Source organism: Oncorhynchus kisutch, linkage group LG25 (genome assembly GCF_002021735.2).
Source record: "Oncorhynchus kisutch isolate 150728-3 linkage group LG25, Okis_V2, whole genome shotgun sequence".
Taxonomy (NCBI): Eukaryota; Metazoa; Chordata; class Actinopteri; order Salmoniformes; family Salmonidae; genus Oncorhynchus; species Oncorhynchus kisutch.
In genome coordinates, this window is record NC_034198.2 from 1 (window position 1) to 130,000 (window position 130,000).

Below are 130,000 nucleotides of genomic sequence, written 5' to 3' on the forward strand. Positions count from 1 at the left end.
AACCAAGTCTCAGGAAGGTTGTTAGGCATACTTAGGGGGAGTTCCACAAACAGGGTATATATGAGCTGTAACAACTCCCTCTACATTACCTTGACAGAGGTCTGACTAATTACAAAAGAGAAACATGGGGACAACCATGAAAATAATCTTAATACTAGTTCTTGTTGCTACATACAAGGTCTTAGCTGTGACCAAGAACTACAATGTCTATTGTCCTAGCGGTTCAACCTAATGGTCGAGGCTCCTGACATACAAGGTCTTAGCTGTGACCAAGAACTACAAGTGTCTTTGTCCTAGCGGTTCAACCTTAATGGTCGAGGCTCCTGACATACAAGGTCTTAGCTGTGACCAAGAACTACAATGTCTATTGTCCTAGCGGTTCAACCTTAATGGTCGAGGCTCCTGACATACAAGGTCTTAGCTGTGACCAAGAACTACAATGTCTATTGTCCTAGCGGTTCAACCTTAATGGTCGAGGCTCCTGACATACAAGGTCTTAGCTGTGACCAAGAACTACAATGTCTATTGTCCTAGCGGTTCAACCTTAATGGTCGAGGCTCCTGACATACAAGGTCTTAGCTGTGACCAAGAACTACAATGTCTATTGGTCCTAGCGGTTCACCTTAATGGTCGAGGCTCCTGAGCATACAAGGTCTTAGCTGTGGCCAAGAACTACAATGTCTATTGTCCTAGCGGTTCAACCTTAATGGTCGAGGCTACTGACATACAAGGTCTTAGCTGTGACCAAGAACTACAATGTCTATTGTCCTAGCGGTTCAACCTTAATGGTCGAGGCTCCTGACATACAAGGTCTTAGCTGTGACCCAGAACTACAATGTCTATTGTCCTAGCGGTTTCAACCTTAATGGTCGAGCTCCTGACATACAAGGTCTAGCTGGTGACCAAGAACTACAATGTCTATTGTCTAGCGGTTCAACCTTAATGGTCGAGGCTCCTGACATACAAGGTCTTAGCTGTGACCAAGACATACAATGTCTATTGTCCTAGCGGTTCAACCTTAATGGTCGAGGCTCCTGACATACAAGGTCTTAGCTGTGACCAAGAACTACAATGTCTATTGTCCTAGCGGTTCAACCTTAATGGTCGAGGCTCCTGACATACAAGGTCTTAGCTGTGACCAAGAACTACAATGTCTATTGTCCTAGCGGTTCAACCTTAATGGTCGAGGCTCCTGACATACAAGGTCTTAGCTGTGACCAAGAAATACAATGTCTATTGTCCTAGCGGTTCAACCTTAATGGTCGAGGCTCCTGACATACAAGGTCTTAGCTGTGACCAAGAACTACAATGTCTATTGTCCTAGCGGTTCAACCTTAATGGTCGAGGCTCCTGACATACAAGGTCTTAGCTGTGACCAAGAACTACAATGTCTATTGTCCTAGCGGTTCAACCTTAATGGTCGAGGCTCCTGACATACAAGGTCTTAGCTGTGACCAAGAAACTACAATGTCTATTGTCCTAGCGGTTCAACCTTAATGGTCGAGGCTCCTGACATACAAGGTCTTAGCTGTGACCAAGACCTACAATGTCTATTGTCCTAGCGGTTCAACCTTAATGGTCGAGGCTCCTGACATACAAGGTCTTAGCTGTGACCAAGAACTACAATGTCTATTGTCCTAGCGGTTCACCCTTAATGGTCGAGGCTCCTGACATACAAGGTCTTAGCTGTGACCAAGAACTACAATGTCTATTGTCCTAGCGGTTCAACCTTAATGGTCGAGGCTCCTGACATAGGCAGACTTTCCAAATTTAAAGACTATAAGAAAGTAGTCTGTGATGCCTGCGGCGTGACGAACTGTGAAGAAAAATGATGGTGACAGAATCATGAGAAACAGTCATTTGGATGGACTAAGTCTGAAGAACTACGGGTCAGATGAAATGGAAGTGTCCTACAAATGTCCTGGAGGAGATGTCCAGAAGGTACTCTGTTACACAAGTTTTACAATGTGATCAATGCAAGAACTCAAAAAACTGTGAAGTCTACGTCAGAACCAAAAGGTTAGTTTCTGGTAGAGTGGCTACATCTAGAGGCACCTATCAAGTTGGTACAAAGACTTCAAAAACTGAAAAATTGAAACAGTCCCTGGAAAAGATCAAGAAATTTGCTACCTCTGACAAAGCCAAAGGGGTCGCATCGGCGATCGGAGCTACAGTCATCAACAACAAAGAGAAGATCCTCAAACTAGCCAAGGTTATCGGAGTTCCTGAATATTCCATGATGAACATGGATCAATCATTCAACTGGGTAACTCCTTTTACACCAGAGATTTTGATAGGGGACTAAAGGCATTGGTCGAATTGACTGGTCGACTACTGGGCGAAGAAGAGGAACAGGAGATTGAGAAAGATTTGGAGGACGGTGAGATTGTCAGAGTCGTGTGTGTATAGGTGGCAGGGAAATCAGGCGCAGGAGAGTAAAACGAGTGTAATGGAGTCCTTTTAATATTTGTCCACTAAACATGCTCCAAACACTAAATGTACATACATAATAAACATGGGTACGAGGACCCGTCGCGCACCAATACAAACATAAACAATCTCTGACAAAGACATGAGGAGAAACAGAGGGTTAAATACACAACAGGTAATGAATGGGATTGAAACCAGGTGTGTAGGAAGACAAGACAAACCAATGGAAAATGAAAATGGATCAATGATGGCTAGAAGACGGTTGACGTCGACCGCCGAGCACCGCCCGAACAAGGAGAGGCATGGACTTCGGCAGAAGTCGTGACAGAGATCAACTACACCAATCTATTCACTTACCTTGAGTCCGAAAAAAGAGGCCGTTGTGAGAGGCCAAGATCTACACCAGGACGACCCGGAAAAGAGTGTAATCTTTTGGGACAAATATAGGTTGCACATTATTATTGGTGTTGCAGCCATGCTGGTTATCAGTTCAACGTCTTGTGTGATATGCTGTTGTCTCTGTTGTATGAGACGGAAATGCAATAAGAAAGAGACTGTATCAACCACCTGCAAAACTGGAAACTGACACAGCTGTTTAAATGTATATCTTTCTAACACGCTTGTGTCATTTCTATTATGTAGTGAATGCATATGGACCCTGAATATTGCAAGTTGACAATCTCTCTCTATGTTATGTGTGTTTTAATTGTTGTGGAAATGCTATAAGTTTTCTCCAATATTAAATATACATGTACAGAATCCAGACTCTGACCTTTTATTTGCAATTGCGACTTTGTGTTTCACCCCAACAAGATTCCATATCTCGTCCTTAACACCTCAAATCGTTTATTATCCAACCAGAGCCTATTTGCAGGGACCATTCATTCATCCGACCACGACTCATTCATCCGATCGCGGAATAAAACTAGGTCTATAGCACAACCTACGTTTTGCATTACAACTGTTGACCTGCGTCATGATGATGTGGACCTATCGATACCATGCAGAAAGTCCAAAAAGAGCAGCAACACAATTCCGCTATTCACAACCTCGGTCTGTATAATGATTTCACAGTTATTGAAGACTTACAAGCACGACATAGCAAGCATTTTTCTGTACTTTGCTCAGGACCACCTTATATTCTGCGCCGTCGTTTAGGTAGAGCTCGGGGATCCGATGCCCTTGCAGACACAAGTTCTTCCTCTTCTCACCGGTAGAAGGGGGGTATCCAACTCGGACCCGATACCAGACTCTCGTCAGATAGCATAGCGTTTCGAAGATGTAACAGTCTGTCTACAATGAGCCCCAACCAATCCTTACGGGCGTTCGACTCAAAGAACCTAGACAGGAAGGTGCGGTAGAGAGATCCCCTGATCCCGCCTAAGTACATAGCTACTGTTTTCTTACAGTTGACATTACTGTGCTTATCCAGAATGGCCTCAAATGAGTCGTGTTGCTTTCGAGTCTTCGGCAGCAGGTATTTTGTCCTCATCGGCGACGTCACAGAGCACTCGGAACCTATCCTCACTTGAAGCCAGTTCCCTAAACTGAAGCTTGGATGGGAGGTTGTCGGGAATGGCAAACAGCAGCTCACCAAAGGTTGAGATGTGCATGTCTCGATCCTCGTGGTAGCTCTTGTTGTCTAGCCTCATAGTAATGCCCTCGCGGCCACAAGCCATCAGCACGGCCACCAGGTCAGAGTCTCCGGTGCACACGGTCAAACTACCTTTCAGAACGTTTGCCAACTCCACGAGCAGCGTGTTAGCCTCTGTGCTCGAACACCCTAGACACACATCCCTCAATGTAGACAATTGCATAGTCTTGGGGTCCGCGAAAGTCGCCACAAAGACGCCCTCGAGTCCCTCAGGCCTGTCTATCGAGCCGTCTGCGTAACTGGGATCTATGTCAGACAGCTCACGCTCGGGAGGTTTCAGATCTTTGAGCGTGTTCACGAATACGCTTTCGTCCTTGCACTCCTGGTACTACAGGTGCTTCTGGTGAAACGACACCAGGTTATCAACCGAGGTTCCCTCTAGGAGCTCATCCTCGGAGGAGTCTCCCTTCACACCGGTCACTGGAAACAACTTGTTTTTCATACCCATGTTGCCCAACAGCTTCATCATGGTGTATTCTAAGGTGCGCAGATTATGCTTACAGAACTCTGTGAGGTGAGAACTTGTTCTCAACTTGCCTACCTGGTTAAATAAAAGGTCAAATAAAAAAAATAAAAAATAAAAAGGTACAGAGGGTTTAGTCTGATCTCCCGCTCCGTCCTTTACAAGCACTACACACTGGCTGCCTGCGTTTTCCGACCTGTAACCACACACTAGTGTTCTTGCCATGCTTAATATGGATGCCTGCGAATCACCCTCGATGTAGTCACTGTCCTTGACTTTGTGGATTACCATGAGATGGTAAGAGATCAGAGTCCAATCGGCGCCAGGTGAGGGTTTGCAAGCATTGCGTGGATAGCCTTGTGTTTCAATCCCATTTCAGTCAAAGCGTTATCCGATCAACTAAGAGCCAAATGGAGTAGGTCTATAGTCTGTACATGGACAGTCTAGCCGGGACAGTATTGGTATACACAATTGGAAAAATGCTCTAGGGTTGGAGCCCTGGTTGGATAAATGAGCCCTGGTCGTGGTTCGGATGTTTAGGCACCATTGGACAAATGCTCTAGGTTTGGAAACCTGGTTGGAAAAATGAACCCTGGTCAGACAAAATTCCCTACGGTTGGAGATTTTGGCCCTGGTCGGATGTTTCACCACTGAACTCTCGCATGGACACTACATGTACGTTTATTCCTCTTCATCGTGGTCGATTTCAACACGAGAGACATCATCCGAATCTCCGGTCATTAATGCCTCCCCAGTCTTCCTGTTCTTAATTTTCTCCTGGTTGAAAAGTATGTTCCTGTAACACAAGTTGGTAGGGTCTAACCAGGAGGCCAGTGGAGTCTTATGTTCACATACATGGGAGCCAGACAGTTAAGCACCTGGGGGCAGAAACAGTTCTGCCACGGGAACTTGTTGCGTATACTCTTAGAAATCTTGAGCTTTAAACAACTCCGTATGGTAAACTGGTTGGTCCCCGGCCTGATTATCACCGGGTACGTGAGCGAGAACATCAGCTACAGCTGCATGTTGTATCGCCACAAGGTGGTCTGCTCTAGAATGTCGTTGTTCCTGGTCTTGAGCTCCAACAGCGTTATGTTGTCCTTTACGGTGTTGTGGGCCACTAGGTCCACCTCGGTGTAGAAGCCCCATGTGCCGTGGACGGACTTGAAGCCTCGCTTACAGCCGCTGTGGTACGTGTAGGATCCGGGTTCACCGAACCTATCGTGTGTGGGCACACCGGAAACCTTGAGGCCAGCACAAATGGGAGTCAGGCGCAGAGCCTCGAGCTGCATGAGAATGAGACGACACACAGGGCCCACGTCACGCATTGTCTTCTTTCCGTTGAATATGTCCTTGCACTGCGCGTCTACCGCAATGCCTATACCGGTAGACATATGGCTCCTGTCCCACAGGCGTCTGCAGGCTTCTGGAGACAGTTGCAGCAGTGCTTCCTTGTGACCGGATGAGCGCTTCCTGCAGCACATGATAGAATCTAGGCATTTGGTACCCTGAACCTTGTACCAATGGTGGTTGGCTGTAGACTTCGCACACAGTGTACCACGTGAGCCTTGGAACTTGATTGTATTAAATGTTCTAGGATTGTTTTAAATGTTCTAGGATTGTTAGGTTGCTGTGATAACCGGATCACTTTGAGAGAAACTGAAAGTGGCACCGTTAAGTTACTCCTAGTGTCGCAACGTGAGTAAGTAAGGAAGGACAACCCAGAAAGGGGAAAAGAAGATCTCAGGGATCCCCCACGAGAGATATGAATCGCAAGAAACCGAGCCTGGGAGGTTGAGAGTCTCTGATATCCACGAGCAAGGATCTGTTTAACAGCAGAATGTCAGCCGTCCATCGCTGTCATCACCTCTCTCATTGTGGGGTTTCTGACCATCCCGTACTTCATCAACAACAAGCACGGTACGAGAATCATGGGCAAGCTGGACCCAGACTCCAAGTCGTCACCTCCTTCCGAGGGCAGACCTGACTACGAGTACGTAGTACACCCGACTACGAGTACACCCACTCGGGGATAGCCCTCATCACGCTCGGGTGCCTGGCCATGGTCGTGAGTATATTGCTCAGCTACTGCGCCTCCAAGAGCAAACGGAAAATGGATGACTGAGGGCTCATACAGGGGTCCGGAGTCCACCAAGAGCACCAGGACCATGCTGGCGTACCTCATCATGATGAACTGAGCTGTTCATGGCTGTGATCGCGGGCTGCATGGAGTTGCTTTACCGACCTCTGATCAGCGATGCTCAGGGGCTGCATAACATGTTGTGCTATCGCCGTGTTCAACATAATCTACATCATGTACGTGGTGACCATGGTGCTGACTTCGACCGTCCTAAAGGGGAAGCATGAAATAATCCCGGTTGATGTCCAGAGACATCCCGGAAACTGTGACCATACCCTCAGCCCGAGACTACATGAGCAGAAGCATCAACCCTTACAATCCAGCTTCATGTAAGGAAATCAACCCTCTCTAACGTCTGCGCCTCCACCTGAGCTGAGAAACAAAAGGGAGCCTAGAGCTGGAATACGCCTAAAGCGCACGCCCTACAGGCTGACAGCAGAAGTTGGTATATTGTTATGGCTATTATTAATATTTTAAAGGACCTCTGAGTGTGTCGTGTGTTGTGGTTACAGCACAGTTGTCAGGAGCTGCATCAGCAATACACAAAATCAGCTGACCTGACCCGGTGCTTCAGAAGAAATGAAAACAATGTTCACAACAGTCCCTCCAGGATAGACCCTACGTCTCCTTTGAATTAGTTATTTAACACGTTTTCTTTGTCTTCTTTTTATTAGTTATTTGAACTGAATAATACACTGGCCACAACAAGGGAACAATCGTCCAAATAGCAGAATAGGCTCCTGTGTGATGGGGCGATCCCCCTTTGTGTTTTCTCACTTGTCACAGTGATAAATACGTGTGTGTCGTGGATCAACCTGTGGTATCTATGTGAATAAATGACAAGGACCCAATTTCTTGGAGTCTGGTCTCTTTATTGACAGACGTTCAACAGAAAATATTATGAATAGGAGCATAATCACAGGTTTAGGTTCATATGAAACCGTACAGTTGTCCGGACCATATGGCTGCTACACTTCACTTCTTTATTTCAACCAGCGAAGTGTTGCAGATAGGGCAGTGGTAGACTGTGTCCAGACACTCATTCTTGAAGAAAGGGTAAATGCAGCAGCCCACCAGGCATCTAGCGAATGACAGAGATGCACGTTATTACTTTCATAATGACAACTGGGTACCACAGAAATGAGAAAAGAATCATATCAAGACTATCAGTGGAATATGAGGAGCAGAATGAATGGTTTCCGGAGTCTGATTCAACATGGTTGTGATGAACAATGTAATCAAAGAGACATACAGTCAAAACAGGGGTTGTGAGAGGACTATGTGCGCTTCAGAGATAGATATGTGTTATCTAGGTAACTTCCCACTACAATCACCCTTCCTATGAAGCTGACTACTCGTGTGAACTGTCACAGTGTAGTGCACATCACTGATCAGGCACTTTATATCAGACCACGACACCACCGATGTGACTGGATACATAGCGAGGATCGAGTTGAGAAGAATGTGAATGAGAAAAAGAACAAGACCAAGAAGAAAACAACAATTAACAACAAGGGAGGCAGGCTTGTCATACTGGGTCGCAGCTGACACCGAAAGGTTGGGAAGGAGGCTACACCAGTTAAAGCCCACAATATCTAGATGTCTATACGAGGGTCACCGGGACCACATGAGGAACTATATAACGGTTAAGCTCAAGAGCGCGTGTCAGAGCGCTCCTCTCCCGTCACATCCCAGTATTTACAAACAGCTTCCTCAGCAAACCGTCTCATGGTTTAGTACCAGAAGTCAAGAAAGTGATGCTGGGGAAATATTATCTCGGCGCAGCAAACTCTGCCCAGTCAGTCACTCTGACAACAGCTCGCTGCCCGTTCTCACCAAACCCCTCGGATAACCGAAGCAGACCTCCTATCTTCTCCTCCCTAGTAACCCTCCATCTACCCCAGGATCCCACCGAATCGACTAACGCAATGGCTGCTGGTACAACTGCCTCCTCCTGAAGAATAGGACCCTGACAGATCACGAGAAGGAAAACCTGGACCGTTTAAACGTGAGATCCGTCATCCACAATAGAGTTTATGTAATGATAGGACCCCAGGACAGTCCCTTCACCAGACCCATGTACGTGGAGTTGACGCACAACCACCATCTCGACGCCCTATTAGCCATGATCGCATGCTACGTCTACCCGACAGTAAAAAGCTTGTACGACTATCCTGTGAGACACGTGCAATTTGCAGCAGCGCAGCGAGTCGTCCACACATCATGATCAGCTGTTAATTGCAGGGAGGAGAGGACAGGATTAAGGGAAAGAAAAGACAAGCCAAGAGACATCATGACAAGAGAAGCCTAAAAGTAAAGAAGATGATCGTCATCACAGTACATCCACCAGTGGAAGGAAATGTTTGACCTGGACCTTGGACCCATAGGCACATTCAGTGAGCCTTCATGCTGTTACTCGGCAAACAGCCATCGTTGGAAACAAGCAACCCCACGAGATTGACTTGACCGCGATCGAGCAACAGCTGAGCCTCATCTCTTGCATCATGACACCGTGCCTGTACAGCATGTACTATGACAATGAAAATGAATACATAATAAATAACTTAACAGTCTATTGAACACGGCGGTGTCTCCCATTTTATTGAGTATGTGTATCTATCCCTACGTCTGTCTCTCTGTCATTACGATGCAAGGCATACCGCGCAGTGTTTCTTAATACTACATAGGAGAATAGTTGTTACACTCGAATGAGTTAAAGAGGAGCAGTAGCAATCTGCATTAATTTCCAAGTTGTAGAGACAGGCTGAAGTTAATGTTTACACTGGGAGGGAAATTTAGTCAGTCTTGCCAAGCTACTTTCCCAATTCACTCTGCGAACCGGGGATATGTGATGAATGCAATACATCAAACAATTGCGAGAGTGATTCAGTGGCATAAAGTGTAGTTACAGAGAGAGTTTGAGAGAGAAGACAATAGCAAATTAAATGTTTGGGTATTCATTTTAAAAACGCCCCGCACCCCATATGCCTAACCCAAACTAACCGTGGGATGGAGTTTGATCGTAACACCTAGTGAATGTGTCACATTCTACCAGCCAATTGTAGGCCTGTATCTCTTTGACTCAACTCATTGTTCATTTCACACTTGTAATGATGTCAGAGGAGAGTGGTATAGAAACCGACAACAGCGACCTCAGCCCGGTAGGATACACATGATTATATCCTATATATATATATGTATATATATATATCCTACGTTACTCACACCTTGTTTATACAACATGCTAATCGTAATATTTTATCTTGTATGGTTATGATGCTAATCTCCACACCACAGGCATCTACCATAACCCTGTGCCATTCTGTAGGTACACAGACAGATTGTGAATGAATATTTCAATCATGTTTCATGCATTGTTATACCATGTCTATGTGATATTTCTATCCCATGCATATAATACACATCTCAGGAGAGCGATTACATACTATCCTCTGACGGAGAGGGACCTGAAAACCCTGTGGTACAACAAGAGCGTCCACTGGTGCCCCCGGAGGTCCTCAACCATGCACAACCTCAACCTCATCCAGCATTGCCTCCTCTTCCCCATCTGAACAAAAAGATGACATGGTAGATCTGGAAATGTATAAGGTGATGACACTTTGCCTGTGTGTATGACCTCTTGTAAATGTGATTATTTGTCTTTCTCTCAAGTACATGGCTGATGATGAGGAAGAGCAGGGGGATGACGATGTTCCAATGTAGTGAGGACTAAGGAGAAGAACACGTTTTATTCCTTTCTGGGCTCAATAAAGTTTATGTTCTTTGGAAATGAATGCTGCCCCTGCTTCTCTGGTTGTGGACAGTTACGGTTTGGGTATGGATTTATTGACAAAGTGAATACTTGTAATGTACTCTGTCAATAAATGTGAATGATCACATTCAGTTTCAGAAATACTTTGTCTTTATTCACATATTGATGACTACAACACAAGGACTTTTGAAATGACATAGTGAAACAGGGATAGAACAGTGATTACATATGCTACCAACTTCCATCCTTAGTAATCTACAGATTTCTTGGCGACTCTGTGACACGCGGTGGACCTTCCATGTCTTCATCCCCGACGCTCAGGTTCGCTTGCATCACGGAACAGGGTCGAGTTGCAAAGGCGACTTTTTCAACCATGCTGATGTAGGACAGTACACTTGTGATCTCAGAGAAGCGTGCACATGTCCCAATCGTAAACCCCAATGTATCAAACGTCACCTTGAATCTCTTTCCCTTGGCAGTCACAATCTTGAACAGGTATCCCAAACTCTCGTTATCCATATAATGCATTGCTGCACCTGGGTCGGCGTACAATTTTTCCTTCATTCGTAGATTCTGAATCACTTCGCGGTGCTCAGGTGACCTTTTGGAACTGCCGTATGAAGCTCCCCACCATGCACCTTTCAGCACCTTTATCATGTAACACATCTCTTCCACTATATGTGTCACAGAAAAGTAGTCAATTATTTTCCTTTGTCTAGGCAGCAAGTGCCCTTCTCCCAGTTTACAAACGAGATCTATTATGTCAATAGGATTTCAAAAATGAACTTGTATCAAGTCGTGACGGATGAACACACCAAATGTCATGACTGCGTTGTTGGTCTTCACCGTAACCGAACACACTCCTCCGGGCATGTCACCAAAGTGTGCTGCGATGACAATATCTCCAGCGCGAATCTTAGGTGTATCCATGAAAGAGCTAATCTGCTCTTCAGAGACCGAGCCCCACCAGTGTTCACCCAGCCATTCTAAAAATGAAAGCCATGATCTGTTCAATAGTGACCATTTAAGCTTGCACAGTTTTTGTCTCGCATCCTCCTCAGCACGAACCGTGTCGTCAACCTCGCTGTCGTCGTAAACCTCGTCGTCATCCAGAAGGTTGTTTTTGGAATTGTATTGGTGACGAGTTTTGGCTTCGTGGTCCCTGGTATCCTCCAAGTCATCACCCGGAGTTTAGTGTTCATGCTCATCGTGGTACCACTCTTCGTGGTAATGCTCATCGTCCTCTTGCCAGTATCCGGGATCATCCTCACACATCCAATCATCGTATTCACTGGACCTTGTTGCTCGCCAAGCTCTCTCGGAATCGGGCGAGTTGGAGGCTGAAGACTTGAATGCTTGTGGTGTAACACTGTTCCCACTTGCATCTACTTTGCATTAACAAAACTGCATCGGAGGCCTCTTGACGCAAACAACTGTCTCATAATGGTTCCCATGATTCTCCAAAATAAATCCCCTTGTTAGACACCTGTAAACTGTTACAACTGTATTCAAGCCAACGGTCGGTGTAGTATGTATATATGTTTACACCCAAACAATCTGCTGCTGCTTGAATCTCCACTTCGGTCGCCCAACTAACTAGAGAGCTCCTTTTGGATTTGATTATATATTCTGACACTGAACGGTAACCCATTCTCAAAATGCTCCTATATGTACCATCGTTGCTTTGTAGCTGCTTCACCACAACTTTTTGAATTGTTCCATAATACTCATCTGTACCACACACCGCTTCACTGATCGCTCTGAAGAAACTATTTCCGTCTCCTTTTATTTTCACATTCTTACAAGGAGCCCCTAACTCACCAGCAGCTGTAAGAATTACAGACTGCTGCTTGCACTGCACCTTTAGCCTCATGCACAGAAGCTGCGCAACTGCAGCTCTAAAAGGGTTGAGCTGCAGCTCTCTACATGTGTTGCCACTAACAAACTCAATGTCTGAGTCGTCATTCCCCTTTCTCGTATCATAATACCTGAGTGTATCGAAACACGCTGATGTAACATATGCCATTATTCACTATTCTGCATTGGAGTGCCTTTGCTACTGTCACTAGTTTAGTCATTAATATATCGTGTTGGGCCCCTATCACCAAGGACCCCTGCATCCTGTACAGAATGTCTCCATATTGCCTGAGTTGTGGACGGTGTGCGTTTTGGGTATGGATTTTAAACTGCCCCCCCCCTCCAAGACTATCTTCCCTGGTTGTGGACAGTTCATTAACCCTCCTGCTGTCCTCGGGTCATTTTGACACCACACAGTGTTGACCCTCCCGCTGTCCTTGGGTCATTTTGACCCCATGCAGTGTTGACCATCCCGCTGTCCTTGGGTCATTTTGACCCGACACTGTGTTGATTAACCCTCCCGCTGTCGTTGGATCATTTTGACCTGACACTACAGCAGTGAAAACAATCACCTCCATGACATTATGCAACTTGAAATTTGATGACTTGTCCTAGACTGACCCCAATATTACAAAAGTGAATGGGTACATGTCCGTGCATGTCATGACATGTGGAGCAGGGGAAAAAATTACATCCATGATATTATGCAACTTGACATTTGATGACTTGTCCTAGACTGACCCCAATATTACAAAAGTGAAATGTTGCCTTTATTCATGTACCCGTGTAAGCTGTACGAAACAACAGATACTAATATTGTCATATAATATAATATTGACATGGGTACATGTCCGGACATGTGGTCTTGTCCAAGGTGCTGAAGCCATTACTGTGTGTTTCACTGCTGAACAGGTTCTAGAAAATGATATTTTCAATGTCCATCAAGTCTACGCTGATTCTGAAGAGGAAGTGGAGGATGTGTCAGAAAATGAAGATTGGGAGGAATTACAACCCAGAGCATGATGCATCATCTTCAGAGGAAGACGATATCTCTCACGCTGAAAGCGAGACTTTCCTGTCAAAAAATGGCAAAATCAAATGGTCCTCAGTGGCATATCACAAACAGGGAAGAATGGCAGAACATAAGGTCATGTAGATGACCCCAGAACCCACAATGTATGCCGTTTCCCATGCCCATGACATGGACTCAACATTCTACCTGTTTATCACACCGGCAAATATAAAAAAAATCATCCTGGACATGACAAATCTGGAGACAGCTGGAAAGGGATGGATGAGACTGACCTGCATGCCTATATAAGGCTGCTAATCTTAGCAGGTGTATACATGTCCCGAGGTGAGGCTGCCGCTAGTCTATGGGATGCAGGGACTGGAAGGGCCATTTTCAGTGCCAACATGCAACTAAAAGTATTTCACACTTACTCAAGACTGCTACGATTTCATGACCATGAGTCAAGACCTGCAAGATGTGGGACAGACAAACTGGCAGCCGTTTGAGAGGTCTGGGAAAAGTGGGTTGAGCCATACCTCTACAACCCAGGGCCTGACGTGACAGTGGATGAGCAACTGGTTCCATTCAGAGATATTAAATATATATATATATATTAAAAGTGATTTTCACCACTGACTTCTGTGACTGTTTCTGTGTGACACTGATACTAATAATTACCGATGATGCTAATCTCTTCTTGCCAAAGGTCATTGTCCTTTCCGGCAGTATATGCCCAGCAAGCCAAAAAAATATGGGATCAAGTTATGGGTGGACCTGCGACGCCAAATCCAGCAACGCTTGGAAGATAAAAGTCTACACCAGGAAGCTGACCAGTGGAGGCCCAGAGAAGAACCAGGGGATGTGGGTTGTGCTTGATGTGACAGAGGGACTGAGGGGTCACAATGTCACGTCACAATTTCTTCACTTCTTATGAACTCGGACGGCAGCTCCTGAAGAGGAATGTCACCATGGTGGGCACAGTTCGAAAGGACAAGTCTGAGCTCCCACCTGCACTGCTTGTGTCCAAGGAAAGAGAGGTCTTCTCATCAAAGTTTGCCTTCACGCCCACCACCACTCTAGTTTCCTACCTCCCAAAGAAAAACAAGAATGTGTTACTTCTGAGCACACTGCACACAGAGGCTGAAATTAGCCATCGACAGGACAGGAAGCCAGCCATGATCCTAGACTACAACTGCAACAAAGGATGTGTGGCCAACCTAGATAAGGTGATTGGAACGTACAGCAGCAGAAGGGTGACTGCCCGCTGGCCCCTGGTCATCTTCCACAACATCATTGATGTTTCCTCCTACAATGCCATTGTGATATGGAGAGAGATCAACCCGAGCTGGATGCCTCGTAAGCGCAACAAGAGCAGCTGGGAAAGGCACTTGTAACTCCATTCATGGAAAGAAGGGAGCATCTCCACTACACAGACGCATCTGCAGCAGTTGTGAAAGCTGTTCAGAGGGCTAGATCTCATGAGCAACCTGAGGAGCCCCCAGCCACTTCCCCAGCTGGGGCAAGTAAGAGGAAGAGGTGTCAGATCAGCCCACCAAAGAATGACTGTAAAACACATACTGTGTGCTGCAGGTGTAAGAAATATATCTGTAAAGGCTGTGCACATGCATACTGTCACACATGTGCTAAATGGGGGTTTAGTCAAGGCGGGTCGAGCACACGGGGTGTATACAGAATGAGAACAATGGGAGGGTTAAGCCATTTTGCCACTACTTTGGAAGTATACTTGGGGTCATTTGTCCATTTAAAGACCCATTTGTGACCAAGTTTTAACTTTTTAGGGATAGAGGGCAGCATTTTGACTTGGGATGAATTGCGTGCCCATAGTGAACTACCTCCTACTCTGTCCCAGATGCTAATATATGCATATTATTATTATGCTGGATAGAAAACCCTCTGAAGTTTCTAAAACTGTTTGAATTATGTCTGTGAGTATAACAGAACTCATAGGGCAGGCAAACTTCCAAACAGGAAGTGGAAATTCTGGGGCTGGTTTATTTTCAACTCCTCGCCTATTCACATCCCAGTAAGATATGGATCTGTTCACACTTTCTACGCCTTCCACTAGATGTCAACAGTCAGTAGAATGTGGAATGAAGCCTCTAGTGTGATGTGGGGCCCGGAAGGCAGCTATTTGAGTCAGTGGTCTGGCAGAATGCAAGTACCTTGTTAGGCACATTCCTCATGATATCACCATGCGTTCCATTACTCTGTAGACAGAAATGAATGCTCCGGTTGGAACGTTATTGGACATATATGATAATAACGTCCTGAAGATTGATTCTCTACTTAGTTTGACCAGTTTATTCGACCTGGAATATAACTTTTTGAAGTTTTCGTCCGAGTTTGCCTGGACCAGCGCCATCTTTTGGACATGTGAACTAAACGTGCTAGCAAAAGTAGCTAATTGGACACTAGTAATGGACATTAAGGAACAAAACAACGATTTATTGAGGAACTAGTATTCCTGGCACTGCATTCTGATGAAAGATCATTAAAAGGTAAGGGAATATTTATGATGCAATTTCGTATTTCTGTTGACTCCAACATAGCAGAGAAATGTTGTGTGTTTCTGACCGCGTCCCAGATTATTGCATGGTATGCGTTTTTCGTAATTCAAAAATAATAATCTGACACAGCGGTTGCATAAAGAACAAGTGTATCATTTAATTTTATGTAAAACTTGTATCTTTCGTCAAAGTTTATGATGAGTATTTCTGTTATTTGACGTAGCTCTCTGTAATTACTCCGTATATTTTAGAGGCATTTCTGAACATGGCACCAATGTAATCTGAGATTTGTGGATATAAATATGCATATTATCGAACAAAACATACATTTATTGTGTCATATGAGTGTCACCTGATGAAGATTATCAAAGGTTAGTGATTAATTTTATCTCTAATTCTGCTTTTGTGACTATCTTTGGCTGTGGAAAATGGCTGTGTGTTTTTTGGATTTGGTGTTGATCTAACATAAATATATGTTGTGTTTTCGCTGTAAAACATTTTAAAACTCGGACACGATGGGTAGATTAACAAGATGTTTATCTTTCATTTGCTGTATTGGACTTGTTAACTTCTTGACGCTACCCATCCCTGTTGTGGGATCATTTTCATCAGCAACTGCTGAATAGCATAGCACAACAGTCAAATAATATTAATAAAACATATTAATATTCATGAAATCACAAGTGCAATATTGCAAAACACAGCTTAGCCTTTTGTTAATCTCCCTGTCGTGTCAGATTTTGAAATTATGCTTTACAGTGAAAGCAATCCAAGCGTTTGTGTAAGTTTATCGATAGCCTAGCATAGCATTATGTACACTTAGCATCAGGAAGCTTGGTCACGAAAATCAGAAAAGCAATCAAATTCACCGTTTACCTTTCAAAATCTTTGGATGTTTTCACTCAAAAACTCCCAGTTACACAGAAAATTTTATTTTGTTCCATAAAGATAACCTTTATACCCAAAATACCTCAGTTTGTAAGGAGTTCTGCCTAGGGTTACAACGTTCAAGATCAGTTGTTGAGGAAATGGACGCCTCACAGCAAAAGTTGTGGGTGATTGTAGTAAGGATCGGAGAACCAATGCGCAGCGTTGTACGTGTTCATGCTCTTTTTTAAAACAAGTTAACACTGAAACAAAACAATAAATGACTTGTGAAATAACCAACCGAAACAGTTCCGTGTGGAACACAGACAAAGAAAATAAACACCTACGAAACACAAGCGGGAAAAACGACACCTGCCTCTGATTGAGAACCATACCAGGCTAAACACAAAACACAACATAGAAAATGGAACACAGGCAAACTCACCCAACTTACTCCCTGACCATACTAAAACAAAGACATAACAAAGGAACTAAGGTCTCCGGCAGCTCAGGACAGACGGGCGACTCCGGCAGCTCAGGACAGACGGGCGACTCCGGCAGCTCAGGACAGACGGGCGACTCCGGCAGCTCAGGACAGACGGGCGACTCCGGCAGCTCAGGACAGACGGGCGACTCCGGCAGCTCAGGACAGACGGGCGACTCCGGCAGCTCAGGACAGACGGGCGACTCCGGCAGCTCAGGACAGACGGGCGACTCCGGAATTGTGCTTCTCACCCTAACGGTTCTCTCACTGTCACCCAAAAGCAAATTACATTTAGGGCCAGGCTTAATTTTGGGCCTACTTTTTTCACGGTCGCTGCACTCAGAGCGAGCTACGGTCAAGCGGGGCATCTCGTTGAACTCGGCACGGCCTTGAGAATATGGAAATCCATTGCAGGCTTGTGTGTCTTTAAGCACCGCACTTTGTCACTCCATCCTTGCTGTGTGTGTGTGAGAGATAGCTTTTCTTTGACATCTGTTGGGAGAAATGACTGACTTACAGTTCATGAGGGTTGCCTAATCACACATATGAAGTTTTGAAAAGATCTGACCTTTTTCACCCTTCGAAACAGCACCTATGACACCATTTTAAGGCACTTCCGGTTTACACAGGAAGCTGAAAGTGAACACATATCCTCCTTGGGGTAGGCAATTATAGAATATTGAGTTAAGTCTCTACGTTAAGAACTGACTTATTTACAGAGGGTTTAGTGTGTGTGTGTGTGTGTTATCACAGAAATCTCGCAGAGCTCCGAAGCAGACTTTAAAAAGATTCGTATGAACACGCTGCAACTGGATTTGTAACTGTTAAAAAATATATATATTTTTGAACATCACCAATTTGACATTGTACGATTTCTCTTAAATGACGATAGATAAATGGCTGTTTCTTTTTTTATTGACACCGTAGGTTCACTTACTTTGACGTGAAGCGGTCAAATTATTTTTATATTTTCATTTTTTACCTTTAATCCCGTAAAATGGCCATAACTCAAAAAACGTTGAGGCCTAGACGCCATCTTGTTCGGGACCAACTGCCCATTATGCCAAACCTATGCTCACCAAGTTTCGTCTTCGAAGTCTTTTCCGTTTAGGAGATAAGGCCATGTCGTGATTCGTGGGTTTTAGGGTACCTGAGCACTAACTAGAAACGTACTTTGGCTTGTTGAATCAAAGTTTAGGCGTAGATTTTCGGATTGCTTTCTCTGCATGTTGAACGAGTGGATTACTCAAATCGATGGTGCCAACTAAATCGGCTTTTTGGGATATGAAGAAGGATTTTATCTGACAAAATGACACTACATGTTATAGCTGGGGCCCTTTTCCAAAAGTGAATATTTAATGAAACCTATGATTGTGGAAAATGTTGATGTGGGGCACTGTCCCTCTATGGCATACTTTCTTAGATTTTGCACTGACAACCGGACTGTTACCCACTCCCACGGATGGAAGATTGTGTTTACCAGGTTGGTGCTGCCCGGTTTTTCAGCAAGTTTGATTTGCTGAAAGGTTACTGGCAGGTGCCTTTGTCATCAAGAGCTCGTGAAATGTTTGCGATTATTATTTATTCAGGTCTTTTCTCCTATACGGTCAGGAGTTTAGGCCTACACAACGTTCCTGCTACGTTTCAGCGTCTAATGAATAGGGTGACCTCTGGCCTTGAAAGCTGTGCTGTTTATCTAGATGAGGTGGTTGTTTTATAGTGACACTTGGGAGCGCGATCTGGTGCAGATACGGACTCTGTTTGAACGTCTGACTGAGGCCTGACTCACTGTGAACTTAGCAAAATGTGCGTTTGCCCAGGCAACAGTGACCTACCTCGGCAGAGTGGTCGGGCAGGGTCGTGTTCTCCCGGTGCGGGCTAAAGTGGCCACTATCGATCTGTTTCCACTGCCCACCACCAAGAAGGAGCTACAATGCTTCCTAGGTATGGTTGGGTATTATCGTGGGTTTTGCTTCAACTTCTCCACAGTTGTAGCACCTCTGACTGATCTGTTGAAGGAGAGGGCTGATTTAATCTGGTCTTCCTGCTGTCAGAGTGCTTTTGAAAATGTGAAACTGCTTCTTAGTTCTGACCCTGTGTTGGCTGCCCCAAGATTGGAACTCCCTTCAGCCTTTATGTGGATGCCAGCAACTTAGGGGCAGGTGTAGTGTTGCTTCAAGCAGATGGGGGTGTTGAACATCCTGTTAGTTATTTCTCCCGAAAGTTTAACTATTCAGTGGGGGAGAAAGAGGCCCTTGCTTTAATCTGGGCATCAAAGCATTTTGAGGTATATGTGTGGTCCCTATTGTGGTTTACACTGACCACAACCCCCTTAATTTCCTGCACAGCATGCTTTGCCCAAATCGCAGGATTATGCACTGGTGTTTGTTCCTGCAGGCGTTCCATTTGGATGTAATACATGTAAAAAGTGTGGGTAATGTGGTGGCTGATGCGCTTTCCCAATTATTATATTTTCATTTGGTTATCTTAACAGGGTTTATTTTGTCCTTCCTGTTGCTCTGGCTTCTGCTCTCCTGTCACTTGGTCTCCATTTCTTTCTCTTAAATTGTTGCTTCCAGGTACCGTGGTTTCTGAGGTTGGTTGGGGTCAGGTGATTTGGTTGGGTTGGTATCATGGGCATACGATAGGCCTCTTACCTTTATGGTTTGTATACTATTTTGTGTCTGAACCTTTATTGTTTATGGTTTTTGATCCGTTGTATTGGTGCATTTGTGTGGTTGTTTTTTTTCAGGTCTGTGTTAGTTCCTGCTTTTCATAGGAGTGTGTGTTGTACCCTCTCGGTTTCCCTGCCTCCTCCTCTGTGTTTATATTTGCAGATTGGGGACAGGTGGATCTGATTGGGTAGTTAAGGTGACAAGTTGCACCTGGGTTTGGGATAAACTAGGTGATAAAAGGTCCTGGTGCCCAGTCCTGCCTCTCTCTCTCTCTCTCTCCACAAGCACCATTTTGTTTTGTGATCTGGTTTATTTGTTTTTGATTAGATGCACCTTTAACACTTACACACATTTTAAATTCATCCATGCATCTCCATTACATCCCTCACATGCCTACTTTCACACTTCACAAGTTAGTTTCTTGTTCAAATCTAGGCTAAGCACTATGCCTCCCTCAACAGTCATATGTCGGACAACATCCCTTATTGTACAAGTAATATCCATAATATCCCTCCCAGGAACGCTGTCCGTCTGACTCAGATATGATACTCCCCATCACTTTATTAACACGGTTAGCGAAAAACCTTGCCAAAATCTTATCAGTATTCCGTGAACTTAAAGGCCTCAAATTTTCCAGCTTCTCCCTGCTCCATTGGTTTTATAATATTTAACAATCCCTAATTTCCCTCATTTAAAAACAATAGAAACAACCATGAATACATTTATTTTTTCTTGTAAAACATCTGTAAAAGCCATTTCAATTGTGTACAAATGATTTAACAAAAGTAAAACATGTTTAAAAACAAAATTTGTTTAAAAAAGTGCTATTCTGATTTCAATAACCGTCCTGTCCTTCAGCGGTTCAGCAGAGCCGGATGGGCCACGTTGCGCCAAACCGCTGTGGGCTCGCCTGTAGCAAGCCCGTGCACTGGACACACTGGTTCCCGCTCCTGCAAAAGAGAGAGAAGAGCACGATGTATAGCTCAAACGGTTACTGCCTCTTTTTCCAGTTAAAAATGTCTTAACTTCTGGAGCTGGGTATAGTGTGCAGAGAGCAGGAAAGAGACTGGGGCTCGCAGGTCGACTGGGCTCAGCCTCAGGGTTCTGAGGTAAGATCCCAGCCAGAACTGCGTGAGGGCCTGGGTCTTGTTGTTGACCGGGGAGGTGGCAAGAGTCAGATGTAACACTGTGTAGTGGTTGCCCAGGAACAAGTAGAGGTCAGGCAAGCCTTTCCCCCCCTTGGACCTGGGCCTCTTGACCACCTCCCTCTCAGCCTCTGAGGGCTCGATCAAAATCTAAATTTAGGACTACAAGCCGCATGTTTCGGTCTCTCGCATAACAGATGGCATCTCGGATCAGTATCAGGCTGTCCGTGATCTTCCTTCTGGGAAAGGCACAGGTTTGGTCCGGGTGGATCACCTTCCCTAAAACAGAAGACATTGAATGTTAGAACCTTAGTAAAAAGTTTACAGTCAAAATTTAAAAGGGTAATCGGTCTCCAGTTTGTCTTGTGTAAAAGAGTCACAATCCCTACTCTAAACTGTCAGGTAGTTTGTCAAGTTGTTCAAAGTCAGTAAAGACAGAAGTTTGTCGGCTAAGACATCCCAAAAGTTCAGATAAAACCCTAAGGGGAGGCTGTCCTCCCCTGGTGACTTACCCCTCTTAAAATGTTTCAGTCCTTTATCAATTTCTGTCATTGTCAGGTCTTTTGTCAGGTTGTCTGTGTTGTGTAAGGTCCTGTCAATGTATGTTAAAATGTCCCCCATGGTTTCCTCACACAAATATTTTACTCCAAACAGTTCCCCATAAGCATCCTCGACTACTTCTTTTATTCCATCTGTTTTTAAAACCCATCTTTGTTTTTAATCCTGTCATTGTCCTACCCTTTCTAACTATTTTCTTGAAGTGCCTCGTACACTTCTCCCCTTCTAATTCCCTCTCCTTACTTCTTAAAATAACCCCGTACTTTTCTGTTTTGCTAAAAATGCAATTTCCTTCTTTAATTTCATGGTTAAAATTTAAAATCAAAGACATCAGATGATTAAAAGGTTCTATTAAAACTCTCAGCAAAAAAAACAAACCACCACAAATACTCAAAACAAGGCATTTAAATCACAAAACAAACGGAAACCCAAAATTATAACCCAGGGAAGCACCGTCCCTTCCTTAGGCGGCCCGCTAGGACATGGGCTGCCACCTTGTAGTCTGCGCACAATAGCGTAATGGGCCTGTAGTTCCCTAGGTTATACTTTCCCCTTTCTTGAAAAGCAGTGTCAAGACCCCAGAACCCCTGATACATACACTCCTTTTTTTCCCCGAAAGAAAATCTCTGCCCAAAATTTTCCAAAAGGTAACATAAAGGATGCCTATCGTAACCTGGAACCTTGTCGGTTGGTAAAACCCACAAAGCAGCCTCAACCTCCGCAAGCTCGAAAGGGCGGTCAAGATCAGAGGCTGGCTATGGGGGAACCTTTTCCCTCAAAAACCCTAAGAAGACATGTTCTGTTGAACCATCTATGTCCTTCTCCCTAAAATATTATTGGTAGGAGGACACTGCTTCTACCATGCCCTTGGGGTCAGAAACCATTCCCCCCTTCTGTTTGCAGCTGAGCAATACCTGCTTTGGCACGGTCATCTTTAACCTGTTTTAAAAAATATGAGCTGCTAGCCTCCCCAAACTCGAACTTGTCTGTTTGACACCTAAAGAGAAAGTCCCTGGCCTTCCCCTGAAAATACAGCCCCAACTTACTTTTTAAAACCTCCATCCTCTCCACATCACTCCCCTCACCCTTGTTCTCAGCTGACACCAAGGCAATCAGCTCCCCCTGAAGCCGTTGAAAAACCTCCCTATCTGTACGGGCCGTAGTGCCACAATGCAAAATGGCCAGGGTGCGCACATTGCGGTTTACACACCCCCACCATTCGACTAGGGAACCAAAAAATGGCTTGAGGTCACCCAATATCTCATAATGGGATTTAAAAGCCTGCCTAAAAGAAAGATATGCCAAAATGTGGGATTTGAATTCTCTGCCAAAAATTGGCACTTCTACCGAGAACACTACCTGGGCTGGAGAAACGGTGACTTGCGAGACTGGCACAGATAGTTAAAAAAAAAAAAATCTATAAGACTACGGAAACCCCTTGTGATTTCCCATGTCATACCCTCCTCCCCATTGGGGTCATTGAATCTGAAATAGTCCCTAAAAGAAAAAAATTTAACCACAGAAACCAAATAGGGTAGGCTAAAGTCTCCAGTGCTTTTGAAGGAGTCAATGAAATCCCCGCCCAAAACCACAGTTCTGTTAGTAATGCCAACATCTGGCAGGAACAAAAAAATATATATTCTACCTCGAGGTTCAGCAGGTGCCCACTCCAGTCTGCATCAACTACTAAAACACTCCCCTGTATGACAGAAAAAGAACCCACCAAACAAAATCCCCACCCCAGAGGAGTGCACCCTCCCAATCCCCATCTGGACTCTCCCTTCATCCACCCCCTTGAAAAAACTGAAACATCCCCCATGTCCCTTAAGCATGTATTGTTTTAGGCCAATTCTGACCTTTGAAGCTACCATCCTCTCATCGATGGAAACGTTCTGGGCAGGCTGAAAATAGGTTTTGCAGGCCTCAACGATGCTGGGGTAGAGGTTTTATTTTGCAGAGCCTATCAAACCTTGCTGTGCCTCTCTTCTTCTCGGTCACTGATATGAAGCGCCCGTGAGATTGTCAGAAACCTTTTGCATGATATGACAGTGGAGGGGAAAGGCAGTTGATAGAGGGGAGCGGTTTTCCAGTAGTCTTTCAGGGTTTTTAGCTTCACAAGATCCATGTAAATGACCATTGACAAGAAACATCTGACATGGAAATGGGCTTCCATCCCTCTTTCTTGCCTGCCTGCTTCTTAGCACCATACTTATTTGTGTTCGACACCAGGGAATCAACAGCTGCTGAGGTGAAAAACAGCTGAAAAAGTTGCATGGGACTGTACTTGGAGGTTATATCCAGCTGAGGTCCCGATGGACTTTTTGGTCTGAATACTGGAGGTGTAGGCAACACCTCCTCCAGCACAGAGTGCCAATGACCCTTCTCCTCTCTGATTGCAGGTTTAGCTCTTCTTCTTCTCAATCAGAATCGGAGGGACTGTGAAATAAAGACACAGAAACACAGATTATATACATAGTAGGGAACATAAATAACTAAGGTGAGGTTCCGTTCCATATTTAGATAAAATACATCTAATATTTACAGACAGACACACACCCACAATGTGGAGCCATGTGGAGCCACTTCAAACATTTCATTACTGAATATATATATATATATGTCAGATAAAATACATGTAAAACATATCTAATATATACAGAAACACAGATTATATACAGAGTAGGGAACATAAATAACTAAGGTGAGGTTCCGTTCCATATTTAGATAAAATACATCTAATATTTACAGACAGACACAATGTAGAGCCATGTGGAGCCACTTCCAACATTTCATTACTGAATATATATATATATATATGTCAGATAAAATACATGTAAAACATATCTAATATATACAGAAACACAGATTATATACAGAGTAGGGAACATAAATAACTAAGGTGAGGTTCCGTTCCATATTTAGATAAAATACATCTAATATTTACAGACAGACACACACCCACAATGTAGAGCCATGTGGAGCCACTTCCAACATTTCATTACTGAATATATATATATATATATGTCAGATAAAATACATGTAAAACATATCTAATATATACAGAAACACAGATTATATACAGAGTAGGGAACATAAATAACTAAGGTGAGGTTCCGTTCCATATTTAGATAAAATACATCTAATATTTATAGACAGACACACACCCACAATGTAGAGCCATGTGGAGCCACTTCCAACATTTCATTACTGAATATATATATATATATGTCAGATAAAATACATGTAAAACATATCTAATATATACAGAAACACAGATTATATACAGAGTAGGGAACATAAATAACTAAGGTGAGGTTCCGTTCCATATTTAGATAAAATACATCTAATATTTACAGACAGACACACACCCACAATGTGGAGCCATGTGGAGCCACTTCCAACATTTCATTACTGAATATATATATATATATATGTCAGATAAAATACATGTAAAACATATCTAATATATACAGAAACACAGATTATATACAGAGTAGGGAACATAAATAACTAAGGTGAGGTTCCGTTCCATGTTTAGATAAAATACATCTAATATTTACAGACAGACACACACCCACAATGTGGAGCCATGTGGAGCCACTTCCAACATTTCATTACTGAATATATATATATATATATGTCAGATAAAATACATGTAAAACATATCTAATATATACAGAAACACAGATTATATACAGAGTAGGGAACATAAATAACTAAGGTGAGGTTCCGTTCCATATTTAGATAAAATACATCTAATATTTACAGACAGACACACACCCACAATGTGGAGCCATGTGGAGCCACTTCAAACATTTCATTACTGAATATATATATATATATATGTCAGATAAAATACATGTAAAACGTATCTAATATATACAGAAACACAGATTATATACATAGTAGGGAACGTAAATCACTAAGGTGAGGTTCTGTTCCGTTCCATGTTTAGATAAAACACATCTAATATTTACAGACAGACACAATGTAGAGCCATGTGGAGCCACTTCCAACATTTCATTACTGAATATATATATATATATATATATATGTCAGATAAAATACATGTAAAACATATCTAATATATACAGAAACACAGATTATATACAGAGTAGGGAACATAAATAACTAAGGTGAGGTTCTGTTCCATATTTAGATAAAATACATCTAATATTTATAGACACACACCCACAATGTGGAGCCATGTGGAGCCACTTCCAACATTTCATTACTGAATATATATATATATATGTCAGATAAAATACATGTAAAACATATCTAATATATACAGAAACACAGATTATATACAGAGTAGGGAACATAAATAACTACGGTGAGGTTCTGTTCCATATTTAGATAAAATACATCTAATATTTACAGACAGACACAATGTAGAGCCATGTGGAGCCACTTCCAACATTTCATTACTGAATATATAAAAATATGTCAAATAAAATAAAATATCTCCAACTCAAATGAATAATATTTGATATTATTAATTTCAAACAATGGCATGAGAATTCCTTATCAATCGAGAATTGCATCTTCTCCATACAGAAATATCTCCTGAAATTGGGAGTCCAAACTTGTCTCACAATCTGATACATCTTCTTATAACTCTGGGTCACATCTTCTTATAACTCTGGGTCACTTTCTCTATCAATCTCGTAAATAATATCATGTAGATCTGTATACCTGGACTTTGCCTTTGATTTTCCAGATTTAGTCGCCATAATTCTTTCAATAAAATAGCAGAAAATGTTCTTGACTCAATACTGCTTCGCGCAAACAAGGTGTCTCCTTTGGGTAGAAATTTCCATGGCGAATGGCTGTGTTACGCTCGACTTTCGTTCAAGAGCTGGTCTTCCCGGATATAAACATTAGATATTGCCGTTTACCTCAGCTCATTGGCGATCTACCAAGCTAGATTTCAAGACGATCAGTGGTGATTGGGCAGAAATACAGTCATTCAAAGAAGCACTGGTGATATCATTGGCGCGCAGGAGGTCATTGTTTGGTGTGTTCAAATCAGTTCCTTTCGGTCAATACGCCCCGTAAAAAGAACCCTCATGTGTGGTTGTGTTACTAACAAACAGAGGATGTGTTTGATGAAACCAACCCTGACTAGATAAACGTACATGTAGTGTGAGTAATTGCATCGAATGTTTCGTTGAAGGATACAGAATTCATGACTCAAGCAGTTTACAAAATGTGTCGTGTTATGCTGTAAAAATGGATTTAATCGAACAAAACAACCATTTATTGTGAAGATTGGACCTTTTTGTATTGCCAAAAGAAGATCTTCAAAGGTAATTGATTATTTTATTGCTATTTCTGACTTTTGTGACGCTAATGCTTGGTTGGAAAATGGTAGTAATATGTGTGTGGCGTGCTGTCGTCAGATTATCGTAAGGATTGCTTTCTCCAATCCTTTTTTTTTTCAAATCTGACACTGCGGTTGGATTAAGAGGAAGTTAAGCTTTTAAATGATGTTAGATACATGTATTTACAAGAATGTTTAATATTACGAATTGTGCATTTAGTATCTTTGCGATATGCTATTTCACTGGATGTTAGCCTATGCGGGACGCTAACGTCCTGCATAGCCTAGAGAGGTTAAATAAACCTCTTGTAAAAAGAGAACCTGGAAGGAGACACAGGAAAGGTACTGAAACACCCCTTTCTTCCCCATATCCCTTAACCTGTAGTGACGCCCAGCCCGTGAACGGGACCGTTATCATCATCTGACACTAATTAGCATAACGCAACGGACACAAATCTTCCTAAAATCTTCCTATTCATGAAAATCACAAGTGAAATCTATTGGAACACAGCTTAGCCTTTTGTTAATCACCCTGTCAGCTCAGATTTTCAAAATATGCTTTACAGCCAACGCTAGACAAGCATTTGTGTAAGTTTATCATAGCCTAGCATAGCATTATGCCTTGCTAGCAGCAGGCAAACTTGTCACGGAAATCAGAAAAGCAATGAAATTAAATCGTTTACCTTTGATGAACTTCGGATGTTTTCACTCACGAGACTCCCAGGTAGACAGCCAAAGATTATTTTTTGTAGGCGAAATAGCTCCGGTTGTTCTTCACGTTTGGCTGAGAAATCGCCGGGAAATTGCAGTCACCACAACGCCGAAAAATATTCCAAATTAGCTCCATAATATCGACAAATATGGCAAACGTTGTTTAGAATCCATCCTCAAGGTGTTTTTCTAATATCTATTCAATAATATATCAGTCAGGACAATTTGTTTTTCACTCTGACCGATTGGAGTAATTGCTACCTCTGTATTTTACGCGAGAATCTCTCTCGGAGCCACCATGTGACCACTTACGCAATGTGGCTGCCTACAGCTATTCTTCAACAGAAATGCGTAAAACTACATCACAATGCTGAAGACACCTTGGGGAATACGTAGAAAGCGTAAGCTTGTTGATGGTACATTCACAGCTGAATAGGGAGTCATTGGAACGCAGCGCTTTCAAAACCTGGGGCACTTCCGGATTGGATTTTTCGTTTTTCGAAATTGTTTCGATTTTATGTCAATTCATCATGTGTAAGAACTATATGAATATACATTTGTAAAATTGTATTATCATAATTATTTTTTTACTTGTGCATAAGGAATATGATTTGTCCATTTGCAATATGATTTCATAGGAAGTCAAAAGTCAAAGTCAAAAGTCACTTTTTTGGGGGCCAAATACCACAAGAAATTTGACATGCTCAAAAATCCTGCAGAAATGCAAAATTGACTGGCCAGATGAACTCGGGATGGCCTGGCAGTGATAGTTGCTCCTTTCCATCGCTCATTATGTCCATTTGTTAATGTTTTCTTACTTTTGCAAAGTCAATGGGCATTTGCAATATGGTTCAATGGGCAGGTACCATCACGAATTTGTCATGCTATAAAAATCCTGCAGGAATGTGAAATTGACTGGCCTGATGAACACAGGATGGCCTGGCAGTGATAGTTGCTCATTTCCATCGCTCGTTGTGTTGACTTCATCATGTCCATTTTGTGATGTTTTTTCACTGTTGAATCATATTGCAAGTGTACGTGCATTGTTGTGCAACTGGTAACCCAAAAATAAAAATATGGTGATTTCATTATGTCCATTTGTTTATGTTTTTTACTTTTGCAAAGTCACTGGGCATTTGCAATATGGTTGAATGGGCAGGTACCATCACGAATTTGTCATACTATAAAAATCCTGCAGGAATGTGAAATTGACTGGCCCGATGAACTCGGGATGGCTGGGCAGTGATTCTGGTTAATCTCAGTCGCTCGTTAGGGTTGATTTCAGAATGTCACTTTGGTGATGGTACCTCACTGTTTAAACATATTGCAAATGGACAAGAGTCACCAGCAAGTCACCATCCGTCAGTCAATTAGATATCATTCTGACACCAAACTGATACCAACTATCACATACTTCAGAGCTGGCCCAAAATTCACAACGCCTTCGGTTCAAACCATAAAAAAAACATAAAACACGTAGTTACGTTCTAGCTGCGGGTCCATTTCTTATGTTATGTGTAGGCCTAGCTGAGGCGACCCCGAATCCCAAGTTTCGGCTCGATCGGTCATTTGGTGTCCGAGCAAAACCCTAATTGGTGCTGAAAATACACTTTTTTCCATGACTTGCTACGGGGTCCTTGAATGAGCTATCGGACAGAAACGTTGGGGTCCGTCTCTATGGAACGAGACGGTCACAATGCACCTAGTCTTGCGTTTCTGAGACTTTTCTAAATGTCGTCATTTTCGTAACGGTCAAAATGAATTTAAGTCATTGCAAATGTACGAGGCTGTTTCTCGGTCCGAGAACCTTCTAGAGCCACGTAACTCACCACGCACTATTGACCGGAGGTCTAGAACAGGTTTCTAAAGTTTCGGAACTCTAGGTCTGACGGTTCTTTTTTAGCTCGAACAAAGCTAACTATTGCAGTCACTGTCTGACTCTACGCACCCCAATACGTCCCTCCATCCAAGTTGTGTTTTAGGGTGATTTATTTTTCCTTTGAAATTTTATGGGAAAATGACTGATTTACAGTTCATGGGGGTTGCCTAATCACATATGAAGTTTTGGAAAGATCTGACTTTTTTAACCCCTCGAAACAGCCCAAGAGACACCAATTATGGCACTTCCGGTTGGCACAGGAAGCTATAAATCAACACATATCCTCATTGGGGTATGCTTTTACAGAATCCTGAGTTTTAAGTCCTTATGTTAAGAACTGACTGATTTACACAGGGTTGAATGCACTATGTCTATCAAACTGCAGGCAGTGTATGGATCAACACTGATAAGGTGATTTCAACCACTTCCGGTTGCTTCAGGAAGCTTAGAATCTACACAGGTAGACCTCATAGTGGTCTGATGGACTGTCATAGAAGACAGGTTCATTAGGCATTCATAACCCACATAGGCTTCAGGTTGAATTTAGAGGTGCAGGCAATGTATTCCTATGGGGAGAGAAGTCAATGCAAACGGTTTGATGTAAACACCTTCTTTTAACTGTTAAGGGTTAATGCCACACGGTCAAGGTTAGGCTTGCACGGATCGGGAGGACCTCAGGAACGTACCTGAGGTCGAATTGTGCTTCTCACCCTAACGGTTCTCTCACTGCCACCCAAAATCAAATGACATTGTGGGGCAGGCTGCATTTTGGGCCTTCTTTTTTTCAAGGTCGCTGCACTCAGAACGAGCTACGTTCAAGCGGGGCGTCTCGTTGAACTCGGCACAGTCTGGAGACTATGGTGATGCCATTTTTTGTGTTGATTTCAGAATGCCATTTTGGTGATGGTCCCTCTCCGTTTAAACACATTGCAAATGTACAAAAGTCAACTAGCAAGTCAGTGTCCATCAGTCAATTAGATGTCATTATGACACCAAACTGATATCAATTGACACCAAACCCACTTTTTCCTACTCATTTAGAAGCCAACTATCACATATGTCAGAGCAGGCCCATAATTCACAGCGCCTTCGGTTTCAAACATAATAAAAACGTAAAACACATAGTTACGTTCTAGCTGCGGGTCCAGGTCGGACATTATGTGTAGGCCTATGTGAGGCGATCCCGAGTTTCGGCTCGATAGGTCCTTCGGTGCCCGAGTAAAACCCTAATTGGTGCTGAAAATCCACTTTTTTCCATGCCTTGCTACGGGGTCCTTGAATGAGCTATCGGACAGAAACGTTGGGATCTGTCTCTATGGGCCGAGCCGGTTTCAATGCACCTAGCCTTGCGTCTCTGAGACTTTTCTAAATGTCGTCATTTTTGTAATGGTCAAAATGAATTGAAATCATTGCAAATGTACGAGGCTGTTTCTCGGTCTGAGAACCTTCTAGAGCCACCTAACTCACCACGCACTATCGACCGGAGGTCTAGAACAGGATTCTAAAGTTTCGGAACTCTAGGTCTGACGGTTCTTTTTTAGCTCGAACAAAGCTAACTATTGCAGTCACTGTCTGTCTCTACGCACCCCAATACGTCCCTCCATCCAAGTTGTGTTTTAGGGTGATTTATTTTTCCTTTGAAATTTTATGGGAAAAAGGACTGATTTACAGTTCATGGGGGTTGCCTAATCACATATATGAAGTTTTGGAAAGATCTGACTTTTTTAACCCCTCGAAACAGCCCAAGAGACACCAATTATGGCACTTCCGGTTGGCACAGGAAGCTATAAGTCAACACATATCCTCACTGGGGTATACTTTTACAGAATCCTGAGTTTTAAGTCCTTACGTTAAGAATTGACTGATTTACACAGGGTTGAATGCACTATGTCTATCAAACTGCAGGCAGGGTATGGATAAACACTTTTAGGGTGATTTTAACCACTTCCGGTTGGTCCAGGAAGCTTAGAATCAACACAGGTAGACCTCGTAGTGGCCTGATGGACTGTCATCGAAGACAGGTTCATACGAGATTCATAACCCACATAGGCTTCAGGTTGAATTTAGGGGTGCAGGCAATGTATTCCTATGGGGAGAGAAGTCAATGCAAACTCTTTGAAGGGTTAATGCCACACGGTCAACGTTAGGCTTGCACGGATCGGGAGGACCTTAGGAACGTACCTGAGGTCGAATTGTGCTTCTCATCCTAACGGTTCTCTCACTGTCACCCAAAAGCAAATGACGTTGTGGGGCAGGCTTCATTTTGGGCCTACTTTTCTAATGGTCGCTGCGCTTAGACCGAGCGAACTACGGTCAAGCGGGATATCTCGTTGAACTCGGCACTGCCTAGAGATTATGTTTATGCCATTGCCTGCTCTCTGTGTCTTTGAGCACCGCACTTTATCACTCCATCCTTGCTGTGTGTGTGTGTGAGAGCTTTTCTTTGACATCTGCTGGGAGAAATGACTGATTTACAGTTTAGGAGGGTTACCTAGTCACACATATGAAGTTTTGGAGAGATGTGACCTTTTTAACCCTTGGAAACTGCCACTGTGACACCATTTAAGGCACTTCCGGTTGGCACAGGAAGCTATAAATAAACTCATATCCTGATTGAGGTATGCCTTTACATAATCCTGAGTTTTAAGTCTTTACGTTAAGAACTGAGTTATTTACGGAGGGTTTAGTGAGTGTGTGTTATTTCAGAAAATCATAAAAAATCACAGAAATCTCGCAGAGCTCCGCAGCACACTTTAAAAAGATTCGTAAGATCACCCTGCAACTGGATCTGTAACCGTTGAAAAAAAAAAAACCTATCCGTGAACATCACCAATCTGTCGTTGTACGATTTCTCTTAAATGACGATAGATAAATGGCTGTTTTTTTTTTTATTGACACCGGAGGCTCCTTGACTTTGACGGGAAGTGGAAAAATAATTTCTCTATTTTCATTTTGGACCTTTAATCCCAGATAAATGGCCATAACTCAAAAACCGTTGAGGCCTAGACGCCATCTTGTTCGGGGCCAACTGCCAATTATGCCAAACCTACGCTCAACGAGTTTTGGCTTCGAAATATTTTCAGTTTTCGAGATAAGGCCCCGTCGTGAATCGTGATGTTTTGTCCAATAGCAATATGATTGCTTATGCCCTCTTGTGGGAATTTCCGGGACAGCGGCAAAATGACCAAAATCGTATTTTTGTAAAACGGAAACCGAATGTCCGACAAAGTTCATTTGATGACTTCCCGGTAGGTCCGGCCCTGCCGCTCGGCCCGACGCCGTCCGCAAATTTTACAAACGATTTCGGACGTCTAGTAAGGGACCGTACATTTCCAATATGGACTTTCTCACTAACCATATGGCACCTGCCGAAATCTTCCCTTAAGGTATGGAAGCGCAGGAACCAAACAGAACCCCTGGACCTGATCCCCAGACCCCCCCATCAAGGCTTCATAGACCGCCAGTGCAAGAAACTTCAAAAACAACTGGATCCTGGGTCTCAGCCCCCACATCTGACCATTCATCCCCGGTATCAGGGTTCAGCACTGTAAACCGGTTGGAGATGGCCACCAATGGCCTCCTGTGCTTTCCACCATCACCCGGTCAGTGACCCTCCTCTTCTTCCTTTTCCCCTTGTACACCATCCCGGACTCTCTATTGTCCTAAGATACCTACCCAGTCGACCCGCTAGCCGAAGATGACCTCATCTTTCACAATGGTTCAGGTAGCCGAGTCTTCTGACATTTCACTCAGTAGACTATCCTCCCAGGCTCCAGTCAGCAGCTCCATCTCCTCAAGTCCCCTTCGGACCTCCTTTACTGCAGCTTCACCTGGGGCTTTCGCCACCTCCGCTGCTGCCAATCAAATTTCCTTAAGAACTTCCTCTATTTGCCGGAGAGGAGAGCCCGCACCACCTTCCTCGAGGCCATCACCGGCTGCCTCCGCGTAGGTCCATTGTCTATTTGGGCAGTCTTTAAACAAGTGGCCCTGCTTCCCACAGCCATTGCAGACTTGCGCCTTGACCTGGTTTCCCACAGTTTCTGCACTTCAGCAGGTTGCACCCCGTGGTCAAATGACCAAAGCTACGGCAGTGTCTGAATTAAACAGGTAACCCCGGTCCGCTTCAATGGAGAAATAGGCTGGTGGGTGAACCAACTTATGGACACCTTCCGGATCCCTGTTCAGTCCGACACGGAACTGTCTCCTCCCTGACCAGATCCCATAGGTACCGTACCCCAGGACTCACTTTCCCAAACCGGCATAGGAAAGCCCCGAATCTGTCATCTCCCACATAGGGATTGTAAATGTGCACGGTGATGATCTTTAAATCCAACCGGCACAAGGGAAAAACCTGAATGTTTGAGAAAGGCTGCCTTCTCTGTGCAGGTGAAATGGCTGGAAACAGGGGTCCCCATGAAGGGCGCTTCGCCCTTCTTTCAGTTTGAATGTTTCTTCTTTTTTTCTCTTTCCTTCTTCTTCTGCTAGCTTTTCACATAGCTTTGTATTTTTCCCCTTGACAATGGGAGAAAAGTGTTGCACCGTTCCCGGAGGTACTGCAATACCGGGTCGATGCGTGGAGCGGACGGAGCAAGCCCCATTTCCGACTCCCTGTTCAAAAAATCAATTTAATATGTAGTCCCCCGATGGGGGACGTATCAGATATTAAACTGATAAGAACAGATTTTTTTGTAATAAAATATATTTATTACTTTCAAAACCAAACAATAACCTTCCAAAATTCAATCAACTTAATACTAACAAACTACAAATAATCTTTCCAAAACTAATAAACTATAACCAAAACCAAAAACCACTAACAAATATCCAATGACCTACCCACTACCCCATATATACCACCTATAATACCACCAAATCTCCAGTGCTCCCCTTCTCTATCCCTGCCAACTGTGACCCCACCTCCACTCCTAAATCCCCTAAATCCCCCCCATCTACCACCATCCCCCTTCCCCCCCACTCAAATCCATCACCCCTCCCTCCTCCGGACTCCTGACCGGGGATGTCACACCCCCAAATAGGAAGCCCGTCTCTCCCTCCATCATCCAGGTATTGGCCATACATGGGAGGTCAAGTTCAGCCAGGGGCTTAAAAGTTGAGGAAGATGGAGCCCACGAGGGCCCCGCTACCTCTCCACCCCCCCGCTCTGCCCTCTTACCGCCCCTCCTCCTCCTGCCGTCCACACGCTCCCCTTTTTTTGTCCTCTTGCAAGGCGGAGCATTCAGCAAGGGTCTTTGATAAATAAAGTCACTCACCTGCTCGTCCTTTATCTTTTCCCCCTCTACCAATCCCCCACCATCCCTCTCAACTCTTCCACCCTTTCCCTCACCACATCACTTTTCCCCCAGTCCTTCACACCCTCTTGCCCTTCCTCCTCTCCCTCTGTTCCGGCCACCTCTCCTTCCATCCCAGCCACCTCTCCTTCCTTTCCGACCACCTCTCCTTCCATCCCAGCCACCTTTCCTTCCATCCCGGCCACCTCCTCTCCTTCCATCCCGGCCACCTCTCCTTCTGTCCCGGCCCTCTCCTCCTCCTCCCTCCGACTCCTTCTGCTCAGTCCTTCCACCCCCTTCTTCCAGCTCCTCTCTTCCTCCATCCTCCGCTCTCGCTCCCCCCCAGCTGCAGACGCGTATGACCTCCGCCGAGCCGGGCAGTCCCGCCACAGGTGCGCTACCGAGCCACACCCGTGGCATTTCCTTGGCTCGACACAGTCCCTGGCCTCGTGCTCTTCTGATCCACAGAACCTGCATCTCCTGGTGTTACACGAGGCCAGGACATGGCCATAGGCCATACACCGCCTGAAGAACGGAGGCTGACGGGCATAAAACAATGTCCCCCTGTCAGCCCCCAGGGAGAACATAGCCGGAGGATGGAGGTACCCTCCGAATCCACTTGGGTCTTCTCTACGAAGAGCCTGGTATCTTCTCTTCCCAGTTCAGAACCCAAGAGAGTCTTTGAGGAGCCTTCCTGAGGAGATGTTATCCATATACCTCCCCAGAAAGGCCCTCACCTCATCAGTCACATGTGGGTTGTACATCGTCACAGTAACCACTCTAAAGTTACTTTTTGCCAAGTTCGTCACTTTATAATAACACATCGGCTTTGTCTCACTCACTTCTTTAACCTTCTTCTTGCTTTCCCTCTCTATGAAAAGTCACATCGAAAGCCCTCTCCGTTGGATTTTCCTGTAAACATAACACATCCTTTACTTCGAGCTTCAGTTTCCCCATCAATATGGTTCTTCCAAAAATGTCTCTCCCGAAGGGCTCCATATCTTTGTCACTCCAGGCGAACCTCATCGCATTAGCTAATCCGATTCCTAGTCCCAATTTACTGGAACTCTTACGCGCCATTTCTAAATGAAAAAAATGCACGTTCAAATAACAACGAAAACCAACTCTCCAAACGGAAAATACTGGAAAACCAAAACAACCACTACTTGAAAATCAGACACCGTCCAACAGCAACCTTATCGCCCTCCTATCTCCGACCTTTTGACTCAGCTAGCTCTGGGGCACCTCGGTACCAAGCTTGATCTGAAGCCAAAAGGCCGAGAAGCGATAACCCACAAATGGAACCCTGCAACCGCCGGACCCCCGGGGGTCTCGACAGACCTCAGCTGGTTGGCAAGAGCCGGCTCCTCCCCATCCACCCACCCACTATTTCTCTGGCGACAGGCAGGTGTTTTTTGGAAAAAGTCGCTAATGCGTCTGTAAGTCACTATCCTGGCCCATCTCTGTCAATTTCTCTTGAAACAAGATACCGGGCTCTGCAAGAAGCAAAGCCACTCCAAAAATACGTTAAACTCGTAAGTGTTCCTCTCCACGGAAGTCTTTAACTAAAGGCGAAAGGCTTGTGCGTAATGAAGAGAAACCAGAGTCATATGGAAGTCATGAGGTCGGGGCCCGAGACACACTCTGTGCACTCTAGGCCGGGTTCCCGCGGGTGCTCCCGGAACCCACTCTTCCAAGTTTGAGGGCTGTGGATAAAAGGAAGGTCACAGACACAGAGGCACAGCGACAGAGAGAGAGACAGACACACACACACACACTATCCTGGCCCAATTTTTAGTTTTTAAGTAAAATGGCAGGAAACGGGGGACCCCATTGAAGGGCGCTTCGCCCTTTTTTCAGTTTGAATGTTTCTTTCCTTGTCTTCTTCTGCTAGCTAGCTAGCAGGTGAGCCCACACCGGTTTGGCGCAATGTGGCCCATCCTGCTCTCCTGAATCGGCATCGGGACCTGTCCTGGATGGTCGCCCACGAGATCCTCCCGGTCAGGGCCGTTATGCACTCACGGGGCATGGCGAGGACATCCGCGTGTCCCCGACCAGGCTGCGGCCAAGAAGAGTCGGTGAGGCACATGCTCTGGGAGTGCAGAGCCGCCAGGGACCTGTGGAAGGAAGCAGGCCCCCTGATCACCTCGTGTCTGCCAGCAGGGGAGGACCTAACACCTCAGCTCGTGCTGTATGGGGTGTACACCGGTCATGTTTATCGTTAAAACCATACACATTTAGCACGTTAAAATCCCTCCCCATAAAAGTACAATTGGCTAAAAGAGCACGCCCACCTACCACCACCGTGCTCCCCTACACCAAAAAAAGGCCCTCACCTCACCAGCCTCACCGATTAAAATGGCAACACCGTCGTTCTTGTTAAAATTGGAACCACTCCAAATGGAGGGTCCGTGCTGCCACTTATCCTCCCATTTCCTGTAAGAGGGTAAAAAGGGTAGACCACACTCCTGTAGTAAAAACACATCCGAGTTAAACCTTTCTAAAAAGGATAAAACCGACTGTGCTCTTGTTGCTGTTCTTACACTCCTCACATTTATCGTGGTGATTTTAAAAGCCATAAAAGGGGTGAGTAAAAACAGTGCTAAAAGAAAAAGCATTGAACAGTTAAAAGGGGGTTAGTTCTCAGGGACTTTCTCTCTCTCCCTCCGGGGTAAGGGAGTTTGGAAAGGGAGAGGAGGTTAAAACAGGACTTAAAAAGGAGACTTGATTGGGGGAGTTGGAGGGGAAGGTTCTGGGTTCTTCCTCCCCCTGGGAGCTCTCCCACTCCACCTTTCCCTTTTTCTCCTCACCCTGTTCGGGGTCAGAGAGCTCCTCAACGTTTCTTTTACATGGGGGGAGGTGTTCCTCAAGAATCTCCCCCTCCTCCCCCGTACCTTCTGACACCGTCTCCATGGTGGGGGCGTATGCTTCATGGTTAACGTGACGTGGTGTGATCATAACAACATACAGGTACTCAAGTCCTTCTGTTCACCTGATTTAGAATTCCTCACAATCAAATGTCGACCGCATTATCTTCCAAGGGAATTCTCTTCGATTATAATCACAGCCGTATATATTCCCCCCCCAAGCAGACACATCGATAGCTCTGAACGAACTTTATTTGACTGTTTGCAAACTGGAATCCATTTATCCGGAGGCTGCATTCATTGTAGCTGGGGATTTTAACAAGGCTAATCTGAAAACAAGACGCCCTAAATTTTATCAGCATATCGATTGCGCAACCAGGGCTGGAATAACCTTGGATCACTGCTATTCTAACTTCCGCGACGCATATAAGGCCCTGCCCCGCCCTCCTTTCGGAAAAGCTGACCACGACTCCATTTTGTTGATCCCTGCCTACAGACAGAAACTAAAACAAGAAGCTCCCGCGCTGAGGTCTGTTCAATGCTGGTCCGACCAATCTGATTCCACACTCCAAGACTGCTTCCATCACGTGGACTGGGATATGTTTCGTATTGCGTCAGACAACAACATTGACGAATACGCTGATTCGGTGAGCGAGTTCATTAGAACGTGCGTTGAATATGTCGTTCCCATAGCAACGATTAAAACATTCCCAAACCAGAAACCGTGGATTGATGGCAGCATTCGCGTGAAACTGAAAGCCCGAACCACTGCTTTTAATCAGGGCAAGGTGACCGGAAACATGACCGAATACAAACAGTGTAACTATTCCCTCCTCAAGGCAATCAAACAACCTAAGCGTCAGTATAGAGACAAAGTAGAATCTCAATTCAACGGCTCAGACACAAGAGGTATGTGGCAGGGTCTACAGTCAATCACGGATTACAAAAAGAAAACCAGCCCAGTCACGGACCAGGATGTCTTGCTCCCAGGCAGACTAAATAACTTTTTTGCCCGCTTTGAGGACAATACAGTGCCACTGACACGGCCCGCAACTAAAACATGCGGACTCTCCTTCACTGCAGCCGACGTGAGGAAAACATTTAAACGTGTCAACCTTCGCAAGGCTGCAGGCCCAGACGGCATCCCCAGCCACGCCCTCAAAGCATGCGCAGACCAGCTGGCTGGTGTGTTTACGGACATATTCAATCAATCCCTATCCCAGTCTGTTGTTCCCACATGCTTCAAGAGGGCCACCATTGTTCCTGTTCCCAAGAAAGCTAAGGTAACTGAGCTAAACGACTACCGCCCCGTAGCACTCACTTCCATCATCATGAAGTGCTTTGAGAGACTAGTCGAGGACCATATCACCTCCACCCTACCTGACACCCTAGACCCACTCCAATTTGCTTACCGCCCAAATAGGTCCACAGACGATGCAATCTCAGCCACACTGCACACTGCCCTAACCCATCTGGACAAGAGGAAAACCTATGTGAGAATGCTGTTCATCGACTACAGCTCGGAATTTAACACCATAGTGCCCTCCAAGCTCGTCATCAAGCTCAATGGCCGCCAGTTGCCAAGGTCGGTTGCGTCCCCCTTCTTGTAAAGAAGTGACAGCACACCGACTACCATTGAACCCCCCGGGACACCCGTCTCGAGGAGGGCTTTCAAGACTTCGAGAACCACCGGTCCAAGTATACCCCAAAACTTGAGGTAAAACTCAGCCGGCAGCCCATCAATCCCAGGCACCTTCCCTTTTCCCATCCTCCTAAGAGCGCTCTCAACCTCTTCTAGTGAGATCTGGGCCTCCATCACGTCTCTAATGTCCTCCGGCAACCGCCGGGACAAGTGTTCTATAAACACATTTCCCTGCTCTACATCTATTTCCCTTTCCTTAAACAAACCTTGGAAATGATCAGTTGTCACCCTGACCATCTCCTCTGGTTTACTTACTACACTACCATCTTCTTTTCTAAATCCATGCATTACCTTCCTACTCTGCCTGGCCCTAACCGACTTAAAGAACATAGCGGAACAAGTCTCATTATGTTCTAAAAAGCCACTATGTGCACGCTCCAGGAAAGCTCGAGCCTTCTGCTCCTGCAGCTCCCTGAGCTGCGGTTCTCTCCCAGTCAATCGACCCGCCGAGGTTGCCTGCCTCGTACTCCAGTTCGAGCAACCTTTGGATATGATCCACCTCCCTCCTTTCCTCCCTCTTTTTCCTTTTACAATACCCTATTATAAAAGCCCTAATCCTCACCTTAACTAAATCCCACCACTCTAACACCCCCTGGCACATAGACCGGAGGCCGTCGAGCCTTCGAAAGAAACAAAAAAATGCGTCAACGAAAGCCTGCTCCTCCAGTATATCCCAATCTAACTTCCAGTACCCCCTACCGAAGAGGCAGACTGGGGACCCCACCTGCAGGAACACCCCGTCGTGATCCGTGAAAACAGGCAACAGCCGCCCAGACAACTGACCCAAAGACCTGGATACAAAAATGTAGTCGAGCCTCCGCGCAACCCCCTTGGAGTTGCGCCATGTAGGACCGACCATTGCTGGAGTAGTGTGCAGGCCACCATCAACCAGACCATGGCAAGCCATTAGCCCAGTGATGGCACCTGCACTGCTATCACCTCCTACCCCTAAATCTATATTAAAATCCCCTCCTATCACCAAGTGCCTGTTTGTAACACACAGAGGCGCCAGACAGTCCACCATCTCCCTCCTGTCTGCCGCCACCTGTGGTCCATACACCCCAATTAACCTATATCTAACTTCTCTATACTTCACATCTATCCCCAATACTCTACCCTGCATTACAACAAAAGTGCTCTCTACCTTAACCTCTCTATTCCCACACAAAATCCCTACTCCTGTTGAGTGCACCCCTCCTATGCCCCAAAATGATTCCCCCTTATCCCACTCCCTCCTAAATCTACACACATCCCCACCATCCCTCAGGTGAACCTCCTGTAATAAACAGAAATCAAACCCCACACCCTCTAAATAACAAAACACCGCCCTCCTTTTAACATAATCCCTTAACCCCCTAACATTTAGACTAACAAAATAAACAAACACTCATTTAATTATTTACCACAAATAAACCCCAAAAACCAAATAAAAAACAAGAGACTCACCCGATGCTCCCCTGGTCCTTCTCCACCGGCGGGGACGTCCTCTCCTCTCCTGACGCCCCCCCGTCCTCCTCCATCTCTCCAACCCAGGATGCAGGCAGTGTGTTAGGCCGGGTGCCCTGCACCCTGGGTTCCTCACCACCACCCACCACCCCCCCTCCCTGTTTGCCTCGGGGCCGTATGTAGGGGACCGCACCTCCCCAAACAGGAGTTGGGATCCCTCTAGCACACAGCCCACAGCCCCCTCACTGGAGTCATCCTCCCCTAAAATGTAAGGGGCTGAGGCAAACAGGGAGGCCAATCAGATGGCGGACGGAAGACAGGGTGGTGCAGCAGGTGCCGCTTCTCATTCGAATGCTGTAATTTTATCTAAACCATCAGGTGTACGCCGATCCCAGCTAAGTAAAGAGAGTTAAAGAGTTAAAGCGCAATTATGTGTTTTATCTCCAGTACTCTGCCATGATTGTCAGTTATGTAGCTGCTCTACTGATAATCTCAGTGCGTCCTTGCTGGGATGACACAATCAGTCTACTACCGGAGAATATCAACACCAAACACATTGGTTCACCGTTCCACGGGAGCGGACAGTACACAGCATACCATAATGTTCTGAATAATGGCCAAGTCTACCTCGCTCCTTATTCTACTGAACCGCTTAGGCGTAACAAACACAAGTCCAACATTTATCGGACACTGTTAAACTACCTGTTCACTACCCTCCTGCTCTCCGGGGATGTACAACTCAATCCTGGGCCCAATATCACCGAGCCAGTGATACGCACCGGAGTGGAGAGCGGTGGATGGCCTCGTCCACTGGTCCTCGCCGCTGTGGAGGTGGGTGAGTGCTATGGTCCTATCGTTTCTCTCGACTCACCCGGCTCCAGGATAGATTTTGACTCTTCAAACATACCAGAGTCGCTATATGCGATCCCTGACTCTGCTTCTGGTACGCAAGCTATTTTAATTAGTTCCCCGCATCCAGTGCAGGCGGGAGGGATTGTTAATTGCGCTACCGAACTGCCCCTAATCAAAACGGAACAAAACGGCCTAAACCCAGCCGTCAGAAAACACAGAATGTAACTTTTTTCAATGTGTCAATCACTCTCGAGTCATCTGGGACCCACGAGCTAAGCCCAAGGGACTACTAGGGGGACACTTGAACATTCGTAGTGTCATTCCAAAAAGTCATCAAATTCAACATCTACACAGACTCCAACCTTGACTTTCTCTGCCTCTCAGAGACATGGCTCCATAAACACTCTCCATATGCTGCTTTGATTGTGCCTGGCTACAATGTTTTCAGGAGAGACAGGATTGAAGGAAGAGGAGGGGGTGTGATGATTTACATTAAAGAACATATCCGATGTAAACAAATTGAGTGGTCATGTGATAATGAACTAGAATGTATCGGCCTGAACGTTACACTGTCTCCCCAAATGTCTTTTACCCTCATTGGAATGTATAGGCCACCTTCCACCAAAAGTGTGTTTTTTGATCAGTTTAATACCATGCTTAGGGAATGTGATTTTGGGAAAGAGGTCATCTTAATGGGAGATTTTAACATTAATTATGAAGACAAGTGTTGTAGGAAAACCCTCAAACGGATCACTAATACCTTTGACCTTACACAGCTAGTTAAAGGGCCGACCAGGGTGACTTGTTGCTCTAAAACAGAGATTGATTTGGTGTTCAGTAATAAACCAGAGAGAGTGACTAAATCATTCAATATGGTTACTGGGCTGTCTGATCATAATCTGACACTTATAGCCAGAAAGCTGTCTAAGAGCAGGTTTAACCTCTCTACTGTTAGAAAGCCGGATCAACTCAGAATACCTAAGAGTGAATTAAACTATTTTGAAAAAGCAATTAAGGGAATAAACTGGAATGATCTCTTGTCCTATACAGACGTGGAAGCTGATAGTCAGGTTTTTCTATCCACAATCCAGACTACAATAAATGGCTTCCTAAAGAAAATCAAATCCAAACCTGGCCAAAAGAGCACTCTTCCTTGGCTAAATGGAGAAATCTGGAAATTGATGAAAGAACGAGATTATGCTCTAAAGATAGCCCTAAAATCTAAATTAGAGCATGACAAACGTAGGTTTACCATGTTGAAAAATAAGGTGATGAAAGAAATCAGACAGGCCAAGGCAAACTTTTTTATTAACATAATTGGTGAAGCAAAGGGAAATTCTAAATTGATATGGGAGAATCTAAAAAAGTTAACAGGGAAAGACAATAGTAACACTGCAAAAAGACTAGAAATCATGGTGAATAACAATCTAACACAGGATGCAGTCGAAATAGCAATAGCCTTCAATTCCTACTTTATTGACTCTGTCAGGGTACTGACACAGAACCCCTCCACTGGTTTCTTGGGCTCAGTGCTAGTGAACGACACTCAACCTGTCTTCATCATAAGGGAGATTTCTGAGTCAAAGGTGAACAAGGTGATTAGCTCACTAAAGAACTCTAAAGCCAAAGATGTGTTTGGGATGGACTCTACCTTTCTTAAAAACTACAAAGAGTCACTCATTGGCCCCATTACTAAGGTCACCAACACATCTATCGGTCTCGGTGTGTTTCCAAGGGTATGGAAGTCGGCCATAATAACGGCCATCTTTAAATCAGGCGACCCTGCTAACGTGAGTAACTACAGGCCCATTAGTATATTACATGTGGTGTCAAAGGTTGTTGAAAAGTGTGTAGCAGAACAACTGATTGCCCACCTCAACAACAGCCCCTTCACATTACACTCCATGCAGTTTGGCTTCAGAGCGAAACACTCCACAGAAACGGCCAACTGCTTTCTTCTGGAAAATGTGAAGTCCAAGATGGACAAAGGGTGTGCTGTTGGGGCTGTGTTTCTGGAGGAAAGGCTTTTGATACTGTTAACCATGAGATTCTCATCACAAAATTGTCCAAGTTCAACTTTTCCCCTGATGCCTTGAGATGGATGAAATCATACCTTGAAGGCAGAACTCAGTGTGTCAGAGTGAGCAATGAGCTGTCGCCCACTCGTAGCTATGATGTGGGCATGCCCCAAGGGTCAATACTGGGGCCCCTCCTGTTCAGCCTGTACATTAATGATCTGCCTTCTGTCTGTACTGGGTCTGAAGTTCAAATGTATGCAGATGATACAGTGATATATGTGCATGCAAAGAGCAAACAACAAGCTGCACAAGAACTCACTACTGTAATGGTCCAGGTTACAAAGTGGCTCAGTGACTCGTGTATGCATCTCAATGTGAAAAAAACTGTTTGCATGTTCTTCACAAAGAGGGCAACAGATGCTACTGAGCCAGATGTCTATGTGTCAGGGGAGAAGCTCCAGGTGGTATCTGATTTTAAGTACCTTGGCATCATACTTGATTCCAACCTCTCTTTTAAAAAGCATGTGAAAAAGGTAATTCAAATAACCAAATTCAACCTAGCTAATTTCCGATTTATACGAAATTGTTTGACTACAGAGGTAGCAAAACTGTACTTCAAATCTATGATACTCCCCCACTTAACATACTGCTTGACTAGTTGGGCCCAAGCTTGCTGTACAACATTAAAACCTATTCAGTCTGTCTACAAACAGGCTCTCAAAGTGCTTGATAGGAAGCCCAATAGCCATCATCATTGTCACATGCTTAGAAAGCATGAGCTCTTGAGTTGGGAAAATCTTGTGCAATACACCGACGCATGTCTTGTATTCAAGATCCTTAATGGCCTGGCTCCCCCTCCACTCAATATTTTTGTTAAACAGAAAACCCAGACATATGGCAGCAGATCCACAAGGTCTGCCATGAGAGGTGACTGTATAGTTCCCCTAAGGAAAATCACCTTTATTAAATCTGCATTCTCTGTGAGAGCTTCCCATGTCTGGAATACACTGCCATCAGACACACATAACTGCACCACATATCACACTTTCACAAAATACTTGAAGACATGGCTAAAGGTCAATCAGATTTGTGAACATGGTCCCTAGCTGTGTGTTGCCGCTCTCCATGTTGTCTGTTGTCTGTAGCTTGTGAGGTGTGGAAACACTTTGTTGCTTTTATGAATTTTGACTTGCTGCTTTTTGTTCTATGCTGCTCTGTCTGTATGCTACGTCTTGCTTGTCCTATGTTGCTCTGTCTGTATGCTATGTCTTGCTTGTCCTATGTTGCTATGTCTTGCTTGTTCTATGTTGCTATTGTCTATATTGTAATTGTTTTTAATAACCTGCCCAGGGACTGTGGTTGAAAATTAGCCGGCTGGCTAAAACCGGCACTTTTACTGAAACGTTGATTAATGTGCACTGTCCCTGTAAAAATAAAAAATAAACTCAAACTCAACTCAAGCCTTTGGCTCGTCACAATCCTTGGCTCTCCCGATCCACAGAAACGACACTTCATGGTGTTGCACGAGGCCAGGATATGGCCGTAGGCCATACAATGCCTGCAGAACGGGGGCTGACGTGCATAATACAACGTCCCCCTGTCAGCCCCCAGGGAGAACATCGCCGGAGGATGGAGGTAGCCATCCACACTCTTTGGGGACTCCCTGAGTAACGCCTGGAAACCTCTCTTCCCGTTCCAGAAACCCAGGGAGTCCCTGAGGTACCTCGCTGAGGAGACATTGTCCATGTATCTCCCCAGAAAGGCCCTCACTTCCTCATCCTTCACATGCGGATTGTACATGTTTACGGTGACCACCCTGAAGTTGTTCCTTGCCAGGCTGGTCACCGCGTAATGGCACAGGGGTCCTTCTTCTTTCTACGCCCTCACCTTCTTCATTATTCCGTCATGTCTCTCCTCCGTGTATAACGTCACGTCAAAAGCCTTCTCTAATGGGTTCCCCTGCAGACAGAGAACATCCTTGAACTGCAGTTTTAGGTAGCCCATCACGATATTCCTCCCGAAAGTCTCTCTCCCCCATGGCTCCTTCTCCTTTTCAATCCATGAAAATCTCACCGTGTTAGCCAACCCGATTGTAGGTACTGCCCGTTCTTTTTTCTGTTGCTCCATTCTTCCAAAAAAAGCTTTCTTTAGACAGAAGCTGAAAAATAAAGGACAATTGGTTCAAAAAACCGCAAAATCCTTTTTAAAAACCCTCCCTCCTATCCTACCTTCGACCTTTTGGCTCAGCGAGCTCTGGGGCACCTCGGTACCAAGCTTGATCTGAGCCAAAAGGCCGAGAAGCGATAACCCACAAATGGAACCCTGCAACCGCCAGGCCCCCGGGGGTCTCGACAGACCTCAGCGGGTGGGTTGGCAAGAGCCGGCTCCTCCAAATCCCACCCACCCACCGTTTCCCCGGCTACAGACAGACAGACAGGCAGGCAGGTGTTTTTTGTAAAAAGTTGCTAATCAAATCAAATCAAATCAAATTTATTTATATAGCCCTTCGTACATCAGCTGATATCTCAACGTGCTGTACAGAAACCCAGCCTAAAACCCCAAACAGCAAGCAATGCAGGTGTAGAAGCACGGTGGCTAGGAAAAACTCCCTAGAAAGGCCAATACCTAGGAAGAAACCTAGAGAGGAACCAGGCTATGTGGGGTGGCCAGTCCTCTTCTGGCTGTGCCGGGTGGAGATTATAACAGAACATGGCCAAGATGTTCAAATGTTCATAAATGACCAGCATGGTCGAATAATAATAAGGCAGAACAGTTGAAACTGGAGCAGCAGCATGGCCAGGTGGACTGGGGACAGCAAGGAGTCATGTCAGGTAGCGTCTTTAAGTCACTATCCTGGCACATCTATGTCAATTTCTCTTGAAACAAGATACCGGGCTCTGCAAGAAGCAAAGCCACTCCAAACATACGTTGAACTCGTAAGTGTTCCTCTCCACAGAAGTCTTTAGTAAAAGGCGAAAGGCTTGTGCGTAATGAAGAGAAACCAGAGTCATATGGAAGTCAGAGGTCGGGGGCCCGAGACACACTCTGTGCACTGTAGGCCGGGTTCCCGCGGGTGCTCCCGGAACCCACTCTTCCAAGTTTGAGGGCTGTGGATGAAAAGAAGGTCACAGACACAGAGACACAAGAGACACAGAGAGAGAGAGAGAGACACACACAATGACACACACACACACACAATCCTGGCCCAATTTTTTTTTTTGGGCGGGAAACGGGGGACCCCATTGAAAGGCGCTTCGCCCTATGGGGGACGTATCAGATATTAAACAGAAAAAATAATTTATTACTTGCAATGCCATTCATTAATACAACTCAAAATCATACTTTTCTTTCAAACTCAAATAATGGCATTTTTAATTAACAAAAACCCACAAACCAAACCAAAAAACTCAGGGGAGCATCGTCCCTCCCCTTCATACCTAACCAATACCTAACCCTTGCCCTTTCTCTCCGACCCTGATCTAACCCTTTACAACCCTCAATCTAACACTCTCAACCCCCTTTCCACCTCTCCCGTGCCGCATGCTGCCCCCACTTCCTCTCCTCCCGCTTCATCCTCCCTCCTCACTATCCCTTCCACCCCCCAATCTCTCCCTGTCTTTACCAATTCCTGCCTGGCTTCCCACAGCCCCCGTTTAAAGAGGCTCATGAGAAGCCAGAGCAGAAACCTATCCCTATCTGTTCCCCTCGCTCTCCCTACACCTCTTTCTAACCTAGCCCACGTCACAACTAAATCGCTTCTGACCAAACCTATCAACACCCGTGCCCTAGCCCATACCACTCCGGCAAAGGCACAGTCCCAAAAGACATGGCGCACGGTCTCCTCCCTGCCACAAGCAGATCTTGGGCAGGTGGGGGATCGCGCCAAGCTATGCCGGTACATGATGGAACGTACCGGCAAGCACTTATGGAGGCTCAACCAATTCAGGTCTTTGAGCCTGTTGTCCAGGCCCCGCGCCTGCACTCCCTCCCAGACCACCGCCGAGATGCCCGCTACAGGCGCAGGACTCCCCGCCTGCCTGACCTCCTCGTACAGGTGCCTGTGGTCTAAACCTACTCGGGCAACTTCAACCTCGGGGTGCGCACGCAGCCACTTGGCCGCATGGCCAAAGTGCCACGGCAGCTGTTCCGCCCGAGGACCCGCGTTAGACCACACCATTACGCTTCTCGCCTGATACGAGAACAACACCCGCAGGAGGTAACCGGATGGGTGTATCACTGGATGAGCAAGCTCCGTCAACAGAAAGGAAACGAAGATTGCATCCAGCTTGAGGGGGAGATGTGGTACCCCCCTACCTCCCTCCCCGATGGGACAGAGCATGCGCGCCCTGGCGACCCACTCGTACCTGCCACCCCACATGAACTGGAACACAAGCCTCACTAGAGGCCTCCTCAGGCAAGCCGGCAATGGGTAAATGTATGCCAAATACAACAGAGATGGCAGTACATCCACCTTTAGGACCAGGACCTTGCCCATAAAAGACAAAGACCTAGCCTTCCACATTGCTAGCTTCCTCTGTACCACTGCAATACCCATGTTCCAATTCAGCGTCACTGAGCCGGAGGTCTCAAAATGGACCCCGAGAATCCTCAGGGCCCCTTCACAGAGAGAGAACCCCCCGGGCACATCCGTCCTACTGCGCCATCTTCCGAAAAACTTCACGGAAGACTTTGCATGATTCAGAACTGCCCCCGACGCTCGGGTGAAATCCCCAATGATGGCAAGGGACCTTGTCAGGCACGAGTCCTTGCATAGCAGCAAGGAAGTGTCATCGGCGTACTGCGTCATCTTAACACGCAGCCCACCGCTTCCAGGGATCAACAAGCCCTCCACCCCCGTGTCTGCCCTAATGGCAGCCCCCAGAGGCTCCATGTACAGAATGAAGAGGAGTGCCGAGAGCGGGCAACCCTGCCTGACCCCAGACGAGAGGTCAAAAACGTCACCCAAGTGACCGTTTACGCTAACTCGACACCCCGCTCCAACATATAATGTACGGATCCATCCTATATACTTCTCCCCAAATCCTAATCTACCTAATACCCTGAATAGAAAGGATCTATTCACGCGATCAAAGGCTTTCGCCTGATCAAGCGCTGCTACCATTAAAGGCAGACCTCTATCTTCAACCCAGGCGATGGAGTCCCTTATCAACTGAAGGTTCCATCTAATTGAGCGTCCCTCTACCCCGCACGTCTGATCCTCATGGACGACGTAGGGAAGGGCTGTGCGCAACCGGTCTGCTAAGACCTTTGCAAGCAACTTGTAGTCTACACACAGCATGGTCAATGGCCGCCAGTTGCCAAGGTCTGTTGCGTCCCCCTTCTTGTACAGAAGTGACAGCACACCAACAGCCATTGATCCCCCTGGGACCCTTGTCTCAAGGATGGCCTTCAAGACTTCGAGTACCACCGGTTCAAGTATACCCAAAAACTTGAGGTAAAACTCGGCCGGTAGACCATCCATCCCAGGCACCTTCCCTTTACCCATCCTCCTGAGGGCGGTCTCAACCTCTTCAAGGGAGATCTGAGCCTCCATCGCATCTCTAACGTCCTCCGGCAACCGCCGGGACAAGTGTTCTAAAAACACATTTCCCTGCTCTACATCTATTACCCTTTCCTTAAATAAACCTCGGAAATGCTCAGTTGTCACCCTGACCATCTCCTCTGGTTTACTTACTATACTACCATCTTCTTCTCTAACTCCATGCATTAACTTCCCACTCTGCCTGGCCCTAACCGACTTAAAGAACATAGCGGAACAAGTCTCGTTATGTTCTAAAAAGCCACTATGCGCACGCTCCAGGAAAGCTCGAGCCTTCCGCTCCTGCAGCTCCCTGAGTTGCGCCTTCAGGGCAGTGGATCTCTCCCAGTCGACCGACCCGCCGAGGTTGCCTGCCTCATACTCGAGCTCGAGCAACCTTTGGATATGATCCACCTCCCTCCTTTCCTCCCTTTTTCTCCTCTTACAATATCCTATAATAAAGACCCTAATCCTTACCTTGACTAAGTCCCACCACTCTAACACCCCCTCGCACATGGACCGGAGGCCTTCAAGCCCCCGAAACACACCAATAAAGGCATTAACGAAAGCTTGCTCATCCAGCACTTCCCGATCTAATTTCCAGTACCCCCTACCGAAGAGGCAGACTGGAGAACTCACCTGCAGGAGCACCCCGTCGTGATCTGAAAAGAAGACAGGCAACAGCCGACCAGACAACTGACCCAAAGACCTGGATAGAAAAATGTAGTCGAGCCTCCGCGCAACCCCCCTGGAGTTGCGCCATGTAGGACCGACCATTGCCGGAGTAGTGTGCAGGCCGCCATCAACCAGACCATGGCAAGCCATTAGCCCGGTGATGGCGCCTGCACTGCTATACCCCCCTATCCCTAAATCTATATTAAAATCTCCCCCTATCACCAACTGCCTATTTGTGGCACACAGGGGCGTCAGACAGTCCACCATCGCCCTTCTGTCTGCCGCCACCTGTGGCCCGTACACCCCAACTAATCTATACCTGCAATCCCTTAATGTGACATCCACCCCTAAAACCCTCCCTTGCATAACGACAAAAGAATCCTCAACCTTAACATCCCTATGCCCACACAAAATCCCTACCCCCAAAGAGTGAACCCCCCCTATACCCCAAACTGATTCCCCCTTATCCCACTCCCTCTTAAACATCACAACATCCCATCTATCCCTTAGGTGAAGCTAATGTAAAAAACAAAAATCAAACCCCACACCCTCTAAATAACTAAAAACCGCCCTTCATTTAACCCTATCCCTCAACCCCCTTACATTTACACTAACATACCTTAAGGGAAGATTTCGGCAGGTGCCATATGGTTAGTGAGAAAGTCCATATTGCAAATGTACGGTCCCTTACTAGACGTCCGAAATCGTTTGTAAAATTCGCGGACGGCGTCGGGCCGAGCGGCAGGGCCGGACCTACCGGGAAGTCATCAAATGAACTTTGTCGGACATTCGGTTTCCGTTTTACAAAAATAATACGATTTTGGTCATTTTGCCGCTGTCCCGGAAATTCCCACAAGAGGGCATAAGCAATCATATTGCTATTGGACAAAACATCACGATTCACGACGGGGCCTTATCTCGAAAACTGAAAATATTTCAAAGACGAAACTCGGTGAGCGTAGGTTTGGCATAATGGGCAGTTGGCCCCGAACAAGATGGCGTCTAGGCCTCAACGGTTTTTGAGTTATGGCCATTTATCTGGGATTAAAGGTCCAAAATGAAAATAGAGAAATTATTTTTCCACTTCACGTCAAAGTCAAGGAGCCTCCGGTGTCAATAAAAAAAAAAACAGCCATTTATCTATCGTCATTTAAGAGAAATCGTACAAACGACAGATTGGTGATGTTCACGGATAGGTGTTTTTTTTTTTCAACGGTTACAGATCCAGTTGCAGGGTGTTCTTACGAATCTTTTTAAAGTGTGCTTCGGAGCTCTGCGAGATTTCTGTGATTTTTTATGATTTTCTGAAATAACACACACTCCCTAAACCCTCCGTAAATAACTCAGTTCTTAACGTAAAGACTTAAAACTCAGGATTATGTAAAGGCATACCTCAATCAGGATATGAGTTTATTTATAGCTTCCTGTGCCAACCGGAAGTGCCTTAAATGGTGTCACAGTGGCAGTTTCCAAGGGTTAAAAAGGTCAGATCTTTTCAAAACTTCATATGTGTGATTAGGCAACCCCCATAAACTGTAAGGCAGTCATTTCTCCCAACAGATGTCAAAGAAAAGCTCTCTCTCACACACACACACACACACAGAAACACACACTCAGCAAGGATGGAGTGACAAAGTGCGGTGCTTAAAGACACACAAAGCCTACAATGGCATTTCCATATTCTCTAGGCCGTGCCGAGTTCAACAAGATGCCCCGCTTGAGCGTAGCTCGCTCGGTCTAAGCACAGCGACCATTAGAAAAGTAGGCCCAAAATGAAGCCTGCCCCACAACGTCATTTGCTTTTGGGTGACAGTGAGAGAACCGTTAAGGTGAGAAGCACAATTCGACCTCAGGAACGTACCTGAGGTCCTCCCGATCCGTGCAAGCCTAACGTTGACCGTGTGGCATTAACCCTTAATAGTTAAAAGAAGGTGTTTACTTCAAAGAGTTTGCATTGACTTCTCTCCCCATAGGAATACATTGCCTGCACCCCTAAATTCAACCTGAAGCCTATGTGGGTTATGAATGCCTTATGAACCTGTCTTCTATGACAGTCCATCAGACCACTATGAGGTCTACCTGTGCCAATTCTAAGCTTCCTGAAGCAAACGGAAGTGGTTAAATTAACCCAAAAGGTGTTTTGATGTACATAACCTTCAAAGGTGAAAATGACTACATTCAACCCTGTGTAGATCGTAGATCAGTCAATTCTTAACTTAAAGACTTAGAAACTTACAGAATCCTGAGTTTTATGTCAATCAAGACATGTGTTTACTTATAGCTTCCTGTGCCAACCGGAAGTGCCTTTAATTGGGTCACACTGTCTGTTTTGAAGGGTTAGAAAGGTCACATCTCTCCAAAACTTCATATGTGTGACTAGGTAACCCTCCTAAACTGTAAATCAGTCATTTCTCCCAGCAGATGTCAAAGAAAAGCTCTCACACACACACACACAGCAAGGATGGAGTGATAAAGTGCGGTGCTCAAAGACACAGAGAGAAGGCAATGGCATAAACATAATCTCTAGGCCGTGCCGAGTTCAACGAGATATCCCGCTTGACCGTAGCTCGCTCGGTCTAAGCGCAGCGACCATTAGAAAAGTAGGCCCAAAATGAAGCCTGCCCCACAACGTCATTTGCTTTTGGGTGACAGTGAGAGAACCGTTAGGGTGAGAAGCACAATTCGACCTCAGGTACGTTCCTAAGGTCCTCCCGATCCGTGCAAGCCTAACGTTGACCGTGTGGCATTAACCCTTAATAGTTAAAAGAGGGTGTTTACTTCAAAGAGTTTGCATTGACTTCTCTCCCCATAGGAATACATTTCCTGCACCCCTAAATTCAACCTGAAGCCTATGTGGGTTATGAATGTTATATGAACCTGTCTTCGATGGCAGTCCATCAGGCCACTACGAGGTCTACCTGTGTTGATTCTAAGCTTCCTGGACCAACCGGAAGTGGTTAAAATCACCCTAAAAGTGTTTATCCATACCCTGCCTGCAGTTTGATAGACATAGTGCATTCAACCCTGTGTAAATCAGTCAATTCTTAACGTAAGGACTTAAAACTCAGGATTCTGTAAAAGCATACCCCAGTGAGGATATGTGTTGATTTATAGCTTCCTGTGCCAACCGGAAGTGTCATAATTGGTGTCTCTTGTGCTGTTTCGAGGGGTTAAAAAAGTCAGATCTTTCCAAAACTTCATATATGTGATTAGGCAACCCCCATGAACTGTAAATCAGTCATTTTTCCCATAAAATTTCAAAGGAAAAATAAATCACCCTAAAACACAACTTGGATGGAGGGACGTATTGGGGTGCGTAGAGACAGACAGTGACTGCAATAGTTAGCTTTGTTCGAGCTAAAAAAGAACCGTCAGACCTAGAGTTCCGAAACTTTAGAATCCTGTTCTAGACCTCCGGTCAATAGTGCGTGGTGAGTTACGTGACTCTAGAAGGTTCTCGGACCGAGAAACAGCCTCGTACATTTGCAATGACTTCAATTCATTTTGACCGTTACGAAAATGATGACATTTAGAAAAGTCTCAGAAATGCAAGACTAGGTGCATTGCGACCGTCTCGTTTCATAGAGACGGACCCCAACGTTTCTGTCCGATAGCTCATTCAAGGACCCCGTAGCAAGTCATGGAAAAAAGTGGATTTTCAGCACCAATTAGGGTTTTGCTCGGACACCAAATGACCGATCGAGCCGAAACTTGGGATTCGGGGTCGCCTCAGCTAGGCCTACACATAACATAAGAAATGGACCCGCAGCTAGAACGTAACTACGTGTTTTATGTTTTTTTTATGGTTTGAACCGAAGGCTTGTGAATTTTGGGCCAGCTCTGAAGTATGTGATAGTTGGCTACTAAACGAGTTGGAAAAAGTGGGTTTGGTGTCAGTTTGTATCAGTTTGGTGTTAGAATGATATCTAATTGACTGACGGATGGTGACTTGCTGGTGACTCTTGTCCATTTGCAATATGTTTAAACAGTGAGGTACCATCACCAAAGTGACATTCTGAAATCAACCCTAACGAGCGACTGAGATTAACCAGAATCACTGCCCAGCCATCCCGAGTTCATCGGGCCAGTCAATTTCACATTCCTGCAGGATTTTTATAGCATGACAAATTCGTGATGGTACCTGCCCATTGAACCATATTGCAAATGCCCAGTGACTTTGCAAAAGTAAGAAAACATAAACAAATGGACATAATGAAATCACCATATTTTTATTTTTGGGTTACCAGTTGCACAACAATGCACGTACACTTGCAATATGATTCAACAGTGAAAAAACATCACAAAATGGACATGATGAAGTCAACACAACGAGCGATGGAAAGGAGCAACTATCACTGCCAGGCCATTCTGTGTTCATCAGGCCAGTCATTTTCACATTCCTTGAGGATTTTTATAGCATGACAAATTCGTGATGGTACCTGCCCATTGAACCATATTGCAAATGCCCAGTGACTTTGCAAAAGTAAGAAAACATAAACAAATGGACATAATGAAATCACCATATTTTTATTTTTGGGTTACCAGTTGCACAACAATGCACGTACACTTGCAATATGATTCAACAGTGAAAAAACATCACAAAATGGACATGATGAAGTCAACACAATGAGCGATGGAAAGGAGCAACTATCACTGCCAGGCCATCCCGAGTTCATCTGGCCAGTCAATTTTGCATTTCTGCAGGATTTTTGAGCATGTCAAATTTCATATGGTAAATGCCCATTGAACCATATTGCAAATGCCCGTACACTTGCAATATGATTCAACAGTGAAAAAACATCACAAAATGGACATGATGAAGTCAACACAATGAGCGATGGAAAGGAGCAACTATCACTGCCAGGCCATCCCGAGTTCATCTGGCCAGTCAATTTTGCATTTCTGCAGGATTTTTGAGCATGTCAAATTTCATATGGTAAATGCCCATTGAACCATATTGCAAATGCCCGTACACTTGCAATATGATTCAACAGTGAAAAAACATCACAAAATGGACATGATGAAGTCAACACAATGAGCGATGGAAAGGAGCAACTATCACTGCCAGGCCATCCCGAGTTCATCTGGCCAGTCAATTTTGCATTTCTGCAGGATTTTTGAGCATGTCAAATTTCTTATGGTATTTGGCCCCAAAAAAACACATGATGAATTGACATAAAATCGAAACAATTTCGAAAAACGGTCCAGAAAGAACTTTTTTACGAGGGTGATACGTTTTTTAAAAAGTTCAAATTTTCGACTTTTGACTTCATATGAAATCACATATTGTAAATGGACAAAACATGTAAAAATAAAATAAAAATTTGGCTAATAAAATTGGACAAAAGTATGTTGATACAGTTCTTATACATGTGTAATTGACACAAAAATTGAAAGAATTTTGAAAAACGGTCCAGAAAGCACTTTTTTAAGGGTGTGTGAAGTTTTTTACAACATTTTGACATTTTTGACTTTTGACTTTTGACTTCCTATGAAATCACATTGTAAATGGACAAAACATATTTCTTATGCGCATGTCCAGAAAGCACTTTTTTAAGGGGTGATAATTTTTGACAAAAAAATCATTTTTTCAAAATTTTGCTTTTGGATGTTGACTTGATGTCCATTTCCAATATGAAAAACCACGGTGGAGCGCACTCACCCCCTGTTCGATTTTTGAAGTGTTACAACTGGCAATAGCCATATAACATTTGCCATCAACTTTGCACGAATTGGCGTCCAATTGGGTGGTATTGTCCAATGTGTATATGGTTTGTCCGGTGCCAATGTGTTGCCATTCATTTTTGTCCACTTCAGGGGGGTCTTCCCTTACATTTAAACTAAACAAAATTAACATAATATTCTATTATAAAACAAAAAACAAAATAACCTCATTTTTCCAAACTAACACCAAAACAATCACAAACAAGCAGGAGGCTCACCGGATGCTCCCCTGGTCCATCACATCCGGTAGGGACGTCTTCTCCTCATCCGACGTCCCCCCGTCCTCCTCCATTTCTCCAACCCAGGATGTAGGTATGGTGTTAGGCCGATTTCCCTGCATCCTGGGTTCCCCACCAACACCCTCCGTTTCTTCCTCCCTGAAAGCTGCCGGGCCGAGACCAGGGGACCCCACCTCCTCAAAGTGGAGTTGAGAACCCCCAGTCAAAACGTCCCGAACAGCCTCCAGGGATTCACCTTCCACCAATTGCTGAGGGGCAGAGGAAAAAAGTGAGGACAAACTTATCTTTCCCTCCCCCATCCCTCGCTTGGCTACCCCCCCACCTCCCCCGTCCACAACCCCCTCCTTCTCCCTGTCTGTCAAGCTCTTCCTCTTCCCTTTCTTCTTCTCCTTTTTTGGTGTAGGAGGTAGCGGGGAGACACCACCCCTCTTCCCCCCTAGCTCCTCCACCATTTCTCTCATTTCTTCTACGAGGAAGCTTGACATGCTATCCCCCCACTCCCGCACCCCCTCTCCCTCCTTCTCCTCCTCCCCTGGCCCCTCCACCGGCACACCCCCCACCACCTCCCCCTCCCCTGTTGCCCTCCCTTGCTCCCCCTCTCCCCTGCTTCCCTCCGCCTCTTTTTCTCCCTCTCTCCTGCCTTTTCCCTCCCCCTCGCCTCCTGCTGCCACTCCTTTCTTCTCCTTCGGTTTGGCCGTCCCCTCTGGACCTGTGTTCTCCTCTTCTCCTTGTTCTTCTCCTCTTCCTCTTTTCCCTCCATCCCCCGCTTCTGCTCTCCCCCCAGCTGCAGACGCGTATGACCTGTGACGAGCCGGGCAATCGCGCCACAGGTGTTGAGTGGAGCCACACCCGTGGCAAGCCTTCGGCTCGTCACAATCCTTCGCCTCGTGCTCCCCAGAACCACAAAACCTACACTTCCTAGTGCTGCACGAGGCGAGGATATGACCATAGGCCATACAGCGCCTGCAGAACGGGGGCTGACGTGCGTAGTACAAAGTCCCCCTGTCAGCCCCCAGAGAGAACATCGCGGGGGGATGAAGGTAGCCCCCCAGGCCCTTTGGGTCCTCCCTGAGAAGGGCCTGGAACCCCCTCCTCCCATTCCAGAATCCCAGGGAGTCTCTCTGGTGCTTTGCGGATGAGATATTATCCACGTATCTCCCAAGAAAACCCTTCACCTCCTCATCCGTTACGTGGGGATTATACATGTTGACCGTTATAACTCTGAAATTATTCTTGGCCAAGCTAGACACTTCATAGTTGCTCAATGGCCTCGTGCCTCCCAACTCCCTCGCCTTCTTCATGATCTCATCATGTTTATCTTCTTTATGAAAAGTCACATCGTAGGCCACTTCCATCGTGTTCCCTTGCAGGCATAGAACGTCTTTTACCTCCAGCTTCATAACCCCCATCAGAATTGTTCTTCCAAATGTCTCTCTCCCAAAAGGTTCCATCTCCTTGTTTTTCCACGCAAACCTCAACGTATTTGCCATCCCGATCCCTGGGATTGATTTGTTTGGTGTGTACCGAGCCATTTTCACCTTCACAATGACAAGCACACCAAACACGCAAAAATAAACCGCTCTCTAAACAAGAAGCCACTGAAAAAATAATTTTGGGGCAAAACGATTCCTTCAAAACTTTTATCGCCCTCCGTCCTTCGGTTTCCGGCTAGACGAACTCTGGGGCACCGCAGTACCAAGTTTGGTCTTAGCCGGAAGGCCGAGAAGCGATAACCCACAAATGGAACCCTGCAACCGCCGGGCCCCCGGGGGTCTCGGCAGACCTCAGCGGGTGGGTTGGCAAGAGCCGGCTCCTCCAATCCCAGCCACCCACCGTTTCCCCGGCTACAGACAGACAGGCAGGTGTTTTTTGTAAAAAGTCGCTAATGCGTCTTTAAGTCACTATCCTGGCTCATCTATGTCAATTTCTCTTGAAACAAGATACCGGGCTCTGCAAGAAGCAAAGCCACTCCAAAAATACATTGAACTCATAAGTGTTCCTCTCCACGGAAGTCTTTAGTAAAAGGCGAAAGGCTTGTGCGTAATGAAGAGAAACCAGAGTCATATGGAAGTCAGAGGTCGGGGGCCCGAGACACACTCTGTGCACTGTAGGCCGGGTCCCCGCGGGTTGCTCCCGGAACCCACTCTTCCAAGTTTGAGGGCTGTGGATGAAAAGAAGGTCACAGACACAGAGACACAAGAGACACAGAGAGAGAGAGACACAGACAGAGAGACAGAGACACACACACACACACAATGACACACACACACAGAGAGAGAGACAGAGAGACAGAGACACACACACACACAATGACACACACACACACAACATCCTGGCCCAATTTTTTAAATTTTTTTTAAAGTAAAATGGCGGGAAACGGGGGACCCCATTGAAAGGCGCTTCGCCCTTTTTTCAGTTTGAATGTTTCTTTCCTTCTCTTCTTCTGCTAGCTAGCTAAGCTAAGCTAAGCTAAGCTAGCTGTTTACATAGCTTTGTGAATGAGTATTTTTCCTTGACAACGGGAGAAAAGTGTTGCACCGTTCCCGGAGGTACTGCAATACCGGGTCGATGCGTGGAGCGGACGGAGCAAGCCCCATTTCCGACTCCCTGTTCGAAAAATCCATTTAATATGTAGTCCCCCTATGGGGGACGTAACAGATGATGATTCAAAGCTTTTATTCTTCCTTTCATACATCCAAACTTTGAGCAATTCACACAATTATAACAATCCCATACAGAACGTTTTTCCAACAAAAAACACAAGTTTTCAAAATGTTGTACCACCCCATCAAAACATGCACCACACTCTATTTAACAGTTGAAAAATCATCACGTCAAATCGACTGACATTTCCCCATCTCAATTTATGGTACATGAAACATAAATACAGGGAATTAGTGCTCAATCTGCGCCTGACCCCTTTTCTTTTGCAGGGGATCGCAGTGAACAAAAACCACAATACATCAATAAACCTCAGACTTCAAAACCCACCACCGCCTACCAAACCTACCTTCTAGAAAAGATCTAACTGATCAGCCCTAGCCCCCCTTTCCACCGCTCTAGGGCGGCATGGTGGCCCCACTTCCTCTCCTCCCTCCTTATCCTCCCCCTCAAATCTCCCTCCACTCTCCTCACTATTCCCTCCACCCCCATGTCTGCCCCTGACTTAACCAGCCCCTGCCTGGCATCCCAGAGCCCTTTCTTAAAAAGACTGATAAGCAGCCACAACAGAAAACGGTCCCTACCTACCCCCCTGCTCTCCCTACCCCTCTCTCCACCCTCGCCCATGTTAAAACAAACCCTCCCTTCACTCTCCCTAGCAAACCCTGAGCCCTGGCCCACACTACTCCTGCGAAAGGACAGTCCCAGTACATGTGGCGTATCGTCTCCTCCCCACCACAAGTTGGTCTCGGGCACTGGGGGGACCGCGCCAACCTATGCCGGTACATTATGGATCGTACCAGCAGGCACTTGTGGAGACTTAACCAATTTAGATCCTTAAGACGATTGTCTAGGCCCCTCGCCTGTATGGTCTCCCAGACCACAGCAGGGGTACCCACCACAGGGGGCGCACAAACGGTCCGTCTGACCTCCTCGTACAGGCGTTTGTGGTCCAAACCTACTCGGGCAACTTCAACCTCGGGATGTGCGCGCAGCCACTTCGCCGCATGGCTGAAGTGCCACGGCAGCTGTTCAGCCCGAGGACCCGTGTTGGACCACACCATTATGCTTCTCGCCTGGTATGAGAAAAACACCCGCAGGAAGTAACCGGAGGGATGAATCACCGGATTAGCGAGCTCATTCAACAAAAACGAAACAAAAATCGAGTCCAACTTGAGTGGGAAGTGTGGAACTCCCCTCCCACCCTCCCCGATTGTTGAGATCATGCGAGCCCTGGCGACATACTCGTACCTGCCTCCCCACATGAACTGAAACACGAGCCTTACTAGCCCCCTCCTCATGCTCGCTGGCAATGGATAGATGTAAGCCAAGTACAGAAGGGAAGGCAGTACATCCACCTTCAGGACCAGAACCTTGCCCAAAAAAGACAAGGATCTGGCCTTCCACATTGCCAGCTTCCTCTGAACCACAGCAACCCTCATGTTCCAGTTCAGTGTCGCGGAGCCGGAGGTCTCAAAATGGACCCCAAGAATCCTCAGGGCCCCATTACAGAGAGATAGCCCTCCAGGCACGTCCGTCCTACCCCGCCATCTGCCGAAATACTTAACAGACGACTTGGCGAGGTTAAGGACCGCTCCCGACGCGCGGGTAAAGTCTCCAATTATGGCCAGAGACCTTAGCAGGCACGAGTCCTTGCACAAAAGCAAGGTGGTGTCATCGGCGCATTGTGTCACCTTGACACGCAAACCGCCGCTACCAGGGACCAGCAAGCCCTCCACCCCTGCGTCAGCCCTAATGGCAGCCGCCAGGGGCTCCATGTAGAGCACGAAAAGGAGTGCCGAGAGCGGGCATCCCTGCCTGACCCCTGAGGAGAGGCTAAACACGTCGCCCAGATGGCTGTTTATGCTCACCCGGCACCCCGCTCCCACATACAAAATCTTGATCCACTCTATAAAGCGATCACTAAACCCTAACCTACCTAACACTCTGAAAAGAAAAACCCTACTGACGCGATCAAAAGCCTTGGCCTGATCAAGCGCCGCTACCATCAGAGGTAGACTTCTATCCTCAACCCAGGCGATGGAGTCCCTTATCAGTTGGAGGTTCCACCTAATGGAACGGCCTTCCACCCCACACGTTTGATCCTCATGGACAACGTAGGGAAGGGCTGTGCGCACACGGTCTGCCATGACCTTAGCTAGTATCTTATAATCTACGCACAGCATGGTCAACGGCCTCCAGTTGCTAAGGTCGGCGGTGTCTCCCTTCTTGTAGAGGAGGGACAGCACGCCTACAGCCATTGACCTGCCCGGGACTCCAGTCTCGAGAACGGCCGTCAGGACTTCTAGGACCACCGGTCCAAGCATACCCCAAAACTTGAGGTAAAACTCAGCTGGCAGCCCATCCATCCCAGGCACCTTCCCTTTCCCCATCCTCTTGAGGGCGCTCTCCACCTCCTCTAGTGTTATCGGGGCATCCATCGCCTTTCTAATGTCCTCCGGCACACGCCGGGACAAGTGTTCTAAGAACACGGTACCCTGTTCTTCTTCTACTACCCTCTCCTGGAAAAAAAACGGAAATGGTCAGTTGCCACCCTGACCATCTGCTCCGGCTCCCTAACTACCCTACCCTGTCCATCCCTCCCCCCATAAAAAACCTGTCTTACCTGCTTTTCCCTAACTGATTTAAAAAACACTGCAGAGCAGGTCTCATTCTGCTCTATAAACTCTGTGTGCACGCTGCAGGAAGGCACGGGCCTTCCGCTCATGCACCTCCCTGAGTTGAGCCTTGAGGCTGGTAGCACGCACAACGTCCATCGAAACACCGAGGTTGTCTGCCTCGTACTCGAGATCGAGTAAACGTTGTAGCTGCTCCACCTCCCTTCTCTCCTCTCTCCCCTTCCTCTTACAAAAACCAATAATAAATACCCTAATTCTTACCTTAACTACCTCCCACCATTCCAAAACTCCTCCGCACATAGGCCGGAGACCCTCAAGCCCCCGAAAAAAAACAGAGAAATCCTTTACAAAAGCCCGCTCCTCCAGGATGTCCCGGTCGAGCTTCCAGTACCCCCTACCGAAAAGGCAGACAGGCGCCTTGACCCGAAGGAGTACCCCGTCGTGATCTGAGAAAAACACAGGCAGCAGACGCCCCGACAAAAGCCCCAAGGATTTGGGTAGAAATACATAGTCCAGCCTCCGCACGACCCCCCGGGAGTTACGCCACGTGGGACCTGCCAGCGCCGGAGTAGTGTTAAGGCCCCCATCCACCAAACCATGGCTTGCCATGAGTCCGGTGATGGCCCCTACGCTACCATCTCCCACCCCTCCTAAATCTACATTAAAATCCCCTCCCACTACCAAAACTCTGTTTGTGGCAGACAGAGGTGCCAGACTCTCTACCATCTCCCTTCTCTCTGGCACCGTCTGTGGCCCGTATACCCCTATAATCCTAAGTCTAAAATCCCCTAACGCTATGTCTACCCCCAAAACCCTCCCCTGCATCGCAACGTACGTGCCTTCAACCCTCACCTCCCGTGTCCCAAACAAAATCCCAACCCCTGATGAGTGGACACCCCCCACACTCCACACAGACTCCCCTTTTACCCACTCTTTTTTAAAACGCTCTACGTCCCCCCCATCCCTTAAATGTACCTCCTGCAAGAAACAAAAGGTAAAACATATGTTTGATAAACAACTAAAAACAGCAGTTCTTTTTACAGTGTCCCTTAGACCCCGAACATTCATAGTCATTATTTTAATCTCCCCCATGGTTGCACACTTAAAACAAAAAGTCAACCAGGTGCAGGGTTCAAGTACTCACTCTGGGTAAAGGTCCTCGTCAAAATTGGACACTGGACCAGCAGCCTCCGAGGCCCCCCAACTTCCACATCTCCCATACCGCTCTCCTGAGAACCCCAAGATGTGGGTAAGGGGTTGGGGATGGGGGGTCCCGGCGTCCCAGAAATAGCCTGAGACACCCCATCACCATCTGGCAAAAACAGTTTGTCCATCTTGTCCCTCTGGAAGAGCCGGAGAGATGGACCCCGTGAGGACAGGGGAGACACCTCGGTGTTACTGACCATCTCCCCAACCCCTCGTACATCCATGGACAAGGGCTCGTGACCCCCTTCCTCTGAGGCCTCCCCTTCCACTGCATCCCCCTTCTGAGAAACCCAAGATGCAGGGAAGGGGTTGGGGTTGTGGATGGGGGGTCCCGGCATCCCAGAAAAAGCCTGAGACACCCCATCTCCATCGGGCATACACAGCGCCGAGGCCACCATGTCTATGTCCATCGGGATCAGTGGGAGAGATGATGCCCGCGGCGACCGAGGGGCCACCTCTGTGGCACTGTCCCCAATCGCTCTCACTCCCTCATCCCTCCCCGCCCTCTCCCAGCTCGATAGAAAACCTCTTCTTCTTCTTCTTCCTCCGTGCCTCACCCGAGTCCACAAACAGCCCTGACTCCTGCAGGGCCTGCTTGTCTGTGGAGGCGTCCCTCTTCGTTTTTGGAGTGGCAGGTAAGGGTGAGATGGACCCCCATTCCGCCGTCCCCGTTTGGGGGACTTGGAGATCCTCCACCATCCCCCTCATCTCCCCCACTAGGGCCCCGAATGCCTCTTCATCAATATACACTCCGTCGAGAGATGAGCCCAACTCTCCCGTTGCTCCACCCACCTCTCCCTGCGGTCTACTGGTGGATTGAGTACCCGTCGACATCTGGGTCTCCGGGACCACCTCCAACTCCACCAAGGCCCTCTCCTCCAAAACGACTTTGCCCCCGACATTTGGAGCGATCAAGGACTTGGCTTGCTTCTCCAGTTCCCCACTCACCATCTTTCTTGCTGCCTCTTCTGGCCTGTGACCTAGGGACCCTTCTCCTGGCCTCCCCTTCTCCTCCATGCCTTTTCTTCCGTCCATTCTTCCCCCAGCAGCCGCTGCCGCATATGTTTGTTGCCTCGCCGGGCACTCGCGAAACAGGTGCTGTTTACTGCCACATCCGTGACATTCTTTTGGTGCCGTACAATTTTTGGCCTCATGTTCCTCCGACATGCAAAGCCTGCATCTTACCAGCCCACATGAGGCTGTTCCATGCCCGTACTCCCTGCATTTCCTGCAGAAAGGTGGCTGACGTGCATAGAAAAGCATGCCTCTATCCGCCCCTACTGTAAAGACCGCAGGGGGATGCAAAAAGCCCTCAAACCCACCCGGATCTTCCCTTAGGAGCACCTGGAATTGGCGGCGGCCGTTCCAGAAGCCCAGCGAGTCCTTTACGTACCTGGCTCCCGATGTTACATCGCAGTAGCGACTCAAAAAGGCCGCCACCGTCATATCCGTCACGTGTGGATTATACATATGTATATTGACTGTTCTGAAATTCCTTCTTGCCAGGCACACGATGTTGAAAAAGGACAAAGGTCTTTCCCCCTTTGCCTCCTTTACCTTCTCCATTACTCCATCACTCTTACTTTCAGTGTAGAAAGTTACGTCGTACGCTTCTTCCATTGAGTTCCCCTGCAGGCACATCACATCTGGGACCTTCAGAGATAGCGCCCCCATCAACACGGTCCTGGCGAAGGTGTCCCTCGGCATCCTTACTTCTCCTTGCTTCCATGCGAATCTTATCGTGTTCTTTAATCCGGCCCTCGGAACTGACCCGGTGTTCCCACTACCCGCCATATCCGTATGGCTGTAGTCAAATATGTTTTAAGAAATTTTCAGAAAATTTCAAAAAAACTCTCAACGCCCTCCTACTTCGACCTTCTGACTCAGCGGCTTTTGGGGCACCTCGGTACCAAGCTTGATCTGAGCCAAAAGGCCGAGAAGCGATAACACACAAATGGAACCCTGCAACCGCCGGGACCCCCGGGGGTCTCGGCAGACCTCAGCGGGTGGGTTGGCAAGAGCCGGCTCCTCCAATCCCACCCACCCACCCACCGTTTCCCCGGCTACAGACAGACAGACAGACAGACAGGCAGGCAGGCAGGCAGGCAGGCAGGTGTTTTTTGTAAAAAGTCGCTAATGCGTCTTTAAGTCACTATCCTGGCTCATCTATGTCAATTTCTCTTGAAACAAGATACCGGGCTCTGCAAGAAGCAAAGCCGCTCCAAAAATACATTGAACTCATAAGTGTTCCTCTCCACGGAAGTCTTTAGTAAAAGGCGAAAGGCTTGTGCGTAATGAAGAGAAACCAGAGTCATATGGAAGTCAGAGGTCGGGGGCCCGAGACACACTCTGTGCACTGTAGGCCGGGTCCCCTCGGGTGCTCCCGGAACCCACTCTTCCAAGTTTGAGGGCTGTGGATGAAAAGAAGGTCACAGACACAGAGACACAAGAGACACAGACAGAGAGACAGAGACACAGAGAGAAAGAGACACACACACACACACAATGACACACACACACACACAATCCTGGCACAATTTATTTATTTATTTATTTATTTTTTTAAGTAAAATGGCGGGAAACGGGGGACCCCATTGAAAGGCGCTTCGCCCTTTTTTCAGTTTGAATGTTTCTTTCCTTCTCTTCTTCTGCTAGCTAGCTAAGCTAAGCTAAGCTAAGCTAAGCTAGCTGTTTACATAGCTTTGTGAATGAGTATTTTTCCTTGACAACGGGAGAAAAGTGTTGCACCGTTCCCGGAGGTACTGCAATACCGGGTCGATGCGTGGAGCGGACGGAGCAAGCCCCATTTCCGACTCCCTGTTCGAAAAATCCATTTAATATGTAGTCCCCCTATGGGGGACGTATCAGATATTAAACTGATAAGAACAGATTTTTTAAATATTTTTTTTTTTTTTTATTTATTTAAACCAAACCATTCATTTTAAACACTTCACATTTTCCAAATACCGGACATTTTCAATACATGGACAAAACCAACACAATCAAATAGAAAATACATTTTGGCCAGACAAAAGGCCTCTTATTCATAAAGGTACTTCCAGCGCTCCTTAGAGGCATGGAAGCCGTATTTGTCCACATCAAATTCAAACCTTTTCCTTAGATCAGCTCTAACCCTACTGACCACTCCACCCACTCCCCAATCCACATTGGATTTAACCAAAACCACCCTTGAATCCCACAGAGCCGTCTTCCCCAAGGAAATCAGGAGCCAAATTAAAAAAGAACCCCTACCACTCCTTATCCCCAAACCCCGCCCCAACATAATTGCATCAAAAGATAGAATCCCCAACACCTGGAAGAAAGAGCCCAAATCCTCCCAAACCCTCCTGGCAAAGGAGCACTCCCAAAAAGTGTGCCGGAGCGTCTCCTCGGCTTTACACCCCTCCCTTGGGCATACCTTGACCTTTGACAGGCTGTGTCTGTAAAGGACCTCCCTAACTGGCAGACGACCATGTAAACATAACCAATTTAGATCCTTCAACCTATTAGAGAGACCCTTCTGCTGAATCGCCTTCCACACCTCCGGCCCCACCCCATAGACTCCGACAGGACCCCGCTTAGCCACCAAGGTCCTGTATAAAGCCCTGTGATCCATGCAGAGCACCCCCTCCTGGCACTCAGTATGCCTTCTGCTCCACTTCACTGCATGTTGGAAATGAGCCGGGAGGGATTCCGCCTTAGGTCGGGAGTTGTCCCATGCTACCAACCTTCGCAGAGGGAAGGATAGCCAAAACAAGGCAAAAGCCTTGAAGCCATGGTTACACGGGTTAACCAGACTTTTACATATTGAAGAAAAGAAAATAGTGTCCAACTTCAGAGGGATGTCAGGAACTCCCCTTCCTCCCTCCTCCACTGATTGCACCATCCAATCCCTTTTTACATACTCATAGCCCCCCCAAACAAAGGAAAACATGGTTCGCACTAAATCCTTCCTGTAACGAGGAGGCACAGGAAAAACATAGGCCAAATAAACCAAGGACGGAAGAATGTCTGCTTTAATGACGAGAACCCGTCCACTCATAGAGAGCCGACGAGCTTTCCAAAGCCCCACCCTGGTGCGCACTTTCGCGATCCTCTGCCCAGTTGATGCCCTCACTTCAAAATCCACTCCCAAAATCCACTCCCAAGACCCTCATAGGCCCAGAGCAGAGCGGGAGGCCACTGAGGCCTTCCTCTCTCCCAGCCCACGGTCCGAAAAACTTAACTGAGGATTTCCCCAGGTTGACCCTAGCCCCAGATGCCTGTCCGAACTCCCCCAGGACCTCCACCACCCTGGCGACACTCCCCTCGGACGTCAGAAACAAAGTCATGTCGTCTGCATACTGAGATATCTTGACTTCAGAAGAGCCCCTGCCAGGGGGCCGGAGGCCCTTAATACGTACGTCTGCCCGGATAGCTGCTGCCAGAGGTTCCATGTACAACACAAAGAGCAATGGAGACAAAGGGCAGCCTTGACGTACCCCAGTCTGCTGAGGAACCACCTCCCCTACATGCCCATTTACTAAAACCCTACTTCCCACTGCCGTATATAGAATCCCCACCCACCTCAAAAACCCAGCCCCAAAACCCATCCTTTCCATAACTGAAAAGAGAAACCCATGGTGCACCTTATCAAAAGCTTTTTCCATGTCTAATCCCACCAACATGAGGTGCACCCCTCTGTCTTGGGCCCAAGCAATACAGTCTCTCACCAAACTCAGGTTCCAATGTATGGACCTCCCCTCCACCCCACAGGTCTGGTCCTCATGTATGACATGGGGCAGAACCTTACTTAGACGGCCCGCTAGGACACGGGCTACCACCTTATAGTCTGCACATAAAAGCGTAATGGGCCTGTAATTCCCCAGGTTGTCCCTTTCCCCTTTCTTATAAAGCAGCGTCAAGACCCCCTCCCTCATTGAAGACCCCAGGAGCCCTGAGTCATACACCGCTTTAATTACCCAATAAAAATCTCTCCCCAAAATCTCCCAGAAGGTAACATAAAATTCCCGCGGAAGTCCATCGTAGCCTGGCACCTTGTTGGCTGGTAAACCCCGCAAAGCAGCCTCAACTTCCTCAAGCTCGAAAGGGCGATCGAGTTCAGAGGCTGCCTCCGGGGGAACCTTTTCCCTCAAAAAACCCAGAAAGACACTTTCTTTCGAACCATCTATGTCCTTCTCCCTAAAGGATTCTTGGTAGAAAGAGGACGCTGCTTCCACCATCCCCTTTGGGTCAGAAACCATTCCCCCCCCTTCTGTTCGCAACTGGGCAATAACTGCTTTGGCCCGGGCAGCTTTAATCTGTTAAAAAAAATATGAGCTACTAGCCTCACCAAACTCAAATTTGTCTCTTTGACATCTAAATAGAAAATCCCTGGCCTTCCCCTGAAAATACATCCCCAGCTTACTTTTTAAACTCTCCATCCTCTCCACATCCCTCCCCTCTCCCTTATTCTCAGCTGCCACCAAGGCAGTCAGCTCCCCCTGAAGCCGCTGAAAAACCTTCCTGTCTGCTCGGACCTTAGTGACACAGTGTGAAATGGCCAGGGTGCGCACATTGCGCTTAACACACTCCCACCATTCAACTAGGGAACCAAAATAAGGCTTGAGATCCCCCCCATATCTCGTAATGGGATTTAAAAGCCTCCCTAAAAGAAAGATCGGCCAAAATGTTGGAGTTTAATTTCCAAAAGCCTCTGCCGAATATCGGCACGTCTATCGAGAACACTACCTGAACTTGGCAGTGGTCAGAAAACCAAACCGGAGACACAGTGACTTTTGAGATGGCCACAGAAACTGGTAAAAAAATAAAATCTATACGACTACGGGAACCCCTTGAGTTTGCCCATGTCATACCCTCCCCCTTGGGGTCGCAGACTCTGAAAGAGTCCCTCAAAGAAAAGTCTTTAACTACAGAAACCAAATAGGGTAGGCTAAAATCCCCAGTGCCTTCAAAAGATACATTGAAATCCCCACCCAAAACCACAGTTCGATTAGTGACACAAATATCTGGCAGAGCCAAAAAAAGATTTTTTCTACCTCTTGGTTCAGCAGGAGCATAAATGTTAACAAAACGAAACTTCGCCCCCCTCCAGTCTGCATCAACCACTAAAACTCTCCCCTGTATGACCGAAAAAGAACCCACCACACAAAAGTCCCTATCCCCAAACAAAATCCCCACCCCAGAGGAGTGCACCCCCCCTATCCCCCATTGGACTCTCCTTTCGCCCACCCCCTTGTAAACACAGAAACATCCCCCATGTCCCTTAAATGAACCTCTTGTAAAAAACAAACCTGGAAGGAGACACAGGAAAGGTACTGAAACACCCCTCCTCTCTTCCCCTTATCCCTTAATCCCCTTACATTCACTGTTACAATTGTAAAGAAAACCATACCAAAGAATAAGAAACTAAATAAGACCACCCAGTGTCTCTATCCTGTCTGTCAGATAGGAGCCTCCCCCATCCCGAAGCCACTCACCCCTTCCAGGTATAGGTCACTGTTCGGCGTACCTGGTGCCACGAATGAGCGTTCAGGGCTGGAAAAGTCCTCACAGGTTAATACCTGTCCACAGTCCTGTGATGCTTCCCCAGCACTGGAAGAGTAGTCTCCCCTGGACCGTACCTGTGCACAGTCCATTGAACTTTCTTCAGGGTTGGTATCCATCTCCAAAGTTCCTGTCCCAGGAAGCTCAGGAACCAAACAGGCCCCGTGGACCTGCTTCCCAGACCCCCCCACCGAGGAATCAGAGACCGCCACCGCAGGAACCTTCGAAAGCACTGGATTCTGGTTCTCAGCCCCCTCATCTGACCCTTAATCCCCGGTATCCGGGTTCAGCACTAAAAACCGGTTGGAGATGGCCACCCCTGGCTTCTTATGCACTTCCACCGCCACCCGGTCAGTAACCTTCCTCCTCTTCTTTCTTTTCCCCTTGTACACCTTCCTGGACTCTCCATTATCTGAAGACGCCGATCCAGTCGACCCATCTGCCGAGGACGACCTCATCTTCCTGGTGGGGGTTTGGGTAGCCGGGTCGTCTGACATCTCACTCATCAGACTGTCCTCCCAGGCTCCCGTCAGCAGCTCCATCTCCTCCTCAGTCCCCTTCGGACGGACCTCCTTTACTGCACTTCCCCCGGGGGATTTTGCCACCTCTGCTGCCGCCGCTCGAATTTCCTCAAGAACCTCCTCTATTTGCCGGAGGGGGGGTCCCGCCGCGCCCTCCTCAGGGCCGTCGCCGGCTGCCTCCGCATAGGTCCGTTGCCTGTTGGGACAGTCTTTAAACAAATGGCCCTGCTTCCCACAGCCATTGCAGACTCGAGCCTCCCTGCAGTTGGCTGCCCCGTGACCTGGTTTTCCGCAATTCCTGCACTTCAGCAGGTTGCACCCCGTAGCCACATGACCGAAGCTACGGCAGTGTCTACAAAAACTTGGCTTGCCTGAATAAAACAGGTACCCCCGGTCCGCTCCAATGGAGAAATAGGCTGGTGGGTGAACCAACTTATCAGCTCCTTCCTGACCAGATGCCATACCCGTCCCGCAGGTACGGCACCCCAGGACTCACTTTTCCAAACCGGCATAGGAACGCCCCGATGCTGTCATCCCCCACATAGGGATTGTAAACGTGTACGGTGATGACCTTTAAGTCCCACCTGCACAAGGGGTAAACCTGGAAGTTTGAGAACGGCTCACTGGCTGCCTTCTCTTTGCAGGTGTCCATACATCTCCTGTACAAGGCCTCACTGTTTAGGGACAGGTCATATCCCTCCGCCGCCATGTTCCGCTGCAAGCAGTAAACGTGCCCTGGGTCCACCTTTAACCCTTCAATGATCACCGTCCTGATGAACCATTCGCTGTTCCCAATTTGCTGGCCCTTGTTCTTCCAAACGAATTGCAACGTATTGCGCAGTCCAGCCCCTCTGGCTGACTGTTGATCCTGCCCTCCGGCCATCGGCTTTTAACTAAGGGGTTACGGCACCTCAGTACCCAACTTGAACTTAGCCAAAAGGCCGAGAAGCGATAACCCACAAATGGAACCCTGCAACCGCCGGGCCCCCGGGGGTCTCGGCAGACCTCAGCGGGTGGGTTGGCAAGAGCCGGCTCCTCCAATCCCAGCCACCCACCGTTTCCCCGGCTACAGACAGACAGACAGACAGACAGACAGACAGACAGGCAGGCAGGCAGGCAGGTGTTTTTTGTAAAAAGTCGCTAATGCGTCTTTAAGTCACTATCCTGGCTCATCTATGTCAATTTCTCTTGAAACAAGATACCGGGCTCTGCAAGAAGCAAAGCCACTCCAAAAATACATTGAACTCATAAGTGTTCCTCTCCACGGAAGTCTTTAGTAAAAGGCGAAAGGCTTGTGCGTAATGAAGAGAAACCAGAGTCATATGGAAGTCAGAGGTCGGGGGCCCGAGACACACTCTGTGCACTGTAGGCCGGGTCCCCGCGGGTGCTCCCGGAACCCACTCTTCCAAGTTTGAGGGCTGTGGATGAAAAGAAGGTCACAGACACAGAGACACAGAGAGAGAGAGACACAGACAGAGAGACAGAGACACACACACACACACACACAGAGAGAGACAGAGAGACAGAGACAGAGACACACACACACACACACACAATCCTGGCCCAATTATTATTTTTTTTTTTATATATTTAGTAAAATGGCGGGAAACGGGGGACCCCATTGAAAGGCGCTTCGCCCTTTTTTCAGTTTGAATGTTTCTTTCCTTCTCTTCTTCTGCTAGCTAGCTAAGCTAAGCTAAGCTAAGCTAGCTGTTTACATAGCTTTGTGAATGAGTATTTTTCCTTGACAACGGGAGAAAAGTGTTGCACCGTTCCCGGAGGTACTGCAATACCGGGTCGATGCGTGGAGCGGACGGAGCAAGCCCCATTTCCGACTCCCTGTTCGAAAAATCCATTTAATATGTAGTCCCCCTATGGGGGACGTATCAGATATTAAACTTTTTTTTTTCAAAAAATTGTTTACCTACTATGCCATTCATTCATACAATTCAAAATTATAATTTTCTTTCAAAAGTAAATAATGGCATTTTCAAAAACCCAAAAAACACACAACCCCAAAAACAAACCTCAGGGGAGCATCATCCCTCCCCGTCACTCCTAACCAATATCTGTCCCTATCTCTCCTTCTCTAATCTATCCCCTTATAAATCTCAATCTAACACCCCCAGCCCTAAACCCCCTTTCCACCTCTCCCGTGCCGCATGTTTCCCCCATTTCCTCTCCTCCCTCTTCATCCTACCTCTTATATCTCCTTCCACCCTCCTGACTATCCCTTCCACCCCCCAATCTCTCCCTGTCTTTACCAAATTCTGCCTGGCTTCCCACAGCCCCCTTTTAAAGAGGCTCATGAGAAGCCAGAGCAGAAACCTATCCCTACCTGTTCCCCTCGCTCTCCCTACACCTCTCTCTACCCTAGCCCACGTTACCACAAAATCTCCCCTTACTAAACCTATTAACACCCGTGCCCTAGCCCATACTACTCCGGCAAAGGCACAGTCCCAAAAGGCATGGCGCACAGTCTCCTCCCTGCCACAAGCCAATCTTGGGCAGGTGGGGGATCGCGCCAAGCTATGCCGGTACATGGTGGACCGTACCGGCAAACACTTGTGGAGGCTCAACCAATTCAGGTCCTTGAGCCTGTTGTCCAGGCCCCGCGCCTGCACTCCCTCCCAGACCACTTCCGAGATGCCCGCTACAGGCGCAGGACTCCCTGCCTGCCTGACCTCCTCGTACAGGTGCCTGTGATCTAAACCTACTCGGGCAACTTCAACCTCGGGGTGCGCACGCAGCCACTTGGCCGCATGGCCAAAGTGCCACGGCAGCTGTTCCGCCCGAGGACCCGTGTTAGACCACACCATTACGCTTCTCGCTTGGTACGAGAAGAACACCCGCAGGAGGTAACCGGACGGGTGTATCACCGGATGAGCCATCTCCGTCAATACAAAGGACACAAAAATTGTGTCCAGCTTGAGGGGGATGTTTGGTACCCCCCTACCTCCCTCCCCGATGGGACAGAGCATGCGCGCCCTGGCGACCCACTCGTACCTGCCACCCCACATGAACTGAAACACAAGCCTCACTAGAGGCCTCCTCAGACTAGCCGGCAATCGGTAGATGTATGCCAAATACAACAGAGATGGCAATACATCCACCTTTAGGACCAGGACCTTACCTATAAAAGACAAAGACCTAGCCTTCCACATTGCTAGCTTCCTCTGTACCACTGCAATACCCATGTTCCAGTTCAGCGTCGCTGAGCCGGAGGTCTCAAAATGGACCCCGAGAATCCTCAGGGCCCCCTCACAGAGAGATAGGACGGATGTGCCCGGGGGCTATCGCGCCATCTTCCGAAAAACTTAACGGAAGACTTTGCATGATTCAGAACTGCCCCCGACGCTCGGGTGAAATCCCCAATTATGGCAAGGGACCTTGTCAGGCACGAGTCCTTGCATAGCAGCAAGGAAGTGTCATCGGCGTACTGCGTCATCTTAACACGCAGCCCACCGCTGTTCTAAAAACACATTTCCCTGCTCTACCTCTATTGCCCTTTCCTTAAATAAACCTAGGAAATGATCAGTTGTCACCCTGACCATCTCCTCTGGTTTACTTACTACACTACCATCTTCTTTTCTAACTCCATGCATTATCTTCCTACTCTGCCTTGCCCTAACCGACTTAAAGAACATAGCGGAACAAGTCTCATTATGTTCTAAAAAGCCACTATGTGCACGCTCCAGGAAAGCTCGAGCCTTCTGCTCCTGCAGCTCCCTGAGCTGCGCCTTCAGGGCTGTGGTTCTCTCCCAGTCAATCGACCCGCCGAGGTTGCCTGTCTCGTACTCGAGTTCGATCAACCTTTGGATATGATCCACCTCCCTCCTTTCCTCCCTTTTTTTCCTCTTACTATATCCTATAATAAAGGCCCTAATCCTCACCTTTACTAAATCCCACCATTCTAACACCCCCTCACACATGGGCCGGAAGCCTTCAAGCCCCCGAAACACCCCTGTAACGGCATTAACAAAATCTTGCTCATCCAGTAAATCCCGATCTAATTTCCAGTACCCCCTACCGAAGAGGCAGACTGGCAACCCCACCTGCAGGAGCACCCCGTCATGATCCGAAAAGAAGACAGGCACCAGCCGCCCAGACAACTGACCCAAAGACCTAGGTACAAAAATATAGTCGAGCCTCCGCGCAACCCCCCTGGAGTTGCGCCATGTAGGACCGACCATTGCCGGAGTAGTGTGCAGGCCACCATCGACCAGACCATGGCAAGCCATTAGCCCGGTGATGGCACCTGCACTACTGTCTCCCCTATCCCTAAATCAATATTAAAATCACCCCCTATCACCAAGTGCCTGTTAGTAACACACAGGGGCGCCAGACAGTCCACCATCTCCCTCCTGTCTGCCGCCACCTGTGGCCCGTACACCCCAAATAACCTATATCTAAACTCCCTAAACTTGACATCAACCCCCAAAACTCTACCCTGCATTACCAAAAAAGTGCCCTCTAATTTAACCTCCTTATTCCCGAACAAAATCCCTACCCCCGTCGAGTGCACCCCACCTATGCCCCACAATGAATCTCCCTTTACCCACTCCCTCCTAAACCTTTCAACATCCCCTCCATCCCTCAGGTGAACCTCCTGTAAGAAACAAAAATCAAACCCTACCCCCTCTAAAAAACTGAACACCGCCCTCCTTTTAACATAGTCCCTTAACCCCCTAACGTTTATACTAAAAATAGAAACAGAAATATTAATTTTAAATTAAACCAATACAGGACCATGCCCCAGGACTACCTGACATGATGACTCCTTGCTGTCCCCAGTCTACCTGGCCATGCTGCTGCTCCAGTTTCAACTTCCACCTGACTGTGCTGCTGCTCTAGTTTCAACTGTTCTGCCTTATTATTATTCGACCATGCTGGTCATTTATGAACATTGAACATCTTGACCATGTTCTGTTATAATCTCCACCTGGCACAGCCAGAAGAGGACTGGCCACCCCACATAGCCTGGTTCCTCTCTAGGTTTCTTCCTAGGTATTGGCCTTTCTAGGGAGTTTTTCCTAGCCACCGTGCTTCTCCACCTGCATTGCTTGCTGTTTGGGGTTTTAGGCTGGGTTTCTGTACAGCACTTTGAGATATCAGCTGATGTACGAAGGGCTATATAAATAAATTTGATTTGATTTGAAAACCCCTTACTCTCAAAACACCCAAATAAAAGAGGAGGCTCACCCGATGCTCCCCTGCTCCATCTCCTCCAGCAGGGGCGTCCTCCCCTCTTGTGACACCCCCCTGTCTTCCTCCATCATCCCAATCCAGGATGCAGGAATGGTGTTAGCCACCCTGGCGTCCTGCATCCTGCTTTGGTCACCCAAACCCTCCTTTTCCCCTGCCTCCCCGCTTGCTGGGCAGTAAAAAGGGGACTTTGTATCATCAAAGATGGACTGCGATCCCCCCGGTTCCCACTCCAGCATCCCACTTGGTGGATCCAGTTCCCCTGGCGCCCCTGAATCCAAAGAGACCAACAAGGTCCTGGGAGTTTCCCACTCCTCAACCCCCTTTTCCCCCATTGGTCTCTTGGCCTCCCCCTCTCCTTTCTTGCCATCCTTGTGGGGCGGCCTCTTCTTCCCTTTCTTTCTTGGTGTAGGCGGCAAAGGGGAAACACCGCCCCCCCCCCCCCCCCCCCCCCCGCCAGTTCCTCGACCATCCCCCTCAACTCCTCCACCGAGGCACTCGACATGTCACAATCCCCCCATTCCCCCACTACTTCCCCCTGTTCAACCTCTCCCCCTGTTCCTGTTGCCGCGTCGTCCTCCTCCTCATCTCTCTCCCTTGTCACCTTCTCCTGCCTCTCCACTCCGTTTTCACCATCCGCCTTTTGCCCCTCCTCTCCTTCTGCTTCATCCTTCTCGTTCCCTTCTTCTGTCCGTGCCACTTTCGCCTCCTCCTTCTTCCTTGTGGCCTTTTCTTCTGGGCCTGATCCTGTTTCTGGGCCCCCTCTTCCTCTTCGTCCCCCATCCCCCGCCCCTGCTCCCCCTCCAGCCGCAGACGCGTATGACTTTTGACGAGCCGGGCACTCCCGCCACAGGTGTGCCGACGAGCCACACCCGTGGCACGCCTTGGGCTCGTCGCAGTCCTTCGCCTCGTGCTCAGCAGATCCGCAGAATCTACACTTCTTCGTGCTGCACGAGGCGAGGACATGGCCGTATGCCATACAGCGCCTGCAGAAAGGGGGCTGTCGTGCGTAGTACAGAGTCCCTCTGTCAGCCCCCAGGGAGAACATGGCCGGAGGATGAAGGTATCCACCCAGACCCCCCGGGTCCTCCCTGAGAAGGGCCTGGAATCCTCTCCTCCCGTTCCAGAACCCCAGGGAGTCCCTGAGGAGCCTCGGGGAGGAGACCCTGTCCATAAACCTCCCCAAAAAAGCCTTTACATCCTCGTCCTTGACGTGCGGGTTATATATGTTGACCGTCACCATCCTAAAATTGTTCTTAGCCAAACTTGTGACCTCATAGAAACTCATAGGCCTCTTGTCTCCCACGGCTCTCGCCTTCTTCAAGATCCCATCATGCATTGCCTCCGTGTAAAAGGTTACATCATAGGCCTTCTCTGTAGGGTTACCCTGCAGACATAACACGTCCTTTACCTCCAGTTTTAGTATTCCCATCAGGATTGACCTCCCAAACGTCTCTCTCCCGACTGGCTCTGTCTCCTTGTGGCTCCACGCAAACCTTACGGTATTTGCCAACCCAATCCCAGGGACCGATCTTCTTGGAATATCATCCGCCATTTTTCCCAGAAAAAAGCTCTCTCAAAAAAGAAGCCTCCAACAACAAAACCTTTACCGCCCTCCGGCCTTCGGCTTCCGACTAGGCGAGGTTTGAGATACCTCAGTATCAGGCTTGATCCTAGCCAAAAGGCCGAGAAGCGATAACCCACAAATGGAACCCTGCAACCGCCGGGCCCCTGGGGGTCTCGGCAGACCTCAGCGGGTGGGTTGGCAAGAGCCGGCTCCTCCAATCCCAGCCACCCACCGTTTCCCCGGCTACAGACAGACAGACAGACAGACAGGTGTTTTTTGTAAAAAGTCGCTAATGCGTCTTTAAGTCACTATCCTGGCTCATCTATGTCAATTTCTCTTGAAACAAGATACCGGGCTCTGCAAGAAGCAAAGCCACTCCAAAAATACATTGAACTCATAAGTGTTCCTCTCCACGGAAGTCTTTAGTAAAAGGCGAAAGGCTTGTGCGTAATGAAGAGAAACCAGAGTCATATGGAAGTCAGAGGTCGGGGGCCCGAGACACACTCTGTGCACTGTAGGCCGGGTCCCCGCGGGTGCTCCCGGAACCCACTCTTCCAAGTTTGAGGGCTGTGGATGAAAAGAAGGTCACAGACACAGAGACACAAGAGACACAGAGAGAGAGACAGAGACACACACACACACACACAGAGAGAGACACAGAGAGACAGAGACACACACACACACACAGAAAGAGACACACACACACACACACAGAGAGAGACACAGAGAGACAGAGACACACACAATGACACACACACACACACACAACATCCTGGCCCAATTTTTTTATTTTTTTTACTAAAATGGCGGGAAACGGGGGACCCCATTGAAAGGCGCTTCGCCCTTTTTTCAGTTTGAATGTTTCTTTCCTTCTCTTCTTCTGCTAGCTAGCTAAGCTAAGCTAAGCTAAGCTAAGCTAGCTGTTTACATAGCTTTGTGAATGAGTATTTTTCCTTGACAACGGGAGAAAAGTGTTGCACCGTTCCCGGAGGTACTGCAATACCGGGTCGATGCGTGGAGCGAACGGAGCAAGCCCCATTTCCGACTCCCTGTTCGAAAAATCCATTTAATATGTAGTCCCCCTATGGGGGACGTATCAGATATTAAACTGATAAGAACAGATTTTTTTTTTTTACAAAAATAATTTATTACTTGCAATGCCATTCATTAATACAACTCAAAATCATACTTTTCTTTCAAACTCAAATAATGGCATTTTTAATTAACAGAAACCCACAAACCAAACCAAAAAACTCAGGGGAGCATCGTCCCTCCCCTTCATACCTAACCAATACCTAACCCTTGCCCTTTCTCTCCTACCCTGATCTAACCCTACAACCCTCAATCTAACACTCCCAACCCTAAACCCCCTTTCCACCTCTCCCGTGCCGCATGCTGCCCCCACTTCCTCTCCTCCCGCTTCATCCTCCCCCTTAGATCTCCTTCCACCCTCCTCACTATCCCTTCCACCCCCCAATCTCTCCCTGTCTTTACCAATTCCTGCCTGGCTTCCCACAGCCCCCGTTTAAAGAGGCTCATGAGAAGCCAGAGCAGAAACCTATCCCTATCTGTTCCCCTCGCTCTCCCTATACCTCTTTCTAACCTAGCCCACGTCACAACTAAATCGCTTCTGACCAAACCTATCAACACCCGTGCCCTAGCCCATACCACTCCGGCAAAGGCACAGTCCCAAAAGACATGGCGCACAGTCTCCTCCCTGCCACAAGCAGATCTTGGGCAGGTGGGGGATCGCGCCAAGCTATGCCGGTACATGATGGAACGTACCGGCAAGCACTTATGGAGGCTCAACCAATTCAGGTCTTTGAGCCTGTTGTCCAGGCCCCGCGCCTGCACTCCCTCCCAGACCACTGCCGAGATGCCCGCTACAGGCGCAGGACTCCCTGCCTGCCTGACCTCTTCGTACAGGTGCCTGTGGTCTAAACCTACTCGGGCAACTTCAACCTCGGGGTGCGCACGCAGCCACTTGGCCGCATGACCAAAGTGCCACGGCAGCTGTTCCGCCCGAGGACCCGCGTTAGACCACACCATTACGCTTCTCGCCTGATACGAGAAAAACACCCCCAGGAGGTAACCGGACGGGTGTATCACTGGATGAGCAAGCTCCGTCAACAGAAAGGAAACGAAGATTGCATCCAGCTTGAGGGGGAGATGTGGTACCCCCCTACCTCCCTCCCCGATGGGACAGAGCATGCGCGCCCTGGCGACCCACTCGTACCTGCCACCCCACATGAACTGGAACACAAGCCTCACTAGAGGCCTCCTCAGGCAAGCCGGCAATGGGTAGATGTATGCCAAATACAACAGAGATGGCAGTACATCCACCTTTAGGACCAGGACCTTGCCCATAAAAGACAAAGACCTAGCCTTCCACATTGCTAGCTTCCTCTGTACCACTGCAATACCCATGTTCCAATTCAGCGTCGCTGAGCCGGAGGTCTCAAAATGGACCCCGAGAATCCTCAGGGCCCCTTCACAGAGAGAACCCCCCGGGCACATCCGTCCTACCGCGCCATCTTCCGAAAAACTTCACGGAAGACTTTGCATGATTCAGAACTGCCCCCGACGCTCGGGTGAAATCCCCAATGATGGCAAGGGACCTTGTCAGGCACGAGTCCTTGCATAGCAGCAAGGAAGTGTCATCGGCGTACTGCGTCATCTTAACACGCAGCCCACCGCTTCCAGGGATCAACAAGCCCTCCACCCCCGTGTCTGCCCTAATGGCAGCCCCCAGAGGCTCCATGTACAGAACGAAGAGGAGTGCCGAGAGCGGGCACCCCTGCCTGACCCCAGACGAGAGGTCAAAAACGTCACCCAAGTGACTGTTTACGCTAACTCGACACCCCGCTCCGACATATAATGTACGGATCCATCCTATATACTTCTCCCCAAATCCTAATCTACCTAATACCCTGAATAGAAAGGATCTATTCACGCGATCAAAGGCTTTCGCCTGATCAAGCGCTGCAACCATTAAAGGCAGACCTCTATCTTCAACCCAGGGGATGGAGTCCCTTATCAACTGAAGGTTCCATCTAATTGAGCGTCCCTCTACCCCGCACGTCTGATCCTCATGGACGACGTAGGGAAGGGCTGTGCGCAACCGATCCGCTAAGACCTTTGCAAGCAACTTGTTGTCTACACACAGCATGGTCAATGGCCGCCAGTTGCCAAGGTCTGTTGCGTCCCCCTTCTTGTACAGAAGTGACAGCACACCAACAGCCATTGATCCCCCTGGGACCCCTGTCTCAAGGATGGCCTTCAAGACTTCGAGGACCACCGGTCCAAGTATACCCCAAAACTTGAGGTAAAACTCGGCCGGTAGACCATCCATCCCAGGCACCTTCCCTTTACCCATCCTCCTGAGGGCGCTCTCAACCTCTTCAAGGGAGATCTGAGCCTCCATCGCATCTCTAACGTCCTCCGGCAACCGCCGGGACAGGTGTTCTAAAAACACATTTCCCTGCTCTACGTCTATTACCCTTTCCTTAAATAAACCTCGGAAATGCTCAGTTGTCACCCTGACCATTTCCTCTGGTTTTCTTACTACGCTACCATCTTCTTCTCTAACTCCTTGCATTACCTTCCTACTCTGCCTGGCCCTAACCGACTTAAAGAACATAGCGGAACAAGTTTCATTATGTTCTAAAAAGCCAATATGAGCACGCTCTAGGAAAGCTCGATCCTTCTGCTCCTGCAGCTCCCTGAGCTGCGCCTTCAGGGCTGTGGATCTCTCCCAGTCAATCGACCCGCCGAGGTTGCCTGCCTCGTACTCGAGTTCGAGCAACCTTTGGATATGATCCACCTCCCTCCTTTCCTCCCTTTTTTTCCTCTTACCATATCCTATAATAAAGGCCCTAATCCTTACCTTTACTAAATCCCACCACTCTAACACCCCCTCACACAAGGGCCGGAGGCCTTCAAGCCCCCGAAACACCCCTGTGACGGCATTGACAAAGACCTGCTCATCCAGTAAGTCCCGATCTAGTCTCCAGTACCCCCTACCGAAGAGGCAGACTGGCGACCCCACCTGCAGGAGCACCCCGTCATGGTCCGAAAAAAAGACAGGCAACAGCCGCCCAGACAACCGACCCAAAGACCTAGGTACAAAAATATAGTCGAGCCTCCGCGCAACCCCCCTGGAGTTGCGCCATGTAGGACCGACCATTGCCGGAGTAGTGTGCAGGCCACCATCGACCAGTCCATGGCAAGCCATTAGCCCGGTGATGGCACCTGCACTACTGTCCCCCGCTATCCCTAAATCAATATTAAAATCACCTCCTATTACTAAGTGCCTATTTGTAACACACAGGGGCGCCAGACAGTCCACCATCTCCCTCCTGTCTGCCGCCACCTGTGGCCCATACACCCCAAATAACCTATATCTAACATCCCTATACGTGACATCTACCCCTAAAACTCTACCCTGCATAACAACAAAAGTGCCCTCTACCTTCACCTCCCTATTTCCAAACAAAATCCCTACTCCCGTTGAGTGCACCCCTCCTATGCCCCACAACGAATCCCCCTTGTCCCACTCCCTTCTAAACCTTTCAACATCCCCTCCATCCCTCAGGTGAACCTCCTGTAAGAAACAGAAATCAAAACCTACCCCTTCTAAAAACCTAAACAACGCCCTCCTTTTAACATAGTCCCTTAACCCCCTAACATTTAAACTAAGGAAAGAAACAGAAATATTCATTTTAAATTAAACCAATACACAAACCCCTTACTCCCAAAACGCCCAAATAAAAAGGACGCTCACCCGATGCTCCCCTTCTCCATCACATCCGGCAGGGACGTCCCCTCCTCCCCTGACGTCCCTCCGTCCACCTCCATCCCTCCAACCCAGGATCCAGGTAGGGTGTTAGGGTTTGGAGTACCCTGCTCCCCGGGCTCCCCACCATCTCCCTCCCTGAAAGCGTCCAAGCTGAGGCTAGGGGACCCCTCAAAGAGGTTTTGGGAACCCCCAGCCAAACAGTCTTGATCCACTTCCAGGGCTTCACCCTCCTCCAAGTGCTGAGGGCCTGCGGTAAACAATGAGGACAAAGAAACCCTCCTCTCCCCCATCACTCGCTTACCCCCCCCTCCCCTTCCACACCCCCCTTCCTCTCACTGCATGTCACGTCTGCCACCCTCTTCCCTTTCTTCTTTTTTTTGTGTGTAAGAGGTGTAAGGGGTGTAAGAGGCAGCGGGGAGACACAACCCCCTTTCCCCGCTAGTGCCTCCGCCATTTCCCTCATCTCGTCCACTAGAAAATTCGACATACAGTCCCCCCACTCCCTCCCCCCTCCTTCCCCCCCATTCCCCCCCTCCTCCCCTCCCCCCACAGGCGCCCCTTCCCCCCCCACAGGTCCTGCAACAGGCACCCCCTCCCCCCCCACAGGTCCTGCCACAGGCACCCCCTCCCCCCCCACAGGTCCTACCACAGGAACCCCCTCCCCCACCACTCCCTCCCCCATTGCTCTTTCACGCTCTTCCTTCTTCTTTCTTTCTCCTCCCGCTGTCGCTCCTTTCTCTTCTTCCTTCTTTTTGCCTTCTGGGCCAGCCGTCTGTGCCTGAAAAGGCCGCCCTTCCCCTCCTCTTCTTCCCCCATCCCCCTCTCCTGCCCTCCCCCCAGCTGCAGACGCGTATGACCTCTGCCTGGCCGGACACTCCCGCCACAGGTGTGCAGATGTGCCACACCCGTGGCACGCCTTAGGCACTTTGCAGTCCCTCGCCTCGTGCTCCCCAGATCCACAATATCTACACTTCTTTGTGTTGCACGAGGCGAGGATATGACCGTAGGCCATACAACGCCTGCAAAACGGAGGCTGACGAGCATAATATAAAGTTCCCCTGTCAGCCCCCAGGGAGAACATCGCCGGGGGATGGAGGAATCCATCATGCCCCTCTGGGTCCTCCCTGAGCAACGTCTGAAAAACTCTCCTTCCATTCCAGAAGCCCAGGGAGTCCCTTACGAGCCTTGCCGATGATATATTGTCCACATACCGTCCCAAAAAAGACCTCACCTCTTCGTCGGTCACATGAGGGTTATACATATTTACTGTGACCAGCCTGAAATTACTTTTTCCCAGGCTGGTCACCTCGTAATTGCACATTGGTTTCTCCTTTCCCAGCTCTCTCGCCTTCTTCCACACTTCTTCAAATTTTCCTTCTTTCTTCAATGTCACATCAAAAGATGCCTCCCCCGGATTTGCCTGGAGGCACAACCTCTCCCACCTCCAACTTTAGGGTCCCGATCAAAATAGTCCTTCCAAACGTTTCCCTCCCAAACGGCTCCATCTCCTTATTCCTCCAGGCAAACCTCACAGTATTTGCTATACCGATCCCAGGCATCTTCGGTGTAGAAACACGAGCCATTTTTCCAAACAGAGAAAAATACTCAAATTGAAACGCAAATTGTTTGGTTTTCCGCACGAAAACGTTACTATCGCCCTCCTAGTTCGACCTCTTGACTCAGGGGCTCTAGGACACCTCGGTGTCAAGCTTGTACTGAGCCAAAAGGCCGAGAAGCGATAACCCACAAATGGAACCCTGCAACCGCCGGGCCCCCGGGGGTCTCGGCAGACCTCAGCGGGTGGGTTGGCAAGAGCCGGCTCCTCCAATCCCAGCCACCCACCGTTTCCCCGGCTACATACAGACAGACAGACAGACAGACAGACAGGCAGGCAGGTGTTTTTTGTAAAAAGTCGCTAATGCGTCTTTAAGTCACTATCCTGGCTCATCTATGTCAATTTCTCTTGAAACAAGATACCGGGCTCTGCAAGAAGCAAAGCCACTCCAAAAATACATTGAACTCATAAGTGTTCCTCTCCACGGAAGTCTTTAGTAAAAGGCGAAAGGCTTGTGCGTAATGAAGAGAAACCAGAGTCATATGGAAGTCAGAGGTCGGGGGCCCGAGACACACTCTGTGCACTGTAGGCCGGGTCCCCGCGGGTGCTCCCGGAACCCACTCTTCCAAGTTTGAGGGCTGTGGATGAAAAGAAGGTCACAGACACAGAGACACAAGAGACACAGAGAGAGAGACAGAGACACACACACACACACAGAGAGAGACACAGAGAGACAGAGACACACACACACACACAGAGAGACACAGAGAGACACACGCACACACACAGAGAGACAGAGACACACACACACACAACATCCTGGCCCAAAATTGTTTTATTTTATTTTATTTTTTAAACTAAAATGGCGGGAAACGGGGGACCCCATTGAAAGGCGCTTCGCCCTTTTTTCAGTTTGAATGTTTCTTTCCTTCTCTTCTTCTGCTAGCTAGCTAAGCTAAGCTAAGCTAAGCTAAGCTAAGCTAAGCTAAGCTAGCTGTTTACATAGCTTTGTGAATGAGTATTTTTCCTTGACAACGGGAGAAAAGTGTTGCACCGTTCCCGGAGGTACTGCAATACCGGGTCGATGCGTGGAGCGGACGGAGCAAGCCCCATTTCCGACTCCCTGTTTGAAAAATCCATTTAATATGTAGTCCCCCTATGGGGATTTTTTTACAAAAATAATTTATTTACATTCAATACCATTCATACTATTTACAAAATCATAATTCTCATTCATTCTTAATTCTATTAATATCTATTTATTTACAAAATTCACCAAACAAAAACAAACCTCAGGGGAGCATCGTCCCTCCCCGTCATACCTAACCAATACCTAACCCTTCCCTATCTTCCCTTTCCTAATCTATCCCCTTACAAACCTTACTCTAACACTCCCAGCCCTAAACCCCCCTTCCACCTCTCCCGTGCCGCATGCTGCCCCCACTTTATCTCCTCCCTCTTCATCCTCCCCCTCACATCACCTTCCACCCTCCTCACTATCCCTTCCACCCCCCAATCTCTCCCTGTCTTAACTAAATTCTGCCTGGCTTCCCACAGCCCCCTTTTGAAGAGACTCATGAGAAGCCAGAGCAGAAACCTGTCCCTTTCCGTTCCCCTCGCTCTCCCTACGCCTCGCTCTAACCTAGCCCAAGTCAGCAAAAAGTCGCTCCTAACCATACCTAGCAACACCCGTGCCCTAGCCCAGACTAGTCCGGCAAAGGCACAGTCCCAGAAGGCATGGCGCACAGTCTCCTCCCTGCCACAAGCAGATCTTGGACAGGTGGAGGATCGCGACAAACTATGCCGGTATATAATGGCACGTACCGGCAAGCACTTATGGAGGCTCAACCAATTCAGGTCCTTGAGCCTGTTGTCCAGGCCCCGCGCCTGCACTCCCTCCCAGACCACTGACGAGATGCCCGCTACAGGCGCAGGACTCCCTGCCTGCCTGACCTCCTCGTACAGGTGCCTGTGATCTAAACCTACTCGGGCAACTTCAACCTCGGGGTGCGCACGCAGCCACTTGGCCGCATGGCCAAAGTGCCACGGCAGCTGTTCCGCCCGAGGACCCGCTTTAGACCACACCATTACGCTTCTCGCCTGATACGAGAAGAAAACCCGCAGGAGGTAACCGGACGGGTGTATAACCGGACGAGCAAGCTCCGTCAACAGGAAAGAAACAAAAATAGCGTCTAGCTTGAGGGGGAGATGTGGTACCCCCCTACCTCCCTCCCCGATGGGACAGAGCATGCGCGCCCTGGCGACCCACTCGTACCTGCCACCCCACATGAACTGAAACACGAGCCTCACTAGATACCTTCTCAGACAAGCCGGCAATGGGTAGATGTATGCCAAGTACAAAAGAGATGGCAATACATCTACCTTTAGGACCAGGACCTTACCTATAAAAGACAAAGACCTAGCCTTCCACATTGCTAGCTTCCTCTGAACAACTGCGATACCCATGTTCCAGTTCAGCGTCGCTGAGCCGGAAGTCTCAAAATGGACCCCGAGAATCCTCAGGGCCCCCTCACAGAGAGATAACCCCCCGGGCACATCCGTCCTACCGCGCCATCTTCCGAAAAACTTAACGGAAGACTTTGCATGGTTCAGAACCGCCCCCGACGCTTGGGTGAAATCCCCAATGACGGCAAGAGACCTTGTCAGGCACGAGTCCTTGCACAACAGCAAGGAAGTGTCGTCGGCGTACTGCGTCATCTTAACACGCAGCCCACCGCTCCCAGGGATCAACAAGCCCTCCACCCCTGTGTCTGCCCCAATGGCAGCCCCCAGAGGCTCCATGTACAGAATGAAGAGGAGAGCCGAGAGTGGGCATCCCTGCCTGACCCCAGACGAGAGGTCAAAAACGTCACCTAAGTGACTATTTACACTTACTCGGCACCCCGCTCCGACATACAATGTACGGATCCATCCTATAAACTTCTCCCCAAATCCTAATCTACCTAACACCCTGAATAGAAAATATCTATTCACGCGATCAAAGGCTTTCGCCTGATCTAGCGCTGCTACCATTAAAGGCAGCCCTCTATCTTCAACCCAGGCGATGGAGTCCCTGATCAACTGTAGGTTCCATCTTATAGAACGGCCCTCTACCCCGCACGTCTGATCCTCGTGGACGACGTAGGGAAGGGCTGTGCGCAACCGGTCTGCTAAAACCTTTGCAAGAATCTTGTAATCTACGCACAGCATGGTCAACGGCCGCCAGTTGCTAAGGTCAGTTGCTTCCCCCTTCTTATAAAGAACTGACAGCACACCAACAGCCATTGATCCCCCCGGGACCCCCGTCTCAAGGATGGCCTTCAAGACTTCGAGGACCACTGGTCCAAGTATACCCCAAAACTTGAGGTAAAACTCAGCCGGCAGCCCATCCATCCCAGGCACCTTCCCTTTTCCCATCCTCCTAAGAGCACTCTCAACCTCTTCTAGTGAGATCTGGGCCTCCATCACGTCTCTAATGTCCTCCGGCAACCGCCGGGACAAGTGTTCTAAAAACACGTTTCCCTGCTCTACATCTATCTCCCTTTCCTTAAATAAACCTCGGAAATGATCAGTTGTCACCCTGACCATTTCCTCTGGTTTACTTACTACACTATCATCTTCTTTTCTAACGCCAAGCATTACCTTCCTACTCTGCCTGGCCCTAACCGACTTAAAGAACATAGCGGAACAAGTCTCATTATGTTCTAGAAAGCCACTATGCGCACGCTCCAGGAAAGCTCGAGCCTTCCGCTCCTGCAGCTCCCTGAGCTGCGCCTTTAGGGCTGCAGATCTCTCCCAGTCAATCGACCCGCCGAGGTTGCCTGCCTCGTACTCAAGTTCAATTAACCTTTGGATACGATCAACCTCCCTCCTTTCCTCCCTCTTTTTCCTTTTACAATACCCTATTATAAAAGCCCTAATCCTCACCTTAACCAAATCCCACCACTCTAACACCCCCTCGCACATAGACCGGAGGCCGTCAAGCCTTCGAAAGAAACAAAAAAATGCGTCAACGAAAGCCTGCTCCTCCAGTATATCCCGATCTAACTTCCAGTACCCCCTACCGAAGAGGCAGACTGGCGACCCCACCTGCAGGAACACCCCGTCGTGATCCGAGAAGAAAACAGGCAACAGCCGCCCAGACAACTGACCCAAAGACCTGGATAGAAAAACGTAGTCGAGCCTCCGCGCCACCCCCCTGGAGTTGCGCCATGTAGGACCGACCATTACCGGAGTAGTGTGCAGGCCACCATCAACCAGACCATGGCAAGCCATTAGCCCGGTGATGGCTCCTGCACTACTATCACCACCTACCCCTAAATCTATATTAAAATCCCCCCCTATCACCAAGTGCCTATTTGTAACACACAGGGGCGCCAGACAGTCCACCATCTCCCTCCTGTCTGCCGCCACCTGTGGCCCATACACCCCAATTAACCTATAACTAGCTTCTCTATACCTAACATCTATCCCCAATACTCTACCCTGCATTATAACAAAAGTGCTCTCTACCTTAACCTCTCTATTCCCACATAAAATCCCTACTCCTGTTGAGTGCACCCCTCCTATGCCCCAAAAAGATTCCCCCTTAATCCACTCCCTCCTAAATCTAGACACATCCCAACCATCCCTCAGGTGAACCTCCTGTAAAAAACAGAAATCAAAACCCACCCCCTCTAAATAACAAAATACCGCCCTCCTTTTAACAAAATCCCTTAACCCTCTAACATTTAAACTAAAAAAAGAAACCGACATTCATTTAATAATAACCCGACAACTAAACCCCAAAAAACCCAAAGAAAAAACAGGAGACTCACCCGATGCTCCCCTGGTCCATCTCCACCGGCAGGGACGTCCCCTCTACACCTGACGCCCCCCCCGTCCTCCTCCATCTCTCGAGACCAGGATGCAGGCATGTTGTTAGGTATTGGAGTGTCCTGCATCCCGGGCTCTCCACCACCACTTTCCCTGTAGGCTGCCTGACTGAGGATAGGGGACCCCATCCCCTCAAACAGGAGTTGGGATCCCCCCTCAGACAAACAGCCCGGATCCCCATCCTGGCTCTCTCCCCCCACCAAACTTCCAGGAGCTGATGAAAAGAGCGAGGACAAACAAACATTACCCCCCCCCATCCCTCTTTTTGCTACCCCCTCCCCATCCACTCCCCCCTCCCCCTCACCACCTACCGAGCCCCCCTTCATCTTCCGCTTCTTTTTTTCCTTTTTTGGTGTAGGAGGTAGCGGGGAAACACTACCCTTCTTCCCCGCTAGCTCCTCCACCATTTCCCTCATCTCTTCTACCAAAAAACTCTCCATGCTATCTCCCCACTCCCGCACCCCCCCCTCCCCCTCCACAGGTCCTGCCACAGGCACCCCCTCCCCCCCCCACCGGTCCTGCCACAAGCACCCCCTCCCCCCCCCACCGGTCCTGCCACGGGCACGTCCTCCACTCTCTTTCTTTGTTCATCCTTTCCTTCTTCTGCTCCAGTTTCTATCCCCTTCCCTCCTGTTGCCACTCCTTGCTTCTCCTCTGGGCCTACGCCATGGTCCAGCGACGTCCTCCCTGTTCCTCCTCTACCCCCATCCCCCGCTCCTGCTCCCCCCCAGCTGCAGACGCGTATGACCTGTGACGAACCGGGCACTCCCGCCACAGGTGTGCTGACGAGCCACACCCGTGGCACGCCTTTGGTTCGTCACACTCCCTCGCCTCGTGCTCAGCAGATCCACAAATTCTGCATTTCTTCGTGCTGCACGAGGCGAGGATATGACCATAGGCCATACAGCGCCTGCAGAACGGGGGCTGACGCGCATAGTACAACGTCCCCCTGTCAGCCCCCAGGGAGAACATTGCGGGAGGATGGAGATAGCCTCCCAGGCCCTTGGAGTCTTCTCTAAGGAGAGCCTGATAGCTTCTCCTGCCATCCCAGAATCCAAGGGAGTCCTTTAGGTGTCTTGCCGTTGAGATGTTGTCCATATATCGACCCAAAAATGCTCTCACTTCCTCGTCTTTTACATGCGGGTTATACATCTTAATGGTCACCACCCTAAAATTGTTCTTTGCCAGGCTTGTTACACCATAGTGACAGATGGGCTTGGTCTTCTCCACTTCTTTCACCTTCTGCATTATCTCCTGATGCTTTTCCTCGGTGAAAAAAGTAACATCAAAAGCTCTCTCTAATGGGTTTTCCTGGAGACAAAGAACTTCTCTTACCGTGAGCTTAAGTACTCCCATCAGCAGAGTCCTCCCAAAAATTTCTCTCCCAAACGGCTCCATGTCCTTCTCTTTCCATGCAAAACGCACTGTATTTGCAATCCCTATCCCAGGGATTGACGTGGATGGTGTTTTACGTGCCATCTCCTCCAGGAGAATGGCTCACTCGCTCCGGCTCCAACTCTCTACAAAGAGGGAAAAAGAAACAGTGTTGAATGATTTTTGGCGGGAAAATCACCAAAAAATACCTTTATCGCCTTTCTACTTCGACCTCCTGGCTCAGCGGGCTTTGAGACACCTCGGTGACAAGCTTGAACTGAGCCAAAAGGCCGAGAAGCGATAACCCACAAATGGAACCCTGCAACCGCCGGGCCCCCGGGGGTCTCGGCAGACCTCAGCGGGTGGGTTGGCAAGAGCCGGCTCCTCCAATCCCAGCCACCCACCGTTTCCCCGGCTACAGACAGACAGACAGACAGACAGACAGGCAGGCAGGCAGGCAGGCAGGCAGGTGTTTTTTGTAAAAAGTCGCTAATGCGTCTTTAAGTCACTATCCTGGCTCATCTATGTCAATTTCTCTTGAAACAAGATACCGGGCTCTGCAAGAAGCAAAGCCACTCCAAAAATACATTGAACTCATAAGTGTTCCTCTCCACGGAAGTCTTTAGTAAAAGGCGAAAGGCTTGTGCGTAATGAAGAGAAACCAGAGTCATATGGAAGTCAGAGGTCGGGGGCCCGAGACACACTCTGTGCACTGTAGGCCGGGTCCCCGCGGGTGCTCCCGGAACCCACTCTTCCAAGTTTGAGGGCTGTGGATGAAAAGAAGGTCACAGACACAGAGACACAAGAGACACAGAGAGAGAGACAGAGACACACACACACACACACAGAGAGAGACACAGAGAGACAGAGAGACACACACACACAGAGAGAGACACAGAGAGACAGAGACACACACACACACACACAGAGAGAGACACAGAGAGACAGAGACACACACAATGACACACACACACACACACAACATTTTTTTTACTAAAATGGCGGGAAACGGGGGACCCCATTGAAAGGCGCTTCGCCCTTTTTTCAGTTTGAATGTTTCTTTCCTTCTCTTCTTCTGCTAGCTAGCTAAGCTAAGCTAAGCTAAGCTAAGCTAAGCTAGCTGTTTACATAGCTTTGTGAATGAGTATTTTTCCTTGACAACGGGAGAAAAGTGTTGCACCGTTCCCGGAGGTACTGCAATACCGGGTCGATGCGTGGAGCGGACGGAGCAAGCCCCATTTCCGACTCCCTGTTCGAAAAATCCATTTAATATGTAGTCCCCCTATGGGGGACGTATCAGATATTAAACTGATAAGAACAGATTTTTTTTTATTTTTTTTTATCAAAATATATTTATTACCATCAAAAACCAAACAATAATCTTCCAATAATTCAGACAAATTAAATATACAAACTCCAACAAACTACAAATAATCATTTCAAAATTAATCAACTATGACCATATCCAAAACCAAATAATCGATAACCTACAAACTACCAAATTACGCCACCTCTATTACCACAATTTCTCACCCAGTGCTCCCCTTCTCTATCCCGTCTAATTGTGACCCTACATTACTCCCATCTCCCACCATCCCCCCTCCACTGAACACAGCAATGACACCCGGCCCCTGCCCCCCACTCAAGTCCATCACCCCCCCCCTCCTCCGGACTCCGGACAGGGGACGCTGCATCCCCAAAGAGAAAGTCCGACTCTCCCTCCATCATCCAGCTTCGGGCCAACCCTGGGAGGTCAAGTTCAGCGAGGGGTTTAAATGATGAGGGAGACGGAGCCCACGAGGGCCCCGCCACCTCCCCATCCCCCTGTTCTTCCCCCCCTTTCTTTCCACCCCTCCTCCTCACCACCTTCTTTGCCCTCTTGCTCGGAGGCGTATTTGGCTCAGGTACCCTAACGTCACCCATAGCGCTTGCCCTCTCCTTTCCCTTGTCCCATTCCTTCTCTACCAGTGCCCTCACCATCCCTCTCAACTCCTCCACCCTTGCCCTCGACACTTCCTTGTCCCCCCAACCCTTCACACCCCCTTCCCCTTCCGCCTCTCCTTCTGGTTCCATCTCCACAACCTCCTCCGCCTCCTTCCTCTCCACTGTTGTCTCCTCACTCTCCCCCATCACCGTCGCCTTCTTCTTCTTCTTCTTCTTCTTCTTCTTGTAGCTTTCTACCTCCTCTCCTTCCATCCCGGCCACCTCTCCTTCAGACCCGACCAACTCTCCTTCCATCCTGACCACCTCTCCTTCCTTCCCGTTCACCTCTCCTTCTGTCCCGATCCTCACCTCCGCCTCCTCTTCCTCTCTCCCAGACTCCTTCGGCGCAGTCCTTCCACCTCCGCCACCTCCTTCCTCCCGTTCTTTCCTTCCTCCATCCCCCGCTCTCGCTCCCCCCCCAGCTGCAGACGCGTATGACCTCCGCCGAGCCGGGCAATCCCGCCACAGGTGTGTTACTGAGCCACACCCGTGGCATTTCTTCGGCTCGACGCAGTCCCCGGCCTCGTGCTCTTCCGAACCACAGAACCTGCACCTCCTGGCGTCACACGAGGCCAGGGTATGGCCATAGGCCATACACCGCCTGCAGAACGGAGGCTGACGGGCATAGCTCAACGTCCCCCTGTCAGCCCCCAGGGAGAACATCGCTGGGGGATGTAGGTAACCGTCCAATCCTTTTGGGTCTTCCCTGAGGAGGACCTGAAAGCACCTCCTCCCATTCCAAAAGCCAAGGGAATCTTTCTGGTACCTTGCTGAGGAGATGCTATCCAGGTACCTCCCCAGAAAGGCCCTCACCTCATCGTCTTTTACATGGGGGTTATACATTGTAACCGTCACCACTCGCCAGGCCTGTGACAATGTAGTGACACATCGGACTTTCAGTCTCCAATTCCCTCGCCTTCCGCATCATTTCTTCGTATTTCTCTTCTGTATACAACGTCACATCATAGGCTCTCTCTAAAGGATTATCCTGGAGGCATAACACGTCCTTTACCGAAAGCTTCAGCTGTCCCATCAGCAGCATCCTGCCAAAAGCCTCCCTTACGAACGGCTCCCTCTCCTTCTCCTTCCATGCGAAACGTATGGTGTTGGCAAGTACAGCCCAAGGGACCGACTTGTATGTTGCATCCCGTGCCATCTCCACCAGGTAAATGGTACCCTCAAATAGCTTTTCCAAAAAACCAACTACCAAAGTAACTTCTCAATAGAATTCCAGACAAGGAATACCTGCCAAAAACCTATCGCCTTTCTACTTCGACCTCCTGGCTCAGCGGGCTTTGAGACACCTCGGTGACAAGCTTGATCTGAGCCAAAAGGCCGAGAAGCGATAACCCACAAATGGAACCCTGCAACCGCCGGGCCCCCGGGGGTCTCGGCAGACCTCAGCGGGTGGGTTGGCAAGAGCCGGCTCCTCCAATCCCAGCCACCCACCGTTTCCCCGGCTACAGACAGACAGACAGACAGACAGACAGACAGACAGGCAGGCAGGCAGGCAGGCAGGCAGGTGTTTTTTGTAAAAAGTCGCTAATGCGTCTTTAAGTCACTATCCTGGCTCATCTATGTCAATTTCTCTTGAAACAAGATACCGGGCTCTGTAAGAAGCAAAGCCACTCCAAAAATACATTGAACTCATAAGTGTTCCTCTCCACGGAAGTCTTTAGTAAAAGGCGAAAGGCTTGTGCGTAATGAAGAGAAACCAGAGTCATATGGAAGTCAGAGGTCGGGGGCCCGAGACACACTCTGTGCACTGTAGGCCGGGTCCCCGCGGGTGCTCCCGGAACCCACTCTTCCAAGTTTGAGGGCTGTGGATGAAAAGAAGGTCACAGACACAGAGACACAAGAGACACAGAGAGAGAGACAGAGACACACACACACACACACAGAGAGAGACACAGAGAAACAGAGACACACACACACACAGAGAGAGACACAGAGAGACAGAGACACACACACACACACACAGAGAGAGACACAGAGAGACAGAGACACACACAATGACACACACACACACACACAACATCCTTTTTTACTAAAATGGCGGGAAACGGGGGACCCCATTGAAAGGCGCTTCGCCCTTTTTTCAGTTTGAATGTTTCTTTCCTTCTCTTCTTCTGCTAGCTAGCTAAGCTAAGCTAAGCTAAGCTAGCTGTTTACATAGCTTTGTGAATGAGTATTTTTCCTTGACAATGGGAGAAAAGTGTTGCACCGTTCCCGGAGGTACTGCAATACCGGGTCGATGCGTGGAGCGGACGGAGCAAGCCCCATTTCCGACTCCCTGTTCGAAAAATCCATTTAATATGTAGTCCCCCTATGGGGGACGTATCAGATATTAAACTGATAAGAACAGAATTTTTTTTTTTGAAAAAATAATTTATTACGTTCGATACCATTCATTCTTTACAAAAACATAATTGTCATTCAAACAAAAACCTCAGGGGAGCATCATCCCTCCCCGTCATCCTACAAACTACCTTTCCCTATCTCTCCGTCATAATCTATCCCCTTCCAAACCTAAATTACATCTAAATCACACCCAGCCCTAAACCCCCCTTCCACCTCTCCCGGGCAGCATGCTGCCCCCACTTCCTCTCCTCCCTCTTCATACTCCCTCTCAAATCTCCTTCCACCCTCCTCACTATTCCTTCCACCCCCCTATCTCTCCCTGTCTTGACAAAGTTCTGCCTGGCTTCCCAAAGCCCCTGTTTAAAGAGACTTATGAGAAGCCAGAGCAGAAACCTATCCCTATCTGTACCTCTCGCTCTCCCTACACCTCTCTCTAACCTTGCCCACGTCAACACAAAATCACCTCTTACCAATCCCAACAACACCCGTGCCCTAGCCCATACTACTCCGGCAAAGGCACAGTCCCAAAAGGCATGACGCACAGTCTCCTCCCTGCCACAAGTGGATCTTGGACAGGTGGGGGATCGCGCCAAGCTATGCCGGTACATGATGGAACGTACCGGCAAGCACTTGTGGAGGCTCAACCAATTCAGGTCCTTGAGCCTGTTGTCCAGGCCACGCGCCTGCACTCCCTCCCAGACCCCTGCCGAGATGCCCGCTACAGGCGCCGGACTCCCTGCCTGTCTGACCTCCTCGTACAGGTGCCTGTGATCTAAACCTACTCGGGCAACTTCAACCTCGGGGTGCGCACGCAGCCACTTGGCCGCATGACCAAAGTGCCACGGCAGCTGTTCTGCCCGAGGACCCGTGTTAGACCACACCATTACGCTTCTCGCCTGATACGAGAAGAACACCCGCAGGAGGTAGCCGGACGGGTGTATCACTGGATGAGCAAGCTCCGTCAACAAGAACGAAACAAAAATTGCATCCAGCTTGAGGGGGAAATGTGGTATCCCCCTACCTCCCTCCCCGATGGGACAGAGCATGCGAGCCCTGGCGACCCACTCGTACCTGCCACCCCACATGAACTGAAACACAAGCCTCACTAGAGGCCTCCTCAGACAAGCAGGCAATGGGTAGATGTACGCCAAGTACAAAAGAGATGGCAATACATCCACCTTTAGAACCAGGACCTTGCCCATAAAAGACAAAGACCTAGCCTTCCACATTGCCAGCTTCTTCTGTACCACTGCGATACCCATGTTCCAGTTCAGCGTCGCTGAGCCGGAGGTCTCAAAATGGACCCCGAGAATCCTCAGGGCCCCCTCACAGAGAGATAACCCCCCGGGCACATCCGTCCTGCCGCGCCATCTTCCGAAAAATTTTACGGAAGACTTTGCGTGGTTCAGAACCGCTCCCGACGCTCGGGTGAAGTCCCCAATAATGGCAAGGGACCTTGTCAGGCACGAGTCCTTGCAAAGCAGCAAGGAAGTGTCATCGGCGTACTGCGTCAACTTGACGCGCATACCACCGCTTCCAGGGATCAACAAGCCCTCCACCCCTGTGTCTGCCCTAATGGCAGCCCCCAGAGGCTCCATGTACAGAACGAAGAGGAGAGCCGAGAGCGGGCACCCCTGCCTGACCCCTGACGAGAGGTCAAAAACGTCACCCATGTGACCGTTTACGCTAACCCGGCACCCCGCTCCGACATATAAAGTACGGATCCATCCTATAAACTTCTCCCCAAATCCTAACCTATCTAACACCCTGTAAAGAAAGGATCTATTCACGCGATCAAAGGCTTTCGCCTGATCTAGCGCTGCTACCATTAAAGGCAGCCCTCTATCTTCTACCCAAGCGATGGAGTCCCTGACCAACTGCAGGTTCCACCTGATAGAGCGACCCTCTACCCCGCACGTCTGATCCTCATGGACGACGTAGGGAAGGGCTGTGCGCAACCGATCCGCTAGGACCTTTGCAAGCAACTTGTAGTCTACACACAGCATGGTCAACGGCCGCCAGTTGCCAAGGTCTGTGGCGTCCCCCTTCTTGTAAAGAAGTGACAGCACACCGACGGCCATTGAACCCCCCGGGACCCCCGTCTCAAGGATGGCCATCAAGACTTCGAGGACCACCGGTCCGAGTATCCCCCAAAACTTGAGGTAAAACTCGGCCGGCAGCCCATCCATCCCAGGTACCTTCCCTTTTCCCATCCTCCTGAGGGCGCTCTCAACCTCTTCAAGGGAAATCTGAGCCTCCATCGCTTCTCTAATGTCCTCCGGCAATCGCCGGGACAAGTGTTCTAAAAACACACTTCCCTGCTCTACATCTACATCCCTCTCCTTAAAGAAACCTCGGAAATGGTCAGTGGTCACTCTGACCATCTCCTCCGGTTCTTTAGCTACACTACCATTTTCTTCCCTAACGCCATGCATTACCTTCCTACTCTGTCTGGCCCTAACCGACTTAAAGAACATAGCGGAACAAGTCTCATTATGTTCTAAAAAGCCACTATGCGCACGCTCCAGGAAAGCTCGAGCATTCCGCTCCTGCAGCTCCCTTAGCTGCGCCTTCAGGGCAGTGGATCTCACCCAGTCGACTGACCCACCGAGGTTGCCTGCCTCGTACTCGAGCTCGAGCAACCTTTGGATATGATCCAACTCCCTTCTTTCCTCCCTTTTTCTCCTCTTACAATATCCTATAATAAAGACCCTAATCCTTACCTTGACTAAGTCCCACCACTCTAACACCCCCTCGCACATGGACCGGAGGCCATCAAGCCTCTGAAAGAAACCAAAAAAGGCGTCAACGAAAGCCTGCTCCTCCAGCACATCCCGATCTAACTTCCAGTGCCCCCTACCGAAGAGGCAGACTGGCGACCCCACCTGCAGGAACACCCCGTCGTGGTCCGAAAAGAACACAGGCAACAGGCGCCCAGACAACTGACCCAAAGACCTGGATACAAAAATGTAGTCGAGCCTCCGCGCAACCCCCCTGGAGTTGCGCCATGTAGGACCGGCCATTGTCGGAGTAGTGTGCAGGCCGCCATCAACCAGACCATGGCAAGCCATTAGCCCGGTGATAGCGCCTGCACTGCTATCCCCCCCTATCCCTAAATCTATATTGAAATCCCCTCCTATCACCAAGTGCCTATTTGTAACACACAGGGGCGTCAGACAGTCCACCATCTCCCTCCTCTCTGCCGCCACCTGTGGTCCATACACCACCACTAACCTATACCTACTATCCCTAAAAGTGACATCTACCCCCAAAACCCTCCCCTGCATTACTACAAAAGTGCCCTCTACTTTCATCTCCCTATTACCAAACAAAATCCCCACTCCCGTTGAATGAACCCCACCTATTCCCCCTTATCCCACTCCCTCTTAAACCTCACAACATCCCCTCCATCCCTCAGGTGAACCTCCTGTAAAAAACAAACATCAAAACCCACTCCTTCCAAAAAACTAAAAACCGCCCTCCTTTTAACAAAATCCCTTAATCCCCTTACATTTAAACTAAACAATTTAACAGAAATATTCATTATTAATTAAATATATCCCCCTCTAAATAACTTAAAACCTCCCTTCTTTTAACCCTATCCCTCAACTCCCTTACATTTATACTAACAAAGGTAAATTTATCCATAATGAAAACATCAAAATACAAACACTAATAACAAAAAACAATACAGGAGGCTCACCCGATGCTCCCCTGCTCCATCTCGTCCGACAGGGATGCAAAAATGCTCCCCTCGTCTGAAGAATACAGGTCCTCTAGAGATGTGGCCCCCTGCTCGCACCCCACTAGAGACATCCTGTTTCCCCCCTCCTCTATGACCCCCATTTCATCTACCCATGAAGCTGGGAAAGGGTTAGGGTTGGGGGCGGAGGTTTCCGGCTCCCCTGAAACACCCTGCGACCCTCCATCCTCCGCAGGCAGAGATAGAGCGGAGGTTGTCATGTCCATCTCCACTAAGGGTAAGGGGACAGATGAGGACTGGGGGTTCACGGCAGCAGCGTTTTCTTTATCCCCCATCACACGCTTGCCCGCCCCCTCCCCTAAGTCCCCCACCTCATTCTTCCGCTTCTTCTTTTTTCCGACATAGGGGCCCTGTTCAGGCTCCTGTGTCGCCCCCCCCGACTGACGGTTCCTTCACACCGGAGTGTGAGGCCCACTCCCCTGCCCTTGACCCCAACACTGGAAGGTTTCCCACCATTTCAACAAGGGCCCCTAGCCCCTCCACTCCATCCAGTGATGATCCCATCTCCTCCAATCCACCCCCCGCCTTCTCCACCGCCGGCTTCTGCATAGCTGGCGTCTCTAATGACACCTCCTTCCCGGCCTTGCTACCTGGACTGGGCGTTGGTGAGGTTGGTCTCTCCTGCTCCGTCCTCTCTGGGTCCTTCCTCTCCAGTTGCTCCCCCACAGAATCTCCTCCTTGTTTCCTTCCTGCCGCTGCCTCGGCATATGACTGCCGACGAGACGGGCAGTCGCGGAACAGGTGCAGTCTACTACCACACCCATGGCACTCCTTCGGCTCCCTGCAGTCCTTTGCCTCATGCTCCCCCGATCTGCAGAAACGACATTTCCCCTTACTGCAGGCAGCCGTTACGTGCCCATACTCCCTACACTTCTTGCAAAAGGGGGGTTGACGGGTGTAGAACAGCATCCCCCTGTCTGAGCCCAGTGAAAAGACTGCCGGGGGATGGAGGAAGCCTTCGAAACCTTCTTTATCCGGCCTCAGCAGTACCTGGAACTGGCGGCGTCCATTCCAGAACCCCAACGAGTCCTTCACGTACCTTGCCCCCGACGTCACATCGCAATACCGGCCCAGGAACGCTCCTATCGCACTGTCCGCCACATGCGGATTGTACATATGTACATTTATCGTCCTAAAGTTGGTCTTTGCCAGGCACGTTATGTCAAAAAATGACAAAGGCCTCTCCCCAGCCGCCGCTTTTGCTCTGTCCATCACCACATCGCACATTCCTTCTGTGTGAAGAGTCACGTCGTAAGCCTCTTCCATAGTGTTGCCTTGGAGACACATCACCTCTGGGATCTTCAGTTTCAGGGCCCCCATCAGCACAGTTCTCCCAAATGTATCTCTTGGCATTCGTACTTCCTCGTCCTTCTTCCATGCAAACCGAATGGTGTTCTTCAGTCCGGCCCTCGGAACCGACCCTGTGCTCCCACTACCAGCCATATCTGTATAGCTGTAGTTTAATAATTTTTTCCCAGAAATTTTTAGCAAAATTCCCAGAAAAACTTTTAACGCTCACCGGCCTTCGACCTTTGACTCAGCGGGCTCTGGGGCACCTCAGTACCGAGCTTGATCTGAGCCAAAAGGCCGAGAAGCTTCGCCCTTTTTTCAGTTTGAATGTTTCTTTCCTTCTCTTCTTCTGCTAGCTAGCTAAGCTAAGCTAAGCTAAGCTAAGCTAGCTGTTTACATAGCTTTGTGAATGAGTATTTTTCCTTGACAACGGGAGAAAAGTGTTGCACCGTTCCCGGAGGTACTGCAATACCGGGTCGATGCGTGGAGCGGACGGAGCAAGCCCCATTTCCGACTCCCTGTTCGAAAAATCCATTTAATATGTAGTCCCCCTATGGGGGACGTATCAGATATTAAACTGATAAGAACAGATTTTTTTTTTTACAAAAAATAATTTATTTACACTCAATACCATTCATACTATTTACAAAATCATAATTCTCATTCACTCTTACATATCATATTTACAAAAACAAAACACCAAAAACCAAACAAAAACAAACCTCAGGGGAGCATCGTCCCTCCCCGTCATACCTAACCAATACCTAACCCTTCCCTATCTTCCCATCCCTAATCTATCCCCTTACAAACCTCACTCTAACACTCCCAGCCCGAATCCCCCCTTCCACCTCTCCCGTGCCGCATGCTGCCCCCACTTTATCTCCTCCCTCTTCATCCTCCCCCTCACATCACCTTCCACCCTCCTTACTATCCCTTCCACCCCCCAATCTCTCCCTGTCTTGACTAAATTCTGCCTGGCTTCCCACAGCCCCCTTTTAAAGAGACTCATGAGAAGCCAGAGCAGAAACCTGTCCCTTTCCGTACCCCTCGCTCTCCCTACGCCTCGCTCTAATCTAGCCCAAGTCAGCAAAAAGTCGCTCCTAACCATACCTAGCAACACCCGTGCCCTAGCCCAGACTAGTCCGGCAAAGGCACAGTCCCAGAAGGCATGGCGCACAGTCTCCTCCCTGCCACAAGCAGATCTTGGACAGGTGGAGGATCGCGACAAACTATGCCGGTACATAATGGCACGTACCGGCAAGCACTTATGGAGGCTCAACCAATTCAGGTCCTTGAGCCTGTTGTCCAGGCCCCGCACCTGCACTCCCTCCCAGACCACTGACGAGATGCCCGCTACAGGCGCAGGACTCCCTGCCTGCCTGACCTCCTCGTACAGGTGCCTGTGATCTAAACCTACTCGGGCAACTTCAACCTCGGGGTGCGCACGCAGCCACTTGGCCGCATGGCCAAAGTGCCACGGCAGCTGTTCCGCCCGAGGACCCGCGTTAGACCACACCATTACGCTTCTCGCCTGATACGAGAAGAACACCCGCAGGAGGTAACCGGACGGGTGTATGACTGGCTGAGCAAGCTCCGTCAACAAAAAAGAAACAAAAATTGCGTCCAGCTTGAGGGGGAGATGTGGTACCCCCCTACCTCCCTCCCCGATGGGACAGAGCATGCGCACCCTGGCGACCCACTCGTACCTGCCACCCCACATGAACTGAAACACGAGCCTCACTAGATACCTTCTCAGACAAGCCGGCAATGGGTAGATGTACGCCAAGTACAAAAGAGATGGCAATACATCCACCTTTAGGACCAGGACCTTACCTATAAAAGACAAAGACCTAGCCTTCCACATTGCTAGCTTCCTCTGAACAACTGCGATACCCATGTTCCAGTTCAGCGTCGCTGAGCCGGAGGTCTCAAAATGGACCCCGAGAATCCTCAGGGCCCCCTCACAGAGAGATAACCCCCCGGGCACATCCGTCCTACCGCGCCATCTTCCGAAAAACTTAACGGAAGACTTTGCATGATTCAGAACCGCCCCCGACGCTCGGGTGAAATCCCCAATGATGGCAAGGGACCTTGTCAAGCACGAGTCCTTGCATAGCAGCAAGGAAGTGTCGTCGGCGTACTGCGTCATCTTAACACGCAGCCCACCGCTTCCAGGGATCAACAAACCCTCCACCCCTGTGTCTGCCCTAATGGCAGCCCCCAGAGGCTCCATGTACAGAACGAAGAGGAGAGCCGAGAGTGGGCATCCCTGCCTGACCCCAGACGAGAGGTCAAAAACGTCACCTAAGTGACTATTTACACTTACTCGGCACCCCGCTCCGACATATAATGCACGGATCCATCCTATGTACTTCTCCCCAAATCCTAATCTACCTAACACCCTGAATAGAAAAGATCTATTCACGCGATCAAAGGCTTTCGCCTGATCTAGCGCTGCTACCATTAAAGGCAGCCCTCTATCTTCAACCCAGGCGATGGAGTCCCTAATCAACTGTAGGTTCCATCGAATAGAGCGGCCCTCAACCCCACACGTCTGATCCTCGTGAACGACGTAGGGAAGGGCTGTGCGCAACCGATCCGCTAAGACCTTTGCAAGTAGCTTGTAATCTACGCACAGCATGGTCAACGGCCGCCAGTTGCCAAGGTCAGTTGCTTCCCCCTTCTTATAAAGAAGTGACAGCACACCAACAGCCATTGAACCCCCCGGGACCCCCGTCTCAAGGATGGCCTTCAAGACTTCGAGGACCACTGGCCCAAGTATACCCCAAAACTTGAGGTAAAACTCAGCCGGCAGTCCATCCATCCCAGGCACCTTCCCTTTTCCCATCCTCCTAAGAGTGCTCTCAACCTCTTCTAGTGAGATCTGGGCCTCCATCACGTCTCTGATGTCCTCCGGCAACCGCCGGGACAAGTGTTCTAAAAACACGTTTCCCTGCCCTACATCTATTTCCCTTTCCTTAAATAAACTTCGGAAATGATCAGTTGCCACCCTGACCATTTCCTCTGGTTTACTTACTACACTACCGTTTTCTTCCCTAACGCCATGCATTACCTTCCTACTCTGCCTGGCCCTAACCGACTTAAAGAACATAGCGGAACAAGTCTCATTATGTTCTAGAAAGCCACTATGCGCACGCTCCAGGAAAGCTCGAGCCTTCTGCTCCTGCAGCTCCCTGAGCTGCGCCTTTAGGGCTGCGAATCTCTCCCAGTCAATTGACCCGCCGAGGTTGCCTGCCTCGTACTCAAGTTCAACTAACCTTTGGATACGATTCACCTCCCTCCTTTCCTCCCTTTTTTTCCTTTTACAATAGCCTATTATAAAAGCCCTAATTCTCACCTTCACTAAATCCCACCACTCTAACACCCCCTCGCACATAGACCGGAGGCCGTCAAGCCTTCGAAAGAAACAAAAAAATGCATCAACGAAAGCCTGCTCCTCCAGTATACCCCGATCTAGCTTCCAGTACCCCCTACCGAAGAGGCAGACTGGCGACCCCACCTGCAGGAACACCCCGTCGTGATCCGTGAAGAACACAGGCAACAGGCGCCCAGACAACTGACCCAAAGACCTGGATATAAAAATGTAGTCGAGCCTCCGCGCAACCCCCCTGGAGTTGCGCCATGTAGGACCGACCATTACCGGAGTAGTATGCAGGCCACCATCAACCAGACCATGGCAAGCCATTAGCCCGGTGATTGCGCCTGCACTACTATCACCACCTACCCCTAAATCTATATTAAAATCCCCTCCTATCACCAAGTGCCTATTTGTGACACACAGGGGCGCCAGACAGTCCACCATCTCCCTTCTGTCTGCCGCCACCTGTGGCCCATATACCCCAATTAATCTATACCTAGCTTCTCTATACACTACATCTATCCCCAATACTCTACCCTGCATTATTACAAAAGTGTTCTCTACCTTAACTTCTCTATTACCACATAATATTCCTACTCCTGTTGAGTGCACCCCTCCTATGCCCCAAAAAGATTTCCCTTTATCCCACTCTCTCCTAAATCTAACCACATCCCCACCATCCCTCAGGTGAACCTCCTGTAAAAAACAGAAATCAAAGCCCACCCCCTCTAAATAACTAAATACCGCCCTCCTTTTAACAAAATCCCTTAACCCTCTAACATTTAAACTAAAAAAAGAAACAGACATATTTATTTAATCATACCTACAATCTAACCCAAAACCCAAAGAAAAAACAGGAGACTCACCCGATGCTCCCCTGGTCCATCTCCACCGGCGGGGACGTCCTCTCTCCTCCTGACGCCCCCCCGTCCTCCTCCATCTCTCCAACCCAGGATGCAGGCAGTGTGTTAGGCCTATTGCCCTGCATCCTGGGTTCCTCCCCACCCTCCCCCTCCCTGTCTGCCTCGGGGCTGAATGCAGGGGATCCCAACTCCTCAAACAGGAGTTGAGATCCCTCTAACAAACTGCCCACAGACCCCTCACCGGAGTCATCCCCCACTATTTTGTGAGGGGCTGAGGCAAACAGAGAGGCCAATGAAACCCCCTCCCCCTCCCCACCCCCCCTCCCTCTCACTCCCTGCCCGACTTCCCCTCTTCTTCCCCTTCTTCTTTGGTGAAGGAGGTAGCGGGGAGACACAACGTCCCTTCCCCGCTAACTCCTCCACCAATTCCCTCGTCTCATCCTCTAGGAAATCTGGCAGGCAGTCCCCCCACTCCCTCCCTCCACCTCCCCCTCCCACCCCCTCCCCTAGCACCACCACCCCTCCCTCCTTTCCAATCACTGTCACCGTTCCCTCTTCCACTCCTTTCCGCACCACTGTCCCACTCTCCCTCTTCTCTGCTCCTTCCGTCTTCTTCTCCTCTTCTTTTCCGTTCTTTCCTTCTTCCCGTCTCTTCCTTCTCATCTCTTCTTCCTGCTTCTTCCTTTCCCCTGTGCCATCCGTACAATCCGCATGCGTCCTTTCTTTCCTCCCCCCATCCCCCGTTCCCCCCCCAGCTGCAGACGCGTATGACCTGTGACGAGCCGGGCAATCGCGCCACAGGTGTGCTTTCGAGCCACACCCGTGGCAAGCCTTGGGCTCGTCACACTCCTTGGCCTCGTGCTCTTCTGACCCACAAAAACGACACTTCTTGGTGCTGCACGAGGCCAGGGTATGGCCGTAGGCCATACAACGCCTGCAAAATGGAGGCTGACGGGCGTAGTATAGTGTTCCCCTGTCAGCCCCCAGGGAGAACATCGCCGGGGGATGGAGGTAGCCATCCACACTCTTCGGGGACTCCCTGAGTAACGCCTGGAAGCCTCTCTTCCCGTTCCAGAAACCCAGGGAGTCCCTGAGGTACCTTGCTGAGGAGACATTGTCCATATATCTCCCCAGAAAGGCCCTCACTTCTTCGTCCTTCACATGCGGATTGTACATGTTTACGGTGACCACCCTGAAGTTGTTCTTGGCCAGGCTGGTCACCGCATAATGGCACAGGGGTCCTTCTTTTTTTCCTTCCTTCGCCATCTTCATTGCTCTATCATGTCCTTCTTCCATATGAAAAGTCACATCAAAGGCGTTTTCATTAGGGTTCCCTTGCAGGCACATGACATCCTTTACTTTCAGCCCCAGGAACCCCATCAGAATGTTCCTTCCAAATGTTTCCCTCCCCCATGCTTCCACCTCTTTGTCTGTCCAGGCAAACCTCAGTGTGTTCGCCAAACCGATCCCTGGAACAGCCCTGTTGGGTCTTTGTTGCTCCATTTTAATCAAAAAAGCTCTCTTCCTAAAAGAAGCCAAAATACAAAAAAAGAACCAGAAAAACGAAAAAAACCGATTCCCCTTTTTGGAGGGAAAAAAACAGCAACTTCTCCCTCTCCTATCTATCCTACCTTCGACCTTTTGGCTCAGCGAGCTCTGGGGCACCTCAGTACCAAGCTTGATCTGAGCCAAAAGGCCGAGAAGCGATAACCCACAAATGGAACCCTGCAACCGCCGGGCCCCCGGGGGTCTCGGCAGACCTCAGCGGGTGGGTTGGCAAAAGCCGGCTCCTCCAATCCCAGCCACCCACCGTTTCCCCGGCTACAGACAGACAGACAGACCCGCTGAGGTCTGCCGAGACCCCCGGGGGCCCGGCGGTTGCAGGGTTCCATTTGTGGGTTATCGCTTCTCGGCCTTTTGGCTCAGATCAAGCTTGGTACCGAGGTGCCCCAAAGCCCGCTGAGTCAGAAGGTCGAAGGTAGGAAGGCGATAGGTTTTTGGCAGGTATTCCTTGTCTGGAATTCTATTGAGGAGTTACTTTGGTAGTTGGTTTTTTGGAAAAGCTATTTGAGGGTACCATTTACCTGGTGGAGATGGCACGGGATGCAACATACAAGTCGGTCCCTTGGGCTGGACTTGCCAACACCATACGTTTCGCATGGAAGGAGAAGGAGAGGGAGCCGTTCGTAAGGGAGGCTTTTGGCAGGATGCTGCTGATGGGACAGCTGAAGCTTTCGGTAAAGGACGTGTTGTGCCTCCAGGATAATCCTTTAGAGAGAGCCTATGATGTGACGTTGTATACAGAAGAGAAATACGAAGAAATGATGCGGAAGGCGAGGGAATTGGAGACTGAAAGTCCGATGTGTCACTACATTGTCACAGGCCTGGCGAGGAGTAACCTAAGAGTGGTGACGGTTACAATGTATAACCCCCATGTTAAAGACGATGAGGTGAGGGCCTTTCTGGGGAGGTACCTGGATAGCATCTCCTCAGCAAGGTACCAGAAAGATTCCCTTGGCTTTTGGAATGGGAGGAGATGCTTTCAGGTCCTCCTCAGGGAAGACCCAAAAGGATTGGACGGTTACCTACATCCCCCAGCGATGTTCTCCCTGGGGGCTGACAGGGGGACGTTGAGCTATGCCCGTCAGCCTCCGTTCTGCAGGCGGTGTATGGCCTATGGCCATACCCTGGCCTCGTGTGACGCCAGGAGGTGCAGGTTCTGTGGTTCGGAAGAGCACGAGGCCGGGGACTGCGTCGAGCCGAAGAAATGCCACGGGTGTGGCTCAGTAACACACCTGTGGCGGGATTGCCCGACTCGGCGGAGGTCATACGCGTCTGCAGCTGGGGGGGGAGCGAGAGCGGGGGATGGAGGAAGGAAAGAACGGGAGGAAGGAGGTGGCGGAGGTGGAAGGACTGCGCAGAAAGAGTCTGGGAGAGAGGAAGAGGAGGCGGAGGTGAGGATCGGGACAGAAGGAGAGGTGAACGGGAAGGAAGGAGAGGTGGTCAGGATGGAAGGAGAGTTGGTCGGGTCTGAAGGAGAGGTGGCCGGGATGGAAGGAGAGGAGGTAGAAGGCTACAAGAAGAAGAAGAAGAAGAAGAAGAAGGCGACGGTGATGGGGGAGAGTGAGGAGACAACAGTGGAGAGGAAGGAGGCGGAGGAGGTTGTGGAGATGGAACCAGAAGGAGAGGCGGAAGGGGAAGGGGGTGTGAAGGGTTGGGGGGACAAGGAAGTGTCGAGGGCAAGGGTGGAGGAGTTGAGAGGGATGGTGAGGGCACTGGTAGAGAAGGAATGGGACAAGGGAAAGGAGAGGGCAAGCGCTATGGGTGACGTTAGGGTACCTGAGCCAAATACGCCTCCGAGCAAGAGGGCAAAGAAGGTGGTGAGGAGGAGGGGTGGAAAGAAAGGGGGGGAAGAACAGGGGGATGGGGAGGTGGCGGGGCCCTCGTGGGCTCCGTCTCCCTCATCATTTAAACCCCTCGCTGAACTTGACCTCCCAGGGTTGGCCCGAAGCTGGATGATGGAGGGAGAGTCGGACTTTCTCTTTGGGGATGCAGCATCCCCTGTCCGGAGTCCGGAGGAGGGGGGGGTGATGGACTTGAGTGGGGGGCAGGGGCCGGGTGTCATTGCTGTGTTCAGTGGAGGGGGGATGGTGGGAGATGGGAGTAATGTAGGGTCACAATTAGACGGGATAGAGAAGGGGAGCACTGGGTGAGAAATTGTGGTAATAGAGGTGGCGTAATTTGGTAGTTTGTAGGTTATCGATTATTTGGTTTTGGATATGGTCATAGTTGATTAATTTTGAAATGATTATTTGTAGTTTGTTGGAGTTTGTATATTTAATTTGTCTGAATTATTGGAAGATTATTGTTTGGTTTTTGATGGTAATAAATATATTTTGATAAAAAAAAAAAAAAAATCTGTTCTTATCAGTTTAATATCTGATACGTCCCCCATAGGGGGACTACATATTAAATGGATTTTTCGAACAGGGAGTCGGAAATGGGGCTTGCTCCGTCCGCTCCACGCATCGACCCGGTATTGCAGTACCTCCGGGAACGGTGCAACACTTTTCTCCCGTTGTCAAGGAAAAATACTCATTCACAAAGCTATGTAAACAGCTAGCTTAGCTTAGCTTAGCTTAGCTTAGCTTAGCTTAGCTAGCTAGCAGAAGAAGAGAAGGAAAGAAACATTCAAACTGAAAAAAGGGCGAAGCACCTTTCAATGGGGTCCCCCGTTTCCCGCCATTTTATTGGGCCAGGATTGTGTGTGTGTGTGTGTGTGTGTCTCTGTCTCTCTCTGTGTGTGTGTGTGTCTCTGTCTCTCTGTCTGTGTCTCTGTCTCTCTGTCTGTGTCTCTCTCTCTCTCTCTCTCTCTCTCTCTCTCTCTCTCTCTCTCTCTCTCTCTCTCTCTCTCTCTCTCTCTCTCTCTCTCTCTGTGTCTCTTGTGTCTCTTGTGTCTCTGTGTCTGTGACCTTCTTTTCATCCACAGCCCTCAAACTTGGAAGAGTGGGTTCCGGGAGCACCCGCGGGGACCCGGCCTACAGTGCACAGAGTGTGTCTCGGGCCCCCGGCCTCTGACTTCCATATGACTCTGGTTTCTCTTCATTACGCACAAGCCTTTCGCCTTTTACTAAAGACTTCCGTGGAGAGGAACACTTATGAGTTCAATGTATTTTTGGAGTGGCTTTGCTTCTTGCAGAGCCCGGTATCTTGTTTCAAGAGAAATTGACATAGATGAGCCAGGATAGTGACTTAAAGACGCATTAGCGACTTTTTACAAAAAACGCCTGCTTGCCTGCCTGCCTGCCTGCCTGCCTGCCTGCCTGTCTGTCTGTCTGTCTGTCTGTCTGTCTGTCTGTCTGTCTGTCTGTCTGTCTGTCTGTAGCCGGGGAAACGGTGGGTGGCTGGGATTGGAGGAGCCGGCTCTTGCCAACCCACCCGCTGAGGTCTGCCGAGACCCCCGGGGGCCCGGCGGTTGCAGGGTTCCATTTGTGGGTTATCGCTTCTCGGCCTTTTGGCTAAGATCAAGCTTGACACCGAGGTGTCCCACAGCTCGCTTAGCCAGAAGGTCGTCCCAGGAGAGCGGTACAACTTTTTGCATTTTTTTCAAGCATTTTTCTGTTTTTGGAAAAAGTGTGGGAAACTTGCGCGCCATCATCCTTGCGGAGATGGCGCAAAACTCATCATATAGGTCGGTCCCAGGGACTGGACTTGCAAACACAATTCGGTTTTCGTGGAGGGAGAAGACCAAAGATCCTTTTGGACGGGAAACGTTTGGTAGGACCATTTTGATAGGACCATTTTGATCGGGGTATTGAAGCTAAAGGTAAATTAAGTTTTTTGCCTACAAGGGAACTCTTTGGAGGGAGTTTTCGACGTCGCGTTTTACACAGAGAGCAAACACGACGAGGTTCTCAAGAAGATAAAAGAAGTTGGAGGCACGGGGCCGATGGGCAATTACGAGGTCAAGAGCTTGGCAAAGAACAATTTTAGGATTGTGACGGTGAACGTTTACAACCCCTATGTCAAGGATGAAGAGGTGAGAGCCTTCCTGGGGAGATATATGGATAATGTCTCCTCAGGAAGGCACCTCACAGACTCGTTAGGTTTTTGGACGGGGAGGAGAGGGTTTCAGGCCCTCCTCAGGGAGGATCCCAGGGGAGTGGGAGGGTACCTCCATCCCCCAGCTATGTTCTCCCTGGGGGCTGACAGGGGGACATTATATTATGCACGTCAGCCCCCATTCTGCAGGCGCTGTATGGCCTATGGACACATCCTGGCCTCGTGCAGCACTAGAAAGTGTAGATTTTGTGGATCTGGGGAGCACGAGGCCAAGGACTGTGACGAGCCGAAGGCTTGCCACGGGTGTGGCTCCACTCAACACCTGTGGCGCGATTGCCCGGCTCGTCAGCGGTCATACGCGTCTGCAGTAGGAGGGGGGGCAGGAGCAGGGGATGGGGGTAGAAGAGGAGGGGGAGGAAGTCAAGATCAAGCCAAGAGCGAGAACCAAAAAGAAAAGGACGAAAGGAAAGAACGAAAAGAAGAGAAGAAAGGAGCGACCGAAGGAGAAGAAGTGGGAAAAGAAAGAACTGGAGCAGAAGAAGGGAAGGAGGAACATGGAAGCAAAGGAGAGCGAGAGAGAACAATAGTGGGAGGGGGGTCTGTGGAGGGGGTGCCGGTGGCAGGACGTGTGGGAGGGGTGCCTGTGGCTGGACCTGTGGGGGAAGGGGGGGTGTCTGTGGCAGGGCCGGGGGAGGGGGAGGGGGGAGAGGGGGTGCGGGACTGGGGGGATAGTCACAGACAGAGAGACAGAGACACACACACACACAGAGAGAGACAGAGACACACACACACACACACACACACAATCCTTTTTTTTAAAGTAAAATGGCGGGAAACGGGGGACCCCATTGAAAGGTGCTTCGCCCTTTTTTCAGTTTGAATGTTTCTTTCCTTCTCTTCTTCTGCTAGCTAGCTAAGCTAAGCTAAGCTAAGCTAAGCTAAGCTAGCTGTTTACATAGCTTTGTGAATGAGTATTTTTCCTTGACAACGGGGAGAAAAGTGTTGCACCGTTCCCGGAGGTACTGCAATACCGGGTCGATGCGTGGAGCGGACGGAGCAAGCCCCATTTCCGACTCCCTGTTCGAAAAATCCATTTAATATGTAGTCCCCCTATGGGGGACGTATCAGATATTAAACTGATAAGAACAGATTATTTTTTTTACAAAAAATAATTTATTTACTCTCAATACCATTCATACTATTTACAAAATTATAATTCTCATTCACTCTTACATATCATATTTACAAAAACAAATCACCAAAAACCAAACAAAAACAAACCTCAGGGGAGCCTCCCCGTCATACCTAACCAATACCTAACCCTTCCCTATCTTCCCATCCCTAATCTATCCCCTTACAAACCTCACTCTAACACTCCCAGCCCTAATCCCCCCTTCCACCTCTCCCGTGCCGCATGCTGCCCCCACTTTATCTCCTCCCTCTTCATCCTCCCCCTCACATCACCTTCCACCCTCCTTACTATCCCTTCCACCCCCCAATCTCTCCCTGTCTTAACTAAATTCTGCCTGGCTTCCCACAGCCCCCTTTTAAAGAGACTCATGAGAAGCCAGAGCAGAAACCTGTCCCTTTCTGTACCCCTCGCTCTCCCTACGCCTCGTTCTAACCTAGCCCAAGTCAGCAAAAAGTCGCTCCTAACCATACCTAGCAACACCCGTGCCCTAGCCCAGACTAGTCCGGCAAAGGCACAGTCCCAGAAGGCATGGCGCACAGTCTCCTCCCTGCCACAAGCAGATCTTGGACAGGTGGAGGATCGCGACAAACTATGCCGGTACATAATAGCACGTACCGGCAAGCACTTATGAAGGCTCAACCAATTCAGGTCCTTGAGTCTGTTGTCCAGGCCCCGCGCCTGCACTCCCTCCCAGACCACTGACGAGATGCCCGCTACAGGCGCAGGACTCCCTGCCTGCCTGACCTCCTCGTACAGGTGCCTGTGATCTAAACCTACTCGGGCAACTTCAACCTCGGGGTGCGCACGCAGCCACTTGGCCGCATGGCCAAAGTGCCACGGCAGCTGTTCCGCCCGAGGACCCGCGTTAGACCACACCATTACGCTTCTCGCCTGATACGAGAAGAACACCCGCAGGAGGTAACCGGACGGGTGTATGACTGGCTGAGCAAGCTCCGTCAACAAAAAGGAAACAAAAATTGCGTCCAGCTTGAGGGGGAGATGTGGTACCCCCCTACCTCCCTCCCCGATGGGACAGAGCATGCGCACCCTGGCGACCCACTCGTACCTGCCACCCCACATGAACTGAAACACGAGCCTCACTAGATACCTTCTTAGACAAGCCGGCAATGGGTAGATGTACGCCAAGTACAAAAGAGATGGCAATACATCCACCTTTAGGACCAGGACCTTACCTATAAAAGACAAAGACCTAGCCTTCCACATTGCTAGCTTCCTCTGAACAACTGCGATACCCATGTTCCAGTTCAGCGTCGCTGAGCCGGAGGTCTCAAAATGGACCCCGAGAATCCTCAGGGCCCCTTCACAGAGCGATAACCCCCCGGGCACATCCGTCCTACCGCGCCATCTTCCGAAAAACTTAACGGAAGACTTTGCATGATTCAGAACCGCCCCCGACGCTCGGGTGAAATCCCCAATGATGGCAAGGGACCTTGTCAAGCACGAGTCCTTGCATAACAGCAAGGAAGTGTCGTCGGCGTACTGCGTCATCTTAACACGCAGTCCACCGCTTCCAGGGATCAACAAACCCTCCACCCCTGTGTCTGCCCTAATGGCAGCCCCCAGAGGCTCCATGTACAGAACGAAAAGGAGAGCCGAGAGTGGGCATCCCTGCCTGACCCCAGACGAGAGGTCAAAAACATCACCTAAGTGACTGTTTACACTTACTCGGCACCCCGCTCCGACATACAATGTACGGATCCATCCTATAAACTTCTCCCCAAATCCTAATCTACCTAACACCCTGAATAGAAAAGATCTATTCACGCGATCAAAGGCTTTCGCCTGATCTAGCGCTGCTACCATTAAAGGCAGCCCTCTATCTTCAACCCAGGCGATGGAGTCCCTGATCAACTGTAGGTTCCATCTTATAGAACGGCCCTCTACCCCGCACGTCTGATCCTCGTGGACGACGTAGGGAAGGGCTGTGCGCAACCGGTCTGCTAAAACCTTTGCAAGAATCTTGTAATCTACGCACAGCATGGTCAACGGCCGCCAGTTGCTAAGGTCAGTTGCTTCCCCCTTCTTATAAAGAAGTGACAGCACACCAACAGCCATTGATCCCCCCGGGACCCCCGTCTCAAGGATGGCCTTCAAGACTTCGAGGACCACTGGTCCAAGTATACCCCAAAACTTGAGGTAAAACTCAGCCGGCAGCCCATCCATCCCAGGCACCTTCCCTTTTCCCATCCTCCTAAGAGCGCTCTCAACCTCTTCTAGTGAGATCTGGGCCTCCATCACGTCTCTGATGTCCTCCGGCAACCGCCGGGACAAGTGTTCTAAAAACACGTTTCCCTGCTCTACATCTATTTCCCTTTCCTTAAATAAACTTCGGAAATGATCAGTTGCCACCCTGACCATTTCCTCTGGTTTACTTACTACACTACCGTTTTCTTCCCTAACGCCATGCATTACCTTCCTACTCTGCCTGGCCCTAACCGACTTAAAGAACATAGCGGAACAAGTCTCATTATGTTCTAGAAAGCCACTATGCGCACGCTCCAGGAAAGCTCGAGCCTTCTGCTCCTGCAGCTCCCTGAGCTGCGCCTTTAGGGCTGCGAATCTCTCCCAGTCAATTGACCCGCCGAGGTTGCCTGCCTCGTACTCAAGTTCAACTAACCTTTGGATACGATTCACCTCCCTCCTTTCCTCCCTTTTTTTCCTTTTACAATAGCCTATTATAAAAGCCCTAATTCTCACCTTCACTAAATCCCACCACTCTAACACCCCCTCGCACATAGACCGGAGGCCGTCAAGCCTTCGAAAGAAACAAAAAAATGCGTCAACGAAAGCCTGCTCCTCCAGTATACCCCGATCTAGCTTCCAGTACCCCCTACCGAAGAGGCAGACTGGCGACCCCACCTGCAGGAACACCCCGTCGTGATCCGTGAAGAACACAGGCAACAGGCGCCCAGACAACTGACCCAAAGACCTGGATATAAAAATGTAGTCGAGCCTCCGCGCAACCCCCCTGGAGTTGCGCCATGTAGGACCGACCATTACCAGAGTAGTATGCAGGCCACCATCAACCAGACCATGGCAAGCCATTAGCCCGGTGATTGCGCCTGCACTACTATCACCACCTACCCCTAAATCTATATTAAAATCCCCTCCTATCACCAAGTGCCTATTTGTGACACACAGGGGCGCCAGACAGTCCACCATCTCCCTTCTGTCTGCCGCCACCTGTGGCCCATATACCCCAATTAATCTATACCTAGCTTCTCTATACACTACATCTATCCCCAATACTCTACCCTGCATTATTACAAAAGTGTTCTCTACCTTAACTTCTCTATTCCCACACAATATTCCTACTCCTGTTGAGTGCACCCCTCCTATGCCCCAAAAAGATTTCCCTTTATCCCACTCTCTCCTAAATCTAATCACATCCCCACCATCCCTCAGGTGAACCTCCTGTAAAAAACAGAAATCAAAGCCCACCCCCTCTAAATAACTAAATACCGCCCTCCTTTTAACAAAATCCCTCAACCCTCTAACATTTAAACTAAAAAAAGAAACAGACATATTTATTTAACCATACAAACAATCTAACCCAAAACCCAATGAAAAAACAGGAGACTCACCCGATGCTCCCCTGGTCCATCTCCACCGGCGGGGACGTCCTCTCTCCTCCTGACGCCCCCCCGTCCTCCTCCATCTCCCCAACCCAGGATGCAGGCAGTGTGTTAGGCCTATTGCCCTGCATCCTGGGTTCCTCCCCATCCTCCAACCCCCCCTCCCTGTCTGCCTCGGGGCTGAGTGCAGGGGATCCCATCTCCTCAAACAGGAGTTGAGATCCCTCTGACAAACAGCCCCCAGACCCCTCCACGGAGTCACCCCCCACTAAATTTTGAGGGGCTGAGGCAAACAGGGAGGCCAATGAACTCCCCCCTGCCGATCTCTTAGCCCCCCCCTCCCCCTCCACACCCCCCTCCCTCTCACTTCCTGTCGAGCTCCCCTTCCTCTTCCCTTTCTTCTCCTTCTTCTTTTTTGGTGAAGAAGGTAGCGGGGAGACACAACCTCCCTTCCCCGCTAGCTCCTCCACCATTTCCCTCAATTCTTCCTCTAGGAAGCCCGACAGGCTATCCCCCCACTCCTTCACCCCCTCTCTCCCTCCCTCCCCCTCCACCGTTCCTGCCACAGGCACCCCCCCCACCCCCACCGGCCCTTCCCCAGACACCCCCCCCCCCTCCCCCAGTCCTTTCACAGGTACCCCTCCCACAGGTCCTGCCCCAGGCACCCCCCCCCCCTCCACCGGTCCTTTCACAGGCACCCCTCCCACAGGTCCTGCCCCAGGCACCCCCTCCCCCACCACTCCCTCCACTGTTGTTTTCTCTTTTTCTTCCGTTCCTTTATTTTCATTCTTCTTCTCCTCTTCTTTCTTTTTGTCCTGGACTGGCCCTCCTCTTCTTCCCCCATCCCCCGCTCCTGCTCCCCCTCCAACTGCAGACGCGTATGACCGCTGACGAGCCGGGCAATCGCGCCACAGGTGCTGAGTGGAACCACACCCGTGGCACGCCTTCGGCTCGTCACAGTCCTTGGCCTCGTGCTCCCCCGATCCACAAAATCTGCACTTACGAGTGCTGCACGAGGCCAGGATGTGTCCATAGGCCATACAGCGCCTGCAGAATGGGGGCTGACGTGCGTAGTATAACGTCCCCCTGTCAGCCCCCAGGGAGAACATCGCCGGGGGATGGAGGTACCCTCCCACTCCCCTAGGGTCTTCCCTTAGGAGCGCCTGGAAAGCTCTTCTCCCGGTCCAAAATCCCAGCGAGTCCTTTAGGGGCCTTCCTGAGGAGACATTATCCATATATCTCCCCAGAAAGGCCCTCACCTCTTCATCCTTTACGTAAGGGTTATACATGTTCACCGTCACAATCCGGAAATTATTCCTAGCCAAGCTCTTGACCATGTAATGGCACATCGGCCTTGTATCTCCCACCGCTCTCACTTTCTTCAGGATCTCGTCATGTTTGTTTTCTGTGAAGAAAGCCACATCAAATGACCCGTCCAAAGAATTCCCTTGAAGGCAAAAGACTTCCTTCACTGACAGTTTCAGCAACCCAATCAGGATGGTTCTTCCGAAAGCTTCTCTTCCAAATGGATCCACATCTTTTTCTTTCCACGCAAAACGCAGGGTATTTGCTAACCCTATCCCAGGTACTGGCCCACCTGATGAAAACTGCGCCATCTCCGCAAGGAGATCGACGCTCTCCTCCAGTAAAACCAAAAAACAAACCCAAAAAAGGGAGGGAAAAAAAAGGAGGGAAAAACACCAAAAAATTAGAGATACTTGATTTCTATAAATCACAGACCTTTTACCGCTCTCCTGGGACGACCTCTTGGCTCAGGGGCTCTAGGACACCTCGGTGTCAAGCTTGAACTGAGCCAAAAGGCCGAGAAGCGATAACCCACAAATGGAACCCTGCAACCGCCGGGCCCCCGGGGGTCTCGGCAGACCTCAGCGGGTGGGTTGGCAAGAGCCGGCTCCTCCAATCCCAGCCACCCACCGTTTCCCCGGCTACAGACAGACAGACAGACAGAAGCAAAGCCACTCCAAAAATACATTGAACTCATAAGTGTTCCTCTCCACGGAAGTCTTTAGTAAAAGGCGAAAGGCTTGTGCGTAATGAAGAGAAACCAGAGTCATATGGAAGTCAGAGGCCGGGGGCCCGAGACACACTCTGTGCACTGTAGGCCGGGTCCCCACGGGTGCTCCCGGAACCCACTCTTCCAAGTTTGAGGGCTGTGGATGAAAAGAAGGTCACAGACACAGAGACACAGAGAGAGAGAGAGAGAGAGAGAGAGAGAGAGAGAGAGAGAGAGAGAGAGAGAGAGAGAGAGAGAGAGAGAGAGAGAGAGAGAGAGAGAGAGAGACACAGACAGAGAGACAGAGACACAGACAGAGAGACAGAGACACAGACAGAGAGACAGAGACACACAGAGAGAGACAGAGACACACACACACACACACACACACACACACAATCCTGGCCCAATTTATTTTTTTTTTAAAGTAAAATGGCGGGAAACGGGGGACCCCATTGAAAGGTGCTTCGCCCTTTTTTCAGTTTGAATGTTTCTTTCCTTCTCTTCTTCTGCTAGCTAGCTAAGCTAAGCTAAGCTAAGCTAAGCTAGCTGTTTACATAGCTTTGTGAATGAGTATTTTTCCTTGACAACGGGGAGAAAAGTGTTGCACCGTTCCCGGAGGTACTGCAATACCGGGTCGATGCGTGGAGCGGACGGAGCAAGCCCCATTTCCGACTCCCTGTTCGAAAAATCAATTTAATATGTAGTCCCCCTATGGGGGACGTATCAGATATTAAACTGATAAGAACAGATTTTTTTTTATTTTTTACAAAAAATAATTTATTTACCATCAATACCATTCATTCTTTTACAAAATCATAATTCTAATTCTCATTCATTCTAAATTCAAATTATTTACAAAATACACCAAAACAAAAACCAACCTCAGGGGAGCATCGCCCCTCCCCGTCATACCTAACCAATACCTAACCCTTCCCTATCTTCCCTTCCCTAATCTATCCCCTTACAAACCTCACTCTAACACTCCCAGCCCTAATCCCCCCTTCCACCTCTCCCGTGCCGCATGCTGCCCCCACTTTATCTCCTCCCTCCTCATCCTCCCCCTCACATCACCTTCCACCCTCCTCACTATCCCTTCCACCCCCCAATCTCTCCCTGTCTTAACTAAATTCTGCCTGGCTTCCCACAGCCCCCTTTTAAAGAGACTCATGAGAAGCCAGAGCAGAAACCTGTCCCTTTCCGTTCCCCTCGCTCTCCCTACGCCTCGCTCTAACCTAGCCCAAGTCAGCAAAAAGTCGCTCCTAACCATACCTAGCAACACCCGTGCCCTAGCCCAGACTAGTCCGGCAAAGGCACAGTCCCAGAAGGCATGGCGCACAGTCTCCTCCCTGCCACAAGCAGATCTTGGACAGGTGGAGGATCGCGACAAACTATGCCGGTACATAATAGCACGTACCGGCAAGCACTTATGAAGGCTCAACCAATTCAGGTCCTTGAGCCTGTTGTCCAGGCCCCGCGCCTGCACTCCCTCCCAGACCACTGACGAGATGCCCGCTACAGGCGCAGGACTCCCTGCCTGCCTGACCTCCTCGTACAGGTGCCTGTGATCTAAACCTACTCGGGCAACTTCAACCTCGGGGTGCGCACGCAGCCACTTGGCCGCATGGCCAAAGTGCCACGGCAGCTGTTCCGCCCGAGGACCCGCGTTAGACCACACCATTACGCTTCTCGCCTGATACGAGAAGAACACCCGCAGGAGGTAACCGGACGGGTGTATGACTGGCTGAGCAAGCTCCGTCAACAAAAAGGAAACAAAAATTGCGTCCAGCTTGAGGGGGAGATGTGGTACCCCCCCTACCTCCCTCCCCGATGGGACAGAGCATGCGCACCCTGGCGACCCACTCGTACCTGCCACCCCACATGAACTGAAACACGAGCCTCACTAGATACCTTCTTAGACAAGCCGGCAATGGGTAGATGTACGCCAAGTACAAAAGAGATGGCAATACATCCACCTTTAGGACCAGGACCTTACCTATAAAAGACAAAGACCTAGCCTTCCACATTGCTAGCTTCCTCTGAACAACTGCGATACCCATGTTCCAGTTCAGCGTCGCTGAGCCGGAGGTCTCAAAATGGACCCCGAGAATCCTCAGGGCCCCTTCACAGAGCGATAACCCCCCGGGCACATCCGTCCTACCGCGCCATCTTCCGAAAAACTTAACGGAAGACTTTGCATGATTCAGAACCGCCCCCGACGCTCGGGTGAAATCCCCAATGATGGCAAGGGACCTTGTCAAGCACGAGTCCTTGCATAACAGCAAGGAAGTGTCGTCGGCGTACTGCGTCATCTTAACACGCAGTCCACCGCTTCCAGGGATCAACAAACCCTCCACCCCTGTGTCTGCCCTAATGGCAGCCCCCAGAGGCTCCATGTACAGAACGAAAAGGAGAGCCGAGAGTGGGCATCCCTGCCTGACCCCAGACGAGAGGTCAAAAACATCACCTAAGTGACTGTTTACACTTACTCGGCACCCCGCTCCGACATACAATGTACGGATCCATCCTATAAACTTCTCCCCAAATCCTAATCTACCTAACACCCTGAATAGAAAAGATCTATTCACGCGATCAAAGGCTTTCGCCTGATCTAGCGCTGCTACCATTAAAGGCAGCCCTCTATCTTCAACCCAGGCGATGGAGTCCCTGATCAACTGTAGGTTCCATCTTATAGAACGGCCCTCTACCCCGCACGTCTGATCCTCGTGGACGACGTAGGGAAGGGCTGTGCGCAACCGGTCTGCTAAAACCTTTGCAAGAATCTTGTAATCTACGCACAGCATGGTCAACGGCCGCCAGTTGCTAAGGTCAGTTGCTTCCCCCTTCTTATAAAGAAGTGACAGCACACCAACAGCCATTGATCCCCCCGGGACCCCCGTCTCAAGGATGGCCTTCAAGACTTCGAGGACCACTGGTCCAAGTATACCCCAAAACTTGAGGTAAAACTCAGCCGGCAGCCCATCCATCCCAGGCACCTTCCCTTTTCCCATCCTCCTAAGAGCGCTCTCAACCTCTTCTAGTGAGATCTGGGCCTCCATCACGTCTCTGATGTCCTCCGGCAACCGCCGGGACAAGTGTTCTAAAAACACGTTTCCCTGCTCTACATCTATCTCCCTTTCCTTAAATAAACTTCGGAAATGATCAGTTGCCACCCTGACCATTTCCTCTGGTTTACTTACTACACTACCGTTTTCTTCCCTAACGCCATGCATTACCTTCCTACTCTGCCTGGCCCTAACCGACTTAAAGAACATAGCGGAACAAGTCTCGTTATGTTCTAGAAAGCCACTATGCGCACGCTCCAGGAAAGCTCGAGCCTTCTGCTCCTGCAGCTCCCTGAGCTGCGCCTTTAGGGCTGCGAATCTCTCCCAGTCAATTGACCCGCCGAGGTTGCCTGCCTCGTACTCAAGTTCAACTAACCTTTGGATACGATCCACCTCCCTCCTTTCCTCCCTTTTTTTCCTTTTACAATATCCTATTATAAAAGCCCTTATTCTCACCTTCACTACATCCCACCACTCTAACACCCCCTCGCACATAGACCGGAGGCCGTCAAGCCTTCGAAAGAAACATAAAAATGCGTCAACGAAAGCCTGCCCCTCCAGTATACCCCGATCTAACTTCCAGTACCCCCTACCGAAGAGGCAGACTGGCGACCCCACCTGCAGGAACACCCCGTCGTGATCCGTGAAGAACACAGGCAACAGGCGCCCAGACAACTGACCCAAAGACCTGAATATAAAAATGTAGTCGAGCCTCCGCGCAACCCCCCTGGAGTTGCGCCATGTAGGACCGACCATTACCGGAGTAGTATGCAGGCCGCCATCAACCAGACCATGGCAAGCCATTAGCCCGGTGATTGCGCCTGCACTACTATCACCACCTACCCCTAAATCTATATTAAAGTCCCCTCCTATCACCAAGTGCCTATTTGTGACACACAGGGGCGCCAGACAGTCCACCATCTCCCTTCTGTCTGCCGCCACCTGTGGCCCATATACCCCAATTAACCTATACCTAGCTTCTCTATACACTACATCTATCCCCAATACTCTACCCTGCATTACAACAAATGTGCTCTCTACCTTAATCTCTCTATTACCACACAATATTCCTACTCCTGTTGAGTGCACTCCTCCTATGCCCCAAAAAGATTCCCCCTTATCCCATTCCTTCCTAAATCTAGCCACATCCCCACCATCCCTCAGGTGAACCTCCTGTAAAAAACAGAAATCAAAACCCACCCCCTCTAAATAACAAAATGCCGCCCTCCTTTTAACAAAATCCCTCAACCCTCTAACATTTAAACTAAGAAACGAAACAGACATATTTATTTAATAATTATTTACAATTTAACCCAAAAAACCCAAAGAAAAAAAAAACAGGAGACTCACCCGATGCTCCCCTGGTCCATCTCCACCAGCAGGGACGCCCTCTCTCCTCCTGACGCCCCCCCGTCCTCCTCCATCTCTCCAACCCAGGATGCAGGCAGTGTTTTTTTCCCCGTAGTATGCTCCATCTCTGCCATAAGATTGGAAAAAATCTTCTCCACCAAATCTTTCTTCCCACAAATTGAAGAAGAAAATCCCCAAAAAAATTTAAGAATCAAAAACTTCAAAAAGTTTGTACCGCTCTCCTGGGACGACCTTCTGGCTAAGCGAGCTGTGGGACACCTCGGTGTCAAGCTTGATCTTAGCCAAAAGGCCGAGAAGCGATAACCCACAAATGGAACCCTGCAACCGCCGGGCCCCCGGGGGTCTCGGCAGACCTCAGCGGGTGGGTTGGCAAGAGCCGGCTCCTCCAATCCCAGCCACCCACCGTTTCCCCGGCTACAGACAGACAGACAGACAGACAGACAGACAGACAGACAGACAGACAGACAGACAGACAGACAGACAGACAGACAGACAGACAGACAGACAGACAGACAGAGACAGACAGACAGGTGTTTTTTGTAAAAAGTCGCTAATGCGTCTTTAAGTCACTATCCTGGCTCATCTATGTCAATTTCTCTTGAAACAAGATACCGGGCTCTGCAAGAAGCAAAGCCACTCCAAAAATACATTGAACTCATAAGTGTTCCTCTCCACGGAAGTCTTTAGTAAAAGGCGAAAGGCTTGTGCGTAATGAAGAGAAACCAGAGTCATATGGAAGTCAGAGGTCGGGGGCCCGAGACACACTCTGTGCACTGTAGGCCGGGTCCCCGCGGGTGCTCCCGGAACCCACTCTTCCAAGTTTGAGGGCTGTGGATGAAAAGAAGGTCACAGACACAGAGACACAAGAGAGACACAGAGAGAGAGAGAGAGAGAGAGAGAGAGAGAGAGAGAGAGAGAGAGAGAGAGAGAGAGAGAGAGAGAGAGAGAGAGAGAGAGAGAGAGAGAGAGAGAGAGAGAGAGAGAGAGAGAGAGAGAGAGAGAGAGAGAGAGAGAGAGAGAGAGAGAGAGAGAGAGAGAGAGAGAGAGAGAGAGAGAGAGAGAGAGAGAGAGAGAGAGAGAGAGAGAGAGAGAGAGAGAGAGAGAGAGAGAGAGAGAGAGAGACACACAGACAGAGAGACAGAGACACACACACACACAGAGAGAGACAGAGAGACAGAGACACACACCCACACCCACACACACACACACAGAGAGAGACAGAGACACACACCCACACACACACACACACACACACACACAATCCTGGCCCAATTATTATTATTTTTTTAATTTTATTTTTTTTTAAAGTAAAATGGCGGGAAACGGGGGACCCCATTGAAAGGCGCTTCGCCCTTTTTTCAGTTTGAATGTTTCTTTCCTTCTCTTCTTCTGCTAGCTAGCTAGCTAAGCTAAGCTAAGCTAAGCTAAGCTAGCTGTTTACATAGCTTTGTGAATGAGTATTTTTCCTTGACAACGGGAGAAAAGTAAAATGGCGGGAAACGGGGGACCCCATTGAAAGGCGCTTCGCCCTTTTTTCAGTTTGAATGTTTCTTTCCTTCTCTTCTTCTGCTAGCTAGCTAAGCTAAGCTAGCTAAGCTAAGCTAAGCTAAGCTAGCTGTTTACATAGCTTTGTGAATGAGTATTTTTCCTTGACAACGGGAGAAAAGTGTTGCACCGTTCCCGGAGGTACTGCAATACCGGGTCGATGCGTGGAGCGGACGGAGCAAGCCCCATTTCCGACTCCCTGTTCGAAAAATCCATTTAATATGTAGTCCCCCTATGGGGGACGTATCAGATATTAAACTGATAAGAACAGATTTTTTTTTATTTTTTTTTATCAAAATATATTTATTACCATCAAAAACCAAACAATAATCTTCCAATAATCCAGACAAATTAAATATACAAATTCCAACAACCTACAAATAATCATTTCAAAATAAATCAACTATGACCATATCCAAAACCAAATGATCAATAATCTACAAACTACCAAATTACGCCACCTCTATTACCACAATTTCTCACCCAGTGCTCCCCTTCTCTAACCCGTCTACTTGTGACCCTACATTACTCCCATCTCCCTCCCTCCCCCCTCCACTGAACACAGCAATGACACCCGGCCCCTGCCCCCCACTCAAGTCCATCACCTCCCCCTCCTCCGGACTCCGGACAGGGGACGCTGCATCCCCAAAGAGAAAGTCCGACTCCCCCTCCATCATCCAGCTTCGGGCCAACCCTGGGAGGTCAAGTTCAGCGAGGGGTTTAAAGGAGGATGGAGACGGAGCCCACGAGGGCCCCGCCACCTCCCCATCCCCCTGTTCTTCCCCCCCTTTCTTTCCACCCCTCCTCCTCACCACCTTCTTTGCCCTCTTGCTCGGAGGCGTATTTGGCTCAGGTACCCTAACGTCCCCCATAGCGCTTGCCCTCTCCTTTCCCTTGTCCCATTCCTTCTCTACTAGTGCCCTCACCATCCCTCTCAACTCCTCCACCCTTGCCCTCGACACTTCCTTGTCCCCCCAACCCTTCACACCCCCTTCCCCTTCCGCCTCTCCTTCTGGTTCCATCTCCACAACCTCCTCCGCCTCCTTCCTCTCCACTGTTGTCTCCTCACTCTCCCCCATCACCGTCGCCTTCTTCTTCTTCTTCTTCTTCTTTTTGTAGCCTTCTACCTCCTCTCCTTCCATCCCGGCCACCTCTCCTTCAGACCCGACCAACTCTCCTTCCATCCTGACCACCTCTCCTTCCTTCCCGACCACCTCTCCTTCTGTCCCGATCCTCCCCTCCGCCTCCTCTTCCTCTCTCCCAGACTCTTTCTGCGCAGTCCTTCCTCCTCCGCCACCTCCTTCCTCCCGTTCTTTCCTTCCTCCATCCCCCGCTCTCGCTCCCCCCCCAGCTGCAGACGCGTATGACCCACGCCTAGCCGGGCAGTCCTGCCACAGGTGCGCTACCGAGCCACATCCATGGCATGCCCTCGGCTCTACACAATCCCTAGCCTCGTGCTCACTCGATCCACAGTACCTATACTTCATCTTGCTGCACGAGGCTAGTATATGGCCGTAGGCCATACAACGCCTGCAGAACGGAGGCTGACGTGCATAATGCAATGTCCCCCTGTCAGCCCCCAGGGAGAACATAGCTGGAGGATGGAGGTAACCTCCTATACCCCCCGGGTCTTCCTTGAGGAGCGCCTGAAATCTCCTCCTCCCATCCCAAAACCCAAGTGTGTCCTTCAGGAGCCTTGCTGAGGAGATGTTGGTCATATACCTCCCCAAGAATGCCCTCACGTCCTCTTCCTTCACATAGGGGTTGTACATCTTGACCGTAACTATTCTAAAATTGTTCTTAGCCAGACTTCTCACCACATAATGGCATATAGGACTCTCCTTCTCGATCACTCTCGCCCTCTGCATTATCTCGTCGTGCTTTTCCTCTTTGTAGAGAGTAACCTCAAAGGCTCTTTCTGCTGCATTCTCCTGGAGGCAAAAGACATCTTCCACCCCCAGCTTAAGCACCCCCATCAGCACATTCCTCCCAAACTCCTCTCTTCCAAAAGGCTCCCTGTCCTTTTCTCTCCATGCAAACCGCACCGTGTTTGCAAGTCCGACTCCCGGGACTGACATATAAGGAGTCATCCCTTCCTCCTCCTCTTGAACAAAGGTTTTCCAACAAAAGCCAAAACTCTCCACAAGCAATCCCAGAAACTAGCCAGTAAGAACAACAATTACCTGCTCAAAGGATTTAAACCCTTATCGCCCTCCTACTTCGACCTTCTGACTCAGCGGGCTTTGGGGCACCTCAGTACCAAGCTTGATCTGAGCCAAAAGGCCGAGAAGCGATAACCCACCAATGGAACCCTGCAACCGCCGGGCCCCCGGGGGTCTCGGCAGACCTCAGCGGGTGGGTTGGCAAGAGCCGGCTCCTCCAATCCCAGCCACCCACCGTTTCCCCGGCTACAGACAGACAGACAGACAGACAGACAGACAGACAGACAGACAGACAGGTGTTTTTTGTAAAAAGTCGCTAATGCGTCTTTAAGTCACTATCCTGGCTCATCTATGTCAATTTCTCTTGAAACAAGATACCGGGCTCTGCAAGAAGCAAAGCCACTCACAAAATACATTGAACTCATAAGTGTTCCTCTCCATGGAAGTCTTTAGTAAAAGGCGAAAGGCTTGTGCGTAATGAAGAGAAACCAGAGTCATATGGAAGTCAGAGGTCGGGGGCCCGAGACACACTCTGTGCACTGTAGGCCGGGTCCCCGCGGGTGCTCCCGGAACCCACTCTTCCAAGTTTGAGGGCTGTGGATGAAAAGAAGGTCACAGACACAGAGACACAAGAGACACAGAGAGAGAGAGAGAGAGAGAGAGAGAGAGAGAGAGAGAGAGAGAGAGAGAGAGAGAGAGAGAGAGACACACAGACAGAGAGACAGAGACACACACACACACAGAGAGAGACAGAGAGACAGAGACACACACCCACACCCACACCCACACACACACACACACACACACAGAGAGAGACAGAGACACACACCCACACACACACACACACACACACACAATCCTGGCCCAATTATTTTTTTTGGCGGGAAACGGGGGACCCCATTGAAAGGCGCTTCGCCCTTTTTTCAGTTTGAATGTTTCTTTCCTTCTCTTCTTCTGCTAGCTAGCTAAGCTAAGCTAGCTAAGCTAAGCTAAGCTAAGCTAGCTGTTTACATAGCTTTGTGAATGAGTATTTTTCCTTGACAACGGGAGAAAAGTGTTGCACCGTTCCCGGAGGTACTGCAATACCGGGTCGATGCGTGGAGCGGACGGAGCAAGCCCCATTTCCGACTCCCTGTTCGAAAAATCCATTTAATATGTAGTCCCCCTATGGGGGACGTATCAGATATTAAACTGATAAGAACAGATTTTTTTTTTTTTTACAAAAATAATTTATTACGTTCAAATACCATTCTTTATACAAATCAAATTCTCAGTCAAAAAATTAAGCCATGGTATTTTAAACTAAATAATCCCAAGGTATACCAAAATAAACCCTCAGGGGAGCATCATCCCTCCCCGTCATTCCTAACCAATACCTTTCCCTATCTCCCCGTCCCTAATCTATTCCCTTACAAAAACTAAATCTCTACCAGCCCTAATCCCCCTTTCCACCTCTCCCGTGCCGCATGTTTCCCCCACTTACTCTCCTCCCTCTTCATCCTCCCTCTTATATCTCCTTCCACCCTCCTCGCTATCCCTTCCACCCCCCAATCTCTCCCTGTCTTTACCAAATTCTGCCTGGCTTCCCACAGCCCCCGTTTAAAGAGGCTTATGAGAAGCCAGAGCAGAAACCTATCCCTATCTGTTCCCCTCGCTCTCCCTACACCTCTTTCTAGTCTAGCCCACGTCACAACAAAATCCCCTCTTACCTTACCTAACAACACCCGTGCCCTAGCCCACACCACTCCGGCAAAGGCACAGTCCCAAAAAACATGGCGCACAGTCTCCTCCCTGCCACAAGCAGATCTTGGGCAGGTGGGGGATCGCGCCAAGCTATGCCGGTACATGATGGAACGTACCGGCAAGCACTTGTGGAGGCTCAACCAATTCAGGTCCTTGAGCCGGTTGTCCAGGCCCCGCGCCTGCACTCCCTCCCAGACCACTTCCGAGATGCCCGCTACAGGCGGAGGACTCCCTGCCTGCCTGACCTCCTCGTACAGGTGCCTGTGGTCTAAACCTACTCGGGCAACTTCAACCTCAGGGTGCGCACGTAGCCACTTGGCCGCATGGCCAAAGTGCCACGGCAGCTGTTCCGCCCGAGGACCCGTGTTAGTCCACACCATTACGCTTCTCGCTTGGTACGAGAAGAACACCCGCAGGAGGTAACCGGACGGGTGTATCACCGGATGAGCCATCTCTGTCAACACAAAGGACACAAAAATTGTGTCCAGCTTGAGGGGGATGTTTGGTACCCCCCTACCTCCCTCCCCGATGGGACAGAGCATGCGTGCCCTGGCGACCCACTCGTACCTGCCACCCCACATGAACTGAAACACAAGCCTCACTAGAGGCCTCCTCAGACAAGCCGGCAATGGGTAGATGTATGCCAAATACAACAGAGATGGCAATACATCCACCTTTAAGACCAGGACCTTACCTATAAAAGACAAAGACCTAGCCTTCCACATTGCTAGCTTCCTCTGTACCACTGCGATGCCCATGTTCCAGTTCAGCGTCGCTGAGCCGGAGGTCTCAAAATGGACCCCGAGAACCCTCAGGGCCCCCTCACAGAGAGACAACCCCCCGGGCACATCCGTCCTACCGCGCCATCTTCCGAAAAACTTAACGGAAGACTTTGCATGATTCAGAACTGCCCCCGACGCTCGGGTGAAATCCCCAATGATGGCAAGGGACCTTGTCAGGCACGAGTCCTTGCATAGCAGCAAGGAGGTGTCATCGGCGTACTGCGTCATCTTAACACGCAGCCCGCCGCTTCCAGGGATCAACAAGCCTTCCACCCCTGTGTCTGCCCTAATGGCAGCCCCCAGAGGCTCCATGTACAGAACGAAGAGGAGTGCCGAGAGCGGGCACCCCTGCCTGACCCCAGACGAGAGGTCAAAAACGTCACCCAAGTGACCGTTTACACTAACTCGACACCCCGCTCCGACATATAATGTACGGATCCATCCTATATACTTCTCCCCAAATCCTAATCTACCTAATACCCTGAATAGAAATGATCTATTCACGCGATCAAAGGCTTTCGCCTGATCAAGCGCTGCTACCATTAAAGGCAGACCTCTATCTTCAACCCAAGCGATGGAGTCCCTGATCAACTGAAGGTTCCATCTTATAGAGCGTCCCTCTACCCCGCACGTCTGATCCTCGTGGACGACGTAGGGAAGGGCTGTGCGCAACCGATCCGCTAAGACCTTTGCAAGCAACTTGTAGTCTACACACAGCATGGTCAATGGCCGCCAGTTGCCAAGGTCTGTTGCGTCCCCCTTCTTATACAGAAGTGACAGCACACCAACAGCCATTGATCCCCCTGGGACCCCTGTCTCAAGGATGGCCTTCAAGACTTCGAGTACCACCGGTCCAAGTATACCCCAAAACTTGAGGTAAAACTCAGCCGGTAGACCATCCATCCCAGGCACCTTCCCTTTACCCATCCTCCTGAGGGCGCTCTCAACCTCTTCGAGGGAGATCTGGGCCTCCATCACATCTCTAATGTCCTCCGGCAGCCGCCGGGACAAGTGTTCTAAAAACACATTTCCCTGCTCTACATCTATTTCCCTTTCCTTAAATAAACCTCGGAAATGATCAGTTGTTACCCTGACCATCTCCTCTGGTTTACTTACTACACTACCATCTTCTTTTCTAACTCCATGCATTACCTTCCTACTCTGTCTGGCCCTAACCGACTTAAAGAACATAGCGGAACAAGTCTCATTATGTTCTAAAAAGCCACTATGCGCCCGCTCTAGGAAAGCTCGAGCCTTCTGCTCCTGCAGCTCCCTGAGCTGCGCCTTCAGGGCTGTGGATCTCTCCCAGTCAGTCGACCCGCCGAGGTTGCCTGCCTCGTACTCGAGTTCGAGCAACCTTTGGATATGATCCACCTCCCTCCTTTCCTCCCTTTTTTTCCTTTTACCATATCCTATAATAAAGGCCCTAATCCTTACCTTTACTAAATCCCACCACTCTAACACCCCCTCACACAAGGGCCGGAGGCCTTCAAGCCCCCGAAACACCCCTGTGACGGCATTGACAAAGACCTGCTCATCCAGTAAATCCCGATTTAGTTTCCAGTACCCCCTACCGAAGAGGCAGACTGGCGACCCCACCTGCAGGAGCACCCCGTCATGGTCCGAAAAAAAGACAGGCAACAGCCGCCCAGACAACCGACCCAAAGACCTAGGTACAAAAATATAGTCGAGCCTCCGCGCAACCCCCCTGGAGTTGCGCCATGTAGGACCGACCATTGCCGGAGTAGTGTGCAGGCCACCATCGACCAGTCCATGGCAAGCCATTAGCCCGGTGATGGCACCTGCACTACTGTCCCCCGCTATCCCTAAATCAATATTAAAATCACCTCCTATTACTAAGTGCCTATTTGTAACACACAGGGGCGCCAGACAGTCCACCATCTCCCTCCTGTCTGCCGCCACCTGTGGCCCATACACCCCAAATAACCTATATCTAACATCCCTATACGTGACATCTACCCCTAAAACTCTACCCTGCATAACAACAAAAGTGCCCTCTACCTTCACCTCCCTATTTCCAAACAAAATCCCTACTCCCGTTGAGTGCACCCCTCCTATGCCCCACAACGAATCCCCCTTGTCCCACTCCCTTCTAAACCTTTCAACATCCCCTCCATCCCTCAGGTGAACCTCCTGTAAGAAACAGAAATCAAAACCTACCCCTTCTAAAAACCTAAACACCGCCCTCCTTTTAACATAGTCCCTTAACCCCCTAACATTTAAACTAAGGAAAGAAACAGAAATATTCATTTTAAATTAAAACAATACACAAACCCCTTACTCCCAAAACGCCCAAATAAAAAGGAGGCTCACCCGATGCTCCCCTTCTCCATCACATCCGGCAGGGACGTCCCCTCCTCCCCTGACGTCCCTCCGTCCACCTCCATCCCTCCAACCCAGGATCCAGGTAGGGTGTTAGGGTTTGGAGTACCCTGCTCCCCGGGCTCCCCACCATCTCCCTCCCTGAAAGCGTCCAAGCTGAGGCTAGGGGACCCCATCCCCTCAAAGAGGTTTTGGGAACCCCCAGCCAAACAGTCTTGATCCACTTCCAGGGCTTCACCCTCCTCCAAGTGCTGAGGGCCTGCGGTAAACAATGAGGACAAAGAAACCCTCCTCTCCCCCATCACTCGCTTACCCCCCCCCTCCCCTTCCACACCCCCCTTCCTCTCACTGCATGTCACGTCTGCCACCCTCTTCCCTTTCTTCTTTTTTTTGTGTGTAAGAGATGTAAGGGGTGTAAGAGGCAGCGGGGATACACAACCCCCTTTCCCCGCTAGTGCCTCCGCCATTTCCCTCATCTCGTCCACTAGAAAATTCGACATGCAGTCCCCCCACTCCCTCCCCCCTCCTTCCCCCCCATTCCCCCCCTCCTCCCCTCCCCCCACAGGCACCCCCTCCCCCCCCCACAGGTCCTGCCACAGGCACCCCCTCCCCCTCCGCAGGTCCTGCCACAGGCACCCCCTCCCCCCCCACAGGTCCTGCCACAGGCACCCCCTCCCCCCCCCACAGGTCCTACCACAGGAACCCCCTCCCCCACCACTCCCTCCCCCATTGCTCTTTCACGCTCTTCCTTCTTCTTTCTTTCTCCTCCCGCTGTCGCTCCTTTCTCTTCTTCCTTCTTTTTGCCTTCTGTGCCAGCCGTCTGTGCCTGAAAAGGCCGCCCTTCCCCTCCTCTTCTTCCCCCATCCCCCTCTCCTGCCCTCCCCCCAGCTGCAGACGCGTATGACCTCTGCCTGGCCGGACACTCCCGCCACAGGTGTGCAGATGTGCCACACCCGTGGCACGCCTTAGGCACTTTGCAGTCCCTCGCCTCGTGCTCCCCAGATCCACAATATCTACACTTCTTTGTGTTGCACGAGGCGAGGATATGACCGTAGGCCATACAACGCCTGCAAAACGGAGGCTGACGAGCATAATATAAGGTTCCCCTGTCAGCCCCCAGGGAGAACATCGCCGGGGGATGGAGGAATCCATCATGTCCCTCTGGGTCCTCCCTGAGCAACGTCTGAAAAATTCTCCTTCCATTCCAGAAGCCCAGGGAGTCCCTTACGAGCCTTGCCGATGATATATTATCCACATACCGTCCCAAAAAAGACCTCACCTCTTCGTCGGTCACATGAGGGTTATACATATTTACTGTGACCAGCCTGAAATTACTTTTTCCCAGGCTGGTCACCTCGTAATTGCACATTGGTTTCTCCTTTCCCAGCTCTCTCGCCTTCTTCCACACTTCTTCAAATTTTCCTTCTTTCTTCAATGTCACATCAAAAGATGCCTCCCCCGGATTTGCCTGGAGGCACAAAACCTCTCCCACCTCCAACTTTAGGGTCCCGATCAAAATAGTCCTTCCAAACGTTTCCCTCCCAAACGGCTCCATCTCCTTATTCCTCCAGGCAAACCTCACAGTATTTGCTATACCGATCCCAGGCATCTTCGGTGTAGAAACACGAGCCATTTTTCAAAACAGAGAAAAATACTCAAATTGAAACGCAAATTGTTGGGTTTTCCGCACAAAAACGTTACTATCGCCCTCCTAGTTCGACCTCTTGACTCAGGGGCTCTAGGACACCTCGGTGTCAAGCTTGTACTGAGCCAAAAGGCCGAGAAGCGATAACCCACCAATGGAACCCTGCAACCGCCGGGCCCCCGGGGGTCTCGGCAGACCTCAGCGGGTGGGTTGGCAAGAGCCGGCTCCTCCAATCCCAGCCACCCACCGTTTCCCCGGCTACAGACAGACAGACAGACAGACAGACAGACAGACAGACAGACAGACAGACAGACAGACAGGTGTTTTTTGTAAAAAGTCGCTAATGCGTCTTTAAGTCACTATCCTGGCTCATCTATGTCAATTTCTCTTGAAACAAGATACCGGGCTCTGCAAGAAGCAAAGCCACTCCAAAAATACATTGAACTCATAAGTGTTCCTCTCCACGGAAGTCTTTAGTAAAAGGCGAAAGGCTTGTGCGTAATGAAGAGAAACCAGAGTCATATGGAAGTCAGAGGTCGGGGG

The 130,000-nt window shown here is 49.2% G+C and overlaps 17 non-coding genes and 12 pseudogenes across 17 annotated transcripts; 3 read left to right on the forward strand and 26 right to left on the reverse strand.

Annotated features, from left to right (window-relative positions):
• Window positions 1–13,238: 13,238 nt before the first annotated feature.
• On the forward strand, window positions 13,239–35,487 carry LOC116357421 (piggyBac transposable element-derived protein 4-like; annotated as a pseudogene).
• On the reverse strand, window positions 34,030–34,203 carry LOC116357505 (uncharacterized; annotated as a pseudogene).
• A 794-nt stretch (window positions 35,488–36,281) lies between the features above and the next one.
• Window positions 36,282–36,398, reverse strand: LOC116357525 (U5 spliceosomal RNA). The gene has a single exon (XR_004205547.1). It is a non-coding gene; the product is annotated as a U5 spliceosomal RNA (small nuclear RNA).
• Window positions 36,399–46,567: 10,169 nt separating this feature from the next.
• On the reverse strand, window positions 46,568–46,684 carry LOC116357524 (U5 spliceosomal RNA). The gene has a single exon (XR_004205546.1). It is a non-coding gene; the product is annotated as a U5 spliceosomal RNA (small nuclear RNA).
• An 11,113-nt stretch (window positions 46,685–57,797) lies between these two features.
• LOC116357579 (U5 spliceosomal RNA) lies at window positions 57,798–57,914 on the reverse strand. The gene has a single exon (XR_004205580.1). It is a non-coding gene; the product is annotated as a U5 spliceosomal RNA (small nuclear RNA).
• A 464-nt stretch (window positions 57,915–58,378) lies between these two features.
• Window positions 58,379–58,527, reverse strand: LOC116357565 (uncharacterized; annotated as a pseudogene).
• Window positions 58,528–64,554: 6,027 nt separating this feature from the next.
• LOC116357520 (U5 spliceosomal RNA) lies at window positions 64,555–64,671 on the reverse strand. Its single transcript, XR_004205542.1, has one exon. It is a non-coding gene; the product is annotated as a U5 spliceosomal RNA (small nuclear RNA).
• A 423-nt stretch (window positions 64,672–65,094) lies between these two features.
• LOC116357562 (uncharacterized) lies at window positions 65,095–65,259 on the reverse strand (annotated as a pseudogene).
• A 5,369-nt stretch (window positions 65,260–70,628) lies between these two features.
• Window positions 70,629–70,745, reverse strand: LOC116357580 (U5 spliceosomal RNA). Its single transcript, XR_004205581.1, has one exon. It is a non-coding gene; the product is annotated as a U5 spliceosomal RNA (small nuclear RNA).
• Window positions 70,746–71,183: 438 nt separating this feature from the next.
• LOC116357564 (uncharacterized) lies at window positions 71,184–71,344 on the reverse strand (annotated as a pseudogene).
• Window positions 71,345–76,549: 5,205 nt separating this feature from the next.
• On the reverse strand, window positions 76,550–76,666 carry LOC116357581 (U5 spliceosomal RNA). The gene has a single exon (XR_004205582.1). It is a non-coding gene; the product is annotated as a U5 spliceosomal RNA (small nuclear RNA).
• Window positions 76,667–77,165: 499 nt separating this feature from the next.
• On the reverse strand, window positions 77,166–77,341 carry LOC116357557 (uncharacterized; annotated as a pseudogene).
• Window positions 77,342–82,973: 5,632 nt separating this feature from the next.
• Window positions 82,974–83,090, reverse strand: LOC116357582 (U5 spliceosomal RNA). Its single transcript, XR_004205583.1, has one exon. It is a non-coding gene; the product is annotated as a U5 spliceosomal RNA (small nuclear RNA).
• Window positions 83,091–83,592: 502 nt separating this feature from the next.
• LOC116357566 (uncharacterized) lies at window positions 83,593–83,732 on the reverse strand (annotated as a pseudogene).
• A 5,619-nt stretch (window positions 83,733–89,351) lies between these two features.
• Window positions 89,352–89,468, reverse strand: LOC116357583 (U5 spliceosomal RNA). The gene has a single exon (XR_004205584.1). It is a non-coding gene; the product is annotated as a U5 spliceosomal RNA (small nuclear RNA).
• Window positions 89,469–89,967: 499 nt separating this feature from the next.
• LOC116357541 (U2 spliceosomal RNA) lies at window positions 89,968–90,151 on the reverse strand. Its single transcript, XR_004205561.1, has one exon. It is a non-coding gene; the product is annotated as a U2 spliceosomal RNA (small nuclear RNA).
• Window positions 90,152–92,387: 2,236 nt separating this feature from the next.
• LOC116357577 (U5 spliceosomal RNA) lies at window positions 92,388–92,504 on the reverse strand. The gene has a single exon (XR_004205578.1). It is a non-coding gene; the product is annotated as a U5 spliceosomal RNA (small nuclear RNA).
• Window positions 92,505–92,994: 490 nt separating this feature from the next.
• Window positions 92,995–93,170, reverse strand: LOC116357558 (uncharacterized; annotated as a pseudogene).
• Window positions 93,171–98,633: 5,463 nt separating this feature from the next.
• Window positions 98,634–98,809, reverse strand: LOC116357540 (uncharacterized; annotated as a pseudogene).
• Window positions 98,810–106,326: 7,517 nt separating this feature from the next.
• On the forward strand, window positions 106,327–106,507 carry LOC116357543 (uncharacterized; annotated as a pseudogene).
• Window positions 106,508–107,023: 516 nt separating this feature from the next.
• On the forward strand, window positions 107,024–107,140 carry LOC116357500 (U5 spliceosomal RNA). Its single transcript, XR_004205524.1, has one exon. It is a non-coding gene; the product is annotated as a U5 spliceosomal RNA (small nuclear RNA).
• A 1,856-nt stretch (window positions 107,141–108,996) lies between these two features.
• On the reverse strand, window positions 108,997–109,176 carry LOC116357527 (uncharacterized; annotated as a pseudogene).
• Window positions 109,177–114,747: 5,571 nt separating this feature from the next.
• On the reverse strand, window positions 114,748–114,861 carry LOC116357522 (U5 spliceosomal RNA). The gene has a single exon (XR_004205544.1). It is a non-coding gene; the product is annotated as a U5 spliceosomal RNA (small nuclear RNA).
• Window positions 114,862–115,400: 539 nt separating this feature from the next.
• On the reverse strand, window positions 115,401–115,585 carry LOC116357578 (U2 spliceosomal RNA). The gene has a single exon (XR_004205579.1). It is a non-coding gene; the product is annotated as a U2 spliceosomal RNA (small nuclear RNA).
• A 4,266-nt stretch (window positions 115,586–119,851) lies between these two features.
• On the reverse strand, window positions 119,852–119,968 carry LOC116357501 (U5 spliceosomal RNA). Its single transcript, XR_004205525.1, has one exon. It is a non-coding gene; the product is annotated as a U5 spliceosomal RNA (small nuclear RNA).
• A 933-nt stretch (window positions 119,969–120,901) lies between these two features.
• On the reverse strand, window positions 120,902–121,085 carry LOC116357542 (U2 spliceosomal RNA). The gene has a single exon (XR_004205562.1). It is a non-coding gene; the product is annotated as a U2 spliceosomal RNA (small nuclear RNA).
• A 2,238-nt stretch (window positions 121,086–123,323) lies between these two features.
• LOC116357523 (U5 spliceosomal RNA) lies at window positions 123,324–123,441 on the reverse strand. The gene has a single exon (XR_004205545.1). It is a non-coding gene; the product is annotated as a U5 spliceosomal RNA (small nuclear RNA).
• A 555-nt stretch (window positions 123,442–123,996) lies between these two features.
• LOC116357544 (uncharacterized) lies at window positions 123,997–124,174 on the reverse strand (annotated as a pseudogene).
• A 5,687-nt stretch (window positions 124,175–129,861) lies between these two features.
• On the reverse strand, window positions 129,862–129,978 carry LOC116357502 (U5 spliceosomal RNA). Its single transcript, XR_004205526.1, has one exon. It is a non-coding gene; the product is annotated as a U5 spliceosomal RNA (small nuclear RNA).
• Window positions 129,979–130,000: the final 22 nt, after the last annotated feature.